The sequence below is a fragment of the Microcaecilia unicolor genome, chromosome 3 (genome assembly GCF_901765095.1).
Source record: "Microcaecilia unicolor chromosome 3, aMicUni1.1, whole genome shotgun sequence".
Taxonomy (NCBI): Eukaryota; Metazoa; Chordata; class Amphibia; order Gymnophiona; family Siphonopidae; genus Microcaecilia; species Microcaecilia unicolor.
In genome coordinates this window covers 107,026,805-107,170,983 of record NC_044033.1, presented here as the reverse complement: position 1 = coordinate 107,170,983, position 144,179 = coordinate 107,026,805, and the positions used below count along the sequence as shown (strand labels likewise).

The 144,179-nt window shown below is 44.2% G+C and overlaps 5 protein-coding genes across 6 annotated transcripts; 2 read left to right on the top strand and 3 right to left on the bottom strand.

The window, feature by feature from the left end:
• Nucleotides 1–3,986: 3,986 nt before the first annotated feature.
• Nucleotides 3,987–20,717, bottom strand: RBBP9 (RB binding protein 9, serine hydrolase). Of its 2 annotated transcripts, XM_030194741.1 has the most exons (5): nucleotides 20,558–20,717; nucleotides 19,011–19,053; nucleotides 11,429–11,534; nucleotides 7,492–7,577; nucleotides 3,987–5,131 (listed from the first exon to the last, which is right to left on the bottom strand). In XM_030194741.1, the coding sequence occupies exons 1-5, from the start codon at nucleotides 20,666–20,668 to the stop codon at nucleotides 4,905–4,907; spliced, it is 573 nt and encodes a 190-aa protein (XP_030050601.1). In that variant the 5' UTR covers nucleotides 20,669–20,717; the 3' UTR covers nucleotides 3,987–4,904. The 2 variants fall into 2 exon arrangements, with proteins under 2 accessions (XP_030050601.1, XP_030050602.1); XM_030194742.1 differs by lacking the exon at nucleotides 11,429–11,534 and having other exon boundaries at nucleotides 20,554–20,717.
• A 13,164-nt stretch (nucleotides 20,718–33,881) lies between these two features.
• On the bottom strand, nucleotides 33,882–35,107 carry LOC115464349 (ADP-ribosylation factor-like). The gene has a single exon (XM_030194737.1). It carries the CDS (start codon nucleotides 35,060–35,062, stop codon nucleotides 34,493–34,495), a length of 570 nt encoding a protein of 189 aa, XP_030050597.1. The 5' UTR covers nucleotides 35,063–35,107; the 3' UTR covers nucleotides 33,882–34,492.
• A 3,367-nt stretch (nucleotides 35,108–38,474) lies between these two features.
• On the top strand, nucleotides 38,475–39,764 carry LOC115465624 (ADP-ribosylation factor-like). Its single transcript, XM_030196236.1, has one exon. It carries the CDS (start codon nucleotides 38,620–38,622, stop codon nucleotides 39,184–39,186), a length of 567 nt encoding a protein of 188 aa, XP_030052096.1. The 5' UTR covers nucleotides 38,475–38,619; the 3' UTR covers nucleotides 39,187–39,764.
• An 11,351-nt stretch (nucleotides 39,765–51,115) lies between these two features.
• Nucleotides 51,116–118,337, bottom strand: SEC23B (SEC23 homolog B, coat complex II component). The gene is made up of 20 exons (XM_030196235.1): nucleotides 118,216–118,337; nucleotides 108,922–109,157; nucleotides 103,096–103,153; nucleotides 99,863–99,949; nucleotides 90,533–90,769; nucleotides 90,309–90,394; nucleotides 87,754–87,898; nucleotides 85,083–85,241; nucleotides 83,362–83,477; nucleotides 74,017–74,140; nucleotides 72,663–72,743; nucleotides 71,492–71,581; nucleotides 67,510–67,616; nucleotides 66,193–66,346; nucleotides 64,380–64,457; nucleotides 60,829–60,990; nucleotides 58,284–58,370; nucleotides 57,973–58,128; nucleotides 54,317–54,382; nucleotides 51,116–51,574 (listed from the first exon to the last, which is right to left on the bottom strand). The coding sequence occupies exons 2-20, from the start codon at nucleotides 109,140–109,142 to the stop codon at nucleotides 51,485–51,487; spliced, it is 2,304 nt and encodes a 767-aa protein (XP_030052095.1). The 5' UTR covers nucleotides 109,143–109,157; nucleotides 118,216–118,337; the 3' UTR covers nucleotides 51,116–51,484.
• Nucleotides 118,338–118,492: 155 nt separating this feature from the next.
• Nucleotides 118,493–122,314, top strand: SMIM26 (small integral membrane protein 26). The gene is made up of 2 exons (XM_030196234.1): nucleotides 118,493–118,719; nucleotides 121,968–122,314. Exons 1-2 carry the CDS (start codon nucleotides 118,566–118,568, stop codon nucleotides 122,162–122,164), a joined length of 351 nt encoding a protein of 116 aa, XP_030052094.1. The 5' UTR covers nucleotides 118,493–118,565; the 3' UTR covers nucleotides 122,165–122,314.
• Nucleotides 122,315–144,179: the final 21,865 nt, after the last annotated feature.

Sequence of the window (144,179 nt, the reverse complement as noted above, 5' to 3'; positions counted from 1 at the left end):
ACCGGAGGAAGGACCGGGACACTCATCGGTCACGAAACTGTCCCCCAACAAGGGCGAATCAGACTTTAAGACCCCCGCATCCCCTCTAGAAGCGCCCAAGCAATCCGGGGAGCGACTCTTTGCGCCCTCGCCCTCCGACGCCATAGGCCACGTGGAGATCAATCGGGGAACCCCCTGCCCGCTATAAAAAGGTAAAAATTACCTGCTTTCCGCTCCGAGCTGTAACGACCTGGTGTCCCAGTGAGTAGCTGCAATAAACGTTTAAATAAACGTCGAAATAAACGCCTTTAAGGACTTTCAAAATTTTTTTTTTTTTTTTTACGGAGCCAGAGGGAGGGGGGAGAAAAGGAGGGACCTGGCGCCACCAGGTTTGCACTTGCTCAAGAAGAGCCCTCAACCCCAGGCACTCAACAAAACCTAAAAATTAGGCTTGGAGGCCTAGCCAGAGCTGCTGCTGTGTGTGACCACCACCTGCTGAGATAGAGAACATACTGAGGAGTTTCCGGCAGCACATGACCACATATAGGGAGGCAAAAGTTTGCTCTCTATCTCCACCTGCTGGTAGATGGACACAACCCACCAGTCTATGGATTGATCAGCATGATGATATGGAAATTTACAATTTAAGAAAATATTGTAAGGTTGACAAAGAATAGACAAGGGGAGCAGTAGCAACAATGGGGAACTAAGCAGGGTGGGGGATCGTGAAGGGAGTATCAAGCAGCAGAGTAGCTAGGTGAGTACGTTTTAACAAAGAAGTAAGTTTTCAGCAATTTTTTGAAGAGGATGTGGTCCGCTTGCGTTTTGAGGCTATAGTGATGTAATCCACTTTCTACATTGTTCAATTGAAAAGGTGAGTAGAAGGATGAAATGAGTTGACGGGGGGGGGGGGGGGGGGGGGGAATTGAGAATAGGAGAATGGAGAGCTAGTGTACAAATAAGAAGTAAAACAAAGGGAGAATAAGGACTGGAGAAGGAAGGGGAAAGGAAGAGGTGATACCTAGCTATGAATGGATAGAGAAGCAGAGTAGAAAAGGAATGGGAAATAAAGATGAAAGGAAATTATTAATGTCAGACAAATTGTAAGGAAGAATGGAAACAAACAGAGAATTTGGAAAAGGCCTTAGCGGCCCAATGAAAATAAAATGGAAAGAGATTGAGACCACCCCAGTATTACTTTCAGTGTTTAGCTGCTGACATCCTTTGTATTTTGCTCAGTACAGGAAGAAATGCATTTCTATTTATGTATCCTGTGTTATACTACTCACAGAGATTGTGGCTCCTTGGAGTTACGGTTTCAACATTTTGGTCCTTTATTCAGTTATTGGTGAGCATTAATCTATGTATGTGTGTGACCAAGGTGAGGAATTCTGTTGGCATGTAGTTTCTGTGAAGGAATCTGTAGCAATTTGATGATGTTCGTCAGTCGTTATTTTTGCAGTGTTGCCTTTGCAAAAAGGCATAGCTCTTGCTGTTTGGGTTCCAAGAGTTAGTGCTGTTATGGTATGGCAGGTTTTGTGTAATTTCACAAAGTGGCAGTGGAGGGATTTTGTATTGCTGTAACTGAAGTAACACCACAGTTTTGTTTTGTTTTTATTAATATTATCCAATATTTTACAAGACAATCCTCTTGTTCAGGAAAAGTATCTAATAATCTACAAATTAGGTAAAGAAAGTAAAACAAAAAGGAAAAAAGTGAGGCTTAAAAAGCTTCACATTAACAGGAAAACTATACTCAAGTCCATACATGTGATCTAAGATTTCAGGAAATTACTGGAGCCAAAATAGCTAAAGGTTAATCAAAAAAGAAATTCTACAAGTACTGTTAAGTGGAGCAAACACTTATAATTAACGCTTATCCACTTTCACTGAGGTTATGAATGCAGATACATGAGACGGCTCTGTAAATACATATTTTTTTTCCTTAAACTTTATTATACACTTGCAGGGGTACCTTAAAAAAAAGGTACCCCCCAAGTGTAGAACTTCAGGCCTAAGGAGCAGGAATTGTTTCCTTCGTCGTCGTGTCTCCTTGGAGACATCAGGAAACAATAAAACTTTTAAACCCAAAAAGGGTTTATCTTTATTTCGGAAAAACAGACAAAAGATCCAATTCTTGTCTGGTAATAGTGCGACTGTCGCCACCAATGTAGCTGCAGTCGCTAATTCGGTATCTGAGGTCTCAAGCAAAAGAGAAACATTTATCGGAGCTTCGGGTTGAGTGGTTCCTTTCCCAGGAATATAATAAACCATAGTCATTGGTGGTAGATTCTGTTCAGGAATTGATAAATTTTCATGCATATAGCGTTTCAACATATCCATAGGAGCAACATTTTGAAGTTTAGGAAAGTTGACAAATCTTAGATTATGATTTTTAGTGTAATTATCAAAAGTTTCCATTTTGTCTCCAAGACTCATCAAATCTTTCATCATAATAGGTTGTGCCGTTTCAAGCTTCATAATTCTTTGATCCAAATTAACAAATTTCCCATTCAAGTCTTTAATCTGTTCATCTTTCTCTACCAAATTGCTTTCCAGAGATTTAACTTTAGGCTGTACATCGTTTATCTGCTTGAGGAAAACTTGTCCTAGGTTGGAAACCAGGTCCCACAAAGCTTCTAATGTCACATCTTTTGGTCTAGTCATAAATTCTTTAGGAAGTTCAAACCTTACAGGCTGGTCTCGGTCCTCACTCTGCCCCTCAGTTCGCGACGTTTCCACGGGCAAACTGCTCTCCAGTCCCACCTCTGTAGTAAGTGAAGCTTCGATTCGACGATCTTCTGGGCCCCTAACCTCTACGGGAGTGGACCCCGTCGAATCCAGAAGAACTGGCGCCTATCGACTGGGGAGGGGGAGTGCGTTCGGCAGGGCTAAGACTAACATCAAAGCCAGAGAGCGCCGAAGTCTCCATTTCGCCAGCGCACACCTCTGGAAGCGATTCGCCGTCGCAGTGAACTCCCTGCGATCTCAAATAACGATCCATCGGACCAGGTAATGAGGGAGTTAGCGGGGAAGCCCTTCCCGCTAATCTCCCTCTTCGTTTAGGCATTTTTGGGGGGAGAACAAGAGTCGCAGCAACCTAACAGCTTGCGGCCATCTTCGAAGTAACACCACAGTTTGAATACAAAATTTTTTGTATGGCAAGTTATAAACTGAAATGTCCTAGATCTGTATAGACTCCAGATAAAATCAGGATTTCTTTAAGTATAATGTGATTTGTCTACCTTTCAATCCCATATTGAAAAACTGAGTGCAGCATATCGGGTGTAGCTTTCTCACCAATAAAGTAAACAGAGGTTAAGGGGGAAAGTTACTAAGGTTTGCTAGAAGGTGGGTTTTTACTGCACCTCAATTTACCACGGAGTTACCAAACTACATTATCTCAGTACTGCAGGTTCCTGACTTCTTTGGTAAAGGAATAATGTTGCTTGTGACCCACCTTGCAAGCAGTGTTATTCCACTGGGCCGTCAAGCCATGGTCTGATGCTCCCAGGCCCTGCCTTAACATAATTGACATCCTTAAATGAAAGCTAGAGCATCCCCCAAGCCCTTCTTGGGCCTCCCCAAATAAAGGACTGCAACATGTGCCAATATAAATCCACCCCCCCCCATACTATTTAAACCCCCACCTGGAAGTGTCCCTTCCCCAACCCCCCCTTCCCTGGGCCTACCTGAGGAAAACATCCCTGGTGTCTAGGGTCTGAAACAGGGGCAATCTACAGTTACTCCTGGCCTTGTCGGCACCATTATCCAAAATGACACTGACAACCCCTAGCAGTAGTCCCCTATTACAACTGCTGGATGTCAGGTCACCGTATAATGCATGCTTATTAGCTGTAAAATTAGTATTATGCTAACATTGTGCTATATCTCTGGTATTTGAATTCCAGTTCTGTTAAATGTGTACAGTTTTGATAGTTTCAATTAGGTTTCAATTTAGTGTTTTCAAGTTTACCTCCTTTATTGTATTTGTTTATTCTTGGTTAATTTTACTATTATGCTGTTAACAAAATTATAAGTTTTATGTTAAACTGTACACCACCTTGGGCAACTCTTCATAAAGGCGTTTAAAAAAATCTCCAGTAAATATAAAGGTAGCAGAAGATATGAAGACTGTACAAGGGTGTAAGGACTTTTACAAGGCTTCTTGGTCCACTATTTAGAAGAGTATGCGAAATTGATAAAGTCAAAGAACTTAGCATCAGTTGGAATTCCTTTCAATTTGACATTGCTATTTTCACAGACCTTCTTAAATATGTGACTATCAGTCTGCAGCTACACTACGATAGGATCAAAGGGTCTGGCTCAGAGCTACAATCTTAGACCTGGGGGACTGGAAATAGAGAGTTGTACAGAGACAGAAATTTCAATCCATCCCCACAGGAGTCAATAATAATATTTACTTCTTTGCAGCCCCTCTGTTTCTTCCAAAGCCCAACAGCCTCCCGGGGGGGGGGGGTGTTTGATGGTATTCACTGCTCAATCAATGTTCCAAGCCTCAGTCTGGTGTTCCAGCTGCCTCTCTCCATAAGTTTTAAGCTTCATTCTGGTGCTCTGCTTGCCTCTCTCACTGCATTTGCATTCTGGAGTCACCAAAGATCACTCTCTAACTGGAAAGCTTTACAACTTCAGCATGAAAATAGACTGAATCCTGTCTTTCTACCCACAGTGCCTTTTATTGCTTTGCTTCACTGCGACTTGAATATTTCATCCTACGGAAACTGGACAAAATTTTATGCAAAAATATATATCTTTTATACTGTTCTTAGACAGATATGTTCTGTGCTTGCGTGACTAACAAGTTACACTAATGTCCACAATTTGCAGTTTACTCCAAAGTTGACAAGTACAGTTCTTCTGCAGACTTAGAAAAGCAAAAAGCAGAGTTTGAGCTGAAAACGTTTCTAAGTGGATGTGGTCAGTATTTTTTGAACCACACTGACCAGCTCATTGAATTCAGTGTTCTGAAAATGACCCCTGTCCGTGTATTTGTGGAGATCAGCTCCCAGGCCGTCAGCCACTGCCTGTTGTTCATCCCATGGCAAGAAAGGATCATCTGTGGAACCAAACTGGACAATGAGCTGGCAATTCTGCTTGATCTTTTCCCACTGCCAGGGACGATTGAAATAGCCTGTGCAGGGAGAGGAAAATAATCAAAGATGCTTCATTAGGAACAGCTTGTCATCTGTGTTCTTCCCACATGAAACAACTTGGAAGGACAATTTTTTTTTTCACCTAGGCTCATGGTTCCTACTGACACAATCCCACTCATTCTATAACAGGTCACCTAACATTAGGTGCCAATTGCATGCATAAGTTATAGAATACTAACACTGACTGTTAAGCCTGTAAGCGCTAGCCATGTGCTCTGCAGAATTCAATAACATATGTGCAGAACTACCTTAATGAGTAAATACAAGGGGGCATTCACAGGAGGAGAATAGGCAGGGCTGACATTTAAGTGCATAACTTACAGAATACTGTAAAACTGTTGCATTTAGGCATGCACGTTTACACCTGCCATTGACATGTTGTAAGTACACATACATAATTGTAGGTGAATCGGGTGTCAACTTACACAGGTAAGTGCTCTTAAAAGAAGAGGCTCACAGCCCATGTAATTTTAGGTGCCTAGATTATACTGTCCAGTTACAGAATTGCCCCCTCTATATTTTTTAATGTTTAGGGACATTTTTGTGAGTGCTCTTTCTAAGCTGCTTGAGCACAGTTTAGTACTTTGCTTCAACATTAGGTGGAACTGACCGATTTGCTACTCCTTTCACAAATCAGACTTTTGCAGAAATTAGAGCACCATTAAGTGACTTATGGTTTAACAGAAAAATGCTAGGCTGCATAGAGAGGGGTATAACCAGCAGAAGAAAAGAGGTGTTGATGCCCCTCTACAATTTTGGAGGCCATATCTTGCTAAAGATGTAAAAAGACGAAGTGGTGCAAAGAAAAGCTACAAAAATGATATGGTATTTGCGTTGCAAACCATATGAGGAGAGACTTGCCGACCTGAACATGTATACCTTGGAGGAAAGCAGAAACACATTTGAAACATTTGAAAGGTATTAATCTGCAAACAAACCTTTTCTGGAGCCGGGAAGGCGGTAGAACTAGAGGACATGAATTAAGGTTGAAGGGGGGCAGACTCAGGAATAATGTCAGGAAGTATTATTTCACAGAAAGGGTGGTAGATACTTGTGATGCCCTCCCATGGGATTTGGTAGAGATGAAAACAGTAAAGGAATTCAAACATGCGTGGGATAAACACAAAGGAATCCTGTTTAGAAGGAATGTATCTATGGAATCTTAGCAGAGATTGGGTGACAACACCGGTAATTGGGAAGCAAAACCACTGCGGGGCAGACTTCTACGGTCTATGCCCTGATCATAACTGAATAGAGATGGATGGGCTGGAGTGTAAATTTTAAGGGGCTTCGACGTTAGCTTCAGAACATTTAGTACAAGAACAGTGCTGGGCAGACTTTTACAGTCTGTGCCCCGAGAAAGGCAAGGACAAATCAAACTCTGGTATATATAAAGTATCACATACCATGTAAAATGAGTTTTATCTTGTTGGGCAGACTGGATGGACCATTCAGGTCTTTATCTGCCGTCATTTACTATGATACTTGTCCTGTTTGTCTATCTTGCATAAACTGTAAGCTCTGTTGAGAAGGGACTGTCTCATATGTTTTTTACGTACACCGCTGCGTTCAGCTAGTAGAGCTTAGAAATGATTAAGTAGTAGTATAATGCAGTTGTATAGTTTTGAACAATATAAGAGAATCCTGTTTTGCTGGGGGGGGGGGGGGAGAGAAAAGGGCAATTCTAAAACTGAATATCTCAAAGCAGGGCTTTGGGGCACTGCCGTTTAGGTGCCACAGTAGAGGTGCTGCCTTTGGGTGCCTACACACATTGATTCAAGACTTCTAGGCACCCAAATGGGAGGTGTCAAAGTCCTCCCCGCCTACCCCAAACTGTGATCTGAGCTGGCAGAAGCACAGTGCTGCAGGAAGGATGGTTGTCGGAGCATTTAGTTGCCCACAGTCACGCCTGGTCTACGGCTAGTGGAAGTGTGAGCATCCGAGTTATGCTAGTATTCTATTGTGAAATCTGAGGACCCATATGCTGCTATAGAATAGGGGCTCCCCACAAAGCATCAAGGTGCCTACATGGAGGTACCCACTTAGAAGACTGCCACCAATTTACTTTAAATCAATCATTGGTATTAATCCTCCAGATTAATTAGCCCCATTGGCTTGGATGTTCTTCCAGTGCCTGAAAAATGCCTTAATGGCATTAAAAGATTCTTATAACATTCCAACATTACTCATCCTTAAAAAAAAAAAAAGTGTTCCTGCCAGTAAATAATTTATTATGAAATATCATAGCAAACTGGTTTGTATATTATAACATTGTATTCCCAGCCTTCTAAGGACAGAGAATTCCATGTTAAAAGAAGAAAAAGAGCCACTTACTTACCACTTGCCCTCTCATTGTCATCTCCTAAGTCTGAAGTATAAGCAGATACTAGAATAATGGCATACACCTTGTGGGTTTCAGCATACCTGAGGAAAAGAACAAGCTGTCAGTCAGCACGAGCTCCTCTCCTGGTTTAGGAAAGCATCAAGCCATGTCACGTTCTTGTCTGATGTGCTTTTAAATATTACAGATGAGGGATTTCATTGTAAAAAGATGAGAGGGAACCTACAGATCAAAATATTACATCGTTATTCAAAATGACATGTCAGAGCTTGTACAAAGCAGTGGAAATCCTTTGGCAGAAGCCAAACAGATAAACCCCAGCATTTCAGGAGGTAGTGGAACTTCAGCCATGCATGCGTCATATACTCTATAACAATCTTCTGTAAAACAATCTATACCGAGAAGACTGCGATTGTCGGCAAAAGCCAAATATAAGGCAGGAGTCCCTTTAAGAGAGAGTTTCCTCAAATATGGGATGGAAGGGGAGCTCAATTATTGGCGCTGGCGTGTGCATAGAATGTGTGTCTTGTACATTTTTCAGATGACGAATTCCCACTGGCACAATTTTACTGTTTCTTCTACTCTTCTTGTTTGATAGGAACCAGACTTTGCTGGTGCTACAGCTCCAACAGCCTTCATTCTGAACTCAGGATTTATTTCCTCTCTTCCCACTTCCATCTAGCCCAGTCAGCCCAGTGACAGTCCTCAGCCACAGGCTGCAACTCATCTCAGAGCCTCATATAAAAGAGTCCTGCAGAAATAACTCCTAGCAATAGCACTGAACCCATTGTGGAGGACATTATTGCTTACCTTTCCAGCCCAGGCCAACACATAGAGCAGAAATCAAACTCAGATGATCTGCCTGGCAGTACTCAGCCAACCTTCCGCTATGTCTTTTCAAGTTAGACTGATTTACACGTTTGAAGTCTTCCTGAGAAGCCACTGGACTTTGTTCTCTGATGCAGTATGTAAAGAGCAAAGGATCTTCAAGTTCACTACTAACAACTGAGGTAAATTAGAAGTGCAGCAACATCAGTGGTGTGCTGGAGCCGGCTCGCAAGATCCGGTTGTTAAATTTTGGCCAGACTTGCGAGCCGGTTGTTGGAAAGGGCGAGCCGGCTCTCCCTCCCTCCGCCCTCCGGATCCGGTCCCTCACAGATCCTACCTTGACTATCGAATTCTTCGGGGCAGGCAGTGTTGCCTGCCCGCTGCTATCGCTGACTTTCCTCCGCCGCCTGTTTGCACTTTAAAAATGGCCGCCGAGACTTCCAGAGGCGGCCTCGCGAGACTTCTGTCTCGGCAGCCATTTTGAAGCGCGATCGGGCGGCGGAGGAAAGTCAGCGATGGCAGCGGGCAGGCAACACTGCCTGCCCCGAAGAATTTGATGGCCAAGGTAGGGTCGGTGAGGGACCGGATCGGGAGGGAGGAAGCAGGAGAATTTGTGAAACAAGTCGGGAGGGGGTGGCAGGGGAGAGAAGGGAGCTGCTGGACATGGGTGGATGGAGGGCAGGGGAGAGGAGGGTCACTGCTGGACATGGGTGGATGGAGGGCAGGGGAGAGGAGGGTCTCTGGGTATGGGTGCATGCTGGGCAGGGGAGAGGAGGGTCACTGCTGGCCATGGGTGGATGGAGGGCAGGGGGAGAGGAGGGGAGAGAGAATAAATGCTGGACATGGATGGAGGGGAGGGAAGAGTGAGGAAGGAGATAAGATAAAGGGAAAAGGAAGAGAGGAGAAAAACTGCACATGGATGAAGAAAATAGGCAGAAGCTGAGGACCAGAAATGAAGAAGAAAGGAGGAAAGGAAAGAAATAAATGGAAAGGAAGCCCTGGAAACGGAGTTAAGAGGACAGATAGCAGCAGAATCGGATACTAGGCTAGCATGATCAGAAAAACAGTCACCAGACAACAAAGGTAGAAAAAATCATTTTATTTTCATTATAGTGTTTGGAATATGTTCCCTTTGAGAATCAGGTGCTCAACATTAAAAGTTTATATTTATTTACTTATTTATGGCGTTTTATCCCACATTAAACATGAATTAGATTGGAACCTGGGATCATTTAATTGTTTTTTCCTGGAGAGAGTAATGCATTGCCCCCCCACCCACTGGCTATAGCCAGCTCTGCAATTTTGGGGGGCACCGAGGTGGACCGGGGAGAGAGCCTGTTGTTAAAAATTTACCAGCACACCACTGAGCGACATGGTATATCATGTCCCTGGTAATCAAAAAAGAAAGATGCCTGCTGCTAGATTTGATTTCTGTGTTTTGTCCTTTGATCTTCTTTATTGTTTTCATACAATAGAGGTTAACACCATTATATTTTCGGCAAGGAATGACATTACTAACAAAAAGGCAATCATATGCACCAAGCAGTATGATAGGCAAAATCCATTACAGGGCAAGGGGAAAGGAAGATGAGCAACAGCATCTGGAAAAGCTAAGAGAAGCTGGAAAAAGTGAAGACGTAATGGAAGGAGAAAAAAAAAACTAATACAGTAAAACATTGAGACATTACTTAAAAAAAAAAAAAAGATATGTTAATGGCAGGAGGAGGAAGTACAAAAGTGGAACTGTGAGACTCAGATGTGGAAGGGAGAAATTTGTAGAGGTGGATAAATATTTCTGTTCGGTGTTTACTGAAGGACCAGGAATAAAACCACAGAAAACTGACACAAAGAGCAATGGAAGTGAGCTAGACCGTGGACAATTTTCAAAAGAGACTGTCAGGTGCTAACTAAATTAAAAATAGAGCAATGGGGCTGGATGGCACACATCTAGGAGAATATAGGGAAGCTCTGGCAGCTCTACAGGCTGACTTTTTCAATGTTTCTTCAGAGTCAGGAGTGTACTTGACACAGGCAGATGTGGTTCCTCTTTACAAAAGAATTAAGGAGGAGGCTGAGCGCTGCAGGTAGATTAGTCAGACATCTATGATGAGAGAAATGAATGGAGTTGCTGCTATAACAAAAACTACTAGTTTCTGGCTTACAAAATCTGAGATGACAGGGTCTTATCAGTGGTAGATGGATCTGGACAATTTCTCTGACTGGCGAGGTGGATCAGGACAGGGCGGCGGATAAACTGTATATGGATTTTAGCAAGTCCTTTGACTTATAAGAAACATTGAGCGCCCTTGATATGGGCCCTGCAGTGAACTGGCTGAGTAGGAGGCAACCAAGGGTAGTACATAGTAGATGACGGCAGATAAAGACCTGTACAGTCCATCAGTCTGCCTAGTGGTAAAGGGTGTTCACTCTGAGGAAAGAGGCACTATTATAAGTAGATGATTATAGACCAATATTGTTTTTTGGGTAATTCTTTTCAGTTGGCATGATGAGGTATAAGTTTTAACGTAGACAGATAAGGAGTAAGAGAAAGAAACTCCACCACTTACAGAAGATCAGGTAAATTGAGAGCTGTCCTACAAGTACAAGCTCTGACATGTAATTTTGAATAACAATGTAATATTTTGATCTGTAGGTTCCCTCTCTTATCTTTTTACAATTAGTTCTCTGCAATTTCAAAGCACATCAGACAAGAACTTGACATGACTCAATGCTTGCCTAAAACTGGAGAGTATCATTCTTCATGTCAGACACAATTTAATAAATGATTATCGTCATCCTTGGCAGTAGGTTGTGACAGGACCACCAGACTTCAGAGGCAGCACTGCACAACCTGGTGGCCAACAATGCTCATAAAATTGAATTTGGCCCACAAAACCCAGAACAATTGCATGCAGCTTTTCCGTCGTTGATTCAATCAGGACACTAAAACAAAGAGTTACCAAAACCTAAGGCAGATGCACAACTGAAGGAGCCACTTATGGTCTCAGACATCAGTTCTAGTTCAGCAAATAATAAAACTTTTCAGGAGAAACTCCGGCAGATTAAAGCTGTGAAATGCATGTCATGAATACACCCAACACCATACCTCATGGCAGCAGCTGCCCCAGAGCTGTGCCCAATAATCACTGTCCTCTCATCACACTGGAGCTCCGACTCCATAAAGGGAAGCCACTGACTTTCTCTAGCTGTAACTGATCAACAGACAAGGATGAACTGAGATTAACCTTCACAGTGGAAAAGAATACTGGAAGATATTCACTCCTTGGCATCCTCTCTCACATTGCCAAAAATTAGATATGAGCAGACTGGGCAGTACCTGGCTGTCTCTCCTAATGACACTTTTACTTCCTGGCACAATTTTTTCCATACCCAAGCCAGAGAGATTAAGCCCAACTTTCAGCTACAATGCAGCAAACAGTAGAAAGTCTTAGGTCTCAACTCTTGTATTCACATTCAGTGCTGCAATTCTTTTTCACAGCTAATGTGCAAATCATAAGAGGAACAGACCAAATGTTCTAAGTCCCCCCCCCCCCCCCCCAAGATGCTCCTTAATTTTAAATGCTGAAGATGAAACTGACTAGTCTTCCAGTTGGGACCCAGACACTCCTTCACAGGGCAAGAAGAGCAGCTACAGTATGCTTATCACTAATATGAACTGATTTTGGTTTAAAAAGATGTTAAACAAATTTGAAAAGTCCGTATAATAGGTAATGATTCCAGCCTTAAATCAATTCAAAACTATGTTGTACAAAAGACACCCTGAAACCCCCTCCGAAGGGACACCACCTTGTTGTGGTGGAGGGGCTTGTGTGTTTCCATGACTTTTAGAGGGCTGTGCTACAGAGTCACCAATATTAAACAGGCCTCTGAGGAGGAACCAGAAGTGTGTCCCAAATCTGCTGGAGGACCAAGATGGTGCCACAAGAGGTTGTGTTGGATAGAGCTCTGCAATCATCAGAGTTTTTCTGGTTCTGAGATGGGGAAGAGCAGGGAAAACCCCAGACTTACCCTTCCATGCCCAAGGACCCTCCCCACATTGTCTGGACAGCTTTTGAGAATCGTGGTGTCCAGTCAGTAATGGAGGGAAGTGTGGCTGCAGGCAGCCTAAAAAAACTAGGGCAGAGCTTGGAATTTACGTTGGCTAAACTGACACGTGAAGTAACCTCCACAGCCCGTGACCGTACTGTATTCCTTACCACCTTACTCTCTTCTCTGTCTCCCCCCCACCACTGCCTTGCCCTTAAAGTGTCTGTTTGTTTATTACTAGATTGAAGTGTCTTTGTATACTGCTGTTAGCCTTTTTGAATGCTTGTAAGCCACATTGCACCTGCCCATGGGCGGGAAAGTGTGGGATATAAATGCCATAAATAAATAAATCACTCCGGCCAGGAGCCTGAGTGGGCTATTGTCTGAGGATGAGTACGGTTTGCTGCTCTTGTGGATGGGAACATCCTGACAGATTTTCCCCACTTTAGGAGAATGAGAGGAGTGCTTGAGTAGAACAAACAGTATCATTGACCTGGGGTCACCTTATTCCCTCTGCTGGTTAGCTGAGTCTACATCCAGAAAGATCTGAGGCCACTTTGGACCAGCTATGAGACACAATTCAGATAGTGAACTCTTCTCTACAGATGCCATCTTTAATATCTACTTCTCAATTATGGATCATCCAGAGTTTGTATGCCTGGATGACGGTCAGCATAAAGTGACTCTTTGGACTTGATGGTTCTTCTGAAGAATTCCATGGAGTTAGTGACTTTTAAGAACTTTATTATTAACCTTTCTGCTGGAACCAGGGGCGTAGCTACGTGGGGCCACGGGGGCGTGGGTCCCCACAGATTACGCCCTGGCCCCCTCTACATCTGACCCCCCCCCCCCCCCCCGCCACATCAGGTACCTTGTTTGCTGGTAGGAGTCCCCAAACCCTGCCAGCCAAAGAGTTTTCTTCAGCACCGGTCGACTCCGGCGTCTTCATTGTGGGATCATCTGTTTCTGACGCCTTACGTCCTGCATCGTGCACGTAGCCCCGTGCAGGATGTAAGGCGTCAGAAACAGATGATCCCACAACGAAGGCGCCGGAGTTGACCAGCGCTGAAGAAGACTCTTTGGCTGGCAGGGATTGGGGACCCCTGCCAGCAAACAAGGTACCTGATGTGGCAGCGGGGCAGGCGGCGGCGGTGGTGGCGGCAGCGGCGGCGGCTAAACAGTGCCCCCCCCCACCTTGGGCTCTGGCCCCCCCTCCCGCCGAGGTCTGGCTATGCCCCTGGCTGGAACCTGATCAGATTATGGTTTATTGTATTTGCTATACCACACAACACCAACAAGTGGAACAAGGCAGTTTACAATCTAAAAAACAAAAAGGAGTTAAGAAAAGACTACAATTTAATTGATTATGATGTTGGAATTATGCCTTGAAACAGAAAACAGTGGAGATGACCAAAGAAACACATCAATGGCAATGGTGCAAAGATAAGTTTAATAATCCTCTTCCATCAGACTTGACACAGGCCATGTTTCGGCTGGAAGGCCTGCATCAGGAGTCTAAAATAGTGCAGATGAATAAATGACGTTGAATCCCAGAAAAGTTGTTTTGCCGAAGCGTATAGATAGTGGTGCAAATTTCGGACTATGTTGCTGACTGATTTTTCTTTGACAATAATTCATCTTATCTGGATTCTTAAACAACATTTCTGTGATTCAACGTCATTTGTTGATCTGCAGTACTTTAGACTCCTGATGCAGGCTCTCCAGACGAAATACGGCTCATGTTGAGTCTAATGGAAGAGGATTATTCAATTTATCTTTGCATCATTGCCATTGTTGTGTTCCTTTGGTTATCTCCACTGTTTTCTGTGCCATATTGTGTATTGTGGAGGTTGAATCTTCTGGTTTGTTCTGGAATTATGCCTGGGACATGTGAGGGATCTGTTTATGGGAGTGTTGTTCAGTGTTTTTTTCCCAATTCCTTTTTTCAACCCAACTCAGTTGAAGGGACTTATTGGCCTTAAAAACTTGAGTCCTGGTTTGGGCTGAGGCAACTGATTTTTTTTTTTTATTTCCTTGTTTTTGTTTTGTACTTTATGATGGATAATGTTCCCTTTCTCTCGCCCCTAAATGTGTTTAGGATTCATATTTCATAATGCAGAAGGCTCACTAAGGGGCCCTGTTACTAAGACACAGTAGGTCTAACGTAGGCCTACCGTGTGCTAAAAGAGCACTACCATAAGACGCGCCGAGGAATCCCACAGTAGTTTCCAGCTCAGCGCATGCCAATCCCACCCAGACAGTAGGCATGCCTGCGCTAATTGGGTAGTGCCGGCACATTGCCGCGCACTACCCGATTAGTGCAGGAGTAGCACTGGAGCCCTTACTGCCTCCTAAATAGGTGGTGGTAAGGACAACCGTAGTAATGGCCATGCGCTAGTGGCCATTTTACTGCCATGCTAAAAGTGACCGCAGTAAAACCCATGCGCTGACACCAGTGCCAGGCACTTTTTAGCACGGCTTGGTAAAACGACCCCTAAATGTTTAGTAGTTCCTATAGTTAATCTTTAACCAAGTTGCCTCTATGTTTTTTTCTTTTCCTATATTGATTTACCTTATTCTTGGTCCTTCTGTTGTGGACTAATATTTGATTGTTATTTCCTCTTTTATATAATATGATATTATATATATATATATATATATATATATATATATATATATATATATATATATATATATATATATATATATATATTTGCTGTTTGTTTTAATTCTATTTCTGTCATTCAATTTGGATTACTGAATGTACAATATATTTTTTAAAATAAAATTTAAGACACCCTGGAATGTAAATTATCATATTAAAATCAAGTATAGACCCAGCAGACAGCTAGGGCTGGGAGCATTTAAGAAAAAAAGAAAGGTTTACGGACTTAGGGACTCTTTTACTAAGCTGTGTTAGGTGCTAACGCATGCCTAACACAGCAAAAATGACCTAACATGGGCTGTGCTAAAGCATTCCACATTACTTTTTTTTTAATTTAATGGAGGTTTTATTGAAAAAGTATACAAAAATAATCAAAGTTACCAACCAATACACAGAAGAAACATCAGCATATAAGTATCAAAACTCAGACATTCTATGTTACTATTGCCATGTGCTTATGCTAACCATGCAATATTTTTTTTTTTTTGAGGAGGTGCTCCTGCGCTAACCAGTTAGCACATCTATATTACCACATGCTAACTGGTTAGTGCACAGATAATGCAGGAGCCCTTACTGTCTACAAAATAGGAAGCGATAAGTGCGCTTGCAGTAATATTTTAAAATGGTCATACGCTAGCGAAGGAGCATTAATGGAAAAAATAGAAAATTGTGGTTTTTACAGCTGTGGTGAAAATGGCTTTAGCACACAAGAAAGACCCGTATGGAAGTGAGAGGGGCAGACAAAGAGAAGGAAGATACTGATGGAAGGGGATAGAGAGTAGAGATGCTGGATGGAAAGGGGGAGAGGGAACAGATGCTGTACAGAAGGGGGAGAAAGAGGGCAGTTGCTGGATGGAAGTGGGGAGAGAAAGGAGCAGATGTTTGGGGAGAGAGACAGAAAGGATGGAGATAGTGATGGAAGGGGGAACGAAAGGAGAGGGAGAGAGAAAAAGAAAGAAAGAGAGGAGGCAAACTCTGTATAGAAAGGGAAGAGAAAGAGGGTAGAGTTAGTGAAAGACTGGGAATAAGTAGAAGTAAAATAGAGCCAGGGTGAGGGAAAGAGATGGAAAGCTGCAGGTAGACAGTAAAAAAAAAAGGGAAATTGAAAACTAGATAGTAAGAATGAATTAAATCTGAACAGAAAAATAAACTGAAGAAAGGAAAAGGAGAGAGAAAATTGTCAAATGGACAATCCTGGAAAGAGACGTAAGGGAAGATGAAGGAAAGCAAAAACCAGAGAAGTAAATGGCCAGAAAACAAGGTAGAAAAAAAGAATTTTTATTTTTAATTTAGGATAAAGTAGTGTGGTGCCTGCGTTATAAAGGTTAATAAATATAAATAGAAAATTAAGATCATATCTTGACATTGGACTAATTTTAATACATTTTTGACTAACTGTTGGAGATCAAAACCTCCTTTTTCAGGTCAGAACAGGATACTATAACAGCAGCTTACTGTCTTGACCTGAGGAAGGAGGTTTTGGCCTCTGAAAGCTAATTGAAAAATGTTTTAAATTAGTCCAATAAAATATCATCTTATTTTCCATCTTTTTAATTAGTATTTGTTTATTTGTAATGTAGTAATTGGAATATATCAGTTTTTGGTTTATGGCTGCTGTCTTTATATTTTGCACAGTACAGGGGGTTGGTTATGCATCATTGTTTCTCTGATGTTCACTGTATGCAGAGTATGGCTTCTTCAGTTTAATTTTTGTCTATATATTTCTATTTTTAGTTTATGGTTACTTAATCTATACTGGGATCTATGTTTGTGAAGGAGATGTGGGCTTCTTTTACAAAGCTACACTAGCAATTCCTGCACGGTAAATGAAAGGAAGCCCATAGGAATTGGATGGGCTTCCTCTCAATTGCCGTACTGGGAATCGGTAGTGCAGCTTTGTAAAAGAGGCCCATGGTTTCTTGTTAGTACATAGTACATAAGTAATGCCATACTGGGAAAAGACCAAGGGTCCATCGAGCCCAGCATCCTGTCCACGACAGCGGCCAATATTGTCTGTGTAGGATTGATCTGAACTACTCTGGCTTGTTTAGTTTTCCCTTATGTGTATTGATGTTTTAGTGCCTGCCACAAAATTTATGGTGCTGCCTTTTCCTAGGTAGGCTCTTGTTGTGTGACTCATGACATAAGTACATAAGTAATGCCATACTGGGAAAAGACCAAGGGTCCATCGAGCCCAGCATCCTGTCCACGACAGCGGCCAATCCAGGCCAAGGGCACCTGGCAAGCTTCCCAAACGTACAAACATTCTATACATGCTATTCCTGGAATTTTGGATTTTTCCTAGTCCGTTTAGTAGCGGTTTATGGACTTGTCCTTTAGGAATCCGTCCAACCCCTTTTTAAACTCTGCTAAGCTAACCGCCTTCACCACTTTCTCCGGCAACGAATTCCAGAGTTTAATTACACGTTGGGTGAAGAAAAATTTTCTACGATTTGTTTTAAATTTACTACACTGTAGTTTCATCGCATGCCTCCTAGTCCTAGTATTTTTGGAAAGCGTGAACAGACGCTTCACATCCACCTGTTCCACTCCACTCATTATTTTATATACCTCTATCATGTCTCCCCTCAGCCGTCTCTTCTCCAAGCTGTATAGCCCTAGCCTCCTTAGTCTTTCTTCATAGGGAAGTCGTCCCACCCCCGCTATCATTTTAGTCGCCCTTCACTGCACCTTTTCCAATTCTACTATATCTTTCTTGAGATGCGGCGACCAGAATTGAACACAATACTCAAGGTGCGGTCGCAACATGGAGCGATACAACGGCATTATAACATCCTCACACCTGTTTTCCATACCTTTCCTAATAATACCCAACATTCTATTCGCTTTCTTAGCCGCAGCAGCACACTGAGCAGAAGGTTTCAGTGTGTTATCGACGACGACACCCAGATCCCTTTCTTGGTCCATAACTCCTAACGTGGAACCTTGCATGACGTAGCTATAATTCGGGTTCTTTTTTCCCACATGCATCACCTTGCACTTGCTCACATTAAACATCATCTGCCATTTAGCCGCCCAGTCTCCCAGTCTCGTAAGGTCCTCTTGTAATTTTTCACAATCCTGTCGCGATTTAACGACTTTGAATAACTTTGTGTCATCAGCAAATTTAATTACCTCGCTAGTTACTCCCATCTCTAAATCATTTATAAATATATTAAAAAGCAGCGGTCCTAGCACGGACCCCTGAGGAACCCCACTAACTACCCTTCTCCATTGTGAATACTGCCCATTTAACCCCACTCTCTGTTTCCTATCCTTCAACCAGTTTTTAATCCACAATAGGACATTTCCTCCTATCCCATGACCCTCCAATTTCCTCTGTAGCCTTTCATGAGGTACCTTGTCAAACGCCTTTTGAAAATCCAGATACACAATATCAACCGACTCCCCTTTGTCCACATGTTTGTTCACTCCTTCAAAGAATTGAAGTAAATTGGTCAGGCAAGATTTCCCCACACAAAAGCCATGCTGACTTGGTCTCAGTAATCCATGTCCTCGGATGTGCTCTGTAATTTTGTTTTTAATAATAGCCTCTACCATTTTCCCCGGCACCGACGTCAGACTCACCGGTCTATAATTTCCCGGATCTCTCCTGGAGCCTTTTTTAAAAATGGGCGTTACATTGGCCACCCTCCAATCTTCCGGTACAGTTACAGTTATGGTATGGTAGAATTGCACTGTAGGCCCTGGTATGCCATGTACTGAATTTTGATCATACTTTTCTCAGTACTAGCTCAAGGCAAGCATTTGCTCTCTCCCTGACTTGCTACATAAATCTGCATCCTTATGCCCTGATGCTCAAAAGCAAATGCGGGTGCTAGAAGCTATTTGAGCCGGACTAGCGCCAGCAACAAATGCTCAGAGCCAGTGAGTGCATGAAACAATGAGCTTGCCAGCTCAGAACAACAGCACAAGATCCAACAAAAAAGAAAATTAATCAAGCTAGCAGACTTACCTGGATCTGGCATATTCCGTAGGAGGCACTGGAAGTTTGGGATCTGTGAAGAAAAGGTCAGTTGTTAGATTAATAGGCTGCAAGTTCAGAGTGATACTAGGCTGACCCAGTAATTCTCAGCCTTAACAAGACAAGCAATGGGCCAGAGCTAGGGAATGGCTATCAAAAAGCACGTTACAGTAGCCGACCCTAACAAGCTTCTCTTACTGACTGACATTTTTTAAGCCATGTTTGGCATTCAGACAAATTTGGTCAATGCTTTTTGTCACCCTCTTTAAGAGGGGCAGAGGGATGAATTGACTTAGTGTCAGACCATGTTGCCCTGGGGGTGAGTGTGGAGCTGCTCACATCGGCACCCCTTGACAGGACCAGGAGAGAAGGAGGTTAGAGTTGCTATTTTGTTTTTCTGCTTTTCTTTGTTATCTAGATAAAAAACCTTTTGCCCTGGTAAGAGTAACAAAAGTACAAACCTGGCATCACCAATCAAGGAAAAGTATTTGGAAATGCCAAATTACTATTTTCTGTGTAGTGCTTCTCAAAGCAAACCAATCTGTGACCCAAATACAATCAGGGCTGGTCTGCCTAGGGTGGCAGAATTTAGGGGCAGCAACAGGGCTCTGCCACATGTAAGAGCCTTCTATTCCTTACTTTCTCACTGCTAGGCCTGCTGCAGCTGCCCCTCCCCCACCTCCTCATGAGCCAGCCCAAAGATTAGACAGCTGAATGGGCCCTGTAATTACAGACCTGCCCAGAAGCACAGCATTGTCTGTCCACCTCTGAGCCATTCTTCCTATCAAGGGTGGCAGGACAAAGTGGCTCTTCAGTGTAGTCTGTGATTACAGGGCTCACAGAGCACTGATGCTTCTATAATCTTCTGGCCAACCTGAGAGGAGGTGGGGTGCAGCAGAAGGGAAAAGGGAGATGCAAAACCTGGGGTGGGGAAGGGGAGGTGAGAAACTGGTCAACTGGGGAACAGGCCTAGAGGGGAAGGGGACATGCTCCACTATGGAGGGAGGGGGAGTAGAATTGTTCGCCTGCCATCTGACACCCTTGGGCTGGCCCTGAATACAATGAAAGATCCAGATAAGCCCCAGGATGTAAGGAGACACCCCCCCCCCCCAAAAAAAAAAAAAAAGAGCTTATAATGAAATGAGAAGCGAGGTATGAAAGATATCAAAACCAGAAAAATTCTGCTGTTCTCTCACAGGACCAGAGCTACTCGTCTTTACTTCCACTCCTGTCTATTAAACCTCCTTGTACTTGTAGTCCCTGATTCTACCCATTGAAACCAGTGCTAAAGATCCCACAATGCACTAGGACTAGCCTAACAGGCTGGAACTAAGTTGACAGCTCTGAACCATACTCATAAACGACACGTACCAGTCAGATTTAGCTGGATATATCATAGACTGGCAATACGTTTAAGGTTAAAAAGAACGCATGTAGAAGAAAGACTAATGAAATTAAAGTGATGATACAAACTGTAACTGTAGCATGCAGAAGCTAGTTACCATGTGTGTTTTCATGGGGCAAGCAGTCTTACTCACTTTTTCTAGCCTTTTTCTTGTCCAACCGTACCACAGACAAGATTCCACATTGCCTGCCCCGTTTCCAGGTACTATCACCGCTTTTTTAGGAGTCAGCCTTTCTCCAGACATGTCCAGAGAGCTACGACTAGAAGAGTAAGATGACGTCAATTTCTCAAAGCAGGAAGGCAGGGACAAGGGACTGAAGGGGAGTCACGGGAGTTGTAGTTGCGGCAGGCATGGGATGTAGTTCAATAGCAGTGAGCGAGGCGGTGAGACTCTGTAGGAACAGGAAAATCAGCTGAATTCCGAGTTTCGGTGGAGTAGAGCAAGGAGGTTGGATGAAGGACCATCGTTGACTCTAAGTTCAGCTGCTTTTCCTGTTTGTCGATGCACGGCAAGTGTGTAATGTGGGTGTACTTAAAGCTTCTGTTTTTCGTGTCTGGCAGTATGTTTTCAAAGAATTTTTGTGTTTAGCCAATGGTTGTAAGTTTTATACTGTTAATATGTCAGACTTCAGGATTACTGCTGTGTTTGGTGTTTTTCTTTTTATCGGGGACGAGGGGAAATCTGATTTCTTTTCCTCACGGTACAAGCGCTCTTCGAAACTGCAGGGTCCGGTTAGAAGACGGATTTTGCAGCATCCGTCCTTTACCTTGTTCCATTTGAGGATAAGGATAAAGAAAGAGATGGAAGCGTTTGCCAAAAATGTTAAACCAAATCATTACATACGTATTGAGTAGGCACCCACTCTGCAAACCCATTTTGGGTATTACACTAGTTTAAATAAAACACTAAAGTGAAGTTGCATGAGGTACTGTTAACGCAACTGGTGTGGAAAGAAAGAGCAAAAACTGCTGAAAATCTGCAGTTACTTTTTGGTCTTTAGTTTACCACAGCCATAGGAGCCGACTCTGGGCAGAGGTTTGACCCGTTTGCAAAATTGCTGCCAAAGTTAAGTACTTTGTTGCTTGTACCTTAAAAGTTTTTGAAGATTATTTATATACTAGTAAAAAAGGCCCGTTTCCAAAACAAATGAAAGGGGCGCTAGCATGTGGTTTTTTTGTTTTGTTTTCTTTTTCTGTTTGATATTAAGGGATATATTTTTTTTAAAAAGGAAAAGTTTTTTTTTTTAAGTTGTAAAGTCTGTATGAGTGTTTGTGGTTTTGAGGGGGGGTTGTGGGGGTCTATGGGTGTATGCTATTTTTTTTTGGGGGGGAGGGGTGTTTGTGGGGTAGGGTAGCGTTGTTCTGTATGAGTGTTTGTGTTTTTTTTTGGGGGGGGGGGGTTATGGGATTCTGTGGGTGTTTGTAAGAGAGAGATGTAGGTTTTTACTGTTTCAGTTTTTGTATTAAGGGGGTTGGGAGAGGGAGTGTGTGTGTATGAGTGTGAAAGCAAGATGTTGTCTGTCCATGGCAGTGTGTGGCATTTTGGGTGGTAGGCAGTTTGGTTGTATGTATGTGTGTTAGTGAGTGATGCTGATTGTCCATATTAGGTGTGGGGTTTTTTGTGGCTGGTAGGGGGTGATTCTCTGCGTGTGAGTGTGATACAGTAATCTTAATTCAGCAGGGCACTCTGATGTGGTATTTGTAGGCACTTGTATTTTTGTTGAAACCAGAGGGATCCGTTGCAGGCAGGCAGTAGGAGTAGATATGTTTTTTTTTTCGAGTGTGGAATGTGGGTGGTGTTCTGTAGGGGGGGACGGGGCTGAGGGCGCATGTGTCTGGAGGTCTCCTTGTAGGCACTGATTTCAGCTGGGCACTCAGGTGGGCTATTATCCGTTTTTTTAGGAGGGGGGTTGGGCGCCGGAGGTTTCCGTTTGGGTGTTTTTTTTTGGGGGGGGGGGTTGGTTTGGTTTTAGTGTGGAATGTGGGTGGCGTTCTGTAGGGGGGGCGGGGCTGAGGGCACATGTGTTTGGAAGTCTCTGTTGTAGGCACTGAACGCCGGCTTGGAGACTCACCGCATGAACAGCTTGCAGAGTAAGGTCCGCGATGTAGTGGTTGTTTAGTGGCGTTCTTCGTCCGCGCTTTCCTCGCGGTTGGTCCCCGTGCTGGTAGCTACCCCCTCTTCAGGAAGGGGCGGGACTCGTGTGTGTTTGTTTGTTTTTTCCTGAACGCCGCTGCATTTTCTTCGCTGTCCCACTCCTGCTCCTCTGTAGCACCGGTCCCATTCAAAGGCTTGGTGGTTTCTAAGTCCATGTGAGTGTTTGGGAGGTGGAACCGTACTTTGTGTGCATCACCTGAGGCACAGCCAATCAGCAGCGCGTTGGCGGGGCAAACACTGATGTTCAAAAAGTGGTCTCTGCCGCCTCACTTTAGAACGTTGGGAAAGTGAGGCTTCATTAGAATGTTGGAGGTGTGTTTTATATAGAGAGATTTATAAGAAAAGAAAGGAAAAGAAAAAATCGGGTAGATCTATGAAGAGGTATACAGCGCCATAGATGAATGGGACGCTGTGCCCAAATGGGAAATGTTGTTGAAAATTCTGATGATCCCCGTAAAAAAAAAAAAAAATGCTTTAAGTGAATTTAAAGATATGATGAGTATATGAAACTGGACTTTGTTAAATATAAAAGATCGGATGTTTTGGACATAAGCCGGTTGTAGTTTGAAGAGTCCCCACACCAATACTGTTAGGTCTCTTTAATTTGGCCATATATTTTTGGCAGGTTAGCTGATGCTGGGTTTTACAAGATGATGTTCTGTTTTGGATGTGTTTATTTGTATTTGTTTAAATTATTTGTATTGTGCCAATCAATACCTATCTTTCTAGGGGTCCCTTTTACAAAGCCATAGTAGGGTTACTGTTGGGCTACCACAGGAACCCAGCAGTAGTTCCAGTGTGTGCCGTGCACCATTTCCAGTGCTCAAAAATACTTTATTATTATTATTTTAGCACCAGGGGCTTACCCAGCAGGAATTCCAGTCAGCGCAGGAACCTTTACTGTCTCCTAAATAGGAGGTGGTAAGGCCTTCCCTAGGACATGGCTGCTCAGCAAGTGCTTAACTTACTGTACAGCCATTTCTGTTTTTTAAAAAATCTTTTTACCCACTGTGGTAAAAGGGGGCTTTGGTGCGTGGCAACCCTGTGTGCTGACGCCACTGCAGGGGTCCTTTTATCACAGCTTGCTGTTGTATTTATAATTTTTAATTGTGTTTTATTATATTGGGTAATTGGGAAAGAAGGCTATAATTCTGTTTAAATAACATAAACCACAAACCAGGCCTCATCTAGCACAGAATTGGAGGCCACAAATTAAAAACAAGGGGGGAAAAAATTGAAATGGAAAATCTGGTAGGTCAGACTGTGCAGTGCAATGCTGGAGGAATAGAAATGTATTTACACCTATACTGAGCAAAATGCAAAGATATAAGATACGCACATTCCCAAAGCTGACCTATTCCAATCAGTAAAAATTGAAAATAAAATTAATTTTTTTTCTATCTTTCTAGTCTGGATGGGGTTTTTTTTTCATAAGTTGATTGCAGTCTCTTTCCCACGTTCTTCTTGTCAATCTTAAGGGCCCAATATTCAAAAGTGTTTTAATGGGGCAGGAAAGGCTCCTGCCCAGTTAAACCCCACTGAGCTGGCCATCTGCCAATATTCAGTAGCAGCTGCTAAATATTGCCTCTAACCGCCACAGTGGTTAGTGCTGGGGCAATCCAGGGGTGGAGCCAGCACTTAACCGGTTAGCAGTGATATAAGTAAACACATAAAGTTAGGATAGCAAAAAGGCTAACTATCCACTGAGCTAACTGTACACCAGTCTGAATATTGGCTGGTGCCTGGTTAACTTCCATGTGATTGCACTTACCTGGATTTTCAATCCCCAGACATGGCCTTACACTGAATATCCAGACTTAATTCAGTTCATGGCTGTCAGCGGCTTAAAAAAATGCTTGTCTCTCCTCCTTTCTCTTCCCCTTCCTTCCATACATCTGTCTGTGAAAGATTTTTTTCTTCCATCTTTTTTCTTCATTTCTTTCCTTTGCTTCTCCATCCACTCACCTCGGTCTCCCTCTTTTCACCTCTCACATACCTACCTGCTTTCCCACTCACTTGCATCCTGGACCTCCCATTCCCTCTCTTACATTCCTTCCTCAGCTTCCTATTTCCCTTTATTTTTTGTCCATTGCCTGGCACCGTCCAACACACAGTTTAATTCTCTACTCATTCTCTCCCCAACCTTCATCTACTTTTCTCTGACTCTTATTTCAGCTCCAGCTCCTTCTTTTGATCTCCAGCCCATTTCTTTTGTCTCTTACCCCCAAACTAGCTTCTCAATTCACCTCCTCAGTTCCCCATTTCAGCCCAAATTGAGCCCAATATCTTTCAGTCAGGTCAGTGTATTGCAAAAGAACCCACCCTCCACTCCTTGATCCCCTTTAAAAAGTAATTTAGCACTGACAGATTTCAAAAGTAAAATCATTTATGTTATCTTTAAGTATACCTATTGCTGCAATGATTGTCATCCAATAGCCATCTTGTTCCAGGGTTTGAAGGTGGGAGTTGTACTGAGCACTAATTTACACATTTAGTAGATAGGTATTAATGACAATAGTGTTTTAGGACTTATATTGGGATCAGTGTAATCAGCAAATGTATATGGATTCAATGAATATTCATGAGAGAAATTTGCATGCACTGCCTTCACTGCCTAGAACCAGGGGGACACATCTAGCCAGTCAGGTTTTCAGAATATCCACAATGAATATCCATGAAAGATGTAATAGAGGTAATGCATGCACATTTATGCTACCTCACACACTTATTTTACTGTTGCCCTGACAGGCCTCTGCAAAGATGGCAGTGGTTCAAAGCACACTATAGAGACTGTTAAAATTGAGGGACATGATTCTCATCCCTAGAGAGGAGTGGGGGGGGGGGGGGGACAGGGAGGTGTTCTTATTTACTTCATTGTGCCAAAGAAGGAAGGTGACTTCTTCCCTATCCTCATTCTCAATGGAGTCAGTCAAGCACTTTGAGTTCCACATTCTGTGGATGGAGATTGTGCAATCCATCATTTGTAGCTGTATGCCAGAGAGTTATTTTTATTATCTTAGATCTCAAAGAAGCATATATTTTCCCTAATCACACCCTCAAAAAGACATTAGACACAATGAAACCCGCAAGCAAGCTTTCTCCAGAGTAGCCCCCGCACTCCTTGAAAGGCCCAACTTAACACAAGACTATCTGTACTTCAGGAAGCAGGTGAAAGCTTGTCTCTTCAACCAAGCCTTTAATGGAAGAAGTAATTAATCTGTTAGTCTCACACACACAAGGAGTGACACGGACTGCACATACTGCAGCAGGACATGTTTATCCACTCCTACCCTAGCGGAGATAATATTTAATCACTTCTCTGACCTCATGTGCAACTCTCTTTAAATTAGTCCCCTTATTTTCTAAGTCCTCTTACTCTCTTACCTATCTATTACTAAGGTGCGCTAGCGTTTTTAGCGCATGCACAAAATTAGGGCACGCTAACTGTGTAGGTGCCCATAGGAATATTGTGGGCGCCTACACAGCGCACGCTAATGGTTAGCGTGTGCTAAAAGCACTAATGCGCCTCTAGTGTGGCTTAATAAACAGGACCCTATATGCAGTGGCGTACCGAGGGCGGGGCGGTGGGGGCAGTCCGCCCTGGGTGCAAGTCATAAGGGGGTGCTGCGACAGTGTGCGGCTACCATAGGCATCTTCCCCCCGCCCTCCGATTCATGCGGCGCTTATGCTGCCGGGATGTAAGGTGGTGCTGCTGCTGCAACAAGGGTTCTGCCAAGCTCTTCCCCCCTCCAACTAGTGTGATGTATCGCTCTCCTTCCTCTCTCCACCCTCACCCCACTCTGAAGACCTTTAAACTCCCAGACCTCCGGCAGCGTGCGTCAGCAACATGAGCGCTGCCTTTGGCCAGCCCCGGAAGCCTCCTCTCTACAACATCCCACCTACGCAGGAAGCTGTACAGAGAAAGCTTCCGGGGCAGGCTAAAGGCAGCTCTTACATCGCCGATGCTGCGTGCCAGTGGGGCTGGAAAGATTGGAGGCCTGCAGAGTGGGGTAGGGGTGGAGAGAGCTGAGGTGGAAGAGTGTCACAATGTCAGCCAAACCGCAGGGAAAGGGAAAAGGGGGTGGAGAGAGTAGGAAGATCACAGGATGCCAGTCCAAAGGGGAAGAAGGGGTGGAGAGAGGAGGGAGAGCAAAGCCAGACCTCAAGGGAAGGGAAAAGGAGGGTGGACAGAGGAGGAAAAGCAATGCTAGACCGAAGGGGAAGAGGGGGTGGAGAGGCAGAGACTGATGCCAGACCTCAGAGGAAGGGGGAAGAAGGATGGAAAGAGGAGGGAAAGTGATACCAGGCAACAGGGGAAGGAGAAAAGTAAAATATGCAGGAGATACTGAAAAGCAGAAGATGGATGGGGAGAGGAGAGATAAAGATGGAGAGAGGGGGAGATGTTGGAATGCATTATGTAAAAAGGACAGAGGGGGCACATGCTGGATGGAAGGGGCAGAGAAAGCGGACAGACACCAGTGGAAAGGGGGAGAGGGCAGACACAGAATGGAAGAGAGTGCAACAGTGGATGGAAGGGGCAGGGAAAGCAGGCAAACGCTGCATGGAAGGGAGAGAGAAAGGGCAGACGCTGGATGGGGCAGAGAAAGTGGGCAAATGCTGGATGGAAGGGGGGGGGAGAGAGGGAGCAGATGCTGGATGGAAGGGAGAGAGTGAAAAGAAGATGAGGAAAGCAGAAACCAGAGACGACAAAGGTAGAAAAAAGATTTATTATTATTTTATTTTTTTGCTTTAGGATAAAGTAGTATTGTAGCTGTGGTGATAAATAGAAAATGAAAATAAGGTGATCTTTCTATTAGACTAATTTTAATACATTTTTTTACTAACTTTCAGAAACCAAAACCCCATCCTCAGGACAGGATACCGTAACATACTGACCTGAGGAAGGAGGTGTTGGCCTCTGAAAGCTAATTGAAAAATGTATTAGTCCAATAAAATGGTATCATCTTATTTTCCATTTTTTTGTTTTACTTCTGTTTGTTAATTTGTAAAGCGGTGATTGGTATTTGTCAGTTTTTTCAAATTTACATCTGCTGTCTTTATATTGCACAGTACTAGGGGACATGCATCACTGTTTCTGTGGCGTTGCATTATATGCAGAATCTGGCTTATTGGGGGTTCAGTTTAACTTTTGTCTACATATTTCTGTTTTTAGTTTTTGGTTACTTATTCTATACTTGGCGAGGATGTGTCTGTGTTCTATGTGAAAAAGACATGGTCTTGTGTTGGCAGGATCATTTTTACTAATGTCTTGTTTAGTTTTACAATGGGTGTATTGATGTTCTAGTGCTCACTGCCGTGTTTAAGATGCTGCCTTTTCCTAGGTATACCCTTGTTGTGTGACTCGTGGATTATTAAAAATAATTTTTTCATATAGAGGAAGGGGTGTTAAAAAATGATCGACCCCGGGTGTCAAATACTCTAGGTACAGAACACAGTTATCAATGTGTAAGCAAGAATCCTTCAAAAAGGAGGAAAAACGCCTCAAGAAAAAGCAACTCCCACATATGTAAATGGGATAAGGGCTACTGTTTCATCATCATAGGCGATGCGAAAAACCTCCTCATTATTTTATTATTTTTTGAAAAATGTTGGGAGGAGAAAGCTTTTAGCCTGCCTAAGCTAAGTAAAACTTTATAGCCTATTTGGCAGAGCAATTTTTTGTTTAGTAGTAGAAAAAACATTTTTCAAAAAATAATAAAATAATGAGGAGGTTTTTTGCATCGCCTATGATGATGAAACAGTAGCCCTTATCCCATTTACATATGTGGGAGTGGCTTTTTCTTGAGGTGTTTTCCCTCCTTTTTGAAGGATTCTTGCTTACACATTGATAACTGTGTTCTGTATTTATATGTGTAGCTATTGGATGGAACCAGTTCCCTTTTGATACCTTTAGTTTAAATACGGTAGGTACGCCACTGCCTATATGTTTCATCTTTGCTTATACCCTACACTGTCTATTAAAATGTTTTATTACATTATACCATACATTGTACTGTTATTTGAATATTTTTGCTGCTGTAATTGTCTGTTGCTTATGTTTGTTTGATTTATTCTTACTATACACCACCTTGAGTGAATTCCTTCAAAAAGGCGATAAAATCCTAATAAATCAATAAATAAAAATAAACTTCCGCTCCTCACATCCCCAGCACTTAGGGCTCTTGCTTCATAATGGTCACCTCAGCCCCAAGTGGCAGTGTTGTGCTTTGCAATGAAAAATCATGCATCATGCTTAGTAAGGTTCCCTGTAAATTAGTGCTTCTGAAGCCTTCAGTGCTGTGGCTCCAGCTTTTCTGCTCCCTGGCTCTTAAAGGAGTCATAACTTAAGTAAAAAGGAGGCCAAGTTGGGGAGGGGAAGGGAAGCAAAAGTTCTGAGGTCTGGTTTTCCAGAGGAAGGAGAGAAAGAGAGCAGCGCAGGCCAGGTTGGAGGGGTAAGAAAGAATGGTTAGGTCCAACTTGAAGAGAGGGAAGAGAAAATGGAAAGATCTTGCTTTGAGAATAATGTGTGAAAACTTAAGTGGGTGGCAGGGCCAGTGTTAGACATGCTGGGATCATGGGCCAAAATTTGGGAAAGCTGTGCCTCCTTCAGCATCAAGCAGGCTCCCTGTCCGACCCCATGGAAATTGCCCTGGTGCTATCCTCCTAACTCCAGCTCTGCTGGGTGACGTGCAGCTTGGCAGGAGAAGGTGAGAGAGTGTGAGTGAGAAAGAATGGAACCCCACAGTGAAATGAGTTTACAGAATCTCCTCAATGAATATGCATGACAGAAAATTGCTTGTGCTGGTTTTCCAATACATGCATTTATCTCAAGTATATTTATTGTACAGATCCTAAAAACCCAACTGCCTATGGGATCCCTAGTGTAGTGGGATCATGGTGTAGAGAGATGGGAGATCAAAACAAAAAAGTACCAGGACCCTTCAAAAAAAGGGGAATGAAAGCTTTAATCATGTATTTTAAGGAACAGATCTTTGAATGGACCAGATACAGTCCGTGTTTCGGCGCTAGGCGCCTGCGTCAGGGGTTGCGAGGTATGACAGAGTTCGTACGCCTGTATTGTAAAATTCAGTGGGTTTGTTGAAAGCAATGTGCTGTTTCACCGTGCTGTCCCTTCGCTTAAAATCAAACAGACAAACTCTCAAGAGCAAACTCCTCTAGTCACAAGATCGGTAGACTCGTGACTAGAGGAGTTTGCTCTTGAGAGTTTGTCTCTGATTTTAAACGAAGGGACAACACGGCAAAGCAGCACATTGCTTTCAGGAAGCGCACTGAATTTTACAATACAGCCGTATATACTCTGTCATACTTCGCGACCCCTGACGCAGGCGCTTAGCGCCAAAACACGGACCGTGTCGGGCCCATTCAAAGATCTGTTCCTTAAAATACATGATTAAAGCTTTCATTCCCCTTTTTTTGAAGGGTCCTGGTACTTTTTTGTTTTGCTCTTTGGACTTTTGTTTGTACTTTGTTCCCTCTCTTTGCTGTACGGTAGAGATGGGAGATAGCATGAATGTGATGGGGTGTGGGCAGGGGCGTATCTGGACTCTGGCAGTAGGGGGGGCCAGGGCCAGAGAGAGGGGGCACATTTTAGCTTCCCCCCCAACGACCCCCCCCCCCGCCACTGCTGCCATTGCCAGAACCTCCCCACCAACGACTCTCCACCCTCCCCCCCCCCCGCCGTCAACCCTCCCCCGCTGCCGTTGTTTACCTTTGCTGGCGGGGGACCCCAACCCCCCGCCAGCCGAGGTCCGCTTGCCGCCTTTAAAGGTATTTCTTCAGCTGGCGGGGGACCCCAACCCCCGCCAGCCGACCCGACATCTTTAAAGTTCTTCTTCGGCCTCCGTGGCCGTGCTATAGTTGACTGTTCAATCCAGTTCGGAGTCTGACATCCCAGCACGTTGTCCTGCACGTACAACGTGCTGGGACGTCAGACTCCGAACTGGATTGAACAGTCAACTACAGCACAGCCACGGAGGCTGAAGAAGAACTTTAAAGATGTCGGGTCGGCTGGCGGGGGTTGGGGTCCCCCCCCCAGCTGAAGAAATACCTTTAAAGGCGGAAAGCGGACCTCGGCTGGTGGGGGGTTGGGGTCCCCCGCCAGCAAAGGTAAACAACGGCAGCGGGGAGGGTTGACGGCGGTAGGGGGTCCAGGGCAAAATCTGGGGGGGCCCAGGCCCCTGTGGCCCCACGCAGATACGCCCCTGGTGTGGAGCAAGAAAAGGGGAAAGGGGATGGGGTTTGATATATCACCTTTCTCTGGTTACAATCAAAGCAGTTTACATATTATTAAGTGAATTAATGTGTTGGGTAGGGTAAGGTCGGGGCCAACATGAAAACTACACTAAGACCCACTGACACAAGCAGTTCAGTCAGGCATAACAGTGAGGTACCAGCAAGAAAATTGTCCCCTGGGTGCCAGCATTATAGCAGTGGTGGCAGCAACAAGAGGGTTGACTTGTGAGGTCAGCATGATGTGGTATAGATATGGGGGGCCTGGACCCCTCCCAGAACTGCAGAATCCCTTTACCTTTGCCAGATGGGGATGCCGAAACCCTGCCAGCCAAATACAGTGTTGCTGCTCCCCTCCTCGTGCTGCTTCCTTCCTGCAGAAGTCAGCGGCATACCTTCAGCAGGAAGGAAGCAGCATGAGGAGGAGGAGGGGAACAATGCACTGTATTTATTTAACTGGCGGTGCCTTGGCATCCCTGTCAGAAAAGGAATGTTTAGCACACGTGGGGTGGGGGGGAAGAGAAGGAGGGAGGAATGTATTGGCCCTTCCCCCAGTCCACCCTTGGGCGCCCTCAAAATTGGCATGGAGGCAATAGTGACAAGCGAGGAAGAGAGTATGGTGGGGTGAGAGGCCTGTGCAAGGTGTGGAGTTATCACTCTCCATCCTGCCCTTGCTGAACTGTGAAACCTTGTCCTTTTCAAAGGGCAATTTCTCTACTACTAAACTACGTTCATTTTAATATGAGAGATATTTTCAGACCTTAACTATATGTCTTGATCTTTAATTGTTTACAGCATTTCTGTCTTCCTGCTCTGATATTCTACATTTTCTCACTTGCTTCTTTCACTTGATGTACTACGTAGGACTGTGAAAAAACTGAGGGAGCACTGTAGAAAGGGGCAAAGAGACAAGAAATGAGTAGAGGGTATAAGGTTACTAATAATGGACACTGACACCTTTGACCTGGTTAAGCACTGTGCTTACAGTGGCATAGTGAGTAAATTGATGGGGTGTGTACAGAGAGCTCTATATTTCCATATCCAGTCTCTGAGAGATTGTTTTAAGCTTTGGGTAAAGTGTTGTTAATCATGTTTAGGTGCATTTGGCTTAATCGATAGTGTCTATGGGGAAGGTCCATCCATCTGCATGTACCAAGCATAGAGCTTCAGGAACAGCAGAGCAGAGCAGCTGCAAACATGGAAGAGCCGGCAGAGAGGAGACATGGCTATGCCGAAGCTCTGGCTGGAATCCCTAAGTCTGGAGACAAAAATTGGCCAAGTTTCTGGAAAGAGGAGGGGGAGGGGGAAGAGTGAGGAGGCAGAGCCCAAAAGAGGTGATGGGTTAGGAGTGAGGGAGTGGAGCATAAAGGATGGGGCAGGAAAAGTAGGGACAAGTGAAATAAAGAGGGTGGGAGTGAAAGGGAATGGCAGGGAAATCAGAGAGCAAGGTTGGATGGAGGGAGAAGGAGGGAAGGGAAAGCGCATGAGTGTGTGTCAGAAAAGACAAAGATGAAGGATAGGGAGAAGGAATAACGTGAGAGGGATAGGGAGAACGGGGGGGGGGGGGGGGGGGGGGGGGAAAGCAAGGGAGAGAGAAGCGTACATGCCTGCAGCCACACACATATATATATCCCCAAGTCACACAATTATAAGATATATACACACTGCAACACACATATCCCCTACCTTGTGAAATGTCATCCATGCATTGCCACAAATAAACAGCTAAACTCTCCATGTGAAAACAGTTGCTCATACCATTGATTCACACACACATCCTTCATATGCACCACTAATCACTACCCACACTATTTCACCCACCCAGACACCAGTTCCCACATCCCATGCTACATACTTTATCATGCCTGCTTCCAACCGAGTCCCTCACAGACATGTCTGACTCTGAGTCCGTGAATGGAGGAAAAGGGAAATGCACCATTGTGTCTTACTGTTAAGTGTGCACTTTTCAACTTGTTTAAGCTTTCTGGACTGCTTCTGTTAATGGAGTAAATGTGTATTTGAGACTAAATGGGGATGAACTGGTAATCTAAAAAACAGAATTTTGATTACTTCCTGATATTCTTTTGTTTAAAAGCAATAGGGAATCTGACCTTTGGACATCGTTGGCACAGTGGGATATAGCTAGAGCCATTCATGGCATACCCCGATTGGTCCAGGGAGCAGATTTGAAAGAGTGTATAGTCCGGGTGCTTCATTGGGCCTATTTTACCCAGGTGCAGATACATAAGGCAGGAAGATTGGCTTCTCCAATGTGTGTTGGGTGCAAGGACAGAGATAATACATTTTATCGCAGTGTGAGATTGTCCACTGATACAGAAATACTGGTCAGCCATTGCCTTATATGTGAACACTTTATTGCATACTCATATTTCCTTTACAGGGGAATTGGTTATATTTGATTTACTGGAGGGGCTGGGTGGTTTGGGCGGGCCAAAGAAGACACTGCTTCAAAAGTTTATTGTAGTAAGGAAAGGTAAGGAAAAAATGCATTTTAGGTTACTGGGTATCCCCGGAGCCTCCATCTATTTAGACCTGGTGGGCTGGGGTTCATCTCCTGGCATTGTGAGAGGGGAGGGATGCAGCATTTTCAGCTAAAAGAGAGCACAATTATCTATTTGTATGGGACCCATATTTACAATCTGTCACACAGAGGGCAAGGGGTATGATTCTGAATCATATGTATACACCTGGCAGAGGATTGTATGATTCTGAATCATATGTATACACCTGGCAGAGGATTGTAGAGTTTACTGAAGCTTTCTCGTTTCCACTTAATCGGTTTGATGTATTTATTTGGGGTTTGGGAGTAAGGAAAGAGTTTTAGAGGGGGGGGGGGTGAGGAGTACATAGTTAATTGGAGGAATGACTGGCATTGGTTTGATCATGACAGGGGGCTATAAGAAACCAAGCTCTATGTATAGTTTGTGTTATTTGGATAAGCCTTGTTATTCTTTCAATAAACAGATTTGAATTAAAAGCAGTGAAGCTCAGGCAGTGATGTGAAAGGTGAAACATTTTTATTTCACTCATAGATATTGACAGAATAGAAGTGCCAGGAGGTAGCGTCATAACGATAAATAGCCTACTCTTAAAAATATATAATTAAAAAAAATACAGTTACAGTATTTAAAAAAAAGCAATACAAAGCTAGTATAAAATAACACATTAATATATTCTCTATAGCTATTAGGCTCCCAAAGGACCATTTATATAGTGTAGTTTCTGCAACGTATAGCTGAAATATATCCATTCTGTATTTAATGCAATGAAAAAATCGCAGAAACATAATGAAATTAACAATATACAGTGAACACACCTGCAAGTGAAGTGGTTATAAGAACATGCCTTTTAACATCTGAATAAAACCTGCAGGCAATGGAAAAAATGGTGTTATCGGAAGGGCCTCCACAGTGTGACTGGAAGGCGTGCTCTAATACCTTTTAAGTCTTTGTCATTTCAAAGAGCCTGTTGGAAACCTGAAGAACTGTCAAAAGTGCAAGCGAAAATCAGTGGAATAACCTATTTCGCCCTTCACCTTCTGGCTTCATGCCCTTTGTATAAACGGAAAAGAATACCTCTAAAAGGGCTCGAAGTTGTCGCTGCAGTGATGGGAGTCGAAAGTGACATCCCTCTGAACTGTCTCTAGAGCGCTCTAGTCTTCTTGCGCTGCCTCACCATTTCCGAAAGCTTCTCCAGTCCCTCCACCAGTCCCTGGCCGTTGGTGGCACAGCAGCCCTGCACATGCCACTCATGCCCTCTCTGCTTCCTCAGCTCCAGCTCCTCCACCAGTTCCTCAGGTCGTCTGGCTCCGGGCAGGTCCTGTTTGTTGGCCAGGATCACGAAGGGAACACCTTTCATTTCCTCATCTTCTAGGATGGCTTCCAGCTCTTCTTTGGCTTCGGTGAACCTTTCAGCGTCTGTGCTGTCCACTACGAACACCAGCCCGTCAGTGTTTATGTAGTAGTGCTTCCACAGGACTCTGATCTTTTTTTGGCCACCGACATCCCAGACAGTGAATGTCACATTCTTGATCGGCTGCACCGTTTCTACGTTGAAGCCAATGGTAGGGATGGTGGTGACCGTCTCATTTAGTTTCAGTTTATAGATGATGGTTGTTTTGCCAGCAGCATCCAGCCCCAGCAACAGGATCCGAGCATTCAAGCCATAGAAACTCGTCAGAGCTTCATGGATTCGGCTCAATAAAAGACCCATAATATCTCCAGTCGTCTGACAGCTCCAAAGTTCTCTGGCGTTTCTCGTCTCTCTCTGGTTTTTGTGCTCCGTAACCCGCTTTCCTCCCTGTATATATAGCGCACAGACAGGTTAGCCTGGGAATGCAGCTCCTGGTTTCACGTGCCTGTGTTTTGACAGATCAGGTTTCACTGTTTTAGCTCCTATCGGCCAAAGCCTGGTTTGTGCTGTGTAGTAATTGGCTGGAGCTAGAGAGAAGCATTTCCTTGTTAGCTGTTAGTGAAGTGTTGGAAGCTCCGGCAGAGTTGTTACTGACACAAACGATTGTGATGCAAGAGGAAGTCAAAACTCGCGCTGTCATATTTTTTCCTGCATGGTTCGTCTAATAGTGGCAAGATGTGTTGCTGTTGTTGTAACCAAGGAGGTTGGATAAAACAGGAGATGAAGTGAGCCTATCTAGCCAGTACATGCACACTCCACCACCACACATAATCCCACATACCCATAAATATGCACTCCTCTACCCCTCCCACACACTCACATGCTTCCCATGTGCCCCAACACACATATGCTCTATTTCATGCTCCCCTCGTCCCCCAGATTCTGTATATTCTTACCAGCCCATGGACCTGTATGCACACACACACCTTCATTACATACAGCCCTTTAGACCCCAAATAATCCCCGTTTCCCCTAATACACATCTACCCCATATGTGTCATAACCTCACCCATCCACCCACTCTCACATACACACACAACCCCCTAGTATAAACCTCCCACACCCATACACCTCTTCTATGAGCATATATTGGAAAGCATTCACAAAGCCATACCTCAACATGCTTTTCTTACTAGTTATACTTTCCAATAATGGATCATTGGAAATAATTATTAAAAAAAAGGTCCCCCTCATCCTGTTTGTTTGTTTGTAGGTACTGTAATGCTTCAAAAGAGGTGGGAAATCAAACTTGGCATGAGGAAGAAAATATGAATATCTCAAATGGGTTTGAAAATGGGTCTGTATTTTCACAGATCCAGCTTCCAAAAATATCAATATAACTCTGTCGGAAATCCTCTTCTCATTTTTCCAGCAGTTTGGCCCAGAGGCATACAAATGCCAACATATCCCCAGCAATAAAACTCCCCACCTATACACACTCATTTCCCCAATACAGAAAGCCTCCAACTTCCCAAATATACAAACAGCCACACATCCTACTCACCTGTCACACACCCTGCCTTAGTTATATGTACACCATAGGCACATAAACCTTCACAAACACATACAGTTTACCATCCTGCACACACTCCCTCACCCTGACTCCCCACCCCACAACCCATTTACTCACACCTACACACATACACTCCAATACACATGCCTCTCACATACATATTTACACCCTTCTCACTGACTACTCCACATTCACCCAGTTCTGTACAGACTCTCACATCATGCACATACACCACCCACACACATATACACACATCAGATACACACATCTCCATCCATTCCAAAGCATACAACCCCACACCCTATGCACAAACCCACATTGCACGTACCTTACACACAGTCCCCCAGATTCTATACATGGTACCAAAAGATCAGCCCATAAATTTAGGCACACATCCAAGATATGTGCATATCTAGATTAGTTTCAGATAGGCTGGAGTGGGCTTTGATGGCAACTGCAGTAGTTAGAACATAAGGACAGAGCCAGACTTCTAACATAGTAAGATAGTAAGTGATGGCAGATAAAGACCTGTACGGTCCACTCAGTCTGCCCAGCAAGATAAACTCATTTTACTTGATATGCAATACATTATGTATACCCGAGTTTAATTTGTCCTTGCCATTCTCAGGGCATAGACCGTATAAGTCTGCCCAGCAGTCTTCTTGTACTAAAAGTTCTAAAGATAATGTCAAAACCTCTTAATATTTACACTCAGGCCCATCCCTATCCAGTCACGATAAGGGCGTAGACCGTAGAAGTCTGCCCAGCAGTGGTTTTGCTTCCCAATTACCAGCATCGCCACCCAATCTCCGCTAAGATTCCGTAGATCCATTCCTTCTAAACAGGATTCCTTTGTGTTTATCCCACACATGTTTGAATTTTGTTACCATTTTCATCTCCACCACCTCCTGCGGGAGGGGATTCCACTTATCCACCACCCTTTCTGTGAAAAAATACTTCCTGACATTACTCCTGAGTCTGCCCCCCTTCAACCTCAATTCATGTCCTCTAGTTCTACCACCTTCCCATCTCCAGAAAAGGTTTGTTTGCAGATTAATACCTTTCAAATATTTGAACATCTGTATCCTGTCACCCCTGTTTCTCCTTTCCTCCAAAGTATACATGTTGAGGTCTGCAAGTCTCTCGTACAATTTGCAATGTAAATCCCATTCCATTTTCGTAGCTTTTCTTTGCACCGCTTCCAGTGTTTTTACATCCTTAGCTAGATATGGCCTCCAAAACTGAACACAATACTCCAAGTATTCTACAGTCTATGTCCCAGAAACTACAAATAAAGACCATGATCAAGTATATAATCTCACGTTCATTGTTGATTTAATCTTGAATTGAAAATGAATATGACTGTTGGGCAGACTGGATGGACTGTTTAGGTCTTTATCTGCCGCCACTTACTATGTTATTATGTGACTATGTAGTTAATGAGCTAACAGCAATGAATTAATAAGCCTTAACAATCTATAATACCACTTAATTTGCACTAATTTGGATTTACACATGCATCTTCCTGTGCACTATTTTATAACACTCTGTGCCTAAATCCTCTAGCACATACCTGAAAAGAAGGTATGGCCAGGGGACGGACATGGGCGTTCCCAAAGGTTGTGCGCAGTTTTATAGAATAGCGCCATTTGTGTGCTGAAATGCGATGTGTTCCACACTGGCATTTACAACAGATGCCAGATGGCATAAATTCCAGCACTCAACTTTAGGCACAGGAATTGGCTCTAAGTGTTATTCTATAAAACGTGGTCATCTGGCAGCCCTCTATATAGATTAGCGTTTAACGCCAATTTCTTTTGGCCCTGATTTTTGAGCACCATTTACTGAATCTAGACCAATGTAACTATACCTTTTCTTAACCCCTTGTTACAATATCAGCTACAGAAGTCCAGATTCGTTGATGTTCTCCAGACCCTGTGGGACTGCTGACAATTCATATTCAATAAACTTTATTGTCATGATCATCGATTGTACATGTGTGGCTAAATACATAAAGATTTCACTTCCTCCTGTATCACAATCATTTCTGTCAATAGAAAGTTTGTCGGAGCTTCCAACACACCACTAACAGCTAACAAGGAAATGCTCCTCTCTAGCTCCAGCCAATTACTACACAGCACAAACCAGGTTTTGGCCAATAGGAGCTAAAACAGTGAAACCTGATCTGCCAAAACACAGGCACGTGAAACCAGGAGCTGCATTTCCAGGCTGATCTGTCTGTGCTCTATATATACAGGGAGGAAAGCGGGTGACGGAGCACAAAAACCAGAGAGAGAAGAGAAGCGTTAGAGAACTTTGGAGCTCTCAGACGACCGGAGATATTATGGGTCTTTTATTGAGCCGAGTCCATGAAGCTCTGACGAGTTTCTATGGCATGAATGCTCGGATCCTGTTGCTGGGGCTGGATGCTGCTGGCAAAACAACCATCATCTATAAACTGAAACTAAATGAGACGGTCACCACCATCCCCACCATTGGCTTCAACGTAGAAACGGTGCAGCCGATCAAGAATGTGACATTCACTGTCTGGGATGTCGGTGGCCAAGAAAAGATCAGAGTCCTGTGGAAGCACTACTACATAAACACTGACGGGCTGGTGTTCGTAGTGGACAGTGCAGACGCTGAAAGGTTCACTGAAGCCAAAGTAGAGCTGGAAGCCATCCTAGAACATGATGAAATGAAAGGTGTTCCCTTCGTGATCCTGGCCAACAAACAGGACCTGCCCGGAGCCAGACGACCTCAGGAAGTGGCGGAGAAGCTGGAGCTGAGGAAGCTGAGAGGGCATGAGTGGCATGTGCAGGGCTGCTGTGCCACCATTGGTGACGGGCTGGTGGAGGGATTGGAGAAGCTCTCGGAAATGGTGAAGCAGCGCAAGACCAGAGGGTTCTAGAGATAGTTCAGAACTATGTCACTGTCAGCACCCATCACAGCAACAAGAACCTTTTGGAACTACTTTTCTGTTTGGGCACAAATCTAGATGATGCATATAAGGTTATGAAATTTCTGCTTGCTCGTTTATAAATTCTTCAGGTCTCTCATGCAGTGGAAAGGATGAAGACAACAAAGAAATTAGATTAGTGTGAGGCCTTGTTGTTCGCATACGTTAAGGCATGCTCATATAACCACTTCATTTACAATATTTTATGTGGGTTTTTTTTCATTGTATTAAGTACACAATATAATTATGCCTGTGCAGGGACTTGTACATGATTTGTGATTTGAAGCTTAACATATCCATATAGACTGTCCAACCTTTTTCTGTCAGGGGTCATATTTCATATTTTGTAACATTTGGTGTCAAAACGCACTATCATATTTTGCTGCATGGTTCGTCTTTGCTTAATAGTGGCAAAATATGATAGTGCATTGTCCCCTCTCCAGCTTTCACCCACTCTCTCACTTTCTTTCAAGTATGTACCCCTCCCCTCAGCCTTCACCCAATCTCTCTCTCTCATGTACCCCCCCCCCCCCACCAAAAAAAAATCTTCACCCAGTTTCTTTTCCCTCACCTGGCTTCAGCTGCAAAAGAAACAGCAGGATTCCTGCTTCTCCAGTAGGACATGGCTCTCTGCAACCTTGAGCCACATAGTGCTGGAAGTTTGGGTTGGTCTCACAAGACTTTAAACCACACGACCAACGTAAACTTCTGGTACCAAGCTTACACAGAGCTGAGTCGTAGTGGGGAATCAGGAATCCCACACCACAAGAATTACCAAGCTTCTGAGGGGCAGAAAAAAAATCACTTGGTGAGACAGATTCTGGCCTGCAAGCCACAGGTTGGACAAGCCTGACATAGACAATTCAAATCATGTTTACAGCTGGGCTTAGAGTTAGAAAAATTAGTTGATAGTTTTGAAATTGTGGCAGATTTGCATATTCTAGTTTACTTAATCCAGAACACATTTCATAGAAAAATCTTTGAATTTTTAAACATTGTAATTGAAAAATAAAAATGTTCATCCTTTTCTTGTGTGTATCAGGATCGTTATTCTCATTTCATGTTTCTTTTTAACTTTTCTGTCCCTTTTCTGTTAGGTTTCATCTTTTCCCCTCCCTCCCCCAGCTCAGTCACTGGTGCACCAAAGATCAGAAACAAATGTGGGTGCTAGAGCTATTAGCACCATACTAGCGCCCGCATTTACTCCTGTCCCATGATCAGAGCGTGTGAAACAATGAGCTCGCCAGCTCTGAGTGCAAGTGGCATGCAAAACAGGCCATTACCTATTCCTCCCCAATGCTCAGGCAGCACGCCAAACATTGGTACTACTCCTGCAGCAAACCCTATGCCAGCTTGGGTACATTTTTTTTTGTCCACAGCCCATATTGTGCTGTGGGAAAACTCCTTTTTGGAGGACTTATGAGAAGACTCTAGAGGTTTAATGTCTTGTCTTTATAAGTATCAGTAAAAACAATCTCAACAGTACTGGAGGATGACTGGGATGCAATGGAGAAGGCTTTATTGTAAGTTTCTATATCCGTCCCAATTCAGGAAAGTGCAGTTAAAGTGATGTACTGGTGGTATCTTACTCCAGTCTGTCTTCATCACATTTCCTGAAACAGCTCCACGTTGTTGGAGAGGATGTGGTGAGTCTGGAACTGCATCAGGGGCATAGCCAGACCTTGAGGTGAGGGGGGCACATTTTGGCCGCCACCCCACCACCCCCCCCCTTCGCTGCCCACTGCCACCACAAATACCTTGGCTGGCAGGGGTCCCCAACCCCCACAAGCTGAAGACTTCATCCAGTGCTGGCCTCCGTGCCGCCGCATTGCCTGCCCTCTCTTCCAGCATGCTCCTTTTAATGAAACTGAGAAATTTGACTAAAAGGAGCATGCCCGACATGAGGGGAAGAGAGAGCAGAGCAAGCAGTGCGGCGGCAGCACCACCACAGACCAGCGCTGGATGAAGTCTTCAGCTGGCGGGGGTTGGAGACCCCCGCCAGCTAACCAGGAGCCCAGAGCAAATGGGGGGGGGCAGGCCCCCGTGACCCCACCTAGCTATGCCACTGAACTGCGTAAAAACTAAAGCACAGTGGAGCGCTGTTCAACACAGATTCCAGAGATGGTTGGCTTGTCTGATTTTGTGGCACCCAGCAATAATTTTGTTTCATAAAAGGTTACCTGGTCTCACACGCTTTCAATCATTCCTGGTGTGTCATGCTGAGAATTGCCAGAATTACTTTGGCAGCTTATTGGAAGTAGACCACCTTTGGTGAATAAACTCTGGTATCTCTGTGACAAGGAGTGCTTGATGGCTGTTTGGAATCATTCTCTTTCTAACTGGGAGTTGTTCCTTTCGCACTGTTCATTTTGATATATGTTGGTTGGGATTGGGGTGGAGGATGGGGACACAATTTTCTACATTTTGGTTACAGACTGATTTGATGAGGACCCGGGTTTTGGACTGTCCTCTTGATCTTTCACCAGAAAAAGAGCAGGGAGGGTGCAGGATAGGTGTGGGGTGGGGGGAGGGGGAGGGAGAGAAAAACTTAAAAAAAAAAAAGAGAGTGAGCAAAAATGGGATTCATGGATGAATAGCAAGGCAGAAACTGTTGCTATCTAAGAGAAATATCAATGCTCGTTACACATTTGGCAAAAACATACCTTGCTGTGCCCTCATTTAAATGTGAGCATGTTATGATATATCTGTAACTCAATTGTGCTGTGAACTACAGGCTTGCTGTAATTCTTATAAATTGTAATCCTTTGGCCCGCTTTGAGCACATGTTCCCTATGTAGCATGGGCTTTTCTTATTTGATTTGCTCTGTCTTAAAGCTCCTTCTCCCCCCCCCCCCCCCCCCCAATGTACCTGAGGTAAAATAATCTTTGTTTGTGAGCTTTATGTTTTATAAACCTTCTGCTGAGTCCTCGTCAAACATCCTGAAAATGTGTTATGTTTTTACCTGAAAGTTTATTACAACTTTCACCAGCAAGCCAGAGGAATCCTATTTATTCCAATCACAAAATGTCCTCCACTAGATTAATATTATTATTAACATTTGTATAGCACTACCAGATGCTCAGAACTTTAACTCTGTAAGAGTTAAGTTATAAGCACTACCAACAGAAGTAAGAACAGTACTGCCAATTCTTAACCACAACTAACACTAAAGAAAGCCTTTTGGGATAATATTCTATGGACAGATGAGTCAAAAGCAGGGGCGTATCTGGACTCTGGCGGTAGGGGGGGGGGCAGAGCCAGAGAGAGGGGGCACATTTTAACCCCCCCCCCAACGACCCCCCCCTCGCCGCCGCCACTGCCACCATTGCCAGAACCTCCCCACCAACGACTCTCCACCCTCCCCCCCGCCGTCAACCCTCCCCCGCTGCCGTTGTTTACCTTTGCTGGCAGGGGACCCCAACCCCCGCCAGCCGACCCGACGTCTTTAAAGTTCTTCTTCGGCCTCCGTGGCCGTGCTGTAGTTGACTGTTCAATCCAGTTCGGAGTCTGACGTCCCAGCACGTTGTCCTGCACGTACAATGTGCTGGGACATCAGACTCCGAACTGGATTGAACAGTCAACTACAGCACGGCCACGGAGGCCGAAGAAGAACTTTAAAGACGTCGGGTCAGCTGGCGGGGGTTGGGGTCCCCCGCCAGCTGAAGAAATATCTTTAAAGGCGGCAAGCGGACCTCGGCTGGCAGGGGGTTGGGGTCCCCTGCCAGCAAAGGTAAACAACGGCAGCGGGGAGGGTTGACGGCGGTAGGGGGTTCCAGGGCAAAATCTGCGGGGGCCCAGGCCCCTGTGGCCCCACGCAGATACGCCCCTGGTCAAAAGTAGAACTCTTGACAACACAGGTCCTGTTCCTTAGCATCTGCAGCAGATGAATCCAGAGACAGGTTGGTTGTGACCATCTACCAGCAGGTGGCGATATAGTGCACTGATTTTTACTCTGTCGTATTGGACGGTGTGCTCTTGGAACGTTTAGTATTCTCTATCTCCAGCAGGCGGGTGGACGGTCTTCTGCCTGCTCCTAGATTCATCTGGCTGCAGCTTCTGTTTCAGATTTTCTGGGTCAGAAAGCTTAGGGGTGGCTAGGCTGAGCGGTGCCAGCTTTACGGGGGCACACCTGGTGAGACCAGGTTCCTCCCCCACCCTGGTAGACTCTCCAGCCCTTTGCCACCTTCTCCTGTGGAGGAGTAGCCTAGTGGTTAGTGCAGCGGACTTTGATCCTGGGGAACTGGGTTCGATTCCCACTGCAGCTCCTTGTGACTGTGGGCAAGTCACTTAACCCTCCATTGCCCCAGGTACAAAATAAGTACCTGTATATATGTAAACCACTTTGAATGTAGTTGCAAAATACCACAGAAAGGCAGTATATCAAGTCCCATTTCCCTTTCTTCATAGCACCTCCGTTAAAGATAAATATTGAAAAAAAAAAAGCAGAGGTGAATGACATCTGGTGTTTGCAGCACTGTTTGTGCTGTGTGGGCTGTTGAAGAGAGTGAACTGTTAGGCTCTGTTTACAGCACTGCTTCCTGCAACATCTGGACTCTCCTTAGGGTGTGTGCCCTTCTCTTCTTTTTGAGAGGGGGGGGGGGGGGATTCCCAGTCTTTTCAGTCCCACATATGGTGGCAGAGGTTGTTAAGCGCTGTTCCTGGCAAACATCGAGATTCTATCCGAGCGGGTTTTCAATCTCAGAGCCTGTCAGTGGAGCAGCAGATTTGGGCATGAGTGTTTCCCACATTCAGGATGTGCACCTGTCTTCTCCCTTCGCTGCTGTGGTGTCAATGGCCGTGTTGGATTGCTGTGCAGCTGATGCCATGGTGGCGGGAGTTGTGTTGCAGGGAGTCGACTTGGTTTTGGGTCAGACTTTGCATTCAGGAACCGAGTGTTGGGTGCTTCTGGGCGGTCCAGGGGACAAAAAGCCAGATCTCCCTTTTTCCCTGGACTTTGTGTTGCTGTTATACAAAGCTTTTCTTTTGAAACGGGTGCAACTGGTGTCTGGAGTGACATTGCAGCTTCCTGGACTCTCCTTGGACCCTACAGCTCTCCAAGGTGTGTGTGTGGGGTCCCAAACAGCCTCATTTGGAGTCCATTTCGGAGGGGGGGGGTCTCTTGCTCCTTTATCGCCAGTCCCCTCAGAGGGGAATTTATCTGCTCCATCTCTTACCTCGTGGAAGTTAGAAGGCCTTGAGGAGGGGGAGCTGATTGGAGAAGAAACAGATGATCCCACAGCGGTTTGGGTATTCCATAAGGATGAACTCCCGACCTTCATTACTAAGGCCTTGCAAGTTTTAAATATTTCAGCCCCTGAAGTGCAGCCCACAGCGACAGTGAATCCCAAGATGTCCAGTAGCTGCAGGCCTCCAAAGGCCTTTCCAGTGCATGAAGCTATGCAAGAACTAATTTCTGCATAGTGGGCTACACCAGACGCTAACCTAGGGGTGGCTAAGGCAATGTCTCATCTCTATCTGGTGGCCTAGGTGGAGCTGGACCATGTGGTGTTGCCAAGAGTGGATGCTTTGGTGGCAGCAGTCACAAAAATGACTACCTTACTGGTGGAAGGAGGCATAGCTCTTAAGGATGTCCAGGCCTGCAAGCTGGAGTCAGCATGGAAGCTTTCTTTTGAGGTCTCCACCCTGGCTTTACGAGCAGCAGTATGCAGCTCTTATGTGGCCCACATGTGCCATTTGTGGGTCAAGCAGGCAGCTGATGCCATGCTGGAGGCCAGAGCTCAGCCGCCCTCAAGTTTCCAAATGTGGAGACCGGACTAGCATGTTTGGCAGACGCCTTATATGACCCGGTTCATATGTCAGCCAAGCAGATCTCCCTCACTGTAGTCTCACGATGCTTATTGTGGCTGCACCATTGGGTGGCTGCCCTTTAAGGGCAAGCTCTTATTTGGGGAGGACTAGCTGGTGAAGGATCTAGGGGATTCTAAGTCTCAGCGTCTGCCAGAGAACAAACCCCATCCTCCAGGGAAGAGGCCGGGATTATTATTTTTTTTTTTTTGCAACTGTCTATCAGCAGAAGCAGTCCTTTCGTTCAGATCTGCGCTCAGAGGGTACTTCAGCCTGAGCCCCCTCTGCCCCACAGCCTTCAAAATGATGGTTTGTTGGCCCACTCTATTCCAAGCATAGGGGGACAGCTGTCTCTTTTTTACAAAGAGTGTGCCAAAATCACATCAGACCAGCTACCCAGAAAGTTGATTTCTTCCTTCCTTTCCACAGAAATAATACAATCTTTTCCTATGACACACACAGAATTTCACAGTTTACTTTTGAGCAAAGGTACTTCTACAAGTAATTTGAGGATTTATCACTTGTGAGTCATATGCAGTATATAGTTCCCATTATCCATGATAATTGAGAATAAAATATCTCTCAGACAGGAAACCATCATGTGTTTCCTAGTTGTATAAAGTTCTTGTTCTTTTTTTTTATGTGTATGTGTGTAACTGTAGGTGCACTTGTTCTCGTAAGCTTCCAAGGCTGGTGTCATGATTGTTGCAGTTGTCTAGATCTTGCCATGTCTGAGTACATGGAACCCCACAGTATACCTTGAAGAAAGTCACAGCATGATGGCTGAAACGTTGGTTCAACTTACTCAGACGCGGCAAGACCAGGACAACTGCAACAAACTTGCTGCACTTGTTTCTCACAACACACAGCTAGTTTTGGTACAGCAATTACTAAAAACTTCAGTCCAATCATTCCAAATTCATACGGACTTTTTTTCACGTTTACTGTTTTTATTATTTTTTAAGCATATTTAGCACTCATGAAATGAGCTAAATTTAGATTACAGGACAGCGTTAAGATGGGGGAATGAGGGAACAAATGTGCTAAAACAATCCTGAACCCACCATATCCTGGACAATGTTTCAGAACACCCAGTGCAAGAACAGTGGCCCTGAAATTCTCCCTTGCCCTGGGAATAGCCGTGTTGGGGAAAGTCACAAATGTCACATCTACACTGCTTAAATGTAGGGTCCATTACTATTGTCAAAATGTAATTCCATAGTGTCCCACAGATCAATCCAGAGACTGGTGGGTTATGTCCCTCTGCCAGCAGGAGGGCATAGAGAGAACTTCTGAGGCTGCCTATATGTGGTCATGTGTAGCCACCCAAACCTCAGTATTCTCTCTAACTAGCAGGTGGTGGTCATAACTCTGCAGCTCTGGTTTGTGGGGCTCCTCGCCTATTCCCTTGGGCCAAGTTGAGCTTCCCTAAGGGGTTGAGGGCTCGCTAGGTGCTGAGCGGGAATATCTGGTGGTGCCAGGTCCCTCCCTTCCTTCCCCCTCCCGCCGGACCCCCTTTGGCAGCACGTGAATCAGTTAATCTCCTGTTTATGAAAGGTAAAAAAAAAAAAGGTTTGTGGCTGGCACTCACAGTGAGAGATTCTCTGGTTAGAGTGGAAGAAGTTTAGAGTTGCACGGCGTTATCGTTCGGGCAGAGCCGTTTCGTTTACGAAACTGCGGTTTCCTCAAAAGCAGCAGTCCTTTTGTGAAGAACGCCACTCAGGCGGAGCTTCCGCAAGACCAACCACGGGGCCTCGGTCCATCTCCCGGCTTTGATAGGGGGACGGCTGTCCCTTTTTCTGGGAGAATGGGCCAGGGTCACCTCAGACAAGGGGGTGTTGGAGGTAATCCGAAACGGGTACAAACTCTTCGAGTGTGACATTTTCGGATGGAGACTCTTCGCTCCGTCATTGTCGCAGTACAGCCAGGGGAGTTTCTTACTTCTCTTGATCTCAAGGTGGCTTATTTGCAAGTTCTCATTTGGCTGCAGCATCATCGGTTTCTGCGATTCTAGGCCAACATTTTCAGTTTCGGGCGCTTCCCTTCGGGTTGGCAACTGCCCCCAGGACCTTTTCCAAGATCATGGTGGTGTTCGCAGTGTTTCTCCTCAGAGAAGGGGTGCAAGTGCATCCGTATCTTGACAATTGGCTGATTCGGGTGCCGTCCTTCCAGGACAGTGTACAGGCGATGGACAGGGTTATCAGTCTGCTGCGGTCGTTGTGTTGGGTCATCAACCTGGAAAAAAGAATCATTTGATTCCTTCTCAATCCCTGGAGTATCTTGGTCAGGCAGAGTATTCTTGCTGGAGAATCGGAAGCTAAAGCTCCAGGCGCCGGTTTGGAACTTATTGCGCATTCAGGCTCCCAGGTCCTGGGATTATGTTCAGGTGTTGGGATCCATGGCGGCCACTGTGAAGGCGGTGCTGTGGGCAAGGAGTCACATGAGACCTCTTCAGAAGTCGCTACTGAGCCGTTGGTCTCCGGTGTCGGAGGATTACAGTGTTTGCCTTCCCTGGGAACCGTTGGTCAGGATGGGCTTGCGTTGGTGGCTGAGGTTCGACAAGTTGGGGCTGGGGATGCCCCTGGCAGTTCCGAGCTGGGTAGTGGTAACTACGGATGCCAGTCTTTCCAGACAGGGAGCCTATTGTCTGGGTCTCACAGCACAGGGTTCTTGGTCTCCGGAGGAACATCCTTGGTCCATCAATCGGTTGGAGCTGAGGGCGATTCAGCTGGCGTTGCAGGCCTTTCATGCAGTGGTTGCAGGGAAACCTGTGTGGGTCCTCTCCAACAAGGCAACAGCCAGGGAGGCACCGAGTGTGTGCCACTGGCCAAGGAAGTGATGTGGCTGTGCCATTGGGAGGAGGTGCACTTGCCTCAGCTGTCGGTGGCACACATAGCAGGCTCCCTGAACATCGAAGAAAACTTTTTGAGTCAGCATGCGGAGTGGGAGCTCTCCGAGCAGGCGTTTTCATTGATAGGAGGAAATGTCCTATTGTGGATTAAAAACTGGTTGAAGAGAGAGTGGGGTTAAATGGGCAGTATTCACAATGGAGAAGGGTAGTTAGTGGGGTTCCTCAGGGGTCCGTGCTAGGACCGCTGCTTTTTAATATATTTATAAATGATTTAGAGATGGGAGTAACTAGCGAGGTAATTAAATTTGCTGATGACACAAAGTTATTCAAAGTCGTTAAATCGCGACAGGATTGTGAAAAATTACAAGAGGACCTTACGAGACTGGGAGACTGGGCGGCTAAATGGCAGATGATGTTTAATGTGAGCAAGTGCAAGGTGATGCATGTGGGAAAAAAGAACCCGAATTATAGCTACGTCATGCAAGGTTCCACGTTAGGAGTTACGGACCAAGAAAGGGATCTGGGTGTCGTCGTCGATAACACACTGAAACCTTCTGCTCAGTGTGCTGCTGCGGCTAAGAAAGCGAATAGAATGTTGGGTATTATTAGGAAAGGTATGGAAAACAGGTGTGAGGATGTTATAATGCCGTTGTATCGCTCCATGGTGCGACCGCACCTTGAGTATTGTGTTCAATTCTGGTCGCCGCATCTCAAGAAAGATATAGTAGAATTGGAAAAGGTGCAGCGAAGGGCAACTAAAATGATAGCGGGGATGGGACGACTTCCCTATGAAGAAAGACTAAGGAGGCTAGGGCTATACAGCTTGGAGAAGAGACGGCTGAGGGGAGACATGATAGAGGTATATAAAATAATGAGTGGAGTGGAACAGGTGGATGTGAAGCATCTGTTCACGCTTTCCAAAAATACTAGGACTAGGGGGCATGCGATGAAACTACAGTGTAGTAAATTTAAAACAAATCGGAGAAAATTTTTCTTCACCCAACGTGTAATTAAACTCTGGAATTCGTTGCCGGAGAAAGTGGTGAAGGCGGTTAGCTTAGCAGAGTTTAAAAAGGGGTTGGACAGTTTCCTAAAGGGCAAGTCCATAAACCGCTACTAAACGGACTTGGAAAAATCCAAAATTCCAGGAATAACATGTATAGAATGTTTGTACGTTTGGGAAGCTTGCCAGGTGCCCTTGGCCTGGATTGGCCGCTGTCGTGGACAGGATGCTGGGCTCGATGGACCCTTGGTCTTTTCCCAGTATTACTTATGTACTTATGTACTTATGATCACGAGCTGATGGGGAGTTCCTGCTATGGACCTGATGGTGCGTGCAGTCAACTCCAAGGTACTGCAATTTTTCAGCAGAGACAGGGATCCCCCGTCTCTGGGGATCGATGCGCTTCTTCAGCCATGGCCTCTGGCAGAGCTCCTCTATATGTATTTCCGCCGTGGCCCATGTTGGGCAGGATTCTAGGTCGAGTGGCTTGTCACCCGGGCTGCGTTTTTCTAGTGGGTCCAGATTGGCCCAGGCGTCCGTGGTACGCGGTTCTTGTTCATCTTCTCATCGCCAACCCGTTACAGCTTCCTGCACGTCGGGGGGTTGTTGCATCAGGGTCCCATCGTTATGGAGGGTCCATCCCCGTTTGGTCTTATGGCATGACTATTGAGGGCGAGTTTGAGGAAAAAGGGTTATCCAGACAAAGTGATTGCCACTATGCTGCGAGCTAGAAAGCGTTCCACCTCTACGGCGAACGCGTGGGTGCGGCGAACCTTTGAGTCTTGGTGTATGGTAGCACGGATATCGCCTTTTTCAGCTTCGGTGGCTTCAATCCTGGTTTTTTTGAAGGATGGCCTCAAGAAAGGGCTGTCTTTGAGCTCTCTTAAGGTTCAAGTGGCTGCTTTAGCATGTTTCAGGGGATGTTTACGGGGCTCTTCTCTTGCCTCTCACCCAGATATTGTTCATTTTCTGCGAGGGGTGAATCATCTGTGTCCTCCGCGGAGCTCGATAATTCCTGCTTGGAATCTTAATTTGGTGCTATGGGCTTTGCAACGGCCTCCTTTTGAGCCTTTGTCTCTTTTGTCGGTGAAGGATTTGACATTGAAAGTGTTTTTAGTCACTATTTCTTTGGCGAGGAGTTTCCGAACTACAGGCGTTGTCCTGTTGGGATCCTTTTCTTACCTTTACAGAAGCAGGGGTGACGCTGTGAACAGTTCCTTCGTTTCTGCCTAAAATTGTGTCACGTTTTCATATGAATCAACAGCTCTGTCTTCCCTCTTTTCGGAGGGAGGATCATCCTTCGGAGTTTTGCGCGCTCAGATGTCTGGATGTAAGGCAAGCGATCATCAGAAATTTGGAGGTTACGAATGACTTCCGTTGCTCTGATCATGTTTGTGCTTTTTACGGGTCGTAAAAAGGGACAGCTGGCTTCTCAGGCTACAATAGCACGCTGGGTGAAGGAAGCAATGGCTTCAGAGTACATCGCTTCGGGGAAGGATCTGCCTACTCGACTGCGAACTCATTCCACTGGAACGCAAGCGACTTCTATGGCAGAGTCGAGATTGGTGTCCTTAGAGGACATTTGTAGATCGACGACTTGGGCGTTGGTACATACCTTTTCAAAGCACTATCGTTTGGACGTAGCAGCAAGGGCTGATGCTGCCTTCGGTGCTTCGGTCCTGTAAACTGGGAGCTCTGGGTCCCTCCCTACAGAAGAACTGCTTGGGTACATCCCACCAGTCTCTGGATTGATCTGTGGGACGCTATGGAAGGTAAAATTATGTTTCTTACCTGATAACTTTCTTTCCATTAGTCCCGACAGATCAATCCAGAGGCCTGCCCTAGAATTTCTGCTTATCTTGTTTGTTTGGTATCTGTTTCAAGTTTGCAGTTGATGTTTTAGATGTTCATTATGGTTTGTCAAATGTTGCAATGAATCTCTTTATTTGCTGTGAGCTGCATGAGTTCCTCCCGCTTTTGCAGTGGCAAAGTTTGTGTAAAGTGTCTGAAGACAGGAGAATAACTCTATAGTTGGGTGTTGAAGGTCCACATGGCTTTGGTATCGACAATACTGAGGTTTGGGTGGCTACACATGACCACATATAGGGAGCCTCAGAAGTTATCTCCACCTGCTGGCAGAGGGACATAACCCACCAGTCTCTGGATTGATCTGTCGGGACTAATGGAAAGAAAATTATCAGGTAAGAAACATAATTTTACCATTTTCCAAGTATGACATGGCTGAAACTCTTATGTTCAAACTTGAGTATCGATAACACTGCCATCGCATACATAAACACATGCTTCCCAGGCTAACTGTATGACAATATTTGTAATAAGACCAAGATGGACTTAGTAGAATGCATGCAAGTGTTAGCGGTCTCTTCCTCCCATGGCTACTCTCAGGATTTCAACAGGAAAATTAATAGATATCTGCAGGGTGGACATTAGTATTTGACAAGTGTGGTTGTGGTATATTATACAGCACACGGTGGGTACAGAATTTAATAAAAGAGTCCTAGAAGTAGGTGCAAATCATTCATTTGCATCCAGTCACAGTCTCTGTTCATCATCCTTTCTCTGGTGGGCTTTATGATGCGCTTGACACAGCCAGCTTTTTCAAATGATCCATGAATACTTGCAGACTGACATCGTCTGTTAGGATTGGGGCACCAGACTCCTGCAATTAAATTTTTTAAATTATAAGTAATGTAGTAGTTATAAAATACACCTTAAGATACTTCTGCATACATTCTGTAGAAACATAACCGAAATGACAGTAAGTCAGTAAGCATAAGTACATAAGTATTGCCATACTGGGACAGACCAAACGTCCATCAAGCCCACCAGTGGCCAATCCACGTCACAAGTACCTGGCAAGATCCCAAAACAGTACCATACATTTTATGCTGCTTATTCTAGAAATAAGCAGTGGATTTTCCCCAAGTCCATTTTAATAATGGTCTATGCTGTTGCCAAAATGAAATTGTTCAGGTTGTTTATCAGTTGCACTACTGTTAGCAGTTGCTTTCATTTTGCCATCACCGCCCAATAGAGTGGGGGTGGGGGGGGGGGGGGTGGGGGAGGCTGTTTGATGATGCTGTGTCTATATCTGTCTTCAAACAGTACAGGGGATTTACAAGTCCAGCTGAAGTTGAGACTCCTGAGGCAGGTGCACTGCGTGCTGAAACGCAGGACTGCACCGAGTCTTGATATAATTTTTAGAGATCCCTATGGACTGTATGTTTTTTTTGGTTGATCTTTGTGACATTTTTAATAAATATCCCTTGATTGGCACTTCTCTGGTTGTTCCCCTTTTTGATTTGTTTTTCCTGATGTGGCCTCCAACAGAGGAGATGAAAGCCATCAATTCAATGGTTGGGGCAGAGTAATGGTGGAAAAGGGGGTGACAGGCAGAAAACATGGGAGGGGGAAGCCAGTATTTGGGTACATAGGCATAGAAATTCTCATAAGGAATCCACATGGACCAATCTCAACTGTACACAATGGATATGTTACTAAGTGCAAACATTAGTCATAACTCAGGCCCACTTTCATGTCTTGTTGCCAAACCTAATAACAGTCCCTATAGCCACCACATTAGTGAAGCCATTTACAAAACCAAAAACAAGCTCGCCTCCCCATGATCACTGAAGTAGTAGCTGGTGTTTCCTAAGGAAATATATTTTATATCAGATCCCTTTTTGGTAAACAGTCGAATTCATGAAGATTCATATTCAGCAAACCGCATCTTTCTATCATATCATACACTAGGGAAATTGCAATTTTAATAAGAGCAAATTGTTAGGTCAAAATAGCCTCCAATCAGGTTTTAGGGCTAATTTCTAAATGAAGTAGCTATGAAGTCTTGGTACTTTTTCTTGGACTGTGAAACATATGAAACGTAAAAATGGATGGATGGTTTATGCTTTATTAAAAATATCATATACCGCCCTTCCTGAGCACATCACAAGACGCTTTACAATAAAATATAACATAAAAGGAAAAAACAAACAATGACATTGTTAAAAGAGCAAAGAACCACCCATATGACAAACAGCAAGACAAAAAAAAACCAGAGAGTGCAGTCTTGTCAGCTACAGTACATTTCATACAGAAGGGAGGAAAGGACTGCTCAGCATAAGAAACTACATATATTGACTAGCCCGGGGGAGGGGAGGAACAGTGCGACAATGAAAGTGCAAGATGAGAGGTTATTACTGAAGGATGTACCAGACTAGCCTAAAACGGGATTTCTCAACTTTCTCCTGGAAGCACACCTAGCCAGCCCAGTTTCAGGATTACCACAATGAATATGCATAAGATAAATCTGCATATAGTGGATCTCTAATGGATTTGCATATAATGGACACCCATTGTGGTAATCCTGAAAACCTGACTGGCTTGTTGCCTCCAGAAGAGGGTTGACCAAGACAGAAACTGTACAATCGTATTAATATTATCCAATCACAATGAAAAGAAACCTGCATTTGGTGGTAGCATTGGGCGAGGTAGGTGTGTGTGTGTGTGGGGGGGGGGGGGGGGGGCGGGGGTGGAAATCATTTGGACTTTAATATCAGACCATTATTTAGGGGGCCCTCTATCTTGTGCAACCTTAAGCAGAGAAGAGATTTGGCTGAGATGCCACAGAGGACCACAACACACTGTTCACAGCAACTTCACTCTTATTTTATAGCAGAATTTATAACCTTGACCAATGAGGTCAGTGTTAGCTTATCTTCCATCATTTCTCTTACATTAATCACATTCTACCAGGTTTCTGGGAAAAATCACCCCCCCCCCCCCCCACCCCGCCAATATTCCACTAGTCTATTGACTCAATAGATTCCCAAACCAAATAAAGGCAGAAATTAACTTAAGGGTCAATATGAAAAAAGAACTTAAGGGTCAATATGAGAAAAGAAGTCCTTCGGACCAGTCGTACATTAAAACAAATCTAACAATCAGTATGGATATCTTAAAAGTGATACCGACTTTATGTCTTTGTATTTGCCATGCTGTGCTTGTCATTTGGATATTTTCCCAAGAAAATTTCCTCAAGGAAAAAAAAAAATCACCCATGTGTCACATCTGATGATCTTGCATTGATTGGCAAAATCTCAGATGATCTAGTGCTGAGGAATAGTGACAACAGGATCTGACTATGGCAACACAATGACAGGAGATTTTCTGCTGTCATACAAAGAAAAAAAAAAAGATGATTTACGTTCATAAATTTTATATAGATGTTTCTCAGAAACCTTGTTGGATGATTTATCGGGTTATGTTCCCTTGATATTCCAGTCTTTTCAAATGAGAACAGCAATGGCGGTCAAAAGAGGCAGCAGGTATGCCTCCCCCACTTGGCTAACACAAAGAGAATTTTTCTCCCATACGGCTAAGCAGCTGTCCTGTAGCTTACCTGTCCCCATGCGTATAAATTATTATGAGTCTGAGAGGGATTCACTTTGGAGAGAAGGAACCGAGCCTAAAGAAACAACAAAAATGCCTATGTGTTATTCTGAAGTTTGTGAACAAAGAAATACCTCCAAATCCACAAGAGTTCTCATGTATGCTATTATGCAATTACATTGTTTTATTCCTGCTGTACCTTGTCTTGAGATTTTTGGAAAAAAGGTGGGTGATAAATGATTGATACTGTTGCTGAAATGAACTAAACACAATTCCTGCTCATCATATAAACACATATAAACGTTATATAAAGGCATGTGTATTCATAAGTTGTTCCCTACACTTTTTTTTTTAAGGGGAACTGTAGAAATCTTCACATAATACAGGGATTGAAAACAAAAGGACAGCAAATCCACAGCCAGCATAATGAAATATGTAAGTTACAGATCCAGGAGCATTAGATTTTAAGGAGCCCTTTTACTAAGCTGTGTAAGGAACTAGCGCATGCCTACCACGCAGCAAAAAGCCCTGCCCATGAAACACGCTGAGGCGCTGAAGGCAGTGGTTCCCAAACCTGGTCCTGGAGGCACCCCAGTCAGTCAGGGTTTTGGGATATCCACCATGAATATTCATGAGAGAGATTTACATGCACTGCCTCCACTACATGCAAATCTCTCTCATGCAGTGGCGTACCAAGATGGGGGCGGTCCACCCCGGGTGCACGCTGCTGGGGGGGTGCCGTGCGTCTGTCGGCTCTTTGTTTTCATGCTCCCTTTGCCCCGGAACAGGTTACTCCCCGGGGGGAGGGGGCGTTGCGCTGTACCGGGGGGGGGGGGGGGGCGCATCGGCGATCCGCCCCGGGTGTCAGCCCCCCTAGGAACGCCACTGCTCTCATGAATATTTATGGTGGATATCTCAAAACCCTGACTGGCTAGGGTACCTCCAGGATCAGGTTTGGGAACCACTGCCTGAGACATTTAAAACTTCTCTAAGTAACCAAAGTCTTCACATTTTGCAACAGAAAACTCAGTCTGTTCCACCCAATTTAGGTGTTTCTTTGTTAAACTGTTTTTACTACAGTAAACTATCATTTTAGGTCTATTTGCAAACAGCTGAAACATGGATATGTGCTTTATATTGCCTTGGGTGAATTTTACATTTCTATTTTCCTCTTTGGGATTTCTGAGAAGACCGTTCTAGTTTACAACCAGAACAATTTAACATTCTTAAGTTCTCCGCAATCCAGGGGACTCTACTAGCGGATGCTAATAAATAGCTTTTAAATGGTGCAATAGCTGTGTTATAGTGTATGTTGTTATTTAAATGTTTTTTTTACTATTTTAATTGCATTTTGCTTATGTTATTCTTGCTGTATACCACCTTGGGTGAATTTGTTTACACGGTGATAAATAAATCCTAATAAATAATTAACATTTAGGGTGCAATTTCAAAAACAGCACATAAGCACACATTGTTCCTGTTTATAAAGGGAGCGTGGTCGCACATGTGCACTCTGGAATGCAGCTGCAGATATTCACAAATATTCTGATTCTCACATCAATTTTCTATTCTACGATATGCAACTTTGCACACTATGTGTTATAAAGTACATGTGCAAGTTACAACTTCGCCCAAGGGAGTACTTATGTGTATATCACATAAAAGCAAGCACTATTTAATTTATTTAAAATATTTAGACCCCACCTAATTACCACAGTTCCAAGTGGTTAACATAAAAAACAAACATCATATCAAAATAACAGACACATGGACATACTAACACATATACACGAACATACGTGTGCACACACCAAAGTAAGTGCCTGCTATTCTGCAAATACTTATTTAAACTTACACATCACATACTTGCAAGGGGGACGTTACAGGGGGTGGAGCATAGGTGGGATATAAGCCAGACTCCTGCTTACATGCGTAATTTACAGAATACTGTAAGCTATGTGTGTCCCCACTGCACACTAGCTCTACTCCTGGTGTAACTGCAGGCACCTAAATGTTAAGAATGCTGATAACTAGGTTACAATTATAGTCTATAATGGACCTGAGCTGCCTAGGTTCCATTATAGAATAGACTCCCACCACATGGCCTAGAGGCATCCACTTAAAGAATTGCCCCCCCAACTACATTGTCCTACCAGCTCCTTTTATTCATGCATATGCCAGGGAAATTTTATGGGTGCCTACCTAAGAGGGTCTTTTACAAAGGCATGCTAGCGTTTTTAGCGCATGGTAAAAATTCGCATGCGCGAAACGCTAACACGCCCATTATATTTCTATGGTGTCTTAGCATACTCTAATTTTTACTACGTGCTAAAAACGCTAGTGCGCCTTTGTAAATGGGGCCCAAAGTGGGCAAAAGACTGTTCTACATGCTCAAGTCATTCATAAAATAACCCCTTAAATCTCTTGTCTAATTCTATATTCCTGATATCTACCTACAACTTCTCTAGTAGATCATCCTAGCCGGTGTTACATATGCTGGACCCAGCACCCCAAAGCTCACCACAGCAAGCTGCATCTCTTTCAGCTTTAGGTAGGTTTTGGACCCCCTGTAGTATCAGCAATTGCCCTGTTTGCACCCTCTTAATCCCGGCCCTGAACAATTTATATGACATCAGAAGCCTTTTGAGTCCAACATTCTTTATTACTTGTTGCAGCTCTGTTACCTGCCCAACACTGTTCAACAAAAACACATTAAAATGGTCAGACCACAACACTTGGGAGACCTTTAAATCCCTATAATACAGCTCTGATGTCTTGCACTGACTCAGAAATGCTAAGTCCAATGAATGCTCTGCTGTGTGGTCTGGTTTCTTAATAAATTGGCTCATGCCCATTCAGCCATAAATTCTTTGGTCAGCTGCCCATGGCTAACTCAATATGTAGGTTAAAATCTCCTAAAATAAATTAACCAATTCAGAGAGAGTACATGGGTGGCTGAACAGGCTTCTAAATTCTAAAGTGGATGAATGACCACAAAAAAAAGCAATTCTGTTTTCCTTGTCAGTACTTATTAAAAGCCACACATACGCATACATACCACAGTATTAAAAACACCTTTCAAATGTTCTGTCCTACTCTACGTGAAGAACACCTATCCAATCCTGAGATGAAATGAATTGTAGATGTATTACACTCTGAAATTTTCTGATTTTCAAATTTCATTTATGCACAGGCATCCATTGAAGATTTATATATTTCACCTATTTATCTATAAAATGTATACAGACATGCAGCCAGTTACCATTAGATTACAGTGAAAGAAAAGAAATCTAGAGACGTTTTAGAGGATTTTTTTTTTTTTTTTGGAATAGTTTAGAACAGGGGTTCTCAACCCAGACCTCAGATACACCAAGCCAGTCAGGTTTTCAGGAAACCCACAATGAATAAGCGTGAGACAAATCTGCATCCACTACCTCCACTGTATGCAAATCTATCTTATGCATTTTCATTGTGGATATTCTGAAACCCTGACTGACTGGGTGGGTGTGTCCTGAGGACTGGGTTGAGAACCCCTGGTTTAGATAGATGACTTTATCCATAGCCTGTATGACAGCGCCCGATAAACCAGCGATTCCAGGGATGCCAAGAGCAGAGACTTTCCTATGTGAGACACAAAACATGCAGTGTGCACCCAATCGTTATTACCTGGCTACTTCCATGCTCTGCATTAATATAACGAGGCATTGGGAAGCGGGTCTGTAAGATTTCCTGAGCATCATCCAGCGGGGCCTGCAGAAGGTGCTTGAAGTTCTCGTACTCGGGCATGTCCTGGTACCCAGCACTACGCCACTGAGCAATAGTCTGCCAGAAAGAAAAGAATCCATCAGAGCAGCACCTCACCTTCCACACCCTTTCAAATCCATGAAAGCTGGAAGCATCTGCATTTAGCACACTTCCACATTAATGGACACACTGCCTCCACGTGAAGGCATCCAGGTAAAGAGTCAGGGATGTACCTCGCCAAGGTAGATGACGATCTGGAAGAAAGAGTCCATCAGTAGGATCCTATCGGTGAGAATACTGCTACTGTCCAAAAGAACAGGCTGGGAAGGAAGATACAAAAATCAGCAGGTTAGAAAAGGTGGCCCTCATTTCTGTAACTTCTAGAAGAGACTGATTAAAATCTGAGGCCTGTACCTTAGCTAGACATGCAACAGAAGAGAAAGCAGACCCCCTAAAAAGTATGCTAGCCAAACTTTTATGAAAAATGCAATTATACAATCAGAATAAAAGACCAACATGAACATGTTTCATCCCATAGGGCTGCATCAGGGATTTACATAAATACTGGCACTCATGGATTACAAAGATATAAAGTTGCAGTAAAAGTCAAATATTGGACAGTATGCTCCAGCAGCAGTAGGAACAAATTATCGAATAAAGATTGGTAAACGCTGGAGCGTATTGTCCAATATTTGATATTTATTGTGATTTTATATTTTTGTAGTCAATGAGTAGCAGGATGTTTGTGCTGGGCGTCACAAGCATATAGATGCCCATGTCTCATATGTTTTATAACAGGCTGTACGTCAGCAGATTCTGTTCTAAAATACTATACTGATTTGGATATCTTTATTGTTATTTATAAAACGCTGTTCCACATTGTCAGACCTGTTAAAAGGTGGAGAGCCATGGACCTGGTTAAAACTGTTTCTTGGAGGTAGACAAATCACACTGTATAGTTTGTGCCTTGATGAATTTTAAATACAATTTGTAATTTCAATAAGAAATTAAACAAACAGAACAAAAAGTTAAAAAAACCTCCAGAACTTTCACCACCAATTTACTGAGATAACATGCATCTGAAGTTCTAGATACCTGGACATTTTGAATAATTTTATGAGAAATTATTCTGAAACTAGTTTCATGATGGAGCTCGTTTACTCCTGTCTTCTAATTTTGGTTTGTACAAATTTTCACCTAAATACCCTGGTCCATGTTTTTGTTAATTTCTAGGCTGCCTCAGGCTCTAAGATTGGTCCAGTGGAAGACTGGCCCTCCAGTACTCCTGTGCTGGGCTTCTGCTTAAAGTTCCCTATAAAGGTATGCACAGCCATGCACCAGATCCCCAGTGCCTGTAAACAGTGCAAGCCTGGCTATGCGGACTGCCGCACTGTCTCCATTCAGGACCTGAAAGGAGCCAGTCTCACAGCTGCTGTGTACAGTTTTGTGCCAGAACTGTGAGCACAGTAAATGACAGCACATAAAGCCCAGCACAGCCCATCCAGTCTGCCCAGTAAAGCAGCTAGGGTTGTACCTGACACTCTGTGCAGGACCCCACCCCTGTGCCTTTTAAAAATGTTTTGCTTTGAGTGAGAATGCTTCATTCTTTTATTTCATTCCCTTGCCATATAGGGGATCCTCTGTGTTTATCCCATGTCTTTTAAAATTGTGGTCACCATTTTTGACTCCATCACCTCCCGCAAAAGCATTCCAGGCATCCACCACTCTCTCCGTGAAAAAGCATTTCAGCTTCTCTCCTTGCAGCTTCATTTTAGTTTTATAGCCTCTTCCTTTTTGGACAAGGTTTGTTTTTTCATTAAATATTTTTCAAGTATTTAAACATCTGATTCATATCTCCCCTGTCTCTCCTTTCCTCTAGGGAATACACATTCAGTTCTTCCAGGCTCTTCTTATATGTCTTCTGATGTAGACCTGATACCATTTCGGTCAAAACTCACAGGTCAGTACTTCCTGGCTGCCGACTGCAATGCCCTTGAGAGAATATTCTAGTAGTCCTGAGCAGGTTGCATTTGTGTTTATGCTCCAGCCCAAGACTGAGCTGCCGGGGGTCAAAGACTGAGGTTTAGCATACAGGCAAAAAAACATGACTGCTACCATTCTGACTGTAAGCCGTGCAGCATGTGTTAAAAAAACATATTTAGTGCAGTCTCAAGCCTTGACAAGATACATGAGAGCAGCAGTCAGAAAGTGCCAGCTCATGAAAATGTCTGCTGTTCTGACATAGACTGTATACAGTGAATGGCAGTCAAGAGATGAACTCTTGCCGCTCAGCTAGGTTACCTGAGAGAGGGTGGGGAGGAGGGGAGATAGATGCTGGAGAAGAGGAGGAAGAGGCAGGGGACATATGATAGGGAAAAGAAATGCAAAATTAGTGCCGCAAGGGACAATACAAAAGGCAAATATTTGTGACTTGCTTTTAGTAAGTGCTTTTGTTACTATATGGATTTATTTCTTTTTAGCAGTAAATAAAATAATCCTGTTAATAGGGATTGTTACTGTGATTTTAGGTTAAACACTGTTTTAGTTGTTCTCTTGGTTTTTGCTCAGCGTTCCTGGATGACCAGATGTCTAATAAATTCAAATCAATAGTAAATCTTATCTAATCTCTTGTGTCATTTAGATCCCACATTAGCTTTCAATAGAACTAGGCTCTCTCAGTGGTTCAAGCTCAGATTGTGTATAGTGTGTGTTGCGCCAGGAGCTTCACGGCCTTTGATAGCAGCAAGGCCGATCTAGATATGTCTATTTCACTCTTACCTCAGGTGGTCCATGGAATGAGTAGGAATACAGGATGGGCTGGATCATGATGAGAGACTGTGTCAGGTCTTGTCTGGCAAAGTGATGACGGTAATAGGAAGATTCATCGGGGCTGTTATTAAATACTTGAAGAAATGGAGACCGACGCAAGTGGAACATAAACTGAGGGGCAGAGAGATAAAATAAAAGGGTAATTAAAAAAAGTGTGCGTTAATGCACAGGAATTGACATTAAATGCACCTCTGAAACTCCTAAAACCATGAGGTGCTATGGGAGATACCCAGTTGATACCACCAGGGGGTGCTGATGTTTTCTGTAGAAGGGGGTTACACTAAGGCAGAAATCTTCATTATTTTTCAAGTGGGGGCCAGTTTTGTCAAGAAACCTTCAATGTGAGAGTCAAGATTAACACAGAACAAAGTGCCAGAGAGCCTGTCAACCTCCACCATCCTGTCTTTATCCCCATCCCCTTTAAGGTGACTCTCCCCCTTTCTCCAGTTTTTAATTCTTCTCTATACTTTATCTGGAGGCTTGTTTGTGGTACTATCTTTTGAACAGCTATTCTGTTTTCTTCCAGTACTACATAGCTTGCAGTAAGTTTGAGCTGCATAGTCCTATCTGTCTTGTGAGAATAGCGTGGGGTTTGGGGAAGCATACAAACTCACCGAGTGCTGCACGGTACAGATGTAAAACAGAATAACTGTTATGGAGGTAGTGGAGATTGTGTACAAGAGAGAGTCAAGAAGCCACACTTAGGGTTGATGCCACTGGCATCTGAGTGTAGTGTTCTTCATTGGAAGATCAAGTTCCCATCCACTATAGGGAATGAGCTATTACCTATACCTATTTGGACACAAAATTTGTTTCCGGCATTTGCTACATCAGAGAGTGGGGGGCCTCATCTGGGTCTATTTTGGGGATGTGCTGAATTGTGACCCATTAGCAGATTTTCATAATCCAGAACTGTAAAACTGTTAACATTAAGTAATTTTTCAGAGTTTTAAAATCTAAGTGCAAATCTCATTTCAAACATAGGCCCTTGGCTCAGTGGCGTTCCTAGCCTGGATGGCACCCGGGGCGGATCGCTGATGCGCCCCCCCCCCCCCCCCGGCAAAATGACACCCCCCGGGTGCACGCCATTGGGGGGGGGGCCGCGGCGCGCACCTGTCGGTTCCGAAAAGTTTGCTAACTTCGCTCATTCGCTGCAGCTCCCTCTGCCCCGGAACAGGAAGTAACCTGTTCCGGGGCAGAGGGAGCTGCAGCGAACGAGCGAAGATAGCGAACTCGGAGCCAGGCGCGCGCCGTGGCACCCCCCAGCGGCGTGCACCCGGGGCAGACCGCCCCCACCTTGGTACGCCACTGCCTTGGCCTGAAAATACCCAGGCCAGGCTCCATTCCTCACAATCCATAAATCCGCCTATCTCTTGGGTTTAACCCAGTATCTTTACTGAAACGCCAAGATGCTTCCTGGCTCGGCTAAATTCCTCCACAAACTGCAATCTGATCTGTAAAAATTCTCTGCCCAAGACATGGCAGAAAGCACTGTGGCTTTTCTCAAGCTTCTCTTTTAGTTTACCAGGTCACTTACACTGGCAGTGACAGAAAAAGGAAACCTAGCTTAAGTACGCTGAAGACAATTATTAGACCCACTAAGATCAACATCTTCTCTAGGGTTACACCAGCTGATCTCAGGAGACAAAGTAGGGTGGTTGCTGTGTTAGTCTGCTTTAAAGGTAATAAGTAGAAATAACACAAAACAAAAAAATCCAAAAATCCAGGTAAAGAAATAAAACCATATTTTCCTAACTTAATACACTTTTTGACAAGCTTTCAAAAGCAGAACCTTTCTCAGGTGAGATATGAGCAAATGATCACAATATCAAAATATACATAAGTGAAATCTCATAAAAGCATATAAAAATATAAGTGAAACATGAAAAGCTTTCCAATGACACTGCTGAGAGAAAGGTAGGGGTGGGGGAGGGGAGGAGGAGTGAGAAACAAGAAGAGATGGACGGGTGATCAAAAGGTGACAAAGCAGCATAATTGTATGGTTTATAATATGATTGGATACCCAGATCCTTGTTAAGTCTTGTCAAGTTAATGTCAAGATATTTTCTCTTCTTACCTTCAAAGGTCTTATATTCCTGGAATTATTTTTAGTTTCCTCTTAGTATTCTGACCATAAGTTCATTGATGCAATGATCAGGTTTATGCCACCTTAATCTTTTTTTGTGATGTCTGATATGGTACCTTGCCTTTAGCATTTGTCCCATTTCTCCAATATAAACATTCTTCTTCACCTTTTCTGCATTGAATAATATATACAACATTTGAGGAAAAGCACGAGTACAGTCCCTTTATGATGAATGTTTTTCCCACGTGGGTAACTGTGGGGTCCAGTGATATGTGGTGACACAATCTGCAGCTTGGTATATTGCAGGCACTTGTGCCATTCTCTTCCTTTTGAGCTTCTATTGGGAATTTGCTTTTCACCTTTTTTTGCTTCAGATTTTGTGGTAGATGTAAAGCCAGCATTGATGGAGCTAGGAATACCTCTTTTAGGGGTCCTTTTACTAAGCTGTGGGGAAAAAGGGCCCTTTGCTGGCGGCCATTTTTCCCACAGCCACTAAAACCTGAAAAATAAATGGCCACGCGGTGGGGAGTCCTTACTGCCACCCATTGAGGTGGCGATAAGGGCTCTGGCTGTAACCGGGCAGCATGTGGCTGCCACCATGCTAGCCATTTCCGGGGCTCAGGTTGGGACTACTTCTGATGGCCGTGTTGGGCCGGCAGTAATCCTGAAAGAGCGAGCGGTAAGACTGTGTTGGGCTTACTGTCACTCTGTAAAAGGGCCCCTTAGTAATTGACCCTATGAGGTAACTAAAACAATCCAGGAACATAAGATCTTTGAAGTTAAGATGATAAAATATTTTGACACCAATCTGACAGGACTTAACAAGGCTCTGGTTTCCTATCACATTACAAACCATACAATTAAACTGCCAGGTTACATTCTGATTACTCATCCGCCTCTGTTTTTCCCTCTCCCTGCCTTTCCCTCAAGATTGTCATGGAATGCTTTTCATATTTCACTTACATATAGTTTGATATTGTCATGTTTTGCTCATAACCAACCTGAAGGTTCTGCCTTCGAAAGCTTGTAAAAAATATATTAAGTCCAATAAAAAGGTATCACTATTTTCCTTTCCTTTGTTTTATTTCTATTTATTACAAAGAGAAGGAGAACATATGAAGGATTCTGAGTCAAACTCCTGTTTGACAGGGATTTGAAACCACCAACAGCAGGTTGTTTAGCCCATGAGTCCCTGTTCCAGAGATAAAATACAAGAACATTTAAATGACAAAACTGTTGAACCTCCCCTAAACTCAAACAAAGCAAAAACACAACTAGAAAGCCATTTTAGACCCTGTGCCTGCTACTTTTCTAGAATTTCATGCCAGTATTTAATTATCAGAATAGATTCACTGCACACACACACACACACACACACACACATTCCTTTGATAACAGAAAGCAAAATCCATACCTGTGGATAAAGAGAAAATGAATCCGACAGCCTGAAAGAATTTGGGTCGTCTTTGTTGTACTGGCCAAACTTCTGACACTGTTGAAAAACATACATTTTACTATTATTTGTCTCGAGGCTATTTATAAAAAAAAGTGAACATCTAGCAAAAGTTAACATTAAAACTAGAAATTAACAGCCTGATATTTAAGAGTGCTTATCTGGGTAGCAGCAACTGTGCTACTAACTAGAGCCTGTCATTGATTTTCAGTGGCTTTATCTGGGCATCACTGAGATCTGGATGCCTTGGTGGTCCCAAGAGTTATCTGGTTAGCAGTGATATTCAGTCTGCTAATCAGGTAACTATCTGGGTAAAGTTATCACAGTGAAAAGGCCTTGTTGCTGTCCTAACTTTATCCAATTATCTATCCAGATAGCAGGCTGAATATCGCTGCCATCCAGATAAGAACATAAGACTAGCCATACTGGGGTAGATCAATGGTCCATCTAGCTCAGTATCCTGTTTCCAACAGTGGCCAATCGAGGTCACAAGTACATGGCAGAAATCTAATTAGTAGCAACATTCCATGCTACCAATCCCAGGGCAAGAGGTGGCTTCCCCATGTCTGTCTCAATAGTAGCTTATGCACATTTCCTCCAGGAACTTGTCCAAACCTTTTTGAAACCCAGATATGTTAACTGCTGTTACCACATCCTCCAGCAACGAGTTCCAGAGCTTAACTATTCATCGAGTGAAAAAATATTTGCTCCTATTTGTTTTAAAAGTATTTCCATGAAATTTTGAGAGCCCCTAGTCTTTGAACTTTTTGAAAGTGTAAAATATTGATTCACTTTTACTCGTTCTACACCACTCAGGATTTTGTAGACCTCAATCATATCTCCCCTCATCCATCTCTTTTCCAAGCTGAAGAGCCCTAACCTCTTTAGCCTTTCCTCATATGAGTGGCATTCCATCCCCTTTAACATTTTGGTCACTCTTCTTTGAACCTTTTCTAATTCTGCTATATCTTTTTTGAGATACAGCAACCAGATATGGATGCGACTGTGATTGCTCTGGCACTGACTGCTCTATCTGGATATCCCCTATCCAGACATCCCCACTGAACATCCAAATTTATTTCAGCCATAACAGCTGGCATTGAAAAACAAAATGCTGCCCACCCTTGTCTGTGCTAACATGTGGGGTTAATGTCTATCTGTCTCTTTATGCGTGATGACTGTTAGAATATTGAGAAGATGTATTGCTAGGTATAGGATATGTATATCTGTATAACTAGTGAAAAAATGGTGGCATTTGTTGTTGTTTAATTTATTTTTATATTTTGTATTCTAATTGTTTTTTTTATGCTATTATATTTTTATTTTTTGGTTCTTCTTTTTACGATGTATGTATAATACGTAACCCACCTAGGTTTAGGCGGAATATAAGTTAATAAACTGAAAATCACAACCATAAACCATGTTCATAAATCTCCTAAACTACAAACCACTGGTCAACGCACAGGTGTTCTTTCTATGCAGCCGCCATGTACATAAACCATGAACAACAATGTCTTTATTTTACCACCCTTCTCCCTTTCTTGCCCCCCCCCCCCCCCCCCCCGGCCATATTGCATCAGAGGAGCATCTCTTACATCTGCTCTCAGCTTAACAATTGAGGATGGCTCACATCAACTGGTACAAACCTTCTCATTACTCTTATCACATACAACCCCCTCCCCCTTTCTAACTCACATCAAGATCATGGTCACCCCCTCCACCTCATGTCTCTTTAAATCCTGGAAGTTAGGCAGCCACAGAGATATTCACTTACCAGTCTGATCAGCTGCCTGTCCAGCCATCGGAGCACATCTGGTCCCTCTTCAGACTCTGCTCTGTAGACAGCCAGTTGAGCCATGAGCACCGCAGCAGCTTCCTGATCAAACGCAGCTTCTATGTGCTGGAGCTGGCTCTGTGCATCTGCCCAGCTATTGAGGGACAACAAACAGGTCACTACTTCTGCTCCTGTTCAGAACCTTGCTTCCAACCCCTTTAAAAGCTATCATGCCCATTTTATTAAAATTTACATTAAACTGACAAGAAACCCCAGCATGGCATTTCTATGGAAGGAAATGGCACCTTTTTGCCTCCTGGAGTTGGAAGCAGAGCTAGTATCAAACATTCAGCTTCTATCAGGCCACAGAAACTGGCTGTGTGCAAAAACTGCACCATGTCCATGGCTGTAACACAGTGGGCGGGACAGAAGCACTAAGGAGGCGTGTTGCATGGATGCTCCTGCTCGCTAACCCCCTCTGCTGGAGGGGCAGTGTTTCTCAACCCTCTTCTGGAATCATGCCTCGCTGTTTAGAGTTTTCAGGAATATACATGAGATTGATTTGAATACATTTGTTACCCAGCTAATACAAACCTATCTTATGCATATTCATGAAAGTAGTCCTCCAAATCCAATTAGCTATATGTGGCTCCAGGAGAGGGATGGGAAACACTGTATCAGGCAATTGGCCCTGGGGCAATTCTAAAAGGAACCACCTCATTTGAGGCAGCAATAATGCGCATAAATGGCCTGGTACAGAATACTGACTAATGGAAAAGTACATGCCATGTTTTGATGGTGCTTACTTTCCCAGTGGGCGTACACAAATTATTGAATACTATAATTTATGCATGTTCTAGTTAACATTTAGGCATGGATACTCCCCACCAGCTATCTGATTTAAGCGACTGTACCTTAAATGCAGGCGCATTTTATGCCACTTCTGCTAATATTACCTATCACTACTACTTATCATTTCTATAGAGCTACTAGATGTACGCAGCGCTGTACACTTGAACATGAAGAGACAGTCCCTGCTCAACAGAGCTTACAATTATATTCTATAAAGAAAGGTAGGCCCTTATTTTTTCTTACAGAATAGGATTAAACAGATGCTTGTTTACCCTTTTATTCTGAGTGCCCTCTTACAGAGTTACCCTGACTATCAAGATTGGGAATTAATATACTCATGTTCAAAACAGAAGCACCTACAGCAAAAGGATAAAATGAAAAAAAAAAAAAAAAGATAGTTAAGCTGGCTGTAACATTCTGCCCCCTCTGTCTAACTGTACCAGAAGAGGATGACGAGTTACTTACTTTCTGGCGATGGTGGTAACTCGGAGGCGCTTCTGGGTGCTGGAATGCTGATACTGGGTGACAAACTGAACAGCACCTCTGCCCCCCTGGGGGATGGGAGCATTGTGCTGAAAGCAGAGAAAGAAAAGAGAGGGCAGATGAACAGGTTAGCCTGTACTGGTCAGAAATGGTGATGCATTGCTCCCTCCCACCCACCCCCCAAACAGTGAATATTCACTCCCATAGCCTAGAGTTATTGTGGTGTTGAGAGGAGAAGTCAGGGCACCCATTCCACGACTACTACTTCAGGTGTATAAAGGAGCCATAGAAAGGATTTAAAGTTCGGGAAGGGAAGAAAACCTGGAGCAGAATCCCAAAGACTGACAGGGGTTTTAGTGTTCCCTAAGAAACAGGGAAACCACCTAAAGAGAGAAGCTTCTAGTTTCCATAAACCCCTATCTGCCAATCAAGGGAAGGAGGAGCCCCAAAGGGAAGGGTTTACTCCGCAATAGAAAGAAAGGCGCAAAGGGGCAGGAGGAGACAGAAGGAACCAGAGGAAAGAGCCCCAGCCCAGGGAGAGGAGCGCAGTCATAGCAGATGGCCAGCAGGAGTAAACTGAATACTCAACCCAGGGCAAAGAGGACCCCAAAGGGAAGGCTGGACTAAGGAGTTGTGGATGCTGGTAGGCAGCAGGAGTAAGCTGGTTTCCTGACCCAGGGCAAGGAGGGCCCTGAATAGGATGCTGGTCCAGAAAGCTGAGGAAGGCCTAACACTCTGGAAGGAGGCGAGGGTCAGCTGCTCAGTCCATATAGCTAAGCTCTGAGAGCCAGGGCTGTAATTTCTTTGTGTTTGAACGGTGCTTAGAAGAATGGGAGACTGTACAGACTGGTGCTTGAGCAACTGCAGACAGAATATATCTGCTAAAGCCAAACCTGTATTTGGCAGATATATTCTCTACAGTTTCCAAACAACAAAGTGAAGGCTGTGTTTTGTTTACAGACTGATAATAAAACAACTTTGGCGTATTTCTAAGAACTGTTGCTTGTGTCTGGGAGGGGAAGAATCACAGAGAAAGAAAGCTAAGCTGTGCCAGGTTCCCCCTGCTCAGGACATAAATTGTGGTCTGTATGGGGGGGTTGAAGAGCCACATGAGGATCACTGTGGTCTGGAGGCATTTAATCTTTGTTGGAATTGATGTACTAAGAATACTTTATTTATTTTGATTCTATTATTTCTTGGGTCATTCCTCTCAAAGGGGCTGCTATCATAGCATTTTGCAAGAGAAACTACCAAAGATTCTGGTGACCATCACCAGGAAAAAAACAGACTGTAAAGGTTGGGCAGCAAAGGAAAGGGAAGTGAGAGCAGGAGGAGAAGGGAATGGAGGGGACAGAAAAGCGAGCAAGTAAGGTATAAAAGGAGTATTTTAGGGGAAAAAAAAACTGTCAATGCAGTCACCAGCAAGAATTGGCGATAACACCATTTGGTACAAGAGCCTCCTGTGGGATTATGTAAAACAGTAAGCAAAGTTAACAAGAACACTAGACTTGAATTGTTTACAGCTCTAGACAGTACATGAGCACTGGCTCTAACGTTAATACCAGAAGCTTTGGAAAAGGCTGCATTACTTGTTTCATTGTTACCAGAATCCAACAGTGCTTGGATATTTAAACTTGGCCTGATACTGTAAGCTAGTTATGTGTTTGCCAGCAAATGATGAACACAATTTCCCAATCTGTATTAAAGTTAATGGTCCGATATCTGTACAACAAGGGACTGGGTTAGAGGAGGAGATGAAGTGGAGCAGGAAATTATCTGTTTAATTTAGGCCTACTGAACAGCTGTCTGAAATTAAACAGCCACTGGTGGTGGTCACTGCTTACATAACATAACATATGACGGCGATAAAGACCTGTAGATGTATATTCAATGCCACTAGGTATACAGATAGCGCTGTTGAACATACATATAACGGTAAATGCTGGAGCCAGAGCTTAACTTTATACAGCAGCTGCCCCAGCTGAATATCAGGTTCCACTATGTTAACCTAAATGCAATTTAAACATTCTGGGCAAAGTGATTAGGGCTTTTATTATTTTTTTTCTAAAGTTGCAGGAGATACCCAATTTCATGGACAGGAATTTCTGTCTTCTAGGGTCCACGTAACTGATTCCAGCACTCTTCACTGTTCTGACAGGGAATGTCATCTAGGACAGTGGTTAGCTAGCTTCCATACTGAGATGGGATCAGCAGTTTTGGACATATTGTCTAGGGTAAAACGTAACTTTTGATTCCCACTGCAGCTCCCTGTGATTCTGGGCAAGTCACTTAACCCTCCATTACCCCAGGTACAAGTAAGTACCTGCATATCATATGTCAACTGCTTTGATTGTAACCACAGAAAGGTGGAATATCAAATCCCACCCTCTCTCTCTTACTAAGGGGAAGGTTTCTCAACTTATTCTGCTATGCATGCTTGCTACTAAGAGTTCTATAGCTCGCGACTGGATACAAGTAGCCATCCCTACCAAGTTAGATGCAGTTAATAAATTGTTGCACATTTGTTCAATGGAAAAGACTGCTGCATATGGTTCAGGTTCCCCAAACCTTCTGGGACTTTTTTCTGAAGTGGTGGAAAGAATACTTGACTGCATCTATGGTAAATAAGTGTGGAAGCAAGGTTTCCGATTGGACTCTATCAACCTACGGACAGAGGGACTCATCAGAGGGGGAGGGGCATTGAGGGTTCTTGGGGTAGGTGGATGCTGATATGGTTGTTGATGTTCTCTGTGAGAGGGGATAGGGGAGGGGGTTGTTGTAGGGAGCATGAGAATCAGTTCTGTTTCTCTTGCTTTTATATGCATTTAAAATTCTAATAAAAAGAATATTAAAAAGAAGAATTAGTATAAAAGTTTGTGGTTTGTTCTAGTATTCTGTGATGATGCATTCTTTCATTTATATGATGTCAATTTTCCATTCTTAAAACTGACATTACAAAAAAAAAAAAAAAGACTAGTAAAATGACCAAATCTGAAAACCACCTCCCCAGCAGCACAACAGAACTAAAATTTAAATGCAGATAAATTGACAGGCCCTTGCCCTCATCTCGGGTCGGCATTCTGATTTATTGCCTGTTTTGACCATCTTACTCTACTTGCTCTTTGAGCACTGGGATAGAGGAAAGAATTGTCTCTTTTTTTTGTATCATTTTAGAGTATGAAAATAAGGGATGGGGAGGATATGAGGTAGTTTGGTTTCCGGGGTCTTCCCGTCTAGTAAGTTTGGGATGGGTATTGGTGGTTGTGGGAGGATGAGGGAGTGGGGGAGAATTTCTAAAAATTTCTGTTAATGACTCCATCCTGTTCATAGGTTTGTTTGTTTTGTTAATAATACTTGTTATCAATATACAGGTTGTATATCAAATGTTAGCATGGGGATAAAAAAAATGTTAAAATGTAATGACAGCCTTTCTCATATTGTCTTTACTCTGCACAGGTTGATCTATGAATGTTTGTACATTTATATTGTTGGCTGTGTCTTTGCTGCCTTGTCATCAATAAAACTATTGAAACTAAATGCAGATAAATTGTAGGTCTCGAATGAAATCCACCATTTGTCAATAAATCAAGTCCAAATGATGAGCCTCAGGACAAGCCCTGCCCACAGCAGAGCTCAAAATATAAGCATCTCTTCTGTCTGGGATGCAAAAAAAAAAAAAAAAGAGCCACCCGTCTGTCCCCGGATATGAGCGAGGCAATGGCAGGAGGACATTGTGCTGGCAGGAGACTGTGGGTGAACAAATGTCAGTTCTTCATTAAATATTGGGTGCAGCAAAACACAGAGCAAAGTTCTTTCAGAGGCCAAAAATGTATCATATCACATACTGAATAAAGGATAATGTCTCTGACGGAGTCAGATGTCAGGGTGGAATGGTCAACACGGATCCTTGTAACCAGTAAGAAATACATCATCATGCTTTACAAGCATCAAAAACTTCACTGACCTGGTTCACAACTTCAAAGTAAATGCCAAGAGTGGAGCTGGGATCCAGGCTACAGATTTTCCACTGGCTTGTGCCCCCAACCCCCAGTTCCTGAAGATGAAACAAAAAAAGAAACACTGGGTTTAGTCAGGTGCATAATTTTGCCCATGGACATTTATTTATCAAGCTTCTGTTTCATGTTATTTTTGGAAGATGGCACAGCACTGTGCAGACACACACTGCTAAGAACACCCCCCTCCACCGTCTCCCCCATAGGGCACTCCATGCCCTTGAATCCAACAGGATCTCTCCTAGAGACAAAGCAGCCAGTGGATAAATAGCACAGTCAAGGTATCCCTGTAGGAGCTTCTAACACCCACTGTTAAAAGACACACAGCAAGCTGAACCCAGTACTTTCTGGCAGGGGTGTAGCCACAATTCAAAGTGCGGGGTGTCCATAGCCCAAAGTGAGGGGGCACATTTTGGCCCGCCTCCCCACCGCTCCCTCCCCTGCCACATACCTTGGCTGGTGGGGGTCCCCAATCCCCGACAGCTGAAGCGTTTCTCCAGCAATGCTCTGCTTAAATTGCTTGCCCTGCTTCCCCTCACGCTATGCATGCTCAATTTTAATTAAATTGAGCATGTGCAAAGTGTCACACATGCTCAGTTTCACTAAAACTGAATATGCACGCAACAAGAGAGAACAGGGCAGGCAATGTAAGGAGAGCAGTGCTGAAGAAATGCTTCAGCTGGTGGGGGTTGGGGACCGTTGCCAGCCAAACCAGGGGCCCTGGGTCCATTTTATGGGGGCCCAAGCCCACTGTAGCTACGCCACTGCTTTCCGGATTTCTTTTTCCATGTGATCTGAATGCTTACATTCTAGGTATTTCCAACTTACTGTTGGCTCATACAATTAAAATGTGAAGATTTAAATTCCTATTAAATCCCACGACCGCCAGAGGCCTCTGCAACCTGCAACCTGTCAGGCTTGGCCTGTCATGTTACTGGATGAAACAGGAAATGAATGTGTGTGTGTGTGTGGGGGGGGGGGGGGGGGGGGCAGCAGCCTAACACTTACTGGATTCGCCACTGCCATACAAATGTGGCAAACCTGGCTTGTAAATGTGGAACATGAGATGAAGTGCCCCTCTAAGAGACAATACACCTAAGAAGACTTTTTGAGAAGACTCACATTTTCTGAGACACAGGGTCCTTTTGCATTCAGAGACACACAAGGTCCAATGGCACCAGAAATCTTCAGTTCTCTGGAAGTCTAAAACATCAGATAGACAAGGTGTAGAAAATCAGTTTTCAAAGATTGCTGAACCACAAATGCCATTACCAGGTCATAAGTCTTGTTTTTTGTATTTCTTCTAACTTTATTTTTGTTGCTATTTTTCACTAGGTTTTGTTTGACATGTTTTGCACTCCTCTCCCATTCCCTACCCCTATTCCCTTGCTGTTTCGGCTGCTCAGAGATTCCTCCCAGCTGCAGTTTCTCTGTCTAGAGGCAGGCAGCAGATACCCATGTATTTCCCAGGTAACACAGTATGGTAAACTGGCTCACAGCAACACATACTGTACTGCAGGGCTTCCCAAACTGTGGGTTGTGATCTGGGTGGACAGTAAATAGAACTATCATTGGCCCACACTTCTACTTTCTGTGGATAATGGAGTTGCAGCCACAGAAAGTTTGATAAATACTGCTCTAATGTAAACAAATTAGCTGCAATTCCGATGTAAATTATTGTTAGGCTACAAAATGTGTTGGTCATTGATTGGCCTTCTGGCTCAGACCACAGTCCTGCACACAGTGGTGCAGAGTATCAGTGTTCTAATGTTTCATCCACCTGTACTAACAACAGAGGTGACATGCTCGGGCCTAGGGAGAGAGGAAAGTTAGTAGTAATTTCCTGACAACTCCTGCCAGACAACTGGCAATTCCTTTCAGGAGGTGCTGCTCTAGACCTCAGCCCTGCCAAGGTCCCTTGAGTTGCAGGTGCATGCAGCTGGGAAGGGGGCTAGAAGAGATTGGCATGGTTGAAACAAAGAATAGGAGGTTTCAGGAAAGGGTAGAAGAGGGGTTGGGAAAGGTTGGCAGAGTTTTTGGGAGTTGAGAGGTAAATGTTATTCTATGACAAAGAGGCAAGACAGGGGTACATAGAGATATTATAAAGGGAGGAGAATGATAGGAAGCTGGTGGGGGAAAAGAGGGGACTTTTGGGTTATGAAACTTTTGCAGTTGATTGGGTTGACTTGGAAAGGCCAGTTGGGAGGTGGGGGAAGAGCTTAACTGGAGTTTGTAAAAAGAGGGTGTTGAATTTATACATAATGTTTAGAACAAAACTGGTGGGGGAGGAGGAGGCGAGAGTGGGGGCTTTTAACTGATATTTGCGGATGTTGTACTGTGAGCAATATGTAACTGTTATAAAGCCTGGGAAAAAAATTAAGTTTGAAAAAAAATAAAAATAAAAAAAGGAAGAAGGATGTGTTGGTATGATATACACAGGAATCAGTAAACATTCTGACGTGATTTGCTCTCTAACCTTCACATCTAGCACCGCTCCAAAGGCCATACGGAATTCGCCATTCATATCTTTATTAAAGACTCGCTGGAATGTTTGCTTGAACAGGGAAGTGTTGAAGGAGTCACCCATCACTATATGGCCCCTGAAGAAGGAGATATTACAAGAGAAGATGTCAAGGCATTGTATATCCCCAAAACCAAAGGATTATTCCTAAATAGTTCTAGGTGATGAATAACTGAATGCAATACTAAAGAAACGGTCTGTTAAAAGGAGTTCAACAAGCTATCCAAAATAATAAAAGTAAAAGCGACATGACCACATTACACCATTTTTGCAAAAACTTCATTGGCTACCAGTACAATACAGGGCTAAATTTTAAAACTGTCTGATCTTCAAGGCCCTCAAAGGAAATGGCCCCGAGTACCTGAAGAAGGTAAAATTATGTATAATCATACCTGATAATTTTCTTTCCATTAATCATAGCTGATCAATCCATAGACTGGTGGGTTGTGTCCATCTACCAGCAGGTGGAGATAGAGAGCAAACTTTTGCCTCCCTATATGTGGTCATGTGCTGCCGGAAACTCCTCAGTATGTCGATATCAAAGCTCCATCTGCAGGACTCAGCACTTAGAGAATTACACCCACAAAGGGACACTCTGCCCAGCTCACCACCGCCGAAACGGGGGAGGGGAATTAACCCAGCTCATCCCCACACAAGTGGGGGAGGGGAATTAACCCAGCTCATCCCCACACAAGTGGGGGAGGGGAATCCGTCCAGCTCATCCCCGTGGAGCGGGGGAGGGACACCACACCCGCCAATGCGGGGGGATCTGGCTTATCCTGCAACCGCAACCGCGGGAGGAGCTGACTGACCCTAGCACCGCCGAAGCGGGAGGGGTACAAAACTGCCCTACAACCGCACAAAGCGGGAGGGAGTGCCGGCAGAATTTATGTCTCAATCCAGCCCCGTAAAACGGAGGGGAGAGGAATGCAGCAGCTCACTGTAACACAAACTCGTCTCAACTCTTGAAGAATCCAAGTGAAAAAACTTGAACCCGAAGTCTTCCTGAAGCAACTGAAGACTAAACTTGAACCTGAAATGCAACCAGAATAGAAACCATACAAATATCTGGGCGGGGCTATGGATTGATCAGCTATGATTAATGGAAAGAAAATTATCAGGTATGATTATACATAATTTTACCTTCCATATCATCAAGCTGATCAATCCATAGACTGGTGGGATGTACCGAAGCAGTACTCACCCAGGGCGGGACATAGAAATCCCTGAACTCAACACTGAAGCTCCACACCGGGCCTCCGCCCGTGCCGCCACAGTCAAGCGGTAATGCTTGGAGAATGTATGGGCCGATGCCCAAGTTGCCGCCTTGCATATCTCTTCCAAGGAGACGGACCCGGCCTCTGCCATCGAGGCCGCCTGAGCTCTAGTGGAGTGAGCCTTCAGCTGGATAGGCGGCACCTTCCCCACGGCCACATAAGCCGCGGCAATGACTTCCTTGACCAATCTTGCCACTGGAGGCTTAGCAGCCTGCAGACCCTTACGAGGACCTGCCAACAGGACAAACAGATGATCCGACTTCCGGAAATCATTGGTCACTTCCAAGTATCTGATGATGACTCGTCTCACATCCAGATATTTAAGAGCAGAGTACTCCTCTGGGTAGTCCTCCCTACGAAAGGAAGGGAGACCGAGCTGCTGATTCACATGGAAGCGAGAAACAATCTTGGGCAGGACGGAAGGCACTGTGCGAATAGTCACTCCTGCCTCAGTGAACTGCAGAAAAGACTCTCGACATGAGAGTGCCTGGAGCTCGGAAACTCTTCTGGCTGAAGGATAGCCACCAAAAAGACTGCTTTCAACATCAGGTCTTTCAGAGATGCCCTCAACAAGGGTTCAAAAGGCGGCTTCTGTAATGCTCTGAGCACCAGGTTAAAATTCCACGCAGGCACCATTGAGTGCAGAGGAGGGCGCAGGTGCTTAACTCCCTTGAGAAAACGCACCACATCTGGCTACGAAGCCAGGGAAGCACCCTTCAGGCGGTCCCTGAAGCAAGCCAGGGCCGCTACCTGGACTTAAAGGGAACTGAGCGACAGGCCTTTCTCCAGACCTTCTTGCAGGAATGCCAACACTGAAGAAATTGGAGCAGTGAATGAAGAAAATGAGCCCGCTTCGCCACGCTGCAAAGGTACGCCAAACCCTGGCGTAAGCAGTAAAAGTAGAGCGCTTCCTCGCTCTCAGCATAGTGGCGATGACCTTGTCTGAGAAGTCCTTCTTCCTCAGATGCTGCCGCTCAATAGCCAGGCCGTAAGCCCAAAGGGGGAGGGATCCTCCATCACCACGGGACCCTGATGTAACAGACCCTGCTCCACTGGCAGCCCCACCAGGATTATCCAGCCCGGATGCTTTGCCAATCGGTCTAGCACCCTGCCCAACATGGGCCAGGGCGGGAACACATAGAGAAGCTCTTGTGTTGGCCACTGTTAGAGGAGAGCATCGACTCCCAGAGATCGAGGGTCCCGTCCTCTGCTGAAAAAACGCGGCACTTGGCAACTGGCCGATGACGCCAATAGAACTAGGCTCGGCTGGCCCCAGCGCTTCGTGATATCCAAGAACGCCTGAGCCGATAACTGCCACTCTCCGGGATCCAAGGTATGGCGACTGAGAAAGTCCGCCTTGACATTCATGACTCCGGCAATGTGGGCTGCTGACAGCTGCTCCAGGCTCGCTACCGCCCACTGGCATAGATTCACGGCTGCCTTGGCTAGAGGGGCGCTCTTGGTACCTCCCTGGCGGTTGACATAGACCACAGCCGTGGCATTGTCCAACAGGACCCGTACTGGCTTCAACGCCAGTACCGGGATGAACTCCAAAAATGCCAACCGAATGGCTCTGAGTTCCAGGAGGTTGATAGACCACTTTGCCTCTGCAGGAGACCAGAGCCCCTGCGCTGTCCTTCCCAAGAAGAGGGCTCCCCAGCCCGACAAAGAGGCGTCCGTCGTGACGACAATCCACTCCGGGGTCACCAGAGGCATTCCTGCAGACAACTTGTCTGTCTGCGTCCACCAGCTCAGCGCCTTGCGCACTGCTGGGTCCAAGGGAAGGCGCAGTCCAGCGCAGCAGCAGAGATTGTCGAAGTGGTCTCATATGAGCCCTGGCCCAGGGCACTACATCCATCGTGGCCGACATAGAGCCCAACAGCTGCACATAGTCCCAAGTCCGAATAGGAGAGGCTACTAGGAACTAGTCCACCTGAGCCTGAAGCTTGACAATCCAATTGTCTGGCAGGAACACTCTGCCCACTTGGGTGTCGAATCGAACTCCCAGATGCTCCAGGGACTGAGTCGGGCGCAGCTGGCTTTTCTCCCAGATGATGATCCACCTCAGGGAGCTCGAAAGAGCAACCACCCGGTTCACAGCTTTGCCGCACTCTGCATAAGAGGGGCTTGGATCAACCAGTCGTCCAGATAAAAATGGACTTGAACTCCTTCCTTCCACAGGAAGGCCGCGATGACCACCATTACTTTGGAGAAGGTCCGCGGAGCAGTAGCCAACCCGAACGGGAGGGCTCTGAACTGGAAGTGTCGACCAGTACTGCAAAACGCAAAAAGCGTTGATGAGGAGGCCAGATGGGAATATGCAAGTACGCGTCCTTGAAGTCCAAGGATGCCAGGAACTCTCCTGCCTTCACTGCCGCTATAACAGAGCGGAGGGTCTCCATGCGAAAGTGCCGAACTTTCAAGGCCCAATAGACCCCTTGAGGTCGAGGATAGGCCGTACAGAACCTCCTTTCTTTGGAATCACAAAGAAAAAGGAGTAACGTCCCTTGCCAGGCTGATTCTCTGGCACCGGAACGACCGCCCCCAGGCGGAACAGATTGTCCAAGGTCTGCTGCACTGCCACAGCTTGACCGGAGACTTGCAGGGAGAGAGTACAAACCCGTCTTTTAAGGGTCGGCAGAACTCTAGCTTGTAGCCGTCTCTGATGACTTCCAGCACTCAAGCGTCTGAAGTTATTGTGGTCCACTCGCCCATAAACGAGGACAGCCGTCCTCCAATCTGCACTGAGGCGTGGACCAAGGCCCCGTCATTGGGTACGAGACCCTGGGGGAGGACCGGAGGGAGCACCTCCGGGACTGCGGTCTCTGCGAAAGGAATGCTGCTTGGGGGAGAAGTTCCTCTTGAAGGAAGAGAGGGCAGAGGAGCCCGACCTGCCCGGGCGGTACCGACGGGCTTCCTGAGCCCGTCCTCTGGAGGTACCAGGGCGAGTACTAGCCCGAGCCCTGACCTCTGGTAACTTCTTGCCCTTAGACGTGCCGAGATCGGTCACGATTTTGTCCAGCTCGACCCCAAAGAGCAGCTTGCCTTTAAAAGGCAATCTAGCCAGGCGGGATTTAGAGGCATGGTCAGCAGACCAATGTTTCAGCCAAAGCCACCGCCGCGCAGAGATTGTCTGAGCCATGCCTTTAGCTGAGGCTCTCAAGACATCATACAGCAAGTCTGCCAAATAGGCTAAGCCCGATTCCAGGGCCGGCCAAACAGCCCTCAAGGAATGATCCGAGGGGGAAGCCCGCTGCACCATAGTCAGGCACGCCCTGGCCACATAGGAGCCGCAAACTGAGGCCTGCAAACTTAAAGCAGCCGCCTCAAAGGACGACCTTAAGGCCGCCTCCAATCCTCTTGTCTTGGGCGTCCTTTAGGGCCGTGCCACCTTCCACTGGTAACGCCGTTTTCTTAGTCACCGCAGTGATTAAAGAATCCACGGTAGGCCACAGAAAGGCCTCACGTTCACCTTCAGGCAAAGGATAGCGGCGGGACATAGCCCTAGCCACTTTAAGGCTCGCTTCCGGGACATCCCATTGAGCCGAAATTAAGGAGTGCATGGCATCATGCATGTGGAAGGTTCTAGGCGGGCGCTTCGTCCCCAGCATAATGGCAGAGCCAACAGGGGCTGAGGGAGAGACGTCCTCCGGAGAGGAAATCTTCAAAATGCCCATGGCCTGCACTAAGAGGTTGGGCAAAACCTCTGAGCTAAAGAGCCGCTGCAGAGGGGTCATCCGCTCCATGCGAGCGGGGATCCGTCTCCTCCAAGGAATCCGCAAAGGACCGTTGGGAGACCTCAGACACGCTGCCCTCATCTACATCGGAGGAGACAAAGTCCTCCAAGGCCTGGGAATCAACCCGAGGGCGTTTACCTCTGGGAACCTCAACCTCTTTACCAGACGAGGGAGCAGGGGCAGCGTTTTGCATGAGGAAGCCTGATGCAGCAGCAAAACAAACACGGGGAAAAACCCCCCAGACTGTGCACTTCCGCAGCCTGGGCAACAGCCCTAGACGCACCCTCAACCGGCGCGACACTCCGCGAAGGAGCCGCGCGGGAAGAACGGCGCTTAACTTTAGCCGCTTTTGTGCCGTCGCCCAAATTAAGGGCGTTCATGGCATTAATGTCTCCAAACTCAAGGGCGGCCCACGAAGAAGCCGTCCGAGCCGCGTGGCCGGCCAAGATGGCGGAGGCGAGGAGCGGGGGATGGGCGTTTATGGCGGGAAAAACCGCCACGCCGGAGGAAGGACCGGGACATTCATCGGTCACGAAACTGTCACCCAACAAGGGCGAATCAGGCTGTAAGACCCCCGCATCCCCTCTAGAAGCGCTCAAGCGATCCGGGGAGCGACCCTTTGCGCCCTCGCCCTCCGACGCCATATGCCACGAGGAGAAGAATCGGGGAACCCCCTGCCCGCTATAAAAAGGTAAAAATTACCTGCTGTCCGCTCCGAGCTGTAACGAACTGGTGTCCCAGTGAGTAGCTGCAATGAACGTTTAAATAAACGTCGAAATAAACGCCTTTAAGGACTTTTAAAAATTCTTTTCTTTTTTTTTTTTTTTAAACGGAGCCAGCGGGAGGGGGGAGAAAAGGAGGGACCTGGCACCACCAGGTTTGCACTTGCTCAAAAGAGCCCTCAACCCCAGGCACTCAACAAAACCTAAAAATTAGGCTTGGAGGCCTAGCCAGAGCTGCTGCTGTGTGTGACCACCACCTGCTGAGATAGAGAACATACTGAGGAGTTTCCGGCAGCACATGACCACATATAGGGAGGCAAAAGTTTGCTCTCTATCTCCACCTGCTGGTAGATGGACACAACCCACCAGTCTATGGATTGATCAGCTTGATGATATGGAATAGGACAATCCTCTACAAACCACCAAGGACACTAAGGTCCTCTCAAGGACTATCACTAACCACACCCTTTCCAAAAGACATTACACGATGTGATAACCGCATGCGAGCCTTCTCTGGAGTAGCCCCCACACTCTGGAATGCAGTGCCTGAAAGGCTCCGCTTAACACAAGACTATCTCTACTTCAGGAAGCAGGTGAAAGCTTGGCTCTTCAACCAGGCCTTTAATGGAAGAAGTAACTAACTTGTTAGTCTCACTCACACACACGAGTGACATGGCTGCACATACTGCAGTAGGACGTTTATTCACTCCTACCCTAGCTGAGATCATTTTAAACCATCTCTGACCTCGTACAACTTTCTTTAAATTAACCACCTTACTTTCCAACTCTTCTTACTCTCTTACTTATCTATATGTTCCATCTTTGCTTTACCCTTCACTATCAATTACAATGTTCTACTACGTATTGTGTTGACATTGTAAGTAGTATACTACTAATTCTCTATATGTTTACCAGTAGGTACTTAGGTATTCGTCTCACAGCTTGTATTTATAGCGCTTACTTAATTTAAATGATCTCAATGCTTCCATGCTTGGCAAATCTCCATAACATGCAGATTGCTCAGTATTTTCATAAGAGCGCCAACGCTATCACTGGAGCTGGTCTTATCATTGGTCCTCTTTCTTTTCATTAACTTGATGGAAAAAAGTACTCATATGTCAATGTAAAAAACTCTTCTAGGAGAAAAACCATTGACCCATCAAACTCTCCATCATAGTACTAATTCATCAATACTGAGAGAGAGCAATACCCTTTTCATTAATCAATGCCTATGTGTGTTTATAAAATAGACTCTCAAAGCCTGAATAATCATGGCTGTGTACCTGAGTACACTTACAACTGCTCAGGAGCAGGCATAAATGCACATGGATAAAGTACACAGTGTAGGTGTGTATTTTATAAAATAGACTGACCAATACAGACAATGGTTTGATCATTACTAGCCTTACAAACAACAGCTTTTCAAAAATGCAGCTAGAGTGTACTAAAGCCACTAAATTAATAGTGAAGAAGAGACCTCAGCAGTGGAGCCTTAACGGATCAAACTTATACTGCTAAGCAGTAACCACCAACCTCCTCATTGGTCTCTTAAATAAATCACTTCTACTAATCTAAAATATGTTTTATTACTAACTTTAATATTTTACTTTAGGTGACATATGCTGAGAGCCAACAGCTTTTCACCACTTAAACATTAAAGTTAACAATAATAATAAAAAATATTTTAGATTAGTAGAAGTGATTTATTTAAGAGTCCGATGAGACCCTCATAGTTTCAAACTGTTTTATACTTAAAATGTTGTGATTAGTTTTATACAAAGCTAATACAAAATCCATATGGCTACTAAACTGCAAGAATATACAAAAGGAATCAGTTAACCATTGACATATCAACATATAAACCAAACCATAAACAATGGCAAGAGGCTTGGGTTCTTATAGCCTCACACCTGGAAAGTCCACCTTACTACCCAAAGAGATCAACGAATCCCCCACCCATCCCATTCCTCTATGCCCTATTCTAAACATGCGTGCCTAAATTTCATAACGCGCAACTCAAAAGAGGGGGTGGCTATGGGAGGGGCATAAGTGGGTCTGGGGTGTTCCCAGAAACTAGGCACAATGTTATAGAATACCTGAATTTGGGTAACTTAACAGTCATCAGATGGGCGCGAACATTTACACCAGTTTTGGCAGGTGCAATTGCTCAGGTCCAAAATCAGGCACCATTACGATTTGCACCATGTTAGTGTTCTGTAAAGGGCGCTCTGCACATTATCAGCGCGGTTCATAACAGCGCTTAATCTTGGGCATCATTTACTGAATGTGGTCCATAATGTCCACGGAGTGGACATTTTGATTTGAAGAATTCTGAGTTCCTAATGCAGAGAAATTGAAAAACATATCGTGTTCGAACTGTGATTCTTTTTCCAAATCAGTGTTGAGAACCAATTGTGGAAAAATGTATTTTTGAAATATACATTCTTGGAATATAATGCGGGGACATGTTATAGAAGATATTGGTGAAACAAATAGAGAGGGTAATACAGCATATGTAGATAGTATACAGACAAAAAAGCAACACTGGGCCTTCAAGACTGGGACAACTGTAATTCTTTATTTAGAAGTGACCCGACACAGGCCGTGTTTCGGCGTTAGGCAACGCCTGACTCAGGGGTCAAAGTGTAGTACTGTAATATACAAGTTGTATAGGTTCTGTGACTATATGATGAAATGGAGATACAATCCCGAAATATAACACGATAGTTATGAGTTGCCGCACTTGTGAGGATTGAGCTCTGTAAAAAGCCTTCTCAACTGCACAAAAGCGTTAGTGCAATTGAGAAGGCTCTTTATGTACCAATATCTGTATAGAAGATATCGGTACATAATTGTTTCAATCTAAAAAGAAAAAAAAATATATGTAGATTAAGAAAGTTACAGACCAGTGATGAAAGGTCTTTGTAATTATTGCCTTTTTTTTTTTGCATTGAGGTCCATTTTACTCTTTAGAATAATAATTTTGAGAGTTTTTTTGGTGTTATTTATAAAGTACTAGCATAAGCAGCAGAAATCAAGTCAACCCTGTAGGTACAGATATTTACAACTACTTTCATGCAGATATAATAGTCTGCACATAGACACTGCAGATTAGCATATTTTGCAATCTATGCATATACTTGCAAACTCTGCCCATACTCTGACCCTGTACATGCTTACTGGCAAAATACACACTATTATGTCAAAGTGCATACTTTCACACTGGTCAGTAATTCAGAACAGGGAAAAATCATAGGAAAATTAACATGAAATAATTTTATAAAAACTGTCCCCTCTGTGACCACCGTCTTCATTGTGTGGACATTTACAAAAACATTTGTTAAATCGAGCCTTTCAAAACTATCTATTTCTAAATTTAAACTTGCAGGATACATTCTCTCCATGTGGTAAAACCTTCAAGGTCATGCAGAAGAAAACAATCTCTTGGTGTGTGCTAGATCTGACATACTATCAGACAGTGTGGAAAGAAAGCTCACGGACAATTTGTGCAAGAGGTGAACTGCTAATCTTTGTTCTCCATTCACTCTACCTGCAGAAACATACCCGGTAAGGTTGGGACAACATTTCATTTCCAGAAGACCAGTCTGATCGAGGGCACAGGCGTAAATGTCGATGCAGTGACCATTCCCTGCTGTACGATTTGCCAACGCTTCATAGTGCTGTGCAGAAGGAAGAAAACCCACAAAACTGAAACACTGAAAAATCCCTGAAAAGCACATGAACTGTTTGATTTGGACTGCAGCGACATCAGAAAGATCTGATGAAGGGCCAATTTTGAGTATATTTTACCCACAGAAACTGAATGTTTGAGTATTGGCCAGCTTCAATGGGGCTTCATTGCAAGGAGGCGTTTCCCTAAGATGTGGCTGTGTTAGGGGAGGAAAAGCATGGGCGTGCATTGCATGATCAGATCTATATGTGTCTAGTATTACATCAAATTCTTGACTGACATCCCCTCTTTTCTTTCTAATTCGCTATTCTTCTTCTCATACTCTTAGGTCCTCCCAGCAACACCTGCTAACCATACCATCCTTTCGTCAGATCTGTTTCAATGTCACATGAAAATCCTCCTTTGCCATTGTTGCCCCTTCCCTCTGGGATAACCTTCCCCTCTACATTCATTCTGAGAAGTCTATCTTTAAGTTTAAAACATTACTCAAAGCCTATTTCTTCTCCCAGGCTTTTAGCCTTGAGTGATTCTTTCTCTGTTTATAAAATTGCCCAGCCCCACACCAAGATTGCACACATTACACCCACAGGCCTGGCATGAGTTCTCAATGCAAAGATGCGTGTGTACTTTCTCTTTGCAAAGTATGTGCAGTTGCTTGCATCTGGTTTTTGTGCAAATAGAATTTTGTTTGAAAACTGGACATGTTCAATGTTCAATGTATTTGATATATCACCCAATCGAGAAATACATCTAAGCGGTGTATAGAGAGGATGGTTAATACAAGACAAAAATATGCACATATGGAGAAAAAGAAAACAGAAAAGGAGATGTTACAGTAATTCAAGTGGAAAGTAATAAGAGAGGAAGACAGGGGAGGGGGTTAGACTCAATGTTCAGTGACAACACCCCCTCCCCCATATTCCCCTCCCATTACCTTCCCACTTAAAATACTGTAACATCTACTTTTTTTTTTTGGGGGGGGGGGGGTTTCCTCTTGTGTGCATATTTTTGTCTTGTATTAAGCATCCCTTGACTGGATTTTTATCCTCTCTATACACCGCTTAGATGTATTTCTTGATTAGGTGATATATCAAATAACTTGAACATTGAACATATACAGTTTTCAAAGAAAATTCTATTTGCACAAAAACCAAATGCAAGCAACTGCGCATGCTTTGCAGAAGTGAAGACATTTTACATGTAGCAGGTATTCTCCGAGGACAGAAGGCCTTATATTCTTACACATGGGTAACGTGATCCTGCGTTGCCCGGTCCGGAGCTTATAATAAGCTAGTAAGAGCTTTATAGAATGTGAACTACGCTCCACCGTGCATGCGTGAGTGCCTTCCTGCCAGCCGCAAGAGCACGGTCACTGCAGAACAATACTACAGCATGAAAAAAAAAAAAAAAACAACGGGAGGGTTGTGAGAATATAAGGCTTGCTGTCCTTGGAGAATACCTGCTACAGGTAAGTGTCTTCGCTTTCTCCAAGGACAAAACAGGTTTGTATGAAAGCTTAGCTTTATCTAAAAGCGTTCCTCCAACAATGCAAACTTGTCTTTTGTATTTCTCAAAAATGGAACATACCACTCACCTTAATGGCTTTTTTCAGGTAACGAGCATTATCCTTCTCTATGTCATGCCAGGAACGGATAGGGGTTTTCAGCTCATCACCAACTACCATGCCTGGCCCTTGTGTTGGTGGACCCCCAGTGAACAACATAATTCTGGCTCCTGTGTTTGGAAATGTGCCCTGAAAATTGGGGAAAAAAAACCCATAAATTATTCTCCTCTTTTATAACAGGCTCATATATGAGGTCTCTAATCTACAGCTTGAGTTCTGAGGTGTCCTAGGGGTTGTCCACTAACCACCGGTCTAAACACAGCAGATTGAGGTGCTCCCTTCTAAAAGAGGGTAAGAAACGTGCTTCAACACATATTTTACTGCTCACTAAATGAGGATGATTTGGTTGAGAAGTTTCCATAGAGGAACACTCTTGGCACTAGCTGGGAGTCACCCACTCTGAACATTGACAGGCAATGAGCTTTACACTGATGTACTAAAGTTGGTTTGATTACTGAAGAAATTGATAGCAATACGCCATAATAGATATGAAAAGTCTGATAGCGTATGGTCCTTGTTGGTAGAATATATGAAGTGCTGAAAGTTGGGGGGGGGGGGGGGGAGGCAATTAGGATTTGTTGTTATTTGCTTTATTACGTTTGAACATTTCATGGAAACTTTATATTGTTTTCTGTAAAAGTTTGAAAAGTTAAAAATAAAGGAGTAGATATTCAAAGCAATTTAACCGAGCAAAATTGTCTATGCAGCGTTATCTGCTGATATTCAGTGGCACTTAACCGGTTAATGTCGCTGAATATCAGCACTAACCACTAAAGGATAGTCAGCCATTTTGTGGGCACTCCGGGAAAAAGTCGGCAGTTGTGCGGTTAAGTACCAATATTAAGCACCACATAAGTTAACTGGACAAATTGGACCACATAAAACTCAGTCCTATCTTTGCCTGGTTTCATTTATGTGGTTAAGTGCTGAATATCGCTCTTTACCAGATAACTGATAGCCACCCACACATTCCAGGATATTCAATGCCTGTGTCCAGATATGGCCTGGCATTGAATATCCTGGCGTAATGCCAGCGGTGGCAAAAAACACTGCTGACTGCTGCCAGATGTTTACCCCAAACTTACCAGGAGAAAAAAAAAAGGTCAAGCAACTTTTACTCCACAAAAATATAAGGGTCAATATTCAAAAGCATTTCTCTGGATACTGCCTCTGAATACCTTGACAGAGTGCCTTGGCACTACTCTGGGCAGAGTTGGAACAGATCTAGAACTTCCCGTGTAGTGGTAATATTCAGTCTGCTATCAGACAGAAGACTGTCCTAAGTTTTTTGGATAGCAGACTGAGTATTTCCACTCTCAGGATAAGTTCCAGCGCCTACCGCCTTATACAGATACTGCATTCGGTACCAGCCACTATTTTTTTTTTATTTTTTGTTACATTTGTACCCCGTGCTGTGGCTTACATGGGGCAATGGAGGGTTAAGTGACTTGCCCAGAGTCACAAGGAGCTGCCTGTGCCTGAAGTGGGAATCAAACTCAGTTCCTCAGTTCCCCAGGACCAAAGTCCACCACCCTAACCACTAGGCCACTCCTCCACTATCCGGATACTGGTGCTGAATATCCAGATCATTTTCTGACTTCCACACCTGACGTTTAAAAAAAATAAGTAAATAAATTGCTGACTGCAGCAGCTGAATACTGACCCTAATAAGAAATAAAACATAAGCAAACTTTCTCTGCAAGCAAAAGAAACACATTGACTGCAATTCGTACAAAGGCAAAATGTTTTTAGTGATTGTATACTTACAAGACAATTAAAAAAATAAAGTGTAGGTATATATGGAGTGTTGCAAACACCCACATCACCTTTTCTCTATGGGTCTGATTTACTAAAGCTTGACTTCCATTCTGTGTCTATGTAAAACCAGGTTCTGCATAACCAAACATAGGCCAAAAACAATGGAGAACAAAAGAGGAACTGAGAAAACCTATCAAAGTATAAAACTAATTCCAAAGACTATGAGTAGTACTGCTTCTTTCTTATTTGCTCTACCGACATATCAAACCAAGTAAAGATTTACAGAGCAAGTCCTATGAATGGCTTTTTCTACAAAACGAAGACCAACTTTTGGCTAAATTCATAGGTTGTAAGGAAGTAGCAGCCCAATGGTTAGAGTAGCAAGCTGAGAACCAGAGAAGCCAGGGCTCAAATCTCACTGCTGCTCCTTGTGATCTTGGGCAAATCACTTAACCCTTCATCGCATCAGGCACAAACTTTGATCATAAGCCCTCTAGACACAGCGAAATATCCACTTCATCTGAATGGAAAAGGAATGAACTAAATCCTCCCCTACCTCTTATAACCTATCTCAACAGGCTGGCATTAGTGGATGTAATTGAGTCAATTGCTGTAGTTTGCCCGGAGCTAATTTCTCAAACTTCTTCTTGTGCACCAGCTTGTCTAAACACAAGCAATGTATCGAAAAAATGTGATTGCTGTAGTTTGAATGGTTGAGTAAATGAACATACAAGTCTATATGGGTACATGTTAAAAGGAAAATGTCTTTTTTTCCATGTGTGGCTAGATCCACAGAAGATATTCTTGACTACAATGAATCTTAAACTCATTCAGATCTGAAAAAAAAAAGTTACATTAAACTAAAATTAAGCTCCAAGATTACCTCCAGCAAGCCCACTGCAATTGACAAAGCCACTCCAGTAGACCGTAACGGCCTCTTCCCCTGAGGTACTGGCCACGGGTCCCTCTGTAATTCCCCAAGGAGATCTGTCAGATTCATATCAATCTTATGAACCGGCTGCAAAAACCTGCCAAACCAGAACAGATTCACTTCTGTTAATGAGTTCTGAAAACACTCCTGTCTCAGACTTTACAAAACATAGGCTTCTTTTTTCATCAGCAAATGCAACAAACAATGAGGGGCATAATCGAAAGGGACGCCCAAGTTTTGCTGAGGATGTCCTCGCAAAACGTCCCGGTGGAGGGGCGGGGAAACCCGTATTATCGAAACAAGATGGATGTCCATCTTTCATTTCAATAATACGGTCGGGGGCGCCCAAATCTTGACATTTAGGTCGTCCTTAGAGATGGTTGTCCCTAGACTTGGTCGTTTCTGATTTTCGGCGATAATGGAAACAAAGGACGCCCGTCTCAGAAACGACCAAATGCAAGCCCTTTGGTTGTGGGAGGAGTCAGCATTCGTAGTGCACTGGTCCCCCTAACATGCCAGGACACCAACCGGGCACCCCAGGGGGCACTGCAGTGGTCTTCAGAAATTGCTCCCAGGTACATAGCTCCCTTACCTTGTGTGCTGAGCCCCCCCAACCCCCCCCCCCCCAAACCCACTACTGTACACCACTAGCATAGCCCTTACGGGTGAAGGGGGGCACCTAGATGTGGGTACAGTGGGTTTCTGATGGGTTTTGGAGGGCTCACATTTACCATCACAAGTGTAACAGGGCCTGGGTCCGCCTGCCTGAAGTGCACTGCACCCACTAAAACTGCACAAGGGACTTGCATACTGCTGTGATGGACCCGAGTATGACATCTGAGGCTGGCACAAAATATTTTTAAAGATGTTTTTTTGAGGGTGGGAGGGGGTTAGTGACCACTGGGGGAGTAAGGGGAGGTGATCCCTGATTCTCTCCGGTGGTCATCTGGTCAGTTCAGGCACCTTTTTGTGGCTTGGTCGTAAGAAAAACAGGACCAGGTAAAGTCGTCCAAGTGCTTGTCAGGGACGCCCTTTTTTTTTCCATTATGGGTCGAGGACGCCCATGTGTTAGGCATGCCCAAGTCTCGCCTTTGCTACGCCTCCAACACGCCCCCGTGAACTTTGGTCGTCCCGGTGACGGAAAGCAGTTGGGGACGCCCAAAATCAGCTTTCGATTATGCTGATTTGGGCGACCCTGTGAGGAGGACGCCCATCTTCCAATTTGTGTCGAAAGATGGGCTTCCTTGACTTTCAAAAATGAGCCTGAATGTGGCAATGGTTATTTAGAAAATCGAACTTGATTTTATTCAGCACAAGAATTACTTGGCAGTTTGATAACAGAAAGGATGGAGGAGGACATTTTGACAAAGTGGATCTATGGAATTCTGCCGTCAGAATTTGGTCTTGAATTAGAACCTACTAGGTCATAATTTGGTTGTGAACTGTCCTTAACATCTGAGCAAGAGGACTATGAAATGAAAAAAAAAAAAAAGTGATTGAGATTTCTCAAAATTCATGGCACAGCTTACCTAAACGAGATATCTAGAAAACTTGAAGCAGGAAGGCAAGACGCTTGGGCTTTGGTGGAGAGCAGAAGACGAGAGAACAGTTTGTGTGATCAAAACTGATTTCTAAGTGCCTCCTTTCATTCACCCTTCTGCAAGTGAGGATCTTGTACTCAACTCTGTTATTGAGGTTACATCTAATGGTCCAGGTAAGCAAATTGTTGCTGAAGGGATGAATTTGGGGATCACAGGAAAAAAATTGTGTTTTTCCAATAGTATAGAAATACTCTGTCTCAATATCATGATTAACACCCCCCCCCCCCAAAACCAAAACATAACTCTTAAAGAAGGACTTTATTAAACCAGTCAAACAACTTGATATTAACATGGACAACACCAAAGTACTACAAGGTGACAGTAGGTGTAACATCCAGTATTAAAAAAATAAAAGGACCCAACAAAAAAAACCCCTCTTTTTAAGAGACAAAAAAAAAGTCAAAATCCCCAGCACCACTGTTCACTAATAGGGCCTTTTACTAAGCCGCAGAAACGTTTTTGGTGCACACTAAAAATAAGCGTGTCAAACGCTAGAGATGCCCATATATTCCTATGGGCGTCTCTAGCATTTAGTGCATGCTAATCATTAGTGCACATGCTAAAAGCACTACTGTGGCTTAGGAAAAGACCCCTTTAAATCCCCAAGTATATTAGAGGTTTCACTGCACAGGTCTAACTTAAATTATTCTTTTGAAAGGTCCCGCAGATCCTCTCTCACTTCAACACAGCTTTCCTCCTGATGGCGGTTATTTTCTCCATCCTATAAATTTATATAAATTTTACCCGCCATTTTTGAAGGAAGGAAATGCTCACTTCCTTCCAGGCAGCTGATAAAGTCAACTTTGTTACATGGAGGTAGGGCCTAACCAAAGCTTGTTGGGACTTAGACAACCCTGGAATGACCCTGTTCAGTAAAACGATTCCCAATTTGCAGTGAGACTTTACCTGCTTGAGATGGCAGGCTGCTCTTGAGGCTGGAGAGGTCTTCCTTGCTGTACAGGCACGGCAGGCTTTGCAAGACCCAGCATATCCTGTATGGGCAAGAAGAAACTGGAAATGCATTTCATTCTTTTTTGAAATCTAAAAAGCCAGATCAGAAATATGGCCAAAAATAAAAATTAAAAAAAAAAAAGGTCAAAATGGAAGAGCACAGCCCACTCAAGACAGACCTGGATTTGCTTTGCAGTCAGATCCTTGGTCCCTCTGAAGACATAGCTTTTGGAGATCCCTTCGCAGCTCAGTTCATGAACCTGGACCATTCTGCCAAATGTGATCAGACCAACCAACGCATCCGGTGGCAGCAAGCTTAGAGACATCTGTAGAGATTCCTTCAGAGCCTGCAGGTCTTCCTCTTCCAAACACGTGTCAACAACGTACAGGAAAATCAAAGGGGTCGGGGGACCTCGCTAAGAGAAAGCACAACAGCGCATACGTTACAGCTACTGTCCATCTGCTCTAGAGCACTGAATATTAGCCCCCAAGGAATTATATAGACACCAGTGTGGCATCTATGCACATTAATAAATTATATCACTAACACATTTATATATAGATAATGGGAAAGGAATGCTACATTAGAAGTTATATTTTTTGGTAGGTTATATGGCTACAAATGAACACATTTTAGAATTTTGTAACTGGAAGTATAGAAACACATTTCCATAGATATATCAAGTCATCAGAATGGATAGTACAACCTCCTTCTCCACAAGGGATATCTCTCCACAAGATGATGTTTCAAGATCAGTCTAAGTATGAGACAGCTCAATATTGCAGCTACTCCCCTGTCCTGTACTATCACTATCCCTGGTTTTTTATAACTTTCAGCATCTGCTAATTCATAGTGATGGTCACCTCAGTAAATTATACTAAGTTCCGGATCCTGGTAAAAAAAGAGGAGATCTCTTGCAGTCACTACAATGCTGTGACTGGTCAGCTGGTTTTGTCAACAAATTGTCTCACTGAAAATCAAAGACCAAAACCTATGGAATCTGGTTCTTACAAATGGATGTGGAGAGGGGAATTCAGAGATGTCCCAGATCGGTATGTGGAGAATTCCCACAGTATTTTACAAGGAATTCTACTAAATGTACAGCTTCTTCTAAAATAGTTGCAGGACTGTATGAATGTACTTCTCCATGTACAGCAGGAGCAGTGATTTTGAAAAGGCCACAAATGGAGGGGGAGGGAGGTGAAAATAATCCCCTTATATGTGTGGGAGCAGCTTTAAAAAAAAAAAAATCGCTCCTGCTGCAGACGAATACATTGAACCAGCAAAACCAGTGTCCCCTCCCCCGTCACACCCTCAACCTTGATCCCTCCCCGCTGACCATACAATATGTCTGACCTCTCTGACCCGTGCTGACAGCTGATCCCCTTCAGGAGACCCTTCCAAAGACTCACCGGAATCCTGCAGCCCTATCCTTGGCTTTACCAGGGTCTCTGGTGTCTAGGGTACAGTAGCCATGCCCATTTGCTCCTGCGATTATGGCCTGGGTTCAAAAACGGCTCCCAAGACCCCTACCCTAACCTAATCTAATATGGACATTTCTATTCCACTTAACCAACAGAGCAACTCAAGGCAGATTACAAATATAAATGGAAATAAACAAATCCCATTTGATTATAATACAACAGGAACACACTAATATTTAAATTCCAGTCAGATATTGCCCAAACAAATATGTTTTAACAGCTCTCCTAAATGTGTTATACAAGGTAATTTCTCGAATATCATGTGGTAATTTATTTCATAAATCAAGACCTCTGCCTGGTAAGGATCTCAATCTAGTAGTGGATTTCCAACAAGCTGAGACTGAGCATAATTTTAATCTAACCTCTTGAGATAAGTGTAATGATCTACAGATCGAATTTTGAAGATACTCTGGAGCTATTCTATACACTATCTTGAAGACAAACATTAGTAGCTTAAATTAAATTCTTGCCATCACCTGCAACCAGTGTAACCTAATCAGAAATGGGGAGGTGTGATCAGTAGCTCTTCCCCCAGAATCAGTTTAGCTGCCAATGGTAATCTTGCCTTGTTCTGAACCAGAGGCCATAATAGCAGGAACGAGCAGGCATCAGCCCTGCTTGTTCTAGACACCAGGGACCCTGGCAAGGCCAGTAATTAGAATCAGAATTGGGGGGGGGGGGGGGAGGGCATGAGTCACATGTTTGCTATACTGCCTTTGATAAAGGTGGTTTACAATTTAAAATTACAAAATAGTGAAAAAAAAGAACTACAAACACTAAAAGAGCAATTTTGTTCATACAAAACCATAAAGACCTAAAGGAAAACAAAAAGAGCAAAGAAGAAGTGAAGTAATATTTAGGAAGGAGTAGGAGACAGAGCTAAGGTTAGGGCAAGGGAAGAAAGTAAGGAAAAAAAAAAGGCATGGAAACACAGTGACAAGAGATTGCAACCAGCCTAGATGGAGTCAAATACATGATGGAAAAGCCAGGTTTTTAAGGTGCTGACATTTTTTTTATGTTTAAACCTTTTTATTGACTGAAAGATCAATACAAACAAGCAGAAAACTTCAACATGAACATTGCTCAAGTTCAAGAAAATCATTCAGCTTTCCACAGTCAATGAAATTTTCTTTTTTATCCCCAAACACCCCCACCCCGTCCCTTTTCCCTCTACTTTAAAGTTAACGATTTTCATTGATGACAAGTCTAAAAGTACAGTTCCATCTTAACATGGCAGCATCAATGCAATTTACAGAATTCAGTGGAGCAACAGTTCAATATACAACTTACGTACAGTCTTCAAAATTTTTTTATATATAACTGTTATCCCCTCCCTCCCCCCCCCCCCCCCCCCTTGTTTCTATTATGGTGCTCTATGTTTAATTTTTTATTTGTGGTGAATCATTTTATTGATGATCAACAAAAGATATGAGTTAGTTCCTTTCTGAATCGATACGCAACACCAACTTGGCAAACTATACAGAGTACATCCTTGCTTTGTCATCATGAATTTTAATTTCCCCCCCCCCCCTCCTTCTTCCCCCCCCCCCTTTTCCCCTTTTCCTTTTATAGGTAATCCTCTCTTAGGACCTCCATTTAGGCTTGATACTTATACATCTCATAAGATCTACTATTACTACAGTGCCCCCCCAAAAAAAAAAAAAAAAAAAAAAGGAAGGTTCAGAGCCTATTTAATATTAAACTCCGTGCTTTAGGTGACGACTGAATATATGGTTCCCACACATCTAGAAATGTCTTTCGTCTCTTGGGGAAGGATCCCACCCCCCTACGCTCCATAACCATGGTCTCATGAAACTTGTTCCTCCAATGCCAGTATTCTGGAGACTTCTCACTCTTCCATGCGCCCATAATAAGTTTTTTACCCACTATGCTGGCCTTGCGTATAAGCTGCTGAGCCCCTCTACCACAAACTCTAAATACTTCATATTTATCCAAAATTATTCCCAGTGGTGTAAACGGAATCTTATGCCTCACCAGGGATTCCAGATACTTGAATATCTGTTTCCAAAAGATCTGAATCATGCTGCACTTCCAAAGAGAATGAAAGAACGTGCCTTCTCCCCGTTTGCACTTGGAGCAGAATGGGTCCTCGACACCTCCAAATTTAAACACTTGGCTCTTGGCCATATATGCTCTAAAAATTATTCTATACTGGCATTCCCGCATTCCTGCGTTTACAGAAATCTGCGGAATACGAGATATCAATTTCCGAAAATCCAGCTGTAATTGGGGTTGCTCTAGGTCCACTGCCCACCTTTGACTAATTCGTCCCATATCTTTGCCCCCCTCAAGTTCTCCCAGAGCTTTCTGTAATCCCGATACAGACAATCTATCTCCGGGGATGTCCCCAAAAAAAGCTCTTAATCTACGCCCGTGACCTCCCTCCAACTTACTGGGTTCCAATGATCTAACATAGTGTGTCAACTGATGGTATGCAAATAAATGTGACGGAGTGATGCCCACCCCCAGTGCTCCCAGAGATAAAATCCTCCCTCCAAAATCCAAAACGTGTTCAAGTCTAGTAATCCCCAGCTCTGCCCATCTACGAAATATTGGGCTGTCAGAGCCTGGTGTAAACTGTAAATTCCCCTGAAGCGGAAGTAAGTCGGAGGTATCTACTTCCAGACCCCACAGTCCATTTAGGTCCCTCCACACTTCTCTCAAGGGCCCCAGTAGTACGCTTCTACGCACATGCTCTGGTATTTCTCTTCTCGCGCAATGTAACAAATAATATGGATGAGTTGGACCAAAGTAATCAAATTCCATATTGCGCGGAGTGTAATCTTGCCTCCCCAACATCCAATCTCCTAGGTGTCTTAACAGACACGCTTGGTTGTATCTCCGCATATTCGGGAGCCCCAAACCCCCCTCTCTCCATGGTCCGAAGAGGCATTGCAATGTTACCTTGGGCTTCGCATTTCTCCACACGAACTTCCGCAGGTATCTATACAACTGGCGGAGATCTTTTTTCCTGAGTCGCAAAGGCAATACCTGAAATGCATATAGCCATTTAGGAAATTCCACCATGCGAAACAAGTGAACTCTCCCATGTAAAGTAAGCGGCAGCGTCTCCCATTGACCCAACCGACCCTTCATCTTATCTAATAAATTTGTGTAATTCAGTTGATATAATTTAGTCGTGCTCATTGCAACTCTCACTCCCAAGTACGGGAGGTACTCTGTAGCCCACTTGAGTGGGAACCCAGACTCCCATTCCCTCTTTACACTTGCGTGTGCTGTTAGTGCTAAGGATTTAGAGTAGTTAATCCGTAGGCCCGCAAAATCCCCATATTCCTGGAACAGTTCCAATAGTGCTCGTAAAGAACGACCCGGTTGTGTGAGATGGACTAATATATCATCTGCAAATGCAGAAACTTTGAATGAGGAAGCACCCCAGGTCACCCCCTCCACCTCTGGATGTGACTCGATCTCCCTAATTAGTGGGTCCAATGCGAGTACAAAAAGCAGAGGGGACAACGGGCATCCCTGCCTCGTACCCCTCCTGATTTTGAACAATGAGGATTGCTCTCCATTTACCCATAAAAACGCCCTGGGGTTGTGATAAAGCGCCCCCACCGCCCCTCGAAACATTCCCTCTATACCAACTCTTTCCATCACCTGAAACAGGAAGTTCCACACTACGCGATCAAAGGCCTTCTCTGCGTCAAAACTGACCAACAGAGAAGGCCTTTTCCCGGCCTCTACGATTTCAAGAGACGCCAACAAAGCCCTTACATTCCTCTCCACTGATCTACCCTTCACAAACCCTACTTGTGGGGATGCAATCAAATCTGGCAATACTCTAGACAGTCGATTTGCCAGGATCTTAGCATATATCTTAACATCGCAGTTTAGCAATGATATGGGTCTATATGACCCTACTTCTAATCCATCTTTCCCAGGTTTTTTAAACACTATCACTTTCGCTATGTTCATGGCATCCGACATTTCTCCTGTATTGGCCATCTCATTGTATAAATTTAACAAAGGAAGTGTCACCCGCTCCTGGACTATCTTAAAGTAGGCCATTGTATACCCATCTGGGCCTGGCGCTTTTTGTATCTTGCTTTGTTGTAACGCCAACATCACTTCACCTTCTGTTATTGGGCTGTTTAGATATTGCTTTTGTGAATCTGATATCTGGGGCAGGGTATGATTAAGCAAATAAAGCATACTATCTGGCACTATATCCGTGGGCTCCCGATATAAACATTCATAGTATCTTCTAAAGCGCTCCGTTATGTCTTTAGCTGTCCTAAGAAGTCGACCTCCCTCTTCCCTTAAACCCAAAATGCTCTTATTACCCCCTTCCCCTCTTAACAATCTGCCCATCAGCGCTCCTGCCTTATTCCCATGGATAAAGTATTGATATTTATAATACATATGCGATTTCTTTGCCCTCTGATGGAGCAATTCATTCAAGGCCTGTTGTGTGGCTAGTAGAGCTCCTTTCCCTTCCGGTGTCATTTTTGCCCCACATCGTACCCTTTGCCAACGGATCTCTTTTTCCAATCTAAGAATCTCCTTATCTCTCATCTTCTTGACCCTGGCTCTATAGGCTATGATCTCACCCCGTATCACTGCTTTGGAGGTTTCCCAATATAAACGAGGCTGATTTTGATGTTCCTTATTATGGTCTGCAAATTCCCTCCATTTCCCATCTATGTACTCCTTAAACTTAGAATCCCAGAATAATTCCAATGGAAATCTCCAACCCCCTCTACTCCCCACTACCCCTAGTCCTTGCATCTGTATCCAAATGAGCGAGTGATCCGATATTTCACACGGACCTATCTCTGCAGCTGATATTTTAGAAAATAGATCTCTGGAAATAAATAAGTAATCTATGCGTGACTGCGTGAGGTGTGCTCTAGACACATGCGTGTAATCTTTCTGGGTAGGATGCAAAACTCTCCACGCATCAATCAAGTCTAGTGTCTTGCAGAGAAAAGGCAGGCCCCCAGCAGCATGACCCAGATTCGTCGCCTGCACACCCGTTTTATCCATCTGAATATCGTATACTAAATTAAAATCTCCACCCAGTATGACGTTTTTCCCCTGATAGGGACTCAGCAGCTCTAGAAGAGTTTTGTAAAATTTTTTATCCCAGACATTTGGCGCATAAACATTGCAAAATACATATGTGACATTCCCCAACTCCACTTCAGCCAGCACAAATCTACCCTCTGGGCTCCGTTTGACTCTTGTGATTTGAAATTGCAGGCCTTTACGGAACATTATAAGTACTCCCCCTTTCTTGCCTACTGCCGGAGCGCCCACTACCTGTTCTATCCAACCTTTCTGAAATTTACTATGTTCCAATGCCGTCAAGTGCGTTTCTTGTAAGAACACTATATCCGCCTTATGACGGTTCATGGCTTGTAAAACTTTGGTGCGCTTGATGGGTGAAGAAATCCCCCCCACATTCCATGATATTACTTTAACCATACCTCATTTGTTCTCAAGCTTCCCATGTAGACTTGATTTTTAACACTTTGGTACGGGACACGCCCCCCAGCCCCTGGGCGTGCTCCCAAACTGAGGATGCACCACAGCGCTGCGGCCCAAATCTGCTCTGATGTGAAAGAACTGACAAGACCAAACAAAAAAAAAAACAAAAAACAAAAAACCCTTGGCTGTTGATTCCCCCCTTCCCTCCCCCCCCTCCCTCCCCTTTCTCCCCCCCTCCCCCCTCCCTTCCACCCAAAACATTGCTTGGGTCCTCTATGAGAACCGGTCACGTTCCCGCCCCTCCCCTCACCCCGCGACGTCTTGTATCCTATTAATTTATATGACCCCCTACTTAACATGCTTCTCCCTCTCTCGGGAGTGAATAACACACAGACTCTCCCTCAATTCTCAACATAGGTCATACCTCAACCTGCATTTATAATGTTCAATGTAGCTGCAGGTTTGCGTTTCGGCCTTCTTCTTCTTTTGCACTTATACGTGCTTCAGACAAATCTTTCTGTTCCTTTTTCCCCACTCAGTGCTCTGGACTGCTTCTGGGGTCCACAGCTGCGTTACTCTCCTCTGGGTGAATTGTCAACCTCTTAATAAACTCCTTTGCCTCCTCTGGGGAAGTAAAAACATGTAGCTTGCCATTATTCTGGACTCTCAGCTTGGCTGGAAACATCAGGGCAAAACGTGCTCTTTTCTCGTGCAATTGCTTGCAGACCTCTGAAAACCGTCTGCGCTGGGCTGACACCGCCGCCGAGAAGTCCTGGAAACATAGAACTGTTGACTCTTCATATTGAATCTTTCCCTTTCGTCTCCAGGCACGCAAGATTTCCTGCTTGTGGTCATAGTTCAGCACTCTGCAGATCACAATTCGTGGTCTCTCTTCCCCTTGTCTTCGCTGCCCCAGGCGATGCGCCCTTTCTATCTTAAAACAGTTCTCCAGTTGTTTCAGGGCAAGTGTCTGAGGCAGCCATTTTTCCAGGAACCCCCGAAGGTCCACCTCTCTCAGGGACTCTGGCAGTCCCACCAGCCTTAGGTTGTTGCGTCTGGACCTATTCTCTAGGTCCTCGATTTTTGCCTCCAGACTGTCTAGCTTTTTCTGCATAGCACTTTGGGCTGCCACTTGCTGTGTTGATTGGTCTTCTACTTCTGATAGGCGCTGTTGAAAGCCTGCCATATCCGTTTTTAATCCCTCAAGTTTCCCGTCCATCTTCTCAATTTGATCGGAGATCCGTTGTAGTTTCCTGTCGACTGAAGCCTCTAGGTGGCTCGAGACTTCTGCTGCGATCTCAGCCGCCCAGACCGAACCAACCGATTCTCCCGAGGAGGCCGCGTCCGCCATCTTGTTCTCTCCCACGCGGCTCCTCGTCCCGTCTTTCCTGTTTGCTTTTGTTGCCATCGTGGTTAAAGCCGAGTTCGCGGCCGATTTATACTGCTGGTAGGTTCCCACAGCTTTCTCTGCGCTTTTTGGAGGTTTTTTTAGCTGATTGCGACGTCGCTAAGGGCAGATGTTAACGAGGGTCCGCGGAGCTCTAACGTGCGGCGTCCTCCCCTTAGCCTAGCATCACGTGACCTCAAGGTGCTGACATTTTTAAAGGGACGATTCAAGCTCAGTTAGGAAGGGGCAGCAAAAAAGAAAGCGCGATGTCTGGTTGTTTCAAGTTATTATTATTATTATAAAAAAAACTTATAAACTGCAAATATCACATATATTTCAATGCGGGTAAGAATGAAAAAAGAACATGAACCAATTATTCAGATGATACATATTCATACTAATAAAAAGTACAAGGAAAATACCTAAATTACAATAATCACTCAAATCACTTAAAATTAAGCATCAGATATTTCTTAAATGAGGAAGTCTTAAGCTGGGCCAGCGGAATGCGGTAAGCAAGGTATGCATGGCAGAGGGGCACCAACATTCTAGGGGTGCCAGAAACTGCCATGCTTATTCGTGCGCTACGCTCCACTGGCCACTGCTGCTGCACACTACAGCCCTCCCAAGACCTACCTTGACCCTTGAAGGTCGCCCTAGTGGTGTGGTGGCCTCTGCGGCTACGGGGGCAGAAAAGAATTCCACTCTTTCCTGCCCTCTGCTGCTACCGTCTCTGCTTTGCTCTTCTGTAATGTGGACAGCCCCACCGTATTTTAAAAACGGCTGCTGAAACTGCCGCCGAAGTCTCGGCAGCCATTTTGGGAAAACATGGCGGTGGCGGTGCCCGCAGCACAGAACAGCAAAGTGGAGAGCGTCGGAGATGGAGTAGCAGCAGCGGGCAGGAAAGAATGTGATTCTTTCCTGCCCCCGCAGCTGCAAAGGCCACTACACCACCTGGGCGGGCGGCATTTTATATTTGTCTTAACACATCCAACCAAGCAGATTTTATTTCCAGTATACCTGCAGGTACTATTTTCACATAAAAGAAAGACAAAATAGCTTTCTTAAATACTTTTAATACAACACACCTCTTATGGTAAATACAGTGCAACAAGGGAACATGGCTTGGGCATTTTGCAATTTTATATCAACAAGACAAACTTACCTGTACTATGTATTCAATTGTGGAGAACTGCGGCATGAGCTCTGCAGGCTGATTCACTTCCGTTATACCTGCATATGCTGGAGGAAACTGAAGAAAGAATTGAACATCAGAGAACATCAGGCAGGTTGGTAAGACCTGCAGAACACAGCATGATCTCAAGCCATCTAGACAGTGAAATGTTTCGGGTCAGTAAGTAATCAGAGTGAAGCTGTTCCCTAACGCTCTCCCAGTAAAATGGAAGATGAAGAAGCAGACATGGTGGATGGGTTACAAGCCTTTATTATAGAGAGACGGTAAAACGCCTGACACAGTCATGTTTAGCCCAGTGGGGCTGTTTCAGGAGGTGATGTAATACCTCAAGGAGTTATCCTGTCACCTTTCCCGAGGTAAGAGAACCAAGGTGTGGTATAAACACCACCCACGAAACACAGAGCATTCAATACACAGGAGGTCTTTGCTCACTCACACTCATGCCCTAACACTCTCCCTGTAGGATGACGGTTTGTGACCAGTCCTGTGACTTTCCAGCATGTGTTATTCAGATGAACATGAGAAGTCAGGTGATCTACTCAGGGCAGGATTAAGGCACAAGCAAACCAGGTACTTGCCTAGGGCCCAAACGGTTAGAAGGGGGCTCTCTTAGATGTGCTAGTTTAATGGCTCCAAGGCAAGCTTCTTCTTTTTTTTTCTATTTTTTTTTTATGTCAACTGCTGACAGAAAGAAGTGTGTGTATTGGAGGGAGGGTGAGGGGGAACGGGGAAGACAAGAGCGACCTCCGTCCACAGAGGTCTGTCTCTGCACAGGGGATGAGAAGTGTCCTCCTTTCAGCAAGAGGAGCTGGCGAAGACTTTTTACCAGCTGCTTCCTCTTCTGTCAGTTTTCAGCTCTCAGGGGGACCCCATTAGAGGAATTTTTAAAATATATTTATATTATGATGGGGACCCCAATGTACTTGTTTGCCTGGGGCCCACTAAAGGGTTAATCCTGCCTTGGATCTACTGCAGCACTTTGCTGTGGAAGAACCAGAACAAATCCCCTTTAACAAAATGTAGTACTGTATAAAATTACTTTGGCGCAATTATAAATCTTATCCTTGGATGCAGGTAGACAGCCAGACTAATGCTGTCACTTGTCTTCGACCTGTTTATTGGGGAAAGGCCAGAAAATAGGATACTTAGGGGCCCTTTTACTAAGCAGCGGTAAGCCCACCACAGGCTTACCACATGCCAATCTGGAGCTACCGCTGGTCCAACGTGGGCACCAGCGGCAGTTCAACCTCCAGCGAACAGTGCAGGAGCCCTTACTGCCACCTCAATGGGTGGAGATAACTGCTCCCTTCTCCTGTACGACTACGCAGTAAGTTCAATCTTACCGCATGGCCATTTCTTTTTTTCAGACTTTTTACCCCCTGTGGTAAAAAGGGCCTCAGCGCACGGCAAAAGTGACCCCCGCTGCTAGCACAGGGCCCTTTTTACCGCAGCTTAGTAAAAGGGCCCCTCAGAACTTGGTTTTACCATTGTCTCTTTACACTGAAAGGCATATCTGAGGACAGACATATAAGCAAATTATACAGGGACTAGTATCAGGTTCCAAATAACATTTTGATAAGGATTTCCATGGTTGGTTATATTAGGGATAAGAACAAATTACAAGAATACTGAAAAAAACAAGAGCTGGGGGATGGGGCATGCACTTGGCATCATTTAATAAATATATGCGTGAGCTTGTTTCAAAAAATAGATTCCAAACTTTGGCTAGAAGAGTTTTGTCCCAGATCAGCTTTGACTGGAGTATGGTTTTGGGGTGAACTATGGCTTCAAAATCTCCTAATTCCTGTCTCAAAAAACTAAGATACATCCTAAAATCCTCTTTGGAATAGAACGTGTCAATTGTGAAGAAATAATAATTTTTGTTTTCAAACATGATAATATTGGTCTTTCCCGACACAGGAAGGGCCCTTCCCCCTGTGTCCCACAAGAGTATCATTGGTGGGAAAACTCTGCACAAGGTCACCACATTGTGTTGATGATAAGTTGCCACACTATGAGTTTTGACATAAGCTGCATATAGGGAGTACTTCTATAAGGAGCCACTAGTTTTAGGAATGCTGGTATTTGAGTCATTTATGTGTGTTGCAGCCACTTGAGTGTACATGACCTCTTTTAGAATACTGCCTAGTGGAAACGTTTCCATCATAATTTGATGGCGCATACTTTGCTGGTGGGCATGCACATGGGCAAAATGCTCAGGTACATGAGTAAATTATAGAATTCTATAATACAGGCATGTATGTGTTAAACATTAAGGGGTCGAAATTCAGACTGTGGGAGGCAGCCCAGCTAACTCCTGCGGTCGGCGGTGAGAACGGATATTCAATGCCAGACCGTTTCTGGTGACTGGCATTGAATATCCATTTTATTTTTAATCACTTTAAACTTAACCGGCCAAGCCAATATTCAGGGCTGGCCAATTAAGTTTAAACAGGCCAAAGACTGGATCTCCACAATAGCAGGCCTATGTGGCTGCCAAACTTAGCTGGTATGTGCTGAATATTAGCAGGTAGCTGGTTGTATCGTGCAATATAACTGATTATCTGCTAAGTGCTGACCACAAATATTCAGTAGGAGATAACCGGATATCTCCCACTGAATATTCGCGGATAGCCAGTTAAGCGCTATTTAACTGACCAGGAGCCGTTCCTGCCCAGTTAAATAGCACTGAATATCAGGGGTAGGTGTTGGCATTTACAACAGGGTTGGTGTAAATGATTGTGCCTTATTGTAAGTTCGTTTTCAGCCATTTCCACTAGAATTCTGTAAAGAAACATGGGCACCTATTTTTCTTCATAGAATGGAGGAAAGGGGAGAGGGGATGGGACTTGATATACTGCCTTTCTGTGGTTACAATCAAAGCCGTTTACATATTATATACAGGTAGTTATTTTGTACCTGGATCAATCGAGGGTTAATTGACTTGCCCAGAGTCAAAAGGAGCTGCGGTAGGATTCGAATCCAGTTCCCCAGGTTCTCAGGCCACTTCACTAACCATTAGGTTACTCCTCCACTTAGGCTTAAAATAGGCGCCATAGCCAGTGCCTGTAGTGGGAACCCTATTACAGAATTACCCTCATAATTTTGTCAAAGAGTTTATTCGTTTGGGACTACATTGGGACCATATGCTACCAAAGCTAAGAGGGGGATTAGAAGGAAAATATTACATTATCGTCACCTACCTGATTTCTCTGAAAACAGAAGTTGCAGGCCCAGAGCTTCGCCCTGTAGTCAACCTGACTGAAAAAGACACATAAAAGGGTTAACCAACATCTAGGGGGTCTTTTACTAAGGTGCGCTAGCATTTTTAGCTGGCGCTAAGACACCAAGACGCCCATAGGAATACAATGGTCATCTCAGTGTTTAGCGTCAGCTGATTTTTTCTGTTTCAATGATTTTTATTGATGACAAGACAATATCAAGACGTTATACAACCATCTGGCCGTACATAAATACAGTTCACAAAATAATACCTTAAGGGCTCCTATATGTTACATAATGTCATCCAATTATGATTAATCTTACCCCCCCCCCCCCACACCATTCCAAATTTAGCAACTTCACAACAACCTTAAAAATAACCAACCTCTGTTCTTTATAATCACCTCAAACCCCATCTTATAACCCAACAACCCCAAAGAAGAAAAATAAAAGGGGGGGCCCCCTCCCAGGGCGAGGCACACACACCACCACAGCAGCCTGCCAAAGCAAGAAGATCAGGGCGATCCAGCAGTTCACTGACCAGCTAACAACAGAGTTGTCCTGTCAAGAGGTGTTCAAAATCAAGCTCCTAGCCCTATGTGGAAAAGATTCCAGTCTGCTCTTTCACTTGCCAAACAGGACTATTACATCCAGTTGACAAATTCTCTTTGCTCAAACCCTCGATGTCTCTTTGCCACACTGAACTCTCTCCTCAAAGTGCCTTCACTTCCAACTCCCCCTTCACTTTCCCCCCAGACTCTGGCTGAGTACTTTCATGATAAGGTTCACAAGATTAAACTTGAATTCTCAACCAGGTCACCTCCACCTCTCCTTCCCTTAGTCCATTCTCTCAACCCTCCAACCCCTGCCTACTTTTCTTCCTTTTCTGAAATCACTGAAGAGGAAATTACACATTTCTTTCCTCCTCGAAACTAACTACCTGTTCCTCTGATCCTATTCCCACTCATCTACTTAACACTCTCTCTCCAACTGTCATCCCTTTTATCTGTCATATCCTCAATCTTTCACTGTCCACTGTGACTGCTCCTAATGCCTTCAAACATGCCGTAGTCACACCACTCCTTAAAAAAACCTTCACTGGACCCTACTTGTCCTTCCAACTATTGCCCCATCTCCCTCCTCTCTCCTCCCTTTCCTATCCAAGAAACTTGACCATACTGTTCACTGTCGTTGCCTTGACTTTCTTTCATCTCAAGCTATTCTTGATACACTTCAATCTGGCGTTTGCCCCCTTCATTCAACCGAAACAGTGCTTGCTAAAGTCTCCAATGACCTGTTCCTGGCCAGATCCAAAGGGCTCTATTCTATCCTCATCCTTCTCGATCTATCTGCTGCTTTTGACACTGTTGATCACAGCCTACTCCTTGATACGCTGTCCTCACTTGGATTTCAGGGCTCTGTTCTTTCCTGGTTTTCTTCTTATCCCTCCCAGCGTAGTTTTAGTGTATACTTTGGTGGATCCTCCTTTACCTATATCCCTCTGTCAGTTGGTGTACCTCAGGGATCTGTCCTGGGACCTCTTCTTTTCTCCATCTATACTTTTTCCCTTGGTACTCTGATCTCACCCATGGTTTTCAGTTTCATCTTTACGCTGATGACTCCCAGATCCACCTCTCCACACCAGAAATCTGAGCAGGAATCCAGGCCAAAGTATCAGCCTGACTGACATTGCTGCCTGGATGTCTCACCACCATCTGAAACTAAACATGACCAAGACTAAGCTTCTTATCTTTCCACCTAAACCAACCTCTCCTCTTCCCCCATTCTCTATTTCTGTGGATAACACTCTCATCCTTCCTGTCTCATCAGCTCGTAACCTTGGGGTGATCTTCGACTCCTCCCTCTCCTTCTCTGCACATATTCAGCAGACTGCTAAACCCTGTCGTTTCTTTCTCTATAATATTACCAAAATGCACTCTTTCCTTTCTGAGCACACTACCAGGACACTCAACCACACTCTTATCACCTCTCGCTTAGACCATTGCAACTTGCTTCTCACAGATCTCCCACTTAGCCATCTCTCTCCTCTTCAATCTGTTCAAAATTCTGCTGCACGACTAATATTCCGCCAATGTCGCTATGCTCATATTAGCCTCTCCTCAAGTCACTTCACTGGCTCCCTATCTGTTTCCGCATACAGTTCAAACTCCTCTTATTGGCTTATAAGTGCATTCACTCTGCAGCTCCTCAGTACCTCTCCACTCTCATCTCTCCCTACACTCCTCCCCGGGAACTCTGTTCACTGGGTAAATCTCTCTTATCTGCACCCTTCTCCTCCACCGTTAACTCCAGACTACATTCCTTTTATCTTGCTGCACCATATGTCTGGAATAGACTTCCTGAGCCGGTACATCAAGCTCCGTCTCTGGCCGTCTTCAAATCAAACCTAAAAGCCCACCTTTTTGATGCTGCTTTTAACTCCTAACCCTTATTTTATCATCCTCACTTTAATATTCCCTTATCTCTTATTTGTGCTGTAAGTCTGTCCTAATTAGATTGTAAGCTCTGTCAAGCAGGGACTGTCTCTTCATGTTCAAGTGTACAGCGCTGAGTACGTCTAGTAGCGCTACAGAAATGATAAGTAGTAGTAATAGCAGTAGATTCAATATACCCTTCCCAAACTACTAAAAAGACCTTCCAACATTTTGGACAATATACCGCATACCTCTTTTCCAATAACATCATTTCATGTAAACGATTTCTCCAAGCCCAAAAGGACAGGGCCAACTTCCCCACTCAAATGCTCATAATGACCCTCTTGCCTATAGCTCCCGCCTTACACAGCAACGATATCTGGGAACGCTTATGTATCCTAAAACTTTCATAACTGTCTAATAACCACCCCTCCGGCGACAGCGGCAACACCCTATCCAACAACTTCTTCATATACCGTGATATTTCTTTCCAAAAACTTTTACCCTCGGATAACCCCAAAAAGCATGAAAAAAAAGAGTTGGTTTCTCTTCCAGATTTCTGACAATCTGGGGTATCACTGCCCCCCCTGCTTTAAACTTCTGTTCTTGCGTTAAGTAAGCCCTGTGTGAAGTTCAAAACTGACACTCCTATATGTCCACACTCACTGAGATTTCTGGGATTCTCCGAATTAATTTGTGACAATCAAGAGAGCTCGCTAAGGACTCTAACTCTCCACCCCACCTGTGGGCAAGATCCTCAAAAGAATCCTTCTGAATAATATTCCACAGTGCCGCATGCAGCGCCGAGACCGTCAGACCCCCCTCTCTGAATCTGTCAAAAAAACCCAGTAAGCTCGCCCTCAATGACGGGAACAAAGCCCCTTCAGGAAGAGTCCGAATATAATGTTGTAACTGGCGATATGCCAATAAATCCCTAGCTTCAACCACTCCTCTTGAATATAAAGGATTCCAAGATAACAGCTTTCCCCTCTCATCCAACACGTTGTCCGCGGACCTCCTTCTTGTGCCTCAGGGGCCTCTCCAATGGCAGCCTCAATCCTGGGAAATATCCCCCACCGCTCTCCACAGATCCCCCAGGAAGCCCTCTCAAAGCTCCAGGCCAAAATATAGTGCACAAATGCTGTTTATTCATTCATATAAGTCACAATGAGTTTCTGAGCATAGACTGTCCCTCCCCACCCCCTCCTGCTGGCTAGGAAACTACCCTTCCTCCACCGCTTCCCCAGCACCCCCCCCCCCCCCATATTTGAAGGCTCCGACAAGATACTTAAAAGGCCAATTTTGCCTTTTGGCCCGCCCAACAAAAATGGGACAGAAGTCTCCTCAAGACCAACAAATCCCGCTTCAACACTCGAAGAGTAACATATGGAAAGTAAAAAGCCATTTTGGAAAGACGACCATATTAAAAAGCTGTATTCTCCCATGAATCGATAACAGAAAATGCACCCATTTAGCTAAACTCACTTTAGAATACTCCAATAGTAAAGGTATATTCACCCGGTACAACATGGAGGCAGGTACAAATCAAGGTAAGGTATACACATATGAGTTTATCTTGTTAGGCAGACTGGATGGACCATGCAGGTCTTTTTCTGCCGTCATCTACTATGTTATGTTAAAGGGTAACTGAGTACCCAAATATCGAAAAGAGGTAGTTTCCCATTTCAATGGAAAAGTACCATGCCAGGTATCTCGAACTGAAGAAGCTGTAGGCAGTGCCAAAGATTTATCTACATTCAACTTAAAGCCGGAAAAGTCTCCATATTCCTTAAAAGTCTCCAATAACTCTGCCAACGATGTCTGAGGCTCAACTATGTGCACTAGCAGGTCATCCGCAAAGCCCGAAATTCTGAACTCTTGCCTTCCTATACGAATCCCCTGAATGTTTCTATTACCCATAACATCTCTGATCAAGGGATCAAGCGTTAGAACAAAGAGTAGCGGAGAGTGGGGGCAGCCCTGCCGTGTGCCTCGGTGTATCCCAAACGCCTACGACATCACACCATTCACTTGTATCTGCGCCTTAGGGTCCAAATACAGAGCCTTGACAGCGGATAAACCCCCCCCCACTAAACCCATATTGGCGAAGGGTAGCGAAAAGGAAATCCCAGTCAATCTGGTCAAATGCTTTTTCCACATAGAAACTAACCAGTAATGATGGTTCATCCAGTCTACCTGTTCCGTGGAAATAAGAATCTTATGCAGATTGTGTGTAATAGTGCGCCCCCGAACAAATCCTACTTGAGGATCAGCTATCAGATCAGGAAGCACCCGAGCCATACGGTTAGCCAAAATTATCTTGAGCCCTTAGGCCTTGTTTTAGTAGGGTTTCCTCAGCAACTGCCTCTTTGCTTGCCATTTGACTCTTTCCTAGCGCTGCGTACGTCTAGTAGCGCTATAGAAATGATAAGTAGTAAGTAGTAGTACTATTTGGCTTTATTAATTATTTTTTTGTATTTGTTTATACTTGCATGCTTCAGTGCTTGATTTTATGGTTGTACACATATCTCCAAGAAAGCTCTAACCAGTGTATAACCATAAAATCAAGCATACAAGTATAAACATATACAAAAGAATAATAAAACCAAATAATACCCATTAAAGAGTCAAATGGAAAACAGAGGCAGGTGCTGAGGAAACCCTACTAAAACAAGGCATAAGGGCTCGATATTCAAAGGAAAATCTCAGAAATTAGCTTCTTTGAAACTTTACTAACTTTTAAGCTCCTAAACTAAGATGAATTTCAATTGACTGAAAGCATGGCACAAATTTAGGAGCTCAACTTTTTTTTGAATATCAGGCCCCAAATGGATACATTTTGTGACCGCCTTTTGTGGGTTAACACTTTTCTTCAGGACCAAACACAATGAGCAAAAAGTGACTGCTTGAAAATACAATGAATTGTAGTATGTATTGTAACATATTTTATGATTCACTTTTATTTTCTTGATATTTGACCTGAGGAAGGAACTGTTGGTCAAAAAAATGTATTACATTAGTCTAGTAGGTCTCATCTTATGTTATTTTTTCAGTTGCTAAAGTTTTTTTTCTGTGCATTCAAGTGGACCAAACTTGAAATCCCACTCGTTGAACCAAAATGAACAGTGAGGCCTGGCAGTACGGTTCAACCAAACATTTGTTCAGAGGCAGCAGAGATGACACCTTTTGGCTATGGTTCCTACATGTTACAGAGACACACTGCATTTCTTGGAAGGAACAATAGCTCCAAGAATGAAAATGCACAGTTAAATTGGAATTCTAAGATCTAATTCTAGATTTATCCCATGTATATACACCATGTACTGCAGATCTAAGCCTGGCAGTGCAGCACAATAAAAGGGAAATACTTACCACAGAGGATTGAGAACTGCTTTGCAGGTCGGCCTGCTGCACAGCACTGGTTCATACTGCACTGGAGGGAGGTCTGGGCGCTCTTTCAGAGGTGTGAACAGACAGCCCAATGGAACCACCATCCTTGTGGCCTCCAGGCGGCTGGAGGGCCATACGTTCCAGCTGAAGCGTACCCCGTCTCGCTCCTCATTTTGCTGGATGAACTCCAAATAAGTTGCCATAAAATCTCAGGGCTTCTGATGGAAGAAATCAATACCAAAATAATTATTTTTACACCCAACAAAATAAAACAGAAACAAAGCATTGAAAACAGGTCCTTGTCCGAGAGCAAATGGGGAATGGAGCATGTACAGGGTTGCCAGGTGGAAAATTTTTTTCCAGCCTAAAGGAGCCCAAAATCCAGCCCAAAACCCGCCCAAACTCAAACCCCGCCCCTGACACCCCCGCCCCCGCGTCATCACCCCCGCCCCCGCCGTCATCGGCCCCGCCTCCCCGTCACTAACCCCGCCTCCCCGTCACTAACCCCGCCTCCCCCGTCACTAACCCCGCCTCCCACGTCACTAACCCCGCCCAGAAACGTCATTAACCCCGCCCACCGCGGCCGAAAAAAGCCGGCGAAAAAACCGCAAAAGCCGGCGAAAAAACCGCCCCGAAGCCAAAAAGGAGCCCAAAAAACCGCAACCCGCCGCGGGCTAAAATTTCCCGTGGCGGGTCGCGGAAAACCGCCCAATTGGGCGGTAAAACCGCCCACCTGGCAACACTGAGCATGTACACCAGACAAAACAAATCCACCAATTCTGTCAGGATTCACTGACTGAGCAGGTCACCATGGTAACAGGCAAGAACTGCAAATAACTAGGCCCAAAAGGAGTGACTGGGAAAACAAATCTCAGCAAACATTAATAAAGAAGTATGAGATAGCCAAGGAGGGCAGGGAAAGTACAGAGAGAAGCACATTGGGACACAGATCAGATCAAAAGAGGCAGTTGGAGAGATGCAATGGAGGAAAGAAAGGGAACAATCACTCAGACTGTGCTGCCATAAAGTAAATCCTATCAACTGGCATAAAAACTATGGGGCTCTTTTAAGAGCGGTGGTAAGCCCAACGCGGGCTTACCGCACACTTTTCCAGGACTACTGCTGACCCAACGTGGCCGCCGGCAGTAGTCCTGTCCTGAGCGCGCGCCATTTCCTGAGGAAAAAGAAAACCCTTGGTTATGGCTTGCGTGGCAGTAACCCGGCGGTAATCGGGCATCTCTGCTGCCCGGTTACTACCGGGTAGCGTGGGAGCCCTTATCACCACCTCAATGTGTAAAAAGGGCCCTGGTACACAGGAAAAACAGCCCCTGCCGCTAGAGCAGGGCCTTTTTCCCCGTAGCTTGGCAAAAGGACCCTTATGTGTTTTACTCAACTTTTGCTTTTTTATGTTTTGTACTATTTTTAGGCCTTTCTTCTTTTCCATTGCCCTAGGACATCTGCCCAAGTAACACAAGGAAGTAGGAGTTGTTCTCCCAACAACATGTGACACACCCAAACCCGACAGAAGACCTGAACACAAAGCCACAGGACCAGTTCCTCATCCTTTTATATGGGCCACCACTTTCTCTGAGGGCCAGGGTTACCATAAGGCTTCAGAAAAAGGAGGACAGATTGAGCCTGTCTGGATTTTAATTCCATTGCTTTCAGTTGGTGGGGCTTGAGCATCCCTGCCAGCAAAGTTATGATTTGGAGAGTAGGGGTTGGGAGGAAAGCACTAAGAAATGATTGTGCCCCCCCCCCCCCCCCCCAGTCCCTCCAAAAATGGAGTACTGGATATGCACCTGGTGACTCTGGATCTCTTTTCTGATTTAGAATGGCTACTAAGATTGTTTTTCAAGCTCATCAAAGGTTGGTTTTGAATTTTAAAATCTCTCTGTTCCCAGATGTGGCGCAAGAAATTCAGAAGAGGCAAAAGCAGTTTCTCTTATTACGGGTTTTGCTGTTGGGAGCTTTATTCTTTTTTAAATTTCCCTATAAACGTATCATTAATTTTTAATCTGAAAAATATGTTTTCTTTGAGGGGCTGCTCCTAGTTTACCTGGGGCTCCCTCCAACCGTTTCTGAATAATGCTCTTATTTATGATTAATGTTCCATAGGTGGTCAGTGTGCCTTCATTTTTCTTATTTTATTTAAAATAGAAACTCTGGAAAAGGATGAGGTGGAGGACTAGCCTACTGGTTAGTACAACAGACTTTGATCCTGGGGAACTGGGTTCGATTCCCACAGCAGCTCCTTCTGACTCTGGGCATTAACCCTCCATTGCCCCAGGTACAAATAAATACCTGTATATACTATGTAAACTGCTTTGAATGTAGTTGCAAAAAACACACAAAGGCGGTATATCAAGTCCTCCTCCCACTCCCTTTCCCTTACCAGTGGTGCAACTCAAGGTTCAGTTCTTTTTAACATTTTGTAAGCGATATTGCTAAAGGGCTGTCTGGTAAGGTTTGCCTATTTGCGGATGATAACAAAAACTGCACTAGGGTAGACACTGCTGATGGTGTGGATAATATGAGGAAAAAAATTAGCAAAGATAGAAGAATGGTTGGGAATTTGGCAGCTTAGATTTAATGCTAAAAAATGCAAGGTCATGCATTTGGGCTGCAAAAACCAGAGGGAACGGTGAAGAACTTTTGTGCATGAAAGAGAAGCAGGACTTGGGTGTGATCATATGTGATGATCTTAAGGTGGCCAAACAGGTAGAAAAGGTGACAGCAAAAGCTAGAAGGATGGGAGGAATGGCCAGTAGGAAAAAGGAGGTGATGATGCCCCTATATAAGACTCTGGTGAGAACGCATTTAGAATATTGAGTACAATTCTGGAGACCATTAGGCATATTTTCAAAGCACTTAGCCTTCCAAAGTTCCATAGGTTTCTATGGAACTTTGGAAGGCTAAGTGCTTTGAAAATATGCCTCCATACCTTCAAAAAGATATAAACAGGATGGAGATGGTCCAGAGGGCAGATACTAAAATGGTCAGTGGTCATTGTCATAAAGCGTATGGGGAAAGATTGTTTAGTACAGAGCTGTCTGGTTTTGCAGATCAGCTAGCTTTGTATATATAACTTATTCCCATATTAATGATCTAGAAGTGCAATTAGCTAGCTTGTGTCTTCTTGGTCTTCTCAGCGACCATAGACAGGTCTGCTTAGCCCTAGTAATGGGCCATAAACGTTAACAAGTGTCAGTTTGTTTCAAACAGGCTCTAAACATAACACAGAGACATTCTCAGTGAAGGACAAGTATGAGTGATAAGTATTCGAGGGAGGGAGGTTACAAAGAGCAAATGATGGATAAATGGGAAAAATACAAAAGAAGCAGAATTATGTGAAGGTGACCTTAGAGGTCAGAGCTGAAGAATACCAGGTAAGAGAGAAAATATAAGGCATTAAGTGATTGGACAAAATTAAGCTTCAGTATTCTGGCTAAGCACATCTTGTACTAGTCAGATTCTGATAGCTTCCAAAGGAAACACAGACAGAGAGAGATTTTATTTTCCTTATACTGAAATTTGGACTGATATAAATAAGAATTCAATTTTCTGTAACACTGGGATACAAGAATTTTTATTGTAACCATTTATTTACTCTAATAAATTTTAGCATTATTATAAAAGAGAAAAACTGAACTCTAAAGTGTTTTTCCTTTGCCAGAAGGGCTTTCTTTCAGTCTCTTCTGAAGTTGTTCAGCTCCCCCTTCCCCTTTTAGAGGCAAGAGGGGGGGGGGGGTATACAAGATTTAAAGATCTTAATATGTATTACTTTGAATAAAGGCGGGAGGGGGAGATATGATAGGTATTTAAATGTCTCTATGCAGCATAAATGCATAGGAGATGGGTCTCTTTCAATTGAAAGAATGCTCTAGAATGAGGTGGCATAGGACGAAGATGAAAGGGGATAGACTCAGAAGTAACCTAAGGAAATACTTCTTCATGGAAATGGTGGTGAATTCATGGAACTGCTTCCCGGTTGAAGTGGTGGAGACAAAAACAGTATCTAAATTCAAGAGAGTTGGCACAAGTTCATAGGATCTCTAAGGCAGTGATAGGGAGAGTAGATGACATGGATGGGCAGACTGCTTACATTTTTCTCTGTTTCTATTTCCTAGTATCTCCTATATTATCACTGGATCCACAATGTGGACTTTTGTTTCTTCAGATTTGCTTTGCCTTTATGATATTTATTTTCTTTTAGTATATCTGGATGGCTTCTCTGTACAAGTTTTTGTTGCTTGATCGTTATTCGAAATGCTTTTTTTGGGGGGGAGGGAAGAACATTAGCCAAGAGGCCAAAGGCCAAACAATTGAAGATGCTTCAACAGAACCTTGTGGTCTATTGTGTCAAAGATTGCTGAAATGTTTAACGGAACCAGAAAGAAGTTATAACAGTGGTCAAGCTCCTGAAGCAACGTAAGAGTGGCACCAATAGCAGCTTGGTGCTGTGGGCCCATCGGAACAAGTCCTGAAAAGAATCAAGTACTACAGCTTTCACCATTCACCAAGATGTCCTAAAACTAACCTTTCAATACATGTTTGTGTGCTATCTAAGATTTTAAAGGCCTGTGCAGTACTAATCTCAGGTATTTCTAACGCGTCTTATCCCCAAACTAGGTCCAAAGCAGGTTACACTAAAGAAACCAGTAAATACGATAAAAAATAATACAAAGAACAAAAAATAAAATAGACAAAAATAATTACTAACCCAATGATTTCAGAAATATTTAAAACATAATAATTCTATGTCTAAACAAAAAACTTAGAAAATAAAAAAGAGCCATCCAATATCCCCCAGATTCTATATAGTGTGCTTAGATTTAGGTGCCAAAATTTGGCACGGATTCTGTAACACCATGTGTAACTTAATTGGCTTAACAAACTAATGAGCACTGATAAAAGCACTTAAGCAATAATGAGCACAAATTGGCACTGATTAGAAATGTAAGCGCACAACTCATTAAGCATATTCTGAAACGATGTGCACCGAACTTCTAATGTGCGGAGGCTAAAAGGGGCGTGTTTGTGGGCAGGGAAATGGGAGTTTCATGGACGCCCCAAAATGTAGGCACCTATTTATAGAATATGGCCCAGTGTGTTTAAATTTACGTGCTGAGATTTACACCAGGTTTTCGTTGGCGTAAATGGATATGCACAGATATCAGTGCTGAAATATTAACTAAGAATATTCTATAAACGGCAACTAAATCTAGGTGCCAATTATAGAATACACTTAGTTGGCACTGATTTCAGCACCGATTTTTTAAGCACCATATATAGAATCTCCTCCTATTCGTTTGTAATGCACTGTCTGTATGACAGTGAAAATAAGCAATCTGCTACCGGTACTGTTCACTAACTCCCCTGTTTACAACGCCGCACAGCAATGCCGACACAGCCCATTCAAAGTGAATGGGCTATGTTGGCAGTACTGTACCACCAGGGTCCTAAGATTCAAGAATTAATAATAGTGAAACAATACAAGAATATAAATAAAATTTCTCTTAAATACTTAAAATGAGTGCTCTATATGGCTTGTAAGGGAAAGCAACCTATCATCTAATGCTACAGGACCCAATTCTGATCCACGTGTCATCTCTCTTTTGCAGCAACTTAATGGTTAGAGCAGGTGGGCTGAGAATCACGGGATTCCGGTTTGAATCCCACTGATGCTCCTTGTGATTTTGGACAAGTCACGCAGGGGTCTTTTTACTAAACTGCGTTAAAAAGTGGTTGGCACTGGTGTTGTCGTGTAGATTTTTGGTGTGCTGCAGCCACTTTTAGCTTGGCAGTAAAATGGCTACCTTGGTATATTTTTCTGTAATGGTCATGTGCTAATTTCTCCACTAGCACATGGCCATTACCACAGGAGCCCTTACCGCCACCTGTTTAGGATGCAGTAAGGGCTCCCACATTAATCAGGTAGAGCACGGTAATGCCCTTTGAGTGTGTGGTAGGCCTGCATTAGGTCTACTGCGCTTTAGTAAAAGGGCTCCTTAACCCTACAGTACCTCAGGTACAATCTGGGACAAGAAAACACCAGCTGTACCTAAATATAAATTGCCTTGGGCTGCTACTGAAAAAGCTGTGAGCAAAATCCACGATCCTTTATATGCTAGGAATTACATATTTTTAACATTTACAAAAAAATGTTAATACTAAAAATGTTTTAAAAGATTTCTGTTCCATGGATGTCCTTCCTTCCTTCTCCTTTTAAAAATAAGGTAAGCCTATTCAACAGATTAACATGGAGGGGCATTTTCAAAAGAAACATCCAAGATGCGATTTGGACATCCTTGCAAAAGCAGTGGGTGGCAGCAGCAGAAATTCAGACAGCCTGTTCTCCTCTAGGGCAGAGGTTCTCAACCTAGTTCTCAGGACACAGCCAGCCAGCCAGGTGTTCAGGATACCCACAATTAATAGGTGTGAGTTAGATTTGCACGCACTGCCCACATGACTCCATTATATACAACCCTATCTCATGCATGTTCATCGCGAATATCTTTGAAAACCAGACTGGCTTGGTGTGTTCTGAGGACTAGGCTGAGAACCTCTTCTTTAGGCTATACCTATTTAGATCCTCAAGTCTCTGTTCCTGTGTTTTCCAGTGATGACCCTGTCCCATTTTGGAGTGAAGGAGTTGCCTAATGGTTAGTGTAGTGGCTTGAAAAACAGGGGAACCGGGTTTAATTCCCTCTGCAGCTCCTTGTGACTCTGAGCAAATCATTTAATTCTCCATTGCCCCAGGTACAAATTAAGTACCTTTATATAATATGTAAACAACTTGGACTACAACCAACAAAAGGTGGTATATCAAATAGCAACTGACCAAATTTCAGGTTCGATACTGAAACCGATCTGAAATCCGGGTTTGGCAGAAAATGATTGTGCATTTTTGGCGGAAACCCCAAACTGTAACCTCACCCCACCAGAAGCCAGCCTTCCCTCATCCCCTGATAGAAAACATGTTCCCCTCCCCCAGGCCGACCAGCATTCCACCCTCCCCCTCCTGGCATACTTTGTAAAGGCCCTGGTGGTCTAGTGCAGTGTTTCCCAAGTCCAGTCCTAGAGTACCCCATACCAGTCAGGTTTTCAGGATATCCACAATGAATATGCATGAACTTGATTTGCGTTTCCTTTTCATTTGGATGTAGCCAAAGGTGCCAAGCATGGTCCAGATGCCAACAGCATAAACCAGTGAGAAGCACGTGTTCCATTTTGCCAGCTCCTGGGCACTCACCATGATTCTAAAGGACACAGCTCGAACAGCCCTCACATTACACTACGCCGCCATCTTAGAGAGGGGCAAACCCTCACGCACATATGTGCCTATGCTCCGGAGAGAGTGGAAAACATGAAAAGGGATCTGCAGAAATTAGAAGATGCGCTTAGGGAGTAGATCTCCATGGGAGACATATGTGCTAAGCAGTGACAGGCTGATATGCACAGACAGGGATCTTGGGGTGATAGTATCTGAGGAGCTGAAGGCGATGAAACAGTGTGACAAGGCAGAGGCCATAGTCAGAAGGATGCTAGGCTGTATAGAGAGAGAGGTGTAACTAGAAGAAAGGCGGTGTTGATGCCCCTGTACAAGTCGTTAGTGAGGCCCCACCTGCAGTATTATGTTCAATTTTGGAGGCCGTATCTTGCTAAAGATGTAAGAAGACTTGAAGCGGTGCAGAGGAAGGCAACAAAAACGATATGGAGCTTGTGCAAAATGACATATGAGAAGAGACTGGAAGACTTGAATATGTAGACCCTAAAGGACAGGAGAACTAGGGGATATATGATACAGATATTTAAATATTTGAAAGGTATTAATATAAAAACAAATATTTTCCAGAGAGGGGAATGTGGTAAAACTAGAGGACATGAATTGAGGTTGCAGGGTGGTAGACGTAGGAGTAATGTCAGAAAATTCTTTTTCATGGAAAGGGTGGTGGATGCCTGGAATTACGCCCCGAGGGGGGGAGGGTGGAAAAAAAATGTGGAGGAATTCAAAAAGGCGTGGGATGAACACAGAGGATCTCTAATTAGAAAATAAATGATATGAAAAAGTAAACTTAAAGGGTTGCATATGTGTTTGCATGTCAAGTTGTGCTTAGAGCTGGCTTGTACGGTCTGAGTCCTGCATATGGTGATCTGGTTTAGGGTGGGCTGGAGAGAGCATCCATTGAAACTGCAGTGTTTTGGAACGTGAGGATAGTGCCAGGCAGACTTTTATGGTCTCTGTCCTGCAAATGACAAGACAGATTTGGATAGGCTGGAGTGGGCTTTGACAGCAGCTCCAGTAGTTGGAACATAAGGACAGAGCCAGGCGCACTTCTATGGTCTATGTCCCAGAAACACCAAAGAAAGACCATGATCAAGTAAATAATATCATGTTCGTTGCTGATTTAAATCTTGAATTGATAACGTATGTGACTGTTGGGCAGACCTGGATGACCATTCAGGTCTTTATCTGCCGTCACTTACTACATTTCTATGTTATTTTTAAGTCTATTTTAAACTTTAGATCTTTCTACCCACCTAACTTATGTTCTAAACAGTTTTGAAATCTCTCTGAAATATCAGGTCTAATAAACCAAAATATCATGTGAACTCTTTTGTATTTACTTAAAGGGATTTATTAACCACATTTATACAAAGAATCATCCAGGAGGTGTATAGAAGTGGCAACATAAGAAAAGAATTAGCACTACTGCAAAGCCCTTAAAAGATAGAAAAGACTGAGGGGCTGGGGGAATGGGTTTGGAACCAGAATACCAGGGTTATCAATCGTTTTGCACTTCTGATTTTGGGTACAGCACCTTACTGAGGAGCGCTTTAGAAATGCCAAGAGACCTGGGATGCGGAAACTAACACAAACAACACAAAGTAATGTCACGTACAGAAGGGGCTTTGTAATTAAAAGCCGAGGTTTATTTTGTTGTTTTAATTCGGCTTTCCTGAAAATGCCCAAACCGTGGTACACAACATAAAACACAACACAATAATGATTTATACAGGTTACTGGAAAATTGGCACCTTTGCCCTGATTCTTTAACGTTGACTAACACGGCAACCACTCTATTTTATCCAGCACTGATCCCTAAACAGCAGAGTCCGCCCGGAGCTGGTGCAAGTTCTCCAACATCCCTCACAGGGCTTTATGAAGCCACACACCGCGCGGGGGGCAGAAATAAGACAGTGACCCATATGGACCCCCTGCTTCCAGGAAACCACACGGACCTTCCTCTGATCCCATCCTAAAACACTCACCTCAGCACCAGCTGCCCGCAGAATCACTGTCCTCCTTCCTTAGGGCTATGGTGGCAAATGATCGAAACTCAGTTCCGGTTCGTACTCTCAGTACCAGCAGCAAGTACAGCTCAGCCTAAGCCGCCATTGACGTCACGCCAGGAATCCCCGCCACGTCAAGGGCCGTGGCCGAATCGAGCCGCGCGAGGTCATCAAGGGGGCGGGCTTAACATATCACGTCCCCTTACACCAAGGAGGTTGCCTTAGGCCTGTGGCGTAGTTACGCCACGTACTTGCGTGAGGATTTGCCCCTCTCTAAGATGGCGGCGTAGTGTAATGTGAGGGCTGTCCGAGCTGTGTCCTTCAGAATCATGGTGACTGCCCGGGAGGTGGCAAAATGGAACACGCGCGTCTCGCTGGTTTATGCTATCGGCATTTGGACCATGCTGGGCAGCTTTGGTTACTTCCAAGTTAAAAGGAAACGGGAGAATCTGGAGGCAGAGCCTGATGCAGTTGAAGCCCAGGGTGTGTGCGGGTGAGGGGTGGGGGTGCGGGACAAGGCCTGTGCTGGGCTCATGTGCTTTAAAACACTAACGAAACAGTTTTCAGGTGTGGCTTGATAGACTTCCTTATCTATTGAAATTTGAACGGGGGTGGTGGGATTTGGAACGGTGTTGTATGGTCTCAACGACTAGTTCTGGAGTCAGTGACAGTGTGTCCATAGGTGCCAACGCTGTAGGTACTTGAGCAACTCAAGTATTGACCAGACTCCTTGAAAGTGCCCAGGAAAGGATGCTTTTCACTGGATCTAGCACCCCTATCACTTTGAAAAGTTGGCTCCTATGAATGTCTGGTTTGATTCAAGGAGGTGGTTGACAATTGGCTTCCGAGTTTCAGGACAGGTTAAACACTGCCTACATGGTCTTGCATTTTTTACTGTAGCAAAATTTTGTTTGGGGGCTGCAAACTAATCTCTCCCCCCACCCCCAAACTGCTGTCTTGCTTTACACTTAAGAGCAATGAAGACCAAAATGGCCCATTTGCGGTCATCAACTTTTGGTTGGTGTACATATAAATTCCCAAATACATCCAAACACCAACTCCCCCCTTCTCTGTCTCTTCTACCTACTCTCTCAGTCATCTTCTCATACCTGCCACAAGCATGACCAAAATCCATTGGGTATCACAAACATTTTTGGAGTCCTGATGAAATGATGCATTTGTTTAAGTTTGTAATTGCCGCTCTATGCAGGTTTCCTGTACACCTTATTGTGGCAATCATTCTACTGCTGTTTTTCTTTGTAAGGTTCAGTTGTCTCAAGAAAATGTGGGTAAGCTTCTAATAAATGAGCTACCTGTGCTAAGGCAAACCCTGCAAATAGTTCTTATCTGCAGGGTTTGACACAATTGAAGCAAAAATACCCAAGTCATTTTGCTTTAATTATTATGAAAAGAAAATTGCACAAAGTTGTACCTGCTTTTTATGCAGGCTCTTTTTTAGAAATTTATTCATGTATTTTTCATTATTCAAAATCACGTGTATGCTTTCCTCCCCAGTGTTTTCTCTGAGTAAGTATGCACATTGTTGACAAGTGCATGTGCTTTTACCTGTGCCAAGGATGGAAAATAAAAGCTTGCTTCTGTGGTAAAGGTGTTTTGTACATGGAAAAACTTTCATTATTGCCCTCGTATGGTCATTTTTTAAATGTACATTATTTGTGTATATCTTCCTGCTTGACTTTACACCCCCCCTCCCCCTTCACTGTTCCCATCTCAGATCTACTCATCATTCCATCTTCTTTTGCATTATCCCTTGCCTCTGGAACATCCGCCCTGGTGAATGCCATGGTGATCACCCCTACTTCCAGTGCCAGGCATCCTCTAGGCTTTCCAATTTCTTTCCTCTGCGTGGTCTTGCTTCGCTGCGTGCTCTGAAACTGGTCTGCTTACCATATTTTCTTCCTGCCCCAGGCCTCTGACCATGTTTCCTCTTCCAATTTTCTTCCTGTACTGTCCGTGCTTTTTCCAGTTCTGTAGTTCCTTCCCATTCTTTTGATTTCAATTTTGTACACTGCCCTAATTTTTTAAAAACTTTTTATTTTTATTGAAGAGCGGTTATCGTGCCAAATAAACTAAACAAGGGCTTTTCTGAGGGGGTATTGTTTGCTAAAATTGATCCATGGTCTCCAAGTTTTAATGAAAGAGCTCAGGCTCTACACAACAATTCTGTCTTGTCACAGATTCTGTGACTGGTTGCATGGGGCCTGGCTATTGTGGGGTGGGTCCCCCAGTGATCATCCCATATTCTCACCATAAAATCATTTATAGTGTTCTGGTTTTGTAAAGTGCTGTCCCACAGAGGTGTGAAGAAGGGTGCTATATTGGAGAAATAAGCTAGATGCTAAAGAGATTTAATTTACATAGACATATGAAAAATGCCAGTGCCAACCAGGATGTTACCTCTGTGGGACAGCACTTTACAAAACCAGAACACTGTATCAATGATTTTATGGTACTAATACTAAAAGGAGACTTTAAGACAATCCAGGAATGTAAGACCTTTGAAGTCAGAATGATAATATTTTGACACCCACCAGACAGGACACAACAAAGATATGGGTTTTCTAGCCCATGATAAGCCATATACTTCTACTGCTGTGTCACCCTCTTTATCTACATGCATCTCTCCCTGTCTCTCATCCACCCAGCTCCCACGTTTCTCACCTTACCCACCCTACCCTCTTCCTGTGAGACTGTCATCGGAATGCTTTGATGTTTCACTTATATATACTGTTGCTATTTATCAACATTTGCTTATTTCTAATCTGAAGAAGGGTTACCTTTGAAAGCTCATCAAAAAATGTATTATTAGACCAATAAAAAAGGTATCTTATTTTTCTCTGTTTTATTTATTTTATTTCTATTTATTACCTTACTAAGAGCAAAACTACTACAGGGCCATGCAGTCAATGGGGTAAAACTAAAACTGGATCAGCTTCTCCTCCGTGTCTGGAGCCAGTTGGCAACCCTAATTGAGATGCACAGAATGAAGAAAGTCCCCTTGGAATAAGGCCTTAAAACTGTTAAAAACATATCAAACAGGCCAGTATGGCATGAATTCCTTCAGTTTTATAAAGAACAGGATGAAAACACCATTAAAAAGCTAAAACAAGCAAAGGCATAATAATATATTAACAAAATTAAAATGAGAGGCTTATGTTTTTTCAACTTTTTTCTTCCTCATTGTAATAGCCCATGCTATTCATAGGGGGTGGATGTTTTTGCCTGCAGATGTTTTGGAAGTGCGGTGATCATAAGAGAGCTCTGTGACCTTTCAGTGTCAGAATCAATAGGTCACACCCTCTTGACTTGAGCACCAAATAGGCTGAGTGCCCAAAGAACCTAGGAGAACACCAGGGTCAGGACCTAGCCTACCTTTCCAAAATCATGCTCTCTTGGCTTATATGAACTACATCCAGCACTTGAGTAAATCTCAGTATTAAACTGAATGTAAACCTGAGTTGTATTTGTACAGAAATAAGAAAAATTTGCCAGTATGTGATTTTTTTTTTGCTATATTTTGTTGTTTTGAAATATGCCAGTTGAGTACAGTGTGTTTATCAGAGGAACTTAATTTTATTATAATAAGCCCTCTTTCTACCAAAGAAATTTGGCTCCCAGTGCATTTGGTATGCAGAGAAACAGACTATAATGAGACAAAGTTTATCCAGTACAAGAAAATGAGGTTGATCATTTATGTCCTTTGTTATTAGGTAAGACAGGAGCACTTGGAAATGATTTGCCTTTTCAACCAACACCTGAAGAAAAGAGAACAGGCTTTTACATGAGTCAGACTGTAACTTACAAAGAAAACTTTGTACCTTATTCAACCAGAATATACAACTTCATATCATCACATCTGAGCAGTACCTCTGATGCGGCGACTAAGAGTGACACCTCAGAGAAATGACTGGTGGTTTTCTAAATGTGATTAAGAGCTAGTTTACAGGGTTAAACAAGCTTTCTCAACGTAGGTGTAAGCTGTGAAGTTCAGATTTATGCCAAATGCTACAAATTTGTACCACTTAAAGTGAAATAAAAATCAGAGTTTTGGACTGGAGGTTTCCCTTCCTCAGAACATTGATTATCCCACAGGAAATAGAAGATGTTTCATGGGACTCGAGGCTCCTTTGTGAAATCTTCACTGTTTTGATATGCTTTGAGGTTTTGTTCAGTCTGTGCTGTCTGAACTTAATCTATACCTAGCAGTAATTTACAGGGATAGCTGTGCAGGTGAGTTTATCTGTGGCATCATAACCTTGAATGAGAGATGTGATTTTGTACACAAAAGCAACTAAGTAAAAAGATTTGGTAACCTATGTATGTCTCTAACTTAAGACATGGAGAAAACAAAGGTGCATATTATTATTATTTGTATCCCACATTTTCCCACCATTTTGCAGGCTCAATGTGGCTTACATAGTACCGTAAACAGCGTTAGCTGATTCCGGTATGAACAATATAAGCTGAAATTGTGGTAGAATGGGTTACATGTATGGTAAATACAATTGGGGGAACTAGAGAGGGACAGGAACAGTTAGGGTATGTCCATTACGGTCTTTGGTTACGTTGTGTCGCAGGTATCCAGGTTTTTTATGTTGGGTTGGCGGGGTATGCTTTTCTGAACAGGTCTGTCTTTTGTAGTTTTCAGAAATTTAGGTGATCGAACGTAGTTTTTACTACTTTTGGTAGTGTGTTCCATAGTTGTGCGCTTAAGTAGGAAAAGCTAGATGCATAAGTGGAATTTTATTTGAGTCCTTTGATGCTTGGGTAGTGGCGGTTTAGGTATGATCGTGCTGATTTTATGGTGTTGCTAGTTGGCAGGTCGATGAGGTCTGTCATGTACCCCGGTGCTTCGCCATAAATGATTTTGTGAACTGTCGTGCAGATTTTGAAAGCGATATGTTCCTTAAATGGAAGCCAGTGCAATTTTGCTCGGAGTGGTTTGCCGCTGTCAAAACGCGTTTTTCCAAATATAAGCCTAGCTGCTGTGTTTTGGGCGGTCTAAAGTTTCTTTATAATTTGTTCTTTGCATCCTGCATAGATTCCATTACAGTAGTCTGCGTGACTTAGTACCATTGACTGTATCAGGTTGTGAAATATTTCCCTCGGGAAGAATGGTCTCACACGTTTGAGTTTCCACATTGAGAGAAACATTTTCTTTATGGTGGATTTAACTTGGGTCTCTAGTGAGAGGTTTCGGTCGATTGTTACTCCAAGAATTTTCAGGCTGTCTGATATAGGGAGGGTGTATTCTGGGGTGTTAATGTTTGTGGGTTTGTATGTGTTGTATTGGGATGAGATAAGACTGTGTTTTTCCTGATTATTATAGTAACATAGTAGATGACGGCAGAAAAAGACCTGCACGGTCCATCTAGTCTGCCCAACAAGATAAACTCATATGTGCTACTTCTTGTGTATACCTTACCTTGATTTGTATCTGCCATTTTCAGGACACAGACCGTAGAAGTCTTGCCCAGAACTAGCCCCGCCTCCCAATCTCGGCTAAGCTTCTGAGGATCCATTCCTTCTGCACAGGATTCCTTTATGTTTATCCCACACATGCTTGAATTCCTCTACCGTTTTCATTATATTACTGTTCATTGAGTTGAAGCATCTTATAACATTGAAATATAGCAGTAGAATCAAAAACATCAAGTGTAATTTAAATACTGCAACAAAAGACATCCTTAATGAAACAAATCATTCCTTAAACCACTCAGGTTCATCAAAAAACACCTCTCACACGACCTTACCTAACACCTTCCCATCTAAATCCTCATATACCTTCAGCCTATTATCGATTGTATTTAAGATCATGTAATGACTACATCATGATAACACTCTGTAAGCCACATTGAGCCTGCAAAAAGGTGGGAAAATGTGGGGTACAAATGCAATAAATAATAATAATTACAATAAACACATTGTGGTAGAAAATATATTGCCTTTGCCCCTGTCGGAGAGGGATAGGGAAATATCGATCCCAATTCTCCAGCCTTGAAACCTAAAGTATCATGCTCCCAGTTGCTTCTAAAGGGGCTGCAACTGACAGCGAGCCTCGTATGGTCTGCCCCGATACTGTCATCCTCAGGTTCATGACCTAGGTTTACATAGGATTAACATCCACCCAGTGGTATCATTGAATGTCAGTGTGCTTAATGAATGAAATGGATAGGAAAAAGGTGGTTAGAAAGCTGTTCTTGTATGTTTGAATTGCCTTGACTGTACTGTAGGAGTTTCTCAGTAAAATGCTGATTAGAAAGCAATGAAACAGTTTTAAGATTAACTGGCGTACCCTGTGCAATAGCATTTATTTTTTTGTACCTATCACATTATGAGATCTTATGTTCTTTGTAAAGTAAGTGTGATAAGTTGTCAGAATTCCCAAACACAGCTTTTTCATGCTGCTGAATTTGGCATAAGCATGGATTTAAATACAGTACAGTCTCTATTATCTGACCTTCGCTAATCCGACCATCCGGCATCTGACATAGCCAGTGGTGCATCATTGCATTAATGTCTATTAAAAGTCTTTGTATTAGAGCAAGCACATGTACAATAATTATGTTTTAGCACTCCAGTTGGAAACTCTAGGCCTTTGTTTATGCATTGAGGGGTTATATTGTTTTCCGTATTATCTGGCTTTTCACTTATCGGACAACAGGGTAGTCCAGTTTAGATCAGATAATAGAGACTGTACTGTATAAAGCAATTTTTGTTTCCAGTAATTTTTTTATTGAGGACTTAGCATGCATACATATATCCAATGTATCATTAGCCAAGTAAGCTATTTTGACAGTATAGCAAAACATCATTAACTTTATAACATAACTTGGATCCCCCACCCCTGCCTCAAGCCTAGACTCCATATCAAAAACCCCCTCACAGAAGCAAGAGGTTATTACCAACAAACCAACCTGAATATAAACTTCCAGACTACTAAGCCCCCCCCATACACCTCCCCCACCTGTCTGAAATAGCTCCCAACATTAGGGTCCCCCAGGGGCTTGTACTCTTATAGCCCCCTTGGGGCTCTCCACATCTCCAGATATAAAGAATAAACACCACCCTCTTCCCCCTAATGAGAGTTGACTGGATATGAGGTATATTAATGGATGTTTAAACCAACAGTTATAATGTGTGACCTTGAGGGCTCAGGATCTGTAGGTAAGGATTCCAAATTTGTGTAAAGTGCTTCTTACGCTTAGGGGAACCCCTTGCCTCCCTAGTTGCCAAAAGATATATCTGATTCCTCCCGTGCCAGAAGGCCAGGGGCTCCGTTTAGGTCCAATACTGCGATATGCTTTTGCAGGCTACTAAACATAATTTGTAACACAGAAGGCTAGCATGTGTTGGTAGGGGATGAAAGTCTTTGGGTTTGTCAAGTAAAAATTGGTCCATTGTCCCTTGTATAACACATCCCAGTAATCTAATTAAAAATCTAATTTGCGCCCAGAACTTCCGAACACCTGGGCATGACCAAAGGGCTTGGTAAAATGAGTGGGGTTTGTGACCATATTTGGAGCAGGCAAAGTCCCCAAGTTCCACATGTGTATAAAGCAATTTTATATATTTTGGAGAGAGTGAAAAGTCAAACAGATGTTATAGTGCATATAAATGAGGAAATTTTATAAACTGGTAACAAGATTCTGTTCTAGAATACTAGTGTACTGTCTGCACTGATGCTGCCTCTTATGCTATGTCAACAGTTAAGTTGGCACGCCTGACACACATAATTTATAGTAGTCTATAAATTATGCATATAACTGGGAGTTGTTTCCTCCCCCCCCCCCCCCCCATGTGTACGCCCCCTTGCAGTTAGGCAAAATTGTACTTAGGTGTTGCCTTATAAAATAGGGGCAAGGGCACATAGAAGCCTGTCAATTTTTTTTTTATTTTATATTTATTAGATTTACAAGATTTAATAATTTAAACTAAGAATAAGGCCAAAGGCACATAGGAGCCTGCCAATTTTTTTAATTTTAGATTTACAAGACTTAATAATTTAAACCAAGATTAAAGACCTTTGTATAGTATAGCTGAAAATAATACATCATTAAAAAAGAAGAAAAATATTCTTCCTGCACCTCTTTCAAATTGAGAGAGGGAATAGGGAATTTAAGTCAGCACCAGCCTATCATATGAGGGGACCCCCATATACAAAGAAGGAACAAACAAGGAGTCTGTCAATTAATGACACTTGCCTCTAAGCACCAGTTTATAGAACTGGCCCAAATATGTGTAATTTATTTTCAAACAACCTCTGCAGCTGCCAAATTATGCAGGCACTTTTAAGATACATAATTTATACTGTGTTTCAAACAGAAAATGTACACATTTTTCTTTGAAATTTAATGTAAACTACATAAGTTAAATGATCAGTAATAAGGGGTAAATGTGTGTGTACTCAAAGTCTAAATGAAAGGAGTGGATTCATTTGGACTTTGGTTTGCTCCATTCGTGGAGGTTTTTTTTTCCCCTTCTTGTTGCTTTTGTACTCATTTTATAAAATGTATGCATATCCCAGCTCTGCACATACTGTGCTTCAAGGATCATCTACATACAAATCACATATAAAAGCAGGTCCAGTCTTGTAGTTTACCTATGTCCATTTTTATAACGTGGAAAATGTTTGGTACTGGGCACTTTCAGGTGTGGTTGCCTCCTTACAGATCAGCTGAAAGTCATGCACGTTATGAGAGGTTGTATGTATTGAGCCGGACAGAAGACTGCATTTAATAGCCAAGCTGTTTTACTTTGACAAAAAGCTTTAAAAACATCCCTCTAAGGACAAAATTGTATAGTCTTTCCCACGTGACTGTGGCTCTATAATACCTGTAAATCACCTCTTAAAAATAGTGACTGGTGTAATTGTAGCACTTTGGCTCAAGGGTGTCTACCATGCTATTGGGAGTGTAGAAACATGGTTGAGTTTGCACATATACACGTAGATTTTTAAAATACCTTAGTCTACGTCAGTGGTTCTCAACCCAGTCAGGTTTTCAGCATAACCAAAATGAATATGCATTAGAGAGGTTTTCACGCATTGGATGTAGCGCATGCAAAATTACCTTATGTTCATTTTTATTTGCTATACTGCCGAAGGGATGTACCATCTCAGTGGTGTACAATAATTAAATAACCATAAGAGGGGTATCGTAGGAAAGGAACTACAAATCCAGTAGTATAGCAGAACTTTATCAGCTGGTCTGATGGAGGTGCAGTGGAGGAGGTCTCTGGCTCAGAAAGCTCCGACGGTTGGGGCTGCGGAGGATGACCGTTTGGGCCGCCATCTTGATTCCTGCGCCACTGACTCCATTGCTGAGGATGCCTACCTCCGGCATTGTCCTGCCTCTGCATGCTGCTGCTGTTTCTTCAGAGCTTCATTTGCCTTGCTGGTCCTGTTCGTGTCAGACTGGATTTCCATCATCCCCCTTGGACTTCTGCTGCCCATCTTTGTCTCCCTTACCTTTCCCTTCTTATCCTGATCTCCCGCTCTAATTATTTGACTGTAACTAGAACTGTATTTATTTTCTTAGTTCATTGTAAGCCGCTTTGGGGCTGCAAAACTGCGGCAAAAGGCGGGGTATAAATGACCTTAAATAAATAAAAGGAAACGAGCATATTCCTTGTGGATATCCTGAAAACCTGACTGGCTGGGTGTGTCCCAAGGACTGGGTTGAGACCCCCCCTCCCCTCCCCCCCCCTGTCTACATCTATAAAATGTTTAATGTACACTAGCTCTTCAGCAGGTGCAAGTGCTTGTGTCCCCATTGAAGGCACATACACTATTATTATTTTTTTTTTAATTTATTAAGGTCTTTATTTAGCATTGACAAGATATATTAGCCAGTTACACACCAGCAAAAGTATAGCAAAACTTAACATTAATCAGGCTTCAATCTGTCAGCTCTACTTTACAAACCAAATAAAGTAGTCATTTTAATGATCAATGCTGCAAACAAATACCTAATGACCCTTAAGTTTTTTAAACCTATATAATTTTTGAAATTTATGTAAGCCCTCCCTAGTTCCTCCCTTCCCTCTAAGCCTAAACCCCCTCCCACTAAGTCCCATCCCACCCTTTCCCACCCTGTATCTCTCCAACATTCAAACTGGGTCAATGCACAAGACATAGTCACCCATCTATTTCAAACCGGACACGCATTTACAAACGGGCTCCACACTCTCTCCCACTTAGCCAAGAGTTTCTTTTTCTCCGCAGTCAAGCGTTCCATTTCACTTATATACCAGACCTTTGATATCCACCTCCCCATCGAAGGAACCTTAGGGGACTTCCAACTCTGCGCCAAATTAACACGAGCAGCATGTAAGAGTCCCTGAAGCAATCTAAATTGGGAGTCCGTAAGACCAATCGGTCTCATCCCCAACAAAAAGACAGCAGGATGCCACTGCACCGGTCTACCCACCCAAACCTGGGCCCGAGACAGGACTCCTTTCCAGTAGGCTCATGCCTTAGGACAGGTCCACCAAATATGGCCCATAGATCCCACACCCCCTCCAGCACCTATCTGATGTCGTACTAAACATATGATGGAGCCGCACCGGTGTTAGATACCACCTGTAGAAAATCTTAATAGCGTTCTCTTTCAAGGCAACCGATATAGACGATTTCAAAAGGTTTTTTTCAAGATGCAACCAAGAAGCCTCCGACAGAGTAAAATCTAATTCTTTTTCCCAATTCTTTCTATGGAGAGTATACTGCCTGAGGCGCTGCAACGCATAACCATACAGCGTGGTGATCATGCCCCTTGTACTCCTGTTGTCCACACACATCTCTTCCAACAAGGTAATCTCACGAGTCAGAGCCAATTTATGTGCCGGACATTGCAGAAAGTGTTTCAATTGTAAATAAGCAAAATGGTCCTTCCACGGAATCCGATAAGTTTTTACCAAGGTCTCAAATGTAACCATCTTTCCCTCCTCGTATAATTGTCCCCAGAGGTCCAAGCCCAATTCCCCCCAACACTTTAATACAGTGTTACCAATCCCTGGCTCAAACAACGGGTGATCTCCCAGGGGCGCGAGTCTAGACAGCTCTGACTTCCGAGTCTGTGTGAGAAGATCCCAATAATGAAATGTAACCTGCACATTAGGTGGAAAGTGCTCCACCCTACCTCTATATCTTGACTGGAGCCACAGCAATTGACCCAATGGACGACTACCCACCAGGTCTTGTTCCAAATGCACCCACAATTTGTGGTCCTCCCCCCGGAACCATTCTATCGCCGATCTCGACTGCGCTGCACAGTGGTACCAAAACAGATTTGGTACCCCCAACCCCCCTTCTCGCCTAGATTTATACAAAAAGGTACGTGGCAATCTTGGTCGCTTTTGATTCCAAATGAACCGAATAAGTCTATCCTGCAAGCCAGAAATATAGGAACGCGGCAGACATAGTGGGAGCACCTGAAACAAGTACAATAAACGCGGAAGAATATTTATTTTAAGAGCTGCTATCCTCCCTAACCAAGAGATACCTAAATTTTGCCAACGTTCTAAATCCCTAATTAGGGCCTGCTTTAGAGGCAAGTAATTGACTGAAAACAACTCTGACAACTTCCAAGGTATTTGTACCCCAAGATATCTAATATCCCTTGCAGACCACTTAAATGCAAAAAATTTTTCCAGGGTTTCCATCAGCTGGGGCGATATTCTAACCGCCATTCCAATAGACTTGCTCGCGTTCAACTTATACCCAGATACAGCCGAATACGCTTCTATTTCCTGCAATAGGTTTGGGAGCGATACCAGTGGATTAGTCAAAGACAAAAGGACATCGTCCGCAAAAAGTGCAATCTTAAATTCCTGACCTTTCACTTTTACCCCTGTGATATCTACATTACCCCGAATCGCTGCTGCTAGGGGCTCCATTGCCAAGGCGAATAAAAGAGGCGACAATTGGCACCCCTGTCTCGTACCCCGTTCCAACTCAAAAAGGCCCGAGTGACCCCCATTAATTCTTACACAGGCTTTGGGGAACGTGTAAAAAGCTCGGATCCAGGATGTAAAGAATGGCCCCACACCGAATTTATTCAAAACCTTATCCAGGTATCCCCAATGGACCCTATCAAAGGCCTTTTCCGCGTCTAATCCTAACAAGACCATCGGCAATTCCTTCACCTGAGATACGTGCAATAAGTTCAAAGTCCTCCTGATATTATCCATAGCCTGCCTATTGGCCACAAATCCCACCTGATCCGGGTGTACCAGGGTGGGTAGCACCTTAGCCAGACGATTAGCCAATATTTTTGCCAGTATTTTAACATCTGTGTTTAAGATGGATATTGGTCGGTAAGAGGCGCATATAGTCTTATCTTTTCCCGGCTTGGGGATAACAGCCAGCCAAGCCTCCATCATTGATTCTGGCAGCTGTACCCCCTCCCGCACCGAGTTGAGTACCCGAACCAGGTAGGGGGCCAACTCCCTTGCATAGGCCTTATAGAACTCGTTCGTCAAGCCATCAAGTCCAGGAACTTTACCTGCCGGCAATTCCTTAATTACTTTTAATACCTCCCCAACTGTCACTGAGGCATCCAATGCCTCTCTCTGACCCTCCAATAATCCCGGCAACTCTCTATGTGCCAAGTATCAATTTCTGAATCCTGTACAGTGGCATCCCGTTTATATAACTTCTTGTAGAACTGTGCAAAGCATTCCCGAATTTAAGGAGAGCTGTGCACTTGACCGCCCCCCTCATCCTGTACACGCAGTATGTGTCTGTCAGCTCTCATCTGTCTCAGTTTGGACGCCAAAAGTCGCCCAGGCTTATTACTGCATTCATAATGTACCTGCTTCAAGCGCGCGTGCACAAATTTCAAACTCTCCTCATGCAACGCAGCCACTTCCAACCTCACAGCCTGAAGCTCCCGGAAAACGGACACCGACCCAGTGGCCTTGTACCCACTCTCCAACGACCCCAGTCTCTCCATACAATTTTGCAGACGTACTCTATGCACTCTATTTCGTTTACTGGCACATTTTATAAAGTAACCCCTGGCTACAGCCTTGAAAGCATCCCATATCACACCCAACTGTGGGCCTGAATCTAGATTCAGCTCAAAATATTCCTTTAACATAGGGACAAAGTTCTCAACAATTTCAGGATCATTTAACAAGCAATTATTTAAGGACCATCTCCGATCTTTGATCTCCTCTCTCAATGATGGAACAGAGACCCAGACAGGAGCATGATCTGACATAGTTATATGTCCAATGAACGAGTCACCTCCCCCCTCAGACAGAGTTTTATCTAATAATACATAGTCCAACCGAGAATGAGATAGATGAACATGTGAGTAAAAAGTGTAGTCTCTGATCCGTGGGTGGGCTGAACGCCATGCATCATACATACCCATTGAGTCCACAAAGCTTCCAAATGCCTTAGAAAGTTTATAATCAGTGGAAACTGGGATGACAGATTTATCTATTCCTGGCTGTAAAGTGGCATTAAAATCCCCTGCTACTATCAGTTTTCCCCGTACAAAAAGTTGTAATTCTTTCTGAAGATGTACAAAGAATTGGTCCTGTCTCTCATTTGGGGCATAAACACACCCCAGAGTAAATTCCTCATGTTCTAAGAGGATGTGCAGAAACAGATAACGTCCCTCCAAATCTCTCTTCAGGTGCAGAAGCTGCACCTGCACCTGCACCTGCACATCCCTATGGAATCTATGGAATAAAATGGCCACACCCCTCTTTTTTGCTCCTTGAGCATCTGAAGCAAAGTAGGCAAGGGGGTACTGTGAAAAATTTAATAAACCTTCCGCTCTCTTAAGCAAATGTGTCTCTTGCAAAAAAACCGCCTGAGGCTGAATCAATTTCAGTTCTTTGAACAAGGTGTGTCTTTTATAGGGTGTGTTTAGGCCTTTTACATTATAAGTCAAAATTTTAAAATCGGCCATAATCTCTATGCCTAAAGTGCTGAAGAAACCTTGGAGAGAATCCCCCCCACTTCTCCTAATCTTCCTTTCCCCTATCCCACCCCACAGCCACTCCTCTACTCCCCCCACCCCTCTCCTACCCTCCCCCTCCCCTCTTCCTCCCCGCTCAAGCACATCCCCAATCTCTTGCACCCTCTGTCAAACAAACTCTTCCCCTGAACAGAACCCCTTAAACGTCTCCCTCCCCCCAATTCGACACTCACCCCCCTCCCAACTCTCATACCCCCACCAGACAGAACCAATGGCTCTGAATGGGAGAAAACAAAGGAAATTCCCCCCCGAGACTAAATGAACCCCCTCCGTCTAACATCAACCCCTGTCTTTCTATTCCCCTTCACAATTAAAAATATTGCAAACTGTAAATCTAACCACACATCAGAACCCCAATATACTGGCATTAGCTGCAACAACATCTCGGTCCAACTGGACAGCATAACATTGACCATTCATCGCGCTCCTCAAGTATAACTGCGCAACAAATGATCAAAATCAGCCTGTTATTAAATCAAGAAGAAAGAAATTGTCAAAATCATTTAGGAGCACGCTTGCTTTTAGATGTAGATTCGATCTTCCGCCATTTCTGCATCTGTGCCTTGGTGGTTGGCGCCATCTCACCCGGCGGTACCGCCATTGCGGTCAATCCCGCCTCGTGTAGCATTTTCCAGGCCTCTGTCGCCTTGCGGGCTCGTGTTGATTTCCCATTAACTGTGAATCCCAGCGCAAATGGAAACAGCCATCTGTAAGCGATCTTTTCCTTCACTAATATCTCCAAGACTGGTTTCATTGCTCTTCTTTGCGTCAACGTGAAGAGCGATAGGTCCTGATAAACCGTTACTGATGCATTATTGTAATCCAGGGACTGAACTTGGCGCGCCTTCAACCACAACTGTTCTTTAAAAGCATAAGAGGTGAAACTTCCGGTTGGGGAATGGAGTAGAGAGGCGGAAGGTGAAGCTACTCCGGGACATGAAGTGATCCGCACTCGTAAACAGCGTCCTAAACGAAAATAAAACGCTTATCTGAAAGCGGGAAGGTGCCCTGCACAGGCGAGAACCAAACAGTTGAAAACCGCGAGCCATGGTGGCGAAAATAGGGCGGAAAGAGCCCAAAGATCGAGCACGCCCCGGAGAAAATAAAATGGCGGATAGAGGAGCACCTGACTCGCCCTCGCCTAGTTCGCTTTGGGCCGCGGAGATCACTGAGGAAGTGAAGGCGGCAGTGGAGCAGACGATCGATCATAAAATGCAACTGATTATAGATAAGCTGGACGGCATGGAAGAGAGACAAACCACGCTGATGACTGAGTTGCATGAGGTACAACAGCGAGTGGGGCAGGCGGAGGAGGAGATCCGGAAAGTAGCAGAGGAGCACCCGAAAATGACCCGTAGGTTGGGAGAACTAGAAGCGAAGCTGGAAGATCTTGAGAACCGCTCTAGGAGGAACAATTTGAGACTAGTGGGACTCCCAGAGAGTTTGGGGGAAAAAAATCTGAGTGCTTTTCTGGAAAAATGGCTGCCGGGAGCGTTGGAACAGCCAGATCTGGAAGGCAAGCTGAGAATAGAGCGGGCACACCGGCTGGGACCCAGACGGGACAATGCAGAGAGACCACGGGTGACCATCTTAAAGATCCTGAACTATGCTCACAAGATGGAGATTCTGCAGAGCCTGAGAGCAGGGCAGAAATTGGAATACCAGGGGAAAAAAATTTTATGTTTCCAAGACTACTCGCAAAAAGTATCTACAGCCAGAAGGGACTTTGCCCCCATTTGCTCAGCTTTGTTTGATCTTAAGTATAAGTTTAGCCTCCTATACCCAGCAAGATTGAAGGTGATTCATAATGGCCAAGCAGTCTTCTTTGAATCAGTGAGGGAGGCTAAAGATTTTGTGAACAAACTGAAAGGAGCAGAAGGAGGAGCACCTGGAGAAAACATGGGCTGAAGTGAACACCGAATAGCAGGTCACGATGAAAGGCCGACAGAGAGATGGGGGTTAAAGACAGCAGAAACATGGAGGAGACTTTGCGTTGATTAACACCAGTGCTTTTTTTGTAGAAAAAAAGGTGCCGGTACTCATTATGGGCGGGGTCACCACATATGGCTCCACCCCTATGATAGCCACACCCACATTAACCACACCCCTATACCAGCCATGGTGCATATAAACAGACATCATTGAAAATATTACAGTACTATAGGAGAAAAAAATAACGTGATTTTTTTTCATTATAAATAATCTCTGTAAGCTCTTACAGCTCCAGTATACCCAGTGCAAAATAAGACAGCCAATGTAAATTCTCAAATTGGACATATTACAAACACTAAAATGAAAATAAAATGATTTTTTTTTCTACCTTTGTTGTCTGGTGACTGTTTTTCTTTCCATATTGGTCCCAGTCTGTGATTCTCCTTTCCTTTGTTTTCGCTTAACTCTTCTGTGCCATTTGTCATTTTTGTCTCCTTTTTCTTTGCTTTCTTCAATATTTTTCAGGCTCTCTCTCTGTCCAGATTTAATTCATTCTTACTATCCATTCTTTAATTTCCTTCATCTACCTGTGGTTTTCATCTTTTCCTCACCCTTGTTCTCCCCATGCCCCTTCCTCTTATTCTCCAGTCTTTCTCTATTCCCCTTTTCCATCCAGCAGCTCTGCTTTCTCTCCCCATCCTTCCAGTGTCTCCCCTATTTCTTTCTGCATTCTTCCATCCAGCGTCTTCCCTCTTTCTCTCCCTATCCTTCCGTTTTCCCTCTCTCTTTCCCCATCCTTCCATCTGTTTTTCCCTCTCTCCCCAATCCTTCCATCTGTGTTTTTCCCTCTCTCCCCCCCATCCTTCCATCTGTTTTTCCCCTCTCTCCCCAATCCTTCCATCTGTTTTTCCCTCTCGCTCCCCATCCTTCCATCTGTTTTCCCCTCTCTCTCCCCAATCCTTCCCTCTGTTGTTTTCCCTCTTTCTCTCTCTCCCCAATCCTTCCCTGTTGTTTTCCCTCTTTCTCTCTCTCCCCATCCTTCCATCTGTTTTTCCCCTCTCTCCCCAATCCTTCCATCTGTTTTTCCCCTCTCTCCCCAATCCTTCCATCTGTTTTCCCCTCTCTCTCCCCAATCCTTCCCTCTGTTTTCCCTCTTTCTCTCTCTCCCCAATCCTTCCCTCTGTTGTTTTCCCTCTTTCCCTCTCTCCCCAATCCTTCCCTCTGTTGTTTTCCCTCTTTCTCTCTCCCCAATCCTTTCCTCTGTTGGTTTCCCTCTTTCTCTCTCTCCCCAATCCTTCATCTGTTGGTTTCCCTCTTTCTCTCTCTCCCCCCAATCCTTCCTCTGTTGGTTTCCCTCTTTCTCTCTCCCCCTCTCCCCCCAATCCTTCCTCTGTTGGTTTCCCTCTTTCTCTCTCCCCCCAATCCTTCCCTCTGTTGGTTTCCCTCTTTCTCTCTCTCCCCCCAATCCTTCCTCTGTTGGTTTCCCTCTTTCTCTCTCCCCCTCTCCCCCCAATCCTTCCTCTGTTGGTTTCCCTCTTTCTCTCTCCCCCCAATCCTTCCCTCTGTTGTTTTCCCTCTTTCTCTCTCTCCCTAATCCTTCCCTCTGTTGGTTTCCCTCTCCATGCCAAGTTTCCCGCGAACGGCGCGAAGTCGCGACGCACGCGGCACCAGCCCCTATTTCCGGCCGCTGCTGCTTCTCCTGTTGAGCAGCAGCGGCCGCTACACAAAGAAAAAGATTTTTTTAAAAACTTCAAACCTGGCTGAAACGCGGCACCCCGGCACTGTAGACAGCCATTAGGCATTGGCTGTTGCCCCGCAGCCGCTCCTCCTCTTGCCTCTACGTCACTGCCCCTGGAGGAAGACCCCGGAGGAGCGCAGTGACATACAGGCAAGAGGAGGAGCGGCTGCGGGGCAACAGCCAATGCCTAATGGCTGTCTACAGTGCCGGGGTGCCGCGTTTCAGCCAGGTTTGAAGTTTTTAAAAAAATCTTTTTCTTTGTGTAGCGGCCGCTGCTGCTCAACAGAAGCAGCAGCGGCCGGAAATGGGGGCTGGCACTGCGTGCGGGACATGGACTCACGGGGCGGGGGGGGGGGGGAGCAAAAAAAAAAGGTGCCGGTACGCCGTACCGTTGCGTACCGGCACAAAAAAAGCACTGATTAACACACACGTTGATGGTGACTCGCCGTTGCGAGCCAAAAGGATTTCTGGTTGCAGTTGTGCGCAGACTGTTCACTGGTCAAGGACATCAGAGGGTTGTAGCCCTCAGATCAATAAGAGAGTGTCCTAATCCTGGGGACACGGAAGCTCACTTGCCCTTGGGCATGTTGGGGGTAAACTATACTGGGGGGGGGAGAGGGGGGGAAGGGTTCAAGGGGAAGAAGGGAGGGAAAAAGAATGGGCGAATGTGGGTGAATGAGATGTATGTAAGAAGGATATGGCTGAGTGCGAATAATGGTGGGCGAAATGTAGACAAAGAATTGAACCCGGGAGGTGGAGGCTGGGACACCTCCGGGGTGTATAAAAAGTGGAAAGCAGAATTGGAGTCACACATTAATATACAGGGATGACATGTGTAAAGATTGTGACTTGGAATGTGGGGGGCATTCACTCACCAATAAAGAGACAAAAAATCTTGAAGGTCCTTAATGACCAGAAAACGACAATAGCCCTCTTACAAGAAACGCACTTGACACATATAGAGCATGAGACGCTAAAGAGATGGTGGGTGGGTGAGGTCATAGATTCCCCGGCAGTAGGAGGGAAAGGAGGAGTGATAATTTTGATTCGTAAGGGGCTGCATGTGAAAATACGGAAAACTGTAAAAGACACTAGAGGGCGGTATGTTCTGGTGGCTCTGGAGATAGAGAGGCAACCAATGTTGATATGCAATATATATGCACCCAATACTTTTGAGAAGGTGTTTTATAAGACGCTCTTGCGCAGAATGCAGGACATGGGAGAAAGCCGTGTAGTGGTGGGTGGTGATTTCAATGAGGTCAGAGACCCGCTACTGGACAGATCGAGGCCGACGGGGAGGGAGCTGTCCAGGGGCCAGAGGGGGTTGGGGTTGCTAGAGGAGGCGCTGGATGTGATAGATGTCTGGAGAACCTTGCACCCTTTGGAAAAAGATTACACGCACCTGTCCAGAGCCCACTCCACACTGTCCCGTATTGATTATATATTGATTGCAAGGGAACTGTTAACACAAGTGCATAGGGCTGAGATAGGACCAATAGTTGTTTCTGACCATGCCTGGGTACTGATGGAGATGCGACTGGATAACAGCGCGCAGAGAAATTTCTCTTGGCGTTTCCCGACATACCTCTATCGAGATAGGCAGTTTCAGTTACAATTAAAGGCTAGATGGGAACAGTATCAAGGGGAAAATGAGGCCCATAGGAATGATCCGGTGCTTTTTTGGGAAGCTGCAAAGGCGGTTCTCAGAGGGGAGACAATAGCCTATAATAGTTTCCAAAAGAAGGTACGAAAGCGAGAAGTATTGAGATGGGAGAAGAGGGTAACAACCTTAAGGAGAGAATATGGCCACACTCAGACACCAGAAGCGAGAGCCCGGTTATTAGAGGCGCAGCAAACCTTAAATGAACTGCTGCAGCAGACAGCGCAAAAGTCTGCAATGTACTACAAATATCAATTATATAAATTTGCTAACAAAGGGGGGAGTTTTCTGGCTAGACTATTGAAAAGACAGGTTGGGTCCAGAAAAGTGCTATCACTAGTTAATGGCCAAAAAGAGTTGAAACACACGGATAGTGCGATAGCGGAGATCTTTAGGCACTTTTACGAGCAGTTGTATAAACGGCAAGCAGAAGTGGTGACCCCGAGTGCAACATATCTGGGCAGTGTGGAGATACCAAAATTGGAAACTGCAGACCTAAAGATTTTAAATGCAGAAATATCAGAAGATGAAGTAGATTGGGTAGTGCAGCAGAGCTCCCTGGGGAAGGCACCTGGGCCGGATGGCCTTAGTAATGAATTTTATAAATTACTTAGACCAGGAATTGGACGAAGTCTGGCAGAAATATTCAATGAAATGGTTAGAAGGGGGCAGATGCCTGAACATATGAATAAGGCTAATATTACGGTAATACTGAAGCCACATAAGCAGGCACACTTACCGGAATCGTACCGACCTATTTCTTTGCTGAACTCGGAGATGAAATTTTTAGCTAAGATTCTGGCGAATAGACTAGCCCGGTTTTTGCCGACATTGCTGGAAGAATCACAGGTGGGTTTCGTGAAAGACCGAAAAGTGGTTAGGAATCTGAGACGAATACTTGGGGCACTGGAGAGAGCGAGGGATGAAGGTTTGCAAGCCATGTTAATAAGCTTTGATGCCGAAAAGGCCTTTGACAGAGTGGACTGGGGCTTTCTGTTTGAGATCTTAACGGCCTATGGCATAAAAGGTTTTTTCGAAAAAGCTGTAAAGACGTTATATACGGATCCTAAGGCGCGAATTAGTGTTAATGGCTTATTCTCAGACTGGTTTGATATAAGGCGGGGCACCAGACAGGGATGCCCGCTTTCGCCGTTGCTGTTTGTATTGACCCTGGACCCGCTATTGCGGGAAATTAACAGCAATGTAGAAATTAAAGGTGTTCGGATCCTGGATCAGGAATTTAAAATCGCAGCATTTGCAGATGATTTGCTGGCGTTGATAACGGAGCCGAAGACATCATTGACCCGGTTGTTGGAAAGTATAGGGGAATACGGGGATTTTGCGGGCTTCAAACTGAATCTAGAGAAATCAGAAGCCCTAGTCAGTGCGGGGGTAGATCCAGAGATTTGGAGTAGGTCAAAGATTCGCCAGGCGCACATGGAATTTAAGTATCTGGGAGTGCAACTGTCGATGGACCCGGCACATTTATATAAAATCAATGTCCCACGATTAATTGGGGAAACTAAAGCACAATTAGCAGCTTGGGTCTCCTTGCCGCTGTCTTTTCTAGGGAGAATACATTTATATCGCATGGTCATATTCCCGAAATGGCTGTACATGTTGCAGATCTTGTCTATCAAGCTGCTGGTCAGGGATCTGAAAATTCTGCAGAGGCACATAGCATGGTTTTGCTGGGCAGGGAAAAAATCGAAAATGAAGTGGAAGTATGTATATGGGCCCCAACGAGAAGGTGGATTAGGAATGCCTGATTTAAAAGATTATAACTGGGCTTGCATGGCTAGACACTTGCGAGATTGGGTCTTGCACTCGACAACATATACTGACATAGGTTGGGAACAAGCTTTGTTTCGACCATGGTCTTTAAATTGCTTATTACACACCAGGAAAGTGAAGATACCAATTCCTTTCCAGGATAGTGTGCTTCTACAACCTTTGCGATACGCCTGGAGGATGCTGTTGGGTCTCTGGGGGCAAGACCCAGAGGCCAGTGTGCTGTTAACGATAGTGGGGAATGTAGATTTCCCGGCGGGCAGGGAAAGCCGAGTCTTTAAAGACATGGAGCGAGAGGGAGTGACATTACTGGAGAGTTTTCTTCAGGTGGATGGGTCGCTGCTGCCCTATGGGGAGTTTGAAAGGAGGTGCGCAGGAGGCTCATTGGCGAGATTGGCCTATTTACAACTGGAACACTATTTCAGAAGCTTGCCCAGATCTGCACTCACATTGGATTTTGGGAAGAAGGTTAGGGATTTCCTGAAAGGGGATGCAATAGGGCAAACATCAATCTCCTGGTTCCACAAGGCGCTGAGGGAATTAAAACCCCCCAAAGATGTCAAGGAGGTAGTGGGGAGATGGGAGCAAGAGCTGGGAAGTTCACTTACTATGGAGAAGGTGATAACAGCACTAAAAGGGACGACAGGAGTAGTGCATAGTGCAGAACTACAAGAATGTCATTTTAGAACAATACATAGAGCATACTTCTCCGGTAAGCAAGCATGGCATGCAGGGATAGTGGAGGCCGATAGATGCAGGAAGTGTGGAGGGGCCATGCCTTCTTTGGCACATGGACTGTGGCAGTGTCAGCGAATTCGGGGTTTCTGGACAGCTCTTGCCCGGTTTGTATCAAGGATTATGGGGTGTAGAATACAGTTCACTTTTGAACGAATCATGTTTAGCTCACCAAGAGTGTGGGCACGGGGAACAAAAGAGGAGAAGCTATTTCTGAGTAAGTCTTGCATTTTGGGGAAGAAATGCATACTGAATCATTGGTTAATGGACATACCGCCCTCCTACTGGTATTGGAGGAATAAACTGCATGCGCTTATGATGTGGGAGGCCAGAGGTGCGCGATTTACTCCCAAAAGAAGGAAACATTTCATAAAAAATTGGACAGCATATCTGAACGTAGTGGCGCCCAGAGTTAGAAGTCAGGTATTGAATGAGTTGGAGTGAATGGGTATGACTGTGGAGATAAGAGCGAATGGTGAAGTAGGGAGAAGTACTGGGGGGAGGGAGAGGAAGGGGAGGGAAGGAAGAGGAGGGGGGACGATGCTGAGACATACATCGTCGACAACTGTTCATATGGGGACTGGTTTAGCCTTTAAGGGTGTTGAAGTGAACAATAAAGCTGTATGACTCATGTAAAAGGTGGAGATGCTAGACGTAGGGCTATAAGAAACAAGGCCCTAGGCAGCCGGTTGTGCTTTTAATCTACTGCCTCATGAGGAAGAGTTTTTCTTAATCTCAATACCTTGAGTGATATATCCTACGGAGGGTAGCACTGATTGAAGTTGGTTTTGTTCATAGCTTGAGGGGAGGAAGGGGGGTGGGGGAGAGGGGATGGGAAGTGGAGGGGGAGGGGGGGGAACAAAAAGTAAAATGTTAACAAGCTGATTTGAAGTAATACATTGATCTTTGATTGGATACCTTTCATTGTATAACATGTACAACTGTTGTTGTTCTCAATAAAAAAGATTTAAACATAAAAGCATAAGAGGTAAAGCATGCTATGATATCACGCGGGCGATTGTCCCTAGGTTTACCTAGTGCTCTGTGTGCACGCTCAATCCCCACTGAATTCAGATCCGTGGTATCTCCCATAATCTTGGCGCATAACATACGAACCACAGCCGGAACATCCTCCATATTGCTATTCTCTGGAACCCCCCGAAACCGGAGGTTATTTCTTCGTCCCCGGTTTTCTAAATCATCAATCTTATAGTCCAGTTCTTCCGATTTCTCCATCAGCTGTTTCCAAGTAGCATTCATCCCATCAAATCTTTCTTCCTGCTCGTCCGCTCTCTCTTCAAGCGCCTCCACACGTCCTCCCAGTTCTCGGAGGTCCACGCTGATAGCATCCACATGTTCCAGTATTTCCTGCTTGGATGCTTTTATTTCGGCGCGAATTTCTTCAAGGCATTTAGTTAATTCTTTCGGAAAGGTCTTCCTCGGTGTCAGACGGCGTAATTCAAGTTGCGAAGAAGCTGATTCCGACCCCGACGATCTTCCCGCCCCTGGAGACACATGTCTGAGCAGGTCCCGCGCCGACTTCCTCGGCGGGCCACGTTCTCCATCTTTCTGTGAATTACCAGCATTCTTGCTCATTTCGATCACTCTTTCGTGAATCGCGCTTAAAGACCCTTCTACACAAGTATCTTTCACCCGTTTTTGGGTCCCGATGGCAGCAGATTTTGCAAATTATTGACGGGGAAGTTCAGGAGCTAAAGGCTCAGGCGACCATCCAGCCTCGTGACGTCATTTCCTCCTTCCATACACTATTATTTTTAAGACAAGTCAGCGCCTATGTAGGTACTTATCCATGGTGTCCTCTTATACGATTACTGAGGGGGTAATTCTGTTGGGAGTTACCTAGTTTTCAGCAGCAAGAACATATGTAAATGCCATTAATCTAGTCATTTATGTGCATACTAGTAAAAAAGGCCCGTTTCTGATGCAAATGAAACGGGCGCTAGCAAGGTTTTTATCAGAGTGTGCACGTTTGAGAGAGAGTGAATGTGCGAGTGTGTGTGTGACAGAGAGAGTGAGTCTCCCCCCTCCCAGTTTCGGAGAGCAGTGTTTGGTAATTATACAGGATTCCTGCTGCGTTTTTCACTGTTTGTATTTGTCAGGATCCCTGCTGTGTTACAGAGAGAGCGAGGCTCGAGTTTCGGAGAGCAGTGTTTGGAAATTATACAGGATTCCTGCTGTGTTTTCCTTCACTGTTTATATTTGTCAGGACTCAGGAGGAGCTGTGTTACAGAGAGAGCGAGGGCGGGGCAGACACTCATGAGGAAACCGGATATCTACACCGCTTCACACTTCCAGCTGGAGGCTTCATTTAGAACGTTGGTGGTACCTTTTATATATAGAGATGTGAGAAGTATAAATGCCAGTATATTGGCATGTACTTCCAGAATAATCTTCAACAGCATATACTTTGCAGGTGGGCATTCACATGGGTGGAGCACACAAATACATGTGTAAATTATAGAATATTATTTCTGTTTGTTAAACATCGAGATGCAAGCAATTTACACTTGGTCTGTTTCAGCGGGCTGTACTGCCATTTTGAAAGAGGGTGGTGTGTGTGTTGGAAGTCTGCGTGGGGTGGGGTTAGGGGAATGTTGGAAGAGGTGGCTGAGCAGTCTGGTGTGGGCTCGGGACAGGGTGTCAAGGTTAATCATGCAGAATTATGTGTGCATGAAGTTAGGTTTAGGTTGGAAAGCCAAAGGATTCATCTTGTTAAAAAGCTCTAAACGGGGGTGGGAAGTCACCAAACCTGGCATAAGGAAGAAAATCTCAGAAAGGTTTGAAACATTGTCAGTATTTTCAGAACTCCAAGCTTCAAAAAAATTATCAGTATAGCTTTATCAGTATAGCTGTATCAGTAGAGGAAAGAGTTGCTGCAGAGTTTACTAGTGCTCTTTGCATTTTTTTTCAGCAGTTTGGCCCCTAATAAGACAGACAGGGAAAATAAATGATGCACCTTGTCTCACACTTTTAAAATGACACACATGACCACAGCCTCTTCCCCCCCCCCCCCCCCCCCCCCCCCCACACCCTCAGCAATACACCTTTACCTACAGTGGGGGAAATAAGTATTTGATCCCTTGCTGATTTTGTAAGTTTGCCCACTGACAAAGACATGAGCAGCCCATAATTGAAGGGTAGGTTATTGGTAACAGTGAGAGATAGCACATCACAAATTAAATCCGGAAAATCACATTGTGGAAAGTATATGAATTTATTTGCATTCTGCAGAGGGAAATAAGTATTTGATCCCCCACCAACCAGTAAGAGATCTGGCCCCTACAGACCAGGTAGATGCTCCAAATCAACTCGTTACCTGCATGACAGACAGCTGTCGGCAATGGTCACCTGTATGAAAGACACCTGTCCACAGACTCAGTGAATCAGTCAGACTCTAACCTCTACAAAATGGCCAAGAGCAAGGAGCTGTCTAAGGATGTCAGGGACAAGATCATACACCTGCACAAGGCTGGAATGGGCTACAAAACCATCAGTAAGACGCTGGGCGAGAAGGAGACAACTGTTGGTGCCATAGTAAGAAAATGGAAGAAGTACAAAATGACTGTCAATCGACAAAGATCTGGGGCTCCACGCAAAATCTCACCTCATGGGGTATCCTTGATCATGAGGAAGGTTAGAAATCAGCCTACAACTACAAGGGGGGAACTTGTCAATGATCTCAAGGCAGCTGGGACCACTGTCACCACGAAAACCATTGGTAACACATTACGACATAACGGATTGCAATCCTGCAGTGCCCGCAAGGTCCCCCTGCTCCGGAAGGCACATGTGACGGCCCGTCTGAAGTTTGCCAGTGAACACCTGGATGATGCCGAGAGTGATTGGGAGAAGGTGCTGTGGTCAGATGAGACAAAAATTGAGCTCTTTGGCATGAACTCAACTCGCCGTGTTTGGAGGAAGAGAAATGCTGCCTATGACCCAAAGAACACCGTCCCCACTGTCAAGCATGGAGGTGGAAATGTTATGTTTTGGGGGTGTTTCTCTGCTAAGGGCACAGGACTACTTCACCGCATCAATGGGAGAATGGATG

Excerpts from the sequence above, each read along its gene's own strand:
- SMIM26 (XM_030196234.1), top strand. The coding sequence starts at position 118,566 with ATGGTGACTGCCCGGGAGGTGGCAAAATGGAACACGCGCGTCTCGCTG. Across the intron at positions 118,720-121,967 it reads TGATGCAGTTGAAGCCCAGG|GTAAGACAGGAGCACTTGGA; the intron begins GTGTGTGCGGGT and ends CTTTGTTATTAG.
- RBBP9 (XM_030194741.1), bottom strand. The coding sequence starts at position 20,668 with ATGTCTGGAGAAAGGCTGACTCCTAAAAAAGCGGTGATAGTACCTGGA. Across the intron at positions 19,054-20,557 it reads CAAGAAAAAGGCTAGAAAAA|ATCCCAAACTTCCAGTGCCT; the intron begins GTGAGTAAGACT and ends TTTTCTTCACAG. Across the intron at positions 11,535-19,010 it reads ACGGAATATGCCAGATCCAG|TTACAGCTAGAGAAAGTCAG; the intron begins GTAAGTCTGCTA and ends TCTGTTGATCAG.
- SEC23B (XM_030196235.1), bottom strand. The coding sequence starts at position 109,142 with ATGGCAACTTATTTGGAGTTCATCCAGCAAAATGAGGAGCGAGACGGG. Across the intron at positions 103,154-108,921 it reads GCAGTTCTCAATCCTCTGTG|TCAGGTTGACTACAGGGCGA; the intron begins GTAAGTATTTCC and ends TGTCTTTTTCAG. Across the intron at positions 66,347-67,509 it reads GTTACCACCATCGCCAGAAA|CTGGGCAGATGCACAGAGCC; the intron begins GTAAGTAACTCG and ends GTCCCTCAATAG.
- LOC115464349 (XM_030194737.1), bottom strand. The coding sequence starts at position 35,062 with ATGGGTCTTTTATTGAGCCGAATCCATGAAGCTCTGACGAGTTTCTAT.
- LOC115465624 (XM_030196236.1), top strand. The coding sequence starts at position 38,620 with ATGGGTCTTTTATTGAGCCGAGTCCATGAAGCTCTGACGAGTTTCTAT.